The sequence below is a fragment of the Micromesistius poutassou genome (assembly GCF_964030765.1).
Source record: "Micromesistius poutassou genome assembly, chromosome: 6".
NCBI lineage: Eukaryota > Metazoa > Chordata > Actinopteri > Gadiformes > Gadidae > Micromesistius > Micromesistius poutassou.
The window spans coordinates 18,661,794-18,781,749 of NC_140276.1; the positions used below are offsets into that span (position 1 = coordinate 18,661,794).

Genomic DNA, 119,956 nt, shown 5'->3' on the forward strand with positions numbered 1-119,956 from the left:
AGATAAGAGTGAGTAATACAGCGGGATAAGAGTGAGAAAGACAGCGGGAGAAGAGAGTAATACAGCGAGAGAAGAGTGAGTAATACAGCGGGAGAAGAGTGAGAAAGACAGCGGGAGAAGAGAGTAATACAGCGGGAGAAGAGTGAGAAAGACAGCGGGAGAAGAGTGAGTAATACAGCGAGACAGAAAAGAGACAGAGTGAGCCGGAGAACTACACATGGCGCTCTCTAAGAAGACAAAAATGGACAGCGAAAACAGCTTTCAATCCAGAATGGACAGACTCTTTCATGTTCATTCTTCCCACTGGAAACACAAAACCAGTCTGTCTCATATGCTCAGAGACAGTGGCACTCATAAAAAGTGCCAACGTGAAACGCCACTATGAGACAAAGCACAAAGTTTTTCACCAAACATATCCACTCAAGTCTGAACTGCGGTCACAGAAAATAAGCACCCTCAGAGCCCTCTCAAAAGATATCTGCTTTTGAAATTGGTTGAGACTTAAAACATTCACAAAGAAAAAGGGGAAACTCTGCTGCTATACTTTATTTTATTTTTCAAAAATGAAGTATATATTTTATCTTTATTTTAAGATTATTAAGATTATTATATTTATTTTCACCATCTTGATTTTAAATGCAGCCCTTAAATGCAGCCCAACGAAAAGATTCGTTTCAGTTGAGTCAGTTGAACCTCCTTAAATAATACATATCTTCATTATCTGTTATATTATCTGTATAAAAGTGACAATTGATTACATGCAGACGTTGATACAACTACTAGGCTACTTCAATACATATCACACTGAATCATAACGCAAGTTAGACATTATGATGTACCTGACGGACCTTTGCTTGAGGACATTTTCTCTAACTGGACCTATTTGAATTTTAGTTGAATACCCCTGCCCTAGGGTAACCCCTGTGTTTTCCTCGGCTCACGCATCATTCTCACCTTTTTCACCCCAAACCAGTTTGCATGCCTGGTTTTAACCATCACTGATTGTTGTGATATTCCTAAATCATTGACATTGCAAAGTTGCATTTTCCCTGTTGCTAAATATCGGAGTGTAATTCAACCAAGTTTGATACCCTCATGATTTTTCCTATACTGTATTTCCTTATCAATTCGCAGTCCTCAATTATCTCCAAAGCATTCAGTCACGCTGCAGCCATTTTCCGATTCTTTGTGAATAGGTCTTAGTGAGTTAGGAGTCCGCTCGAGGACTTTTAAGCTCTCCTAGACTTAGGTGCTACTTTTAGGCCTAAAACACTTTGTGAATTGCTCTTAGTAAAATAAAATAAGAGTCCTAAATTTAGGACTGACACACCCATTATTTTTAGGAGTTACTCGTAAATTCGCCACTTATGACCTACTTTTAGCCCTAAGATTCTTTGTGAATGCGGCCCCTGTTCTATTTCTCCAGAATGCATTGCTGAACTCAGTTTGTTGTTGGTGACAGGAAGACAAACAGAATAGGACAAAACTGGGGGCAGTCGTCATCAGGGAGATGAGCGACGGAGATGTCAAACAGAGCCAGAATGAATCATGTGACACGCTTCCATAACACTACAAATGCTTTGGTCTCCATGCTTGGGAATCGTGCCATTACAAACTTGTTGGTTAATGTCCAGCTATGATACAACGTGAGCCCTGTGTTCTAGTTGAGTGTCGAAGGAAATTTTTAAATTAATTATTGAATGATGTTAATATATTGTAAGATTTAACGTGGGGGGGGGGGGGGGTTGGATTTGTTGTTTCAGTGCAGGCCAGCATCCCGGGCATCACAATAAAATAAGATGAATAGTGACTATAAAACTATGATTTATTGAAGTGGTAAAAGCAAACTCTGCCCTGCTTGTGGAAACGTGCACACTCATACACAGGCGTGCACGCTCGCATGTTTGCCAACACCAACAATGTTTAAATATTCACTCCTCTGGCCCTCAGAGGGTGCTTCACTTACTCTCTCTCTCTCTCTGACCAGGCTATGTATAACCTGACAACCAGAACATAGAGGGAGAGAGAGTGGGAAAGTGAGAGAGAGAGCGAGAATGAGAGAGAAACATCACATCTGTATGTATCTGTATGTAACTAGAAATGTCTAGTTTGTTTGTGTTTCCTGGCTGCAGAACCTGGGATCGTCTGGGTATTGCTTGGCTTCTGAATCCTACTGGTGAGTCCACCTGGTGGGGGTCATGATGAGGAGCTAATGTGATGAGCATTCATCAGCTGTTGATGAGTATTGGCGTTCATTATGTTGGCGTTGGGCTGGCGGCATGCTGGAGAGGTTTGCTGCATGGTCGTCCCGTGGCACGTCACTACATATGAGTGTTAAACACTCACTACACTCAGGATCATTATGGATCATGAGCTGATGTGTTTTAAATGAGCCGGTTGAACAGATATCTGAGTTGCCAGGTCACTTAGGACACCTGGGGGGATAGTTATGTTTCATCTGAATGGCTTATTAATGTTACCATCATCGGTGTCTTCATCATCATTATGTAGATAAACAGCTTAAACAATGATGATGAACGTTGTACTTTTTGGTTTATTTAGTACCAGAGGTAGTGCTCAGTCTTGTTGGGCCCTAAACGTACATTTAATCCTTTGCAAGTATATTTTATGAAAGGTATGTTAATACTGTTGCAATATAAGTACAGAGAGAGAGATTATTATATAAAATAATTATCATACACGTCAATAGTCAAGCTTTTCTTGTTTCTTTTTTCAAAATAAACAGAATTTACCACTCTTTTATTAGAAAATACCCATGCACGACGGTTCCCTTTTATGATTCAGTGTGAGTAGGTTAGTCTGCAGTACATTCAAAGAGCCTCTTCAAAAGATCCTTTTCTACTACTCCTTTTCTACTCACCCAGTCACCGCCAGCATGATCATGTCGCAAAGCCACCGACTCCCGTCGCCTAACAAGAAATAGCGGAACACTTCAGAGGCAAAAGCTAACATTTCAATTTCAAAGCTGCGTGCCCTCCCTCAAAAACTCTCTTCCCTTCGAGCGTAAACCACTTCAAGCAAAGATCAAAATGACAATGCTGGTGTGGTGCGAGAGAGGGTAAGAGATAGAGAAAGAGATGGAGAGAGATACAGGGCAGGATAGAGACTTAGGAGGGATAGAAAGGTGTAGCAAGAAATAGAGCGTAAGTTGGGAGGGAAGGGGGAGAAAGTAAATGGCGGAAGAGCGAGAGAATGAGATGGAAAAATAGACAAACATGGGTACTTATGGCCTACTTTAATAAAAGATGGGGGGTTTCCTTGCCTCTGGTTCAATTAAGGGTCTCTTATTTTTGAATAGCAGACCGCTCCTGTGCATAACAGAGCATTGCTATGGATCATATACTCTGGAGGACCTAGATCATATCAATCCTCAGAAGGTAGTCCAGTAAATGTTGTTCTATTATCAATCAAATTGACATCGTCAGCTCATTCACCAGTCCTGGGCCAGAAAAGTTACTCCATCATGGTTCATGAACCGTCCCCAGTAAAGAAAGGAAAAATAGAACAAGAAAACATATACAATAGAGGTAAAAGACACAAAGGACTGGACAACAGAGAAATCGACAAAACCAAAGAAAAGCTGACATGAAATTATCACCAAAGCCTGACATGAAATTATCGCTGCCATAGGTATGACCTGGAAGTGTTTTAAGACAAAAAAAAAAAAAATGTCACCAGACTGACAGTTACTGTAACGGATTGGGAGAGGACCCAAATGCAGCATACCAAGGCAGGCAGACAGTGCTGTAACCTCTGATAAACGTCCCGTAGAAGTTGGTGAAACCCAGGAAACGTTGAAGCTGTTTGCGGGAGTCCGGGACGGGCCAGGCAGTGACGGCGGAGACCATGGCTGAGTCCATCTGCACGGTCCCCCTCCCTACGACGTACCCCAGGAAGGAGACTGATGGGACGTGGAACTCGTACTTCTCTGCTTGGAAGAAGAGGGAGTTCTCTAATAGGCGCTGCAGGACTGCCTGGACCTGGTGGACGTGTTCATCTCTGGACCAGGAGAAGATCAAGATGTCGTCGAGGTAGACAAACACAAACTTGTTCAGCACATCGTTCACCAGGGCTCGGAAGATAGCTGGGGTGTTGGTGAGGCCGAAAGGCATCACCAGGTACTCGTAGTGGTCGGAGGGGGTGTTGAAAACATCTGTCTTCCATTCGCCCCCCTCGCGGATCCAAACCAGATGATAGGCATTGCGTCGGTTGAGATTGGTGAAGATGGTGGCGCCTTCTAGGAGCTCGAAGGCCGATGCGATGAGAGGCAGAGGGTAACGATTCTTTATCGTATTCTTTTCAACAAAGAAAAACCCCACTCCTGCCAGGGACGAGGAAGGGCGGATGATGCCCGCCGCCAGAGAATTGTTAATGTACGTGTCCATTGCTTCTCTCTCAGGGGCGGCCAGGGAATACAGGCGACCCTTAGGGGGAATGGAGCTGGGTTGGTGGTCGATGCCGCAGTCTTAAGGTCTATGCAGTGGAAGAGAGGTAGCCTTGGCCTTGCTGAACACCTCCCTGAAGTCAAGGTATTCCGCGGGGACCCCCAACATGTCAGGTGCGGAACTGGAACAGGTGGTCGGCTCGGGTGCGGCGGCTTGCTTCAGGCAGACCTGATGACAGGATGAGCTCCAACCTAGCCCCAGTGGTCCAGTTGAGGTTAGGGTTATGACGACGGAGCCAGGGGAACTCCAGGAGGAACGGATGGCAACTGGAGACTGCAGGATATGGAACTGTACAGTCTCATGGTGGTTGCCAGAGAGGAGCATGCGGATAGGCACCGTCTGGTTGGTGACTGTCTTCAGAAGGCGGCCGTCCAAGGCCTTGACAGGAACCGGACAGGGCAGGGAAACTCGATCGACCCCCAGTTGTCGAGCTAGATCGTCGTCAATAATGTTCCACATCTGAACCAGAGTCTGTCAGTGTGGCGAGAGTCTGGGAGTCCTGAGGCAACAGTAGTTGAGCTTGGCACATGGGACGTAGGTTGTAGGAGGGTTTGCATGTATGGCTCACCAGGACCTCCTCCTCCTTTGCTGGACACTTGGATATGAAGTGTCCCATTTGACCACAGTAGAGGCAGAGGTTCCCTATGCGCCGTCTCTCTCCTCGGGGGTGAGGCTGGCCAAGCCGATCTGCATGGGCTCGAACTCCCTCATGGGTTGACCGGCAGGAGGAGATGGCGGACGGGGAAGAGCTGAGGGACGTTTGGTCGGACAACGATTCGAGTGCCTCTCTTGTCGCCTGGCCTGGATGAGTCTGTCGACACGGGAAACAAGCTTGATGATGCCGTAGAGTGAGGAGGGAAGGTCGTGAGAAACCAACTCGTCCTTGACGTAATCAGCCAGTCCCAGAAGGTGAACGTCGACCTGGGCCGCCTTGTTCCATTCACTCAGCCGAGCTTGGGTGCGGAAGTCGATGGCGTAGTCGACCAGGGAGCGGGACCCCTGGCAGAGCCCGAGGAGGTGTGGTGTGTGCTGGGTCCATGTCTGGCCAGATTGTAAAAAATAATGTACAGGGGGTGCATCTTTACTGAGCTTGACAAACCAAACTGCCTTGTACCCAGTTTTGAAAAGTATTTATCTCTTTGCCCTTTTGATGCCATCCCAATCAATACTTGAGGAGCACAGCTGTCCAACTCTTATCTTGTCCTTGTCTTGACAGTAGGGAGATATTGCCTGTGATTGGGCACAGAGTTGAGGGCAATATGAGGAGCAGCTGAGCTACAACCATACAGTTATGAAATGAGGATCCTGTTCTCCGAAATAGGCAAAGGATCTGGATAGCGCCTCTCCTAGTTGCTTATTGCTTAAGCGATATTGATAAACAGTAAAGTAAAAAATGTATTTCCACGGGTGTCAACTGCGAAGCCCAGGCAATAAGGGAACATATAAATTAATGAAATGACAAAGGTCAACATCAATATTCCCAAAGAAGTCCCATTCACTCTGTCTCACTTTACCAATAATGGGAATTTATTGTTTATTGGAAGTATAATGCTAAGTAGGCCAATCCATAAGGACATAGTTTTCTATGACCCAAGGTTAATTGTTGACATTATCTATGTCCAAATATAAATCCCCCATGATTTTTTTTTCAACTCATCCCCTCGTGTAGCTGTGTTCTGAAATTAGGCAGTAGAGGAGACAATGACATCAATTGTGATACGAATGTGAAACAAATGGCCCCTCGCAAGAGGGACGAAAACCATGGCTGATTTACGTCTCGACATAGACAATATCAACAATTAACCTGGGGTATTACTGCCAAAATCCTTTCAGAAGGCTACAGAGTTTAAGTTGCTATGGATGCAGGTCCAACCATAGAATGGAAAGGACACAATATATATATATTTAAATCAAGTACTTTTTAGTGGTTACATATTTGGTCAAATGATTGTTTTCTTTAGTTAGTAACCATTTTATAAGCTACTCAGTGTAATCCAAGACCCCTTTGCTTTGCTAAGGGGTCCTGCATCACCCAAAAGGGACAATTTCCAATGCATCATCTGGATGACTACCATCCGAATCCTTCCTATATCACCCTTCCATCCAGAGCATTAACCCCTTCACCCTCACTCCAACCTCTGTGTGCCTCAATATGTGTGGCGTGTTCAGAGTTAATAAGACCAAAGTGGTGGCGACCAACCACACAGCTTAGAGCTGGGGGTTTTATTTTCCATAAAAAGCAGATCAGGAGAGATCGAGCAAGGTGTAGATATTATAATGAGCTGGAGAATATTGGTGTAAACCTCTAGGTGGTGAAGAGAGAGAGGAAGCTGTGGTTTACAATTGCTTACGTTCTCTCTTTGACAGTCAGCTGAGATTGTGAAACTGTTTTTTGATTTAAACATGATGATAGGTGATGTTTAAACCCAAAGGAAATCAAACATGAAACTTTATAGCATGATGTCTGAGGCAAACTCAAACTGGTTTATGTCCACTAGAAGACAGACAAAGCCTGCCATCAGTGGAGGATCCATCAGGACTGTATTCATGCCTCAGAATGCTATGTGATTATGGGATGGCAGATTAGAGCTGCGTGGTTGTGACAGCTCTGGTGAATGGAGATGATTAGTTATTGGAGAGCGGCGGTATTTTTAGAAAGTGATGGGGGACTTCCCGCTCAACCCCACATCCTTCTTGCTGAGGCATATGGAAAACATACAATATTCATACACCCCTCTGCATCTAAATTTTCATCCTCTATTCCGGGAGAACGGGCTGCTTATGATGTAGATGTCGTACCGTATGTTAACTATGGTGGAAGGGAACACACGGCTGTGTTATATTACGCTTCCTTATTCTGTTTTCACGATCATCATTGTTCACACTGACCCAATAGGTAGTAAGTTAGAGAAGCATCCTAAACAAGTTGCCAGAGCGGCTTTGGTTAAAGGATACATCAATGTATCCTACAAAGTGAAGAAGTGCTTTGGCGAGGCTTCATTGATGTCTTTGGATGAGCAAGTCTGAAGGGTTATGGTTGGCCCAGATCACGAAAGATCTTTTCCTGTACCCTGGAAATCCACAATCAGCGCACAATTAGAATTTGCTCAGTGAGTCACTCTGGGAATGAGTAATATACTCATTTCCCCATTCCCCTGGATCCAAACATAAACCAATCACATCATGTATCTGATATAGGCGGGCCAGAAGCAAGCTAAACAGATGACAACAGAGCTGGAATCAGTCCCAAATCAGTCAGTAAACATTGCAAGATAGCTACGGATGAACACCAGTTGTTTGAAACAGCTTTGGCCGCTACAATAAAAGAGTTAGACAATAAAAGAGTTAGACTTGCAAAGGAAAGCTCAAAGCTTTCCTTTGCAAGAAGGACGTTTTTGCTGTTTTACCGTCCGGATACGGCAAGAGTCTGATCTATCAGTTAGCTCGGCTGGTAGCCAAGCTTATGGGGCTCTTCTGATTGGTCCTAGTGTTATCCAATTGCGTGCAGTGATATTTTCAAAAGCATGCTTGGTGCCGCCCCTCGAGTTGAGCCATTTTCATTACTCATTGCCAGACCCTACAGCTTTGTAGATGTGGGTCTGGATTTCCAGGCTATCTTTCCTGCTGCTCAACCACTAACTGCTTCACCTTGTCTCCTTGTGGGTATAGTGAACAAGCATTAAGAGTGACGATGTAGGTAGTCGTTTGGGAATTCAGCCTACACCTTGCAGCACAGCACGCCTCACATTACACCTCGCAGGTGGAGCGCCGGTTAATTGAGGTTGAGGGGTCTAACTCTTTTAATCCTATCCAGGTCATGTTCCATGGCTCTTTCTTTAAAACACCAGAGGGCTGAAAGTTACTCAGGTGGGATTTTTAATGGGCCAGGTCCCTTGGAATTAGAGCTGCAGGATACTGGGTTGCTTCCTACATGATAGCATCATCTACTCATCTCTCTGAAGCCAATGGACTTGTCAATCCGGACAATTTGGGGGGGTGAGGGTTTCCACGGGGCACAGGACCCCCAGATTTCAGCTATGTTTCCACCCCCGACCTTCCCCATCACAGTCCCAGTCTTTGGACTGATGGCTCTGAGATAAAGAAGCAGCTTCCCTTTCTACTGAAATATTGTAATCAGCTTGTCTTGGTTTTGTCTGTTTCTCCCATTATATACTACTTTATTGGGGTCAAGCAGCAAAGCTGCGAGACAACCTATTGTTTTTGTACATTTTCCTATTATTATTATTATTTACCTGCCATTGGAGTCTATGGCAGCCCATAGAACGGCATGGTAAAAAGTTGTGAAATTTGACACTGATTCAGGACAGTCCCATAAGCCCTCATAGCAAATTTGAGGTCGCTAGCTCATGAGCTCTAGCGCCACCAACAGGTCAAAGTTGGACATGCATTCATGTTCATAACTTTTGACCCATGCATCCAATATTCACAAACCAGGTCATTGGAATCCTTGGGCCAAGCCCAGTTCAACGCACCCCTGACGTCATTTTGCGTCGTGATGGATGTCAAAAACCTTAAAAATGTTTCACCTATCACAAATTTTGTCCAATCAAGTCGAAACGTGGCACATATGTTGATCAGACCATGCCTCACAAAACTTATGGAACAGATTTTTCAAATTCAAAACCGTTTGGCTGCAACAGCCAATCAAATTCGACCACGAAGCCGCCAAACAGGAAGTAAGCCAATTTCTCAGCAGCCCTTTGACATATCATAACCATTTTGTCGAATCTTCATGAAACTTGCAATATATGATCTTCAGACCAAGCTGAACGTACAGGATATCAGTTGATCTTTTATTTTTTGACGTGAAACTTGTCGAAAGTGCTGAAGGTCGTGTGTCTGACGTAGATCTATCTTGTTGCTGTGGCTACTCTGTTCTATTCTGCTTGCGGACAAGTTGTGTTACCTTGCGACAACGTGCACGATCAATGCACCGAACGATCGCAGCATACGTACGGCAGCCCTGAACCGTAGGCGTATGCGTTGTTAGGAACAAGTCTATTCCAGCCCTTAGAAAGCAACTACAATGTATTTTCATTGTGATAACCATTTGCCAATAGCTTTCATTGCAAGTGAAATTACCGAGACAGTCATCATGCAGCCACCTGACCGATTATGTCTGACCGCCAAAATTAGTTCATGGAGTCCCATTCTGCTTGACCCCCACATCACTGCTTGCAGTTATATTTATTATTGTTATTATTATTATTAGGTGCCAAAGCACAAAGTGAGAGGCAACCTATTGAAATTGTTAGTGTTATTATTATTATGCCGCTGCGTTTGCATTACACAGCCTAAACCACTCGCATGCTTTTTATGAAACTTACTAGACCTGTAGAGGTTGACCCAAGATTAGCAGACAGCAAATATTGCACTGATTGGCCCAAAGGTGGCGCTATACCAACTGTCCAAAAAATGCAAACTTTGCACAAGCATATCTCGTAACCGGTTTGACCTACACTCATGAAACTTTCACCTATGCCTCCGTTTTTTTGACTTTGACAAAAATCCTTTAGCCCATATATCTATGGACCATTATCGTCAATCTGACATAAAGATTAGTCTGTACAATAAAGATTAAAGCACCCATGAAAAATGGCGTGGTTTAAAACGATTAAATAGTTAATTGCTCATATCAACATCAAGTTGGACTCCTATGATGTTGACCCCAATACAACATTTGTTCATAATCAAATTCTGAACAAGATAAAGTCAACATATTTTCAAATAGGGCGTGGCATCGAAATGGGCGTGGCCTATCACTAAAATCGCCACAGTTCATAGACGCAATGTTTGATTTAAGCGGGACCCACTCAGTGGCCGTTGGGGCCCAAAGTTCCAAATGCTCAAGTGAAATGAAGTCGATTGGCAAAACAACATGGCCGCCATAGGCAAAAAATCATCAAAAAGAGTTAATTGCTCATATCAACATCAAGTTGGACTCCTATGATGTTGACTCCATTACAAAAGTTGTTCAGAATCAAATTCTGAACAAGTTAAACCCAACATTGTGTTTGTCATATTTGTAGCGCCCCCTACAGGATCTTTAGATCCTACCTACAGAAAAGCCACAGAACCTACAGAAAAGCCACTTGGACCTATGCCCCAAAACCCACAGGAAGTCGGCTATTTTTCATTTTCATTTTCACTCTCGGCGGCCATTTTCACTTTTTTGCCTTGTATTTTAATGAACTCCTCCTAGGGAATTTATCAAATCTGCTTCAAAATTTGTCAGTACAGTCAAAAAATGGTGCTGAACGAATGCTGTACAATTTGTGACTGTACGTTGAAGGGCGTGTCCGTGGCGTGCCGTCAAAGTTGGCCATTTTGAATTCCGTGGTCTTGTATTTGCTTTTTCGCCTTGTATTTGAATGAGCTCCTCCTAGGGAATTTATCGGATCTGCTTCAAAGTTGGTCAGTACCGTCAAAAAATGATGCTGAATGAACACTGTACAATTTGTGACTGTATGTTGAAGGGCGTGTCCATGGCATGCCGTCAAAGTTGGCCATTTTGAATTCCGTTGTCTTGTATTTGAACAAAGAAACTCCTAGGGAATTCATCAGATCTGCTTCAAAACTGGACAGTACACTTGAATAATGTTGCTGAATGAACGCTGTGCTATTTGTGACTGTACGTTGAAGGACGTGTCCGTGGCGGTCGGCTCACGCTTGGCACCTTAAACGCTGCTCACAGCTTTAATTATTATTATTATTATTATTATTAATTACTTCTGCAGGCAGAGAAAGAGACTGCAAGGGGCTACATCTGGGCCGGTATAGGCTCTGAACATGAATGCTAATGAGATTGATTTCCGGCAGAAAGATGGTTGTGCTTTTATCTCCAACGAGAGTGAAGATAACAACAGGCTCCACGCCTGTTCTTATCTGTTCTCTCATTGCTCCTTGGCAATAAAATGACAAACAAAAAATTACTTGATTCACTTTTCCAACAAGGTCTTGTATCAGGATGATACATAAATAATGGCACTGGTTAGAAAAAAATACCTCAGCAGTTCTGTTTCTTGATAGATTAGATTAGATAAGATTAGATACGACTTTATTATCCCCCGTAGGAAAAATTTGTTAATGATACAAACGGCCCCTGCCCTGCTCTGTTGCATGGTTCCCAGCAGGACCCAGTCACCTCGCCACTTAGGTGGATAGCTAGACTGGGTTGCCCCGCCCATTCTGCCGGCGATTTGAGTTTGCCCTGCAGAAGGGTCTGGAGAAGAGCAATACATTTCTTTCTAGTTTCGATACGTTTTTGCGGGAGCCAATCACCAAGCTGGCTTTTCCTCCTGGAGCGCTATTGGCTGGTTTAACACAATGACGACAGGGAAGCGACGGCAAGATGCCAATTGTGTACACAGTCAATTTAACTGCACCCGTTGATCACACCTCTTGTGCTGAAGAAAATGACAGCAGCTTCCCCAGACCAACGTGCAATCTACGATTGAGCTACAATAAACTGTTGGCAAATAGATTTATGGTGAATCAGTTTGATGTGTCTGGTTTTTCAGATATGGATGAGATGGGAGGATTAGCATCACCCAGGTCACACTTTATGTTGGCCTGTTAAATGTTTGGTTTTGCAAGTTATTGGTTCACGATTTCATCAACACAATGCAAACTGTTCACAGCCCTTTCGCTTTATTGATGGTCAAAACTCTTTTGGAAGCAAAAAACAGCATATTATGCACATCAATACAACTTCCAATCTATTATTTTTTGTTTTAATGTTTAACACAGGTTAAACAATGAAAGTGTTGTGTCCAAACAAAACAATTGACTGCAGAAAACGATGAGCAGTCATATGAAATCACTTTATTCTCAGAGTGTGCAGTGATTCCATTTTGCCAGAATTTTTCATTTTACAGACTAGTCTTTCTTTCTAAAGTGGCATGCAGTGAAGATTACCAGGTGGGGGCACTGTAACACATAACAACAGGGTCTAGTCTGCGCACAGTAAGCATGCATACACTTGTTTAACAAATAGGGAGCTAGAGAGGGACAAGGGTGAGAAGAGTTTTTACAGTTTTTACAGTAATACAATTAATTAATGCAAAAAATATATATAACAATTTACCAGTAAAGTACCAACCACCAAAACACAGGAACAGGACTGACTGCATACGAGAAACAAACAAACAAACAAACAAACAAACAAACAAACATAGAAGACAGATACAAGCTTCTTCTCAACGGGTACAGAACACAAAGAGACAGATGCAGGTAAGACGGTCACAATCTAGTCACAGCAAGGAGCATCTCTTAAATGGTCAGGCAGTATATTCATTGTAACATCACTGGGGCATGACTGGCACAAATTAAATGACCTCCGACCGAACAGGCGACATGAACGTCAATAAAGCTACTTTACTACTTTTACTTTACTACTAGGGCGCCGTCCTTTTAGATGGCAAGATATGGATCGTTTGACTTGGGCAGTTATTTTGGGCAGTTTTTCTGTGCAATTAATAGGTGTTTAGCTGTTATTGATGACTGTGTCTGTAATGAGGCAAGAAAGTCAATCGTATTGGGATTGACTAGGCAGTAATCTTAGCTTTCTAGGGTTATTCTGGGCAAAATAATGAACATAAAATAAATACTACAAATCAAATGAGAGGACATGTGCTTGTTGGCCCCTTGCGAAACTAACATTAAATATCTTAGGGCTTATTGTTAAAACATCCTAAGCGATAATCTTCATATATAATGTCTAAATAGCAAATGAAATTGAAATACCTGAGAATTAGATATAAATTAAAAGTTCTAGTTAATAAATGGAACAATGGAACACTAAGTGTAAGTCTAAGACTAGAAAAAAATATTCTTATCTTTGGCTTGATTGGATATATTATTCAGATTATTCATGGTTTGGATGCTGCTTATGCATGAATCAGATAAGATCAACTTTATTTGGGAAGAATCATTAGTGATAGAAAATGTTGGCCATTTCTGTTAGCTAAATGTTAGCTAACACATCGTCCTAGCACAGGTTGGAGGAAGGCAACAGTAACCAGCGACAAACTACTGCTGTTTAAACTGCCAATGATTAACAATGAAAAGAAATTACAAGCAGTTTAGGTACAGCACATTTGTGCAACAACTATTTCTGTAAATGGCAAGTAAGACCTAACACAACTTTTTATCACATTACATAAGAATATACTGTTATCTCATTCATGTTAATAATGCAGTTTATAAATGCAGATCCATTTATTTTAGCTTCCTACAGCAGTATCTTTCTATCTTTTCACCTAGGTGGCAGGCATTGTAGCTATTGATATGACTGATTTACTCATGTATGGAATCTATGTATAAACTATTGGAATCCCACTATTAATTCTTCATCTGAACAACAGGGCATTGAGTGTCCCATAGTGTGGAATGTCATAGATATTAGGAATGTTTGAAAAGACACTGGAATGATCACAAGAAAATGATCAGACGTAAATAAGGCAGAACAACTTTGTCCTTGTCTGACAGTGTTTGACACTTTGCTTGTTTTTCAAAAATGTTCAATGTAACCTATAAATTGGCACATTGCGATTATCCGACATAATGACAAGTACAATTGTTCTGTCATTTTCCTCTTCTCTATGTAAACAAACGACCGCAATGTAGTTGTACTGTGCTGTTTTGAACACCGATTTTGACTGTATTCTTATTTTTTTCGACCGTGTGGCAAAAACATTTTAAACATTTTTTATGACATTAAACAAATCCCCCTCCATCTGCCCTAAAAAAGCTGTAAATAAAACGTCACCATTGAGCATTGGACGGCAACTCTGACATTGACTAATGTGCTGAGAAATAATTTTAAAACAGGTAACGATGAAGATTGTCTGTTATTGCCGATTCAGGACTGCTGTCCCGTCAGTTAAACAATACACACAGAACTACTTCATGTCCTACAATATATTGCACATTTGTCACTGTCTGTTTACATATAGTGTGTTGTGTTAACAACACAGTTGTGTTTCGTCCCAAAAATGAAAATCTTTGTAAATGTTTTTATAAAAAAAAATGGAAAAACAAAGAAAATCTTTTTACGGACAAATTTACTGAAAAAAGTACTGTACTCTTTAGCAAAAGCAGAGCTTTTAACATGTAAAACTGGACGTTTAAATGTGTGGATTTAATATCAATAACACATAAGTACAGCTATTTCATAGTAATTTTATACAAATTTTGTGAAAGAACGGTTCACATATGGAGGAGAGATTGGCCTGCTTACACGGCCAGTGAGACGTCAAATCAATTTGAAAACAAAGTTATTGCCTCACATTTCACAATGTTTCGCTTGAAGTAAAAGTAACAAATCAAAATGGCTTTTTTGTACTGCATGTAGTGCACTGTACGTCACGAATTGTAACAAATGCATGCTTAACAAAAATCTATAAAAATAGCAATAACAAGCTGAATCCTTGTTGACCGTCTTGCTTTACATTTGTGATTTTCTGGTAGCAAAAGCACAACGTCACAGTAAACTTCAGCGATCAGACAGTAAAACAAAAAGATTCCTCATAATGGACTGAACTGATAAAAACGTTGTGAGTGTATATGTACATAAGATGTATCAAATATTAGCAGGAAAACAAGAGGAAATTTCAGAAAGAAACATTGATATGATATGATAAGTTTTTCAAAGTCTAAAATATGGCTTATTCTCATAATAATTTAGTAATACATTATACTATCTTTAGACACACATATACTCCTTTCTTTATTTATTTATGAATTCATCTATTTTTAGCTATTTACAAAATCAAATGTGGAATGGCAGTTAATATGTAAATTTTGGAACTAACATATTTTAGAAAGGCTAAGTTCAAGACCTAACCAATATCGACAAAGATTCCCAGACAAAATTATACAAAATAAAAAATTTAACACCACCACAGCCCGGATTGATATTTTAACATTCAGGACAAACTTAGTATGTCTCTCGATTTAGGGTCGCTAAGAACAGAGGTTTAGGGTCAGGGTCATTGGTCAGGTGAGATGCCATGGGTGTGTGGTCATCAGAAGGTAACAATCAGATGTGTAACGCGGGGACCTCGTGGCGTTACTTCTTGTTAAACATATCCATGAGGGGCCCGGGGAGGAACTTCATGACCGTGTCCACGATGCTCTCCTCTTCCTCCTCTTCATCGCCACAGCCGGTAGGCACAGCCTTTTTGGGCCGGGTTAGACTCCCCTCCGAGGCCTGCTCCATAGCAGCTGCTGCCTCCGCCTCCTTTTCCTCCTTCTTCTTGATGCCATACTACACACACACACACACACACACACACACACACACACACACACAGATTTTCATTTGCCCTAGCATTGGCCCTAGTTTTTGCATTAGCACTAGCCTCCTTCCCCTCCTCCTACTAAAAGCTGTACTGCAGGAGAACACACACCCACGATTTATATAAGGAGGACAAGTGCTGCAACATACTCACACTCATCGACACAAATCCACGTGTTTGTGTGTGTGTGTGTGTATAAGTCTCTGCTATGCTTTAGTGTGTGTGTGTCTCTGCTATGCTTTAGTGTGTGTGTTTTGTGTGAGTATGTCACAGGGGACTGTTTCCAGTGCTTGCGGTTATATTGAGTATGTTATTATCCATACAGGGGTGGTTACTATGGAGACGGCTTTCATCTGGCTTCAATGCAGACACATGCTGGTTGTAGGATATTAAACAATCAACTCTTAAGAGTAACACTTGAGTCGTGCGCTCACAGCTTATGAAATTGTCCTGGTTGCCCCACATTGGAGCAAAGTGACATCATCTGGCAGCAATTTAGGCCTATCAGAATACTAGCGACGGTAACTAGCGGGTGTTTCTCCACATCTGACACTAGAAATAGCAATAGCAGTGTAGCGAGCTATAGCATATGAAGTAGCTATCAAATAGATGGTAGGGTAGTCTGGTTGTTTGACTGCTGGCGTTTGACTCCCAAACAAAAGGTTCTGGGTTTTATCTCAAATGTCCGCAGTGAAAAATTCACTTAAAACTCGCTTTGGGGGCTGATAGCCTGGCTTTTGCAACAATGTGGTTCATCATCACTTATCTGAGGATAAGTGAGGACGGTGTCTTGTATTTTGCAGACACTGTAGCTGCAGGATGTCCAGGCGCTGCTGTTACAGTGAGGTTACAGGCTGGTCAGTTAAGACCCTGCATGTTGGACCGATGACACGTTAAATGAGGAAGCCTCCTGAGATGCTTCAAACACACGTTGGTCTCCAGAAAACACGGTCACCCAGAACCTCTGGATGGGCTTCTGGGGGGTATGTTTTCTGAAAGGGAGACAACTGCCCTCCATATCTATTGGTCTGTAGGATTTAAAATGAGGTAAATTAAGTCACATTCTAAATAGAATGGTTTTGTACACTGAGGAAATACTTTATCTGCTGGAGGAGAGTCACGTATGTATGTTCACGTTTGCACGTTTGTTTATATCTTTATATGTGTGTGGGTGTGGTGTGTTTTTATGTGTGTGTGTGGGTGTGTTTCAGTCTGGTAAAATGACTTGAGAGATTGAGAGACACTGAACGCTCATTTGTTCACCTCTCATTAAATAAACCCAGTCTTGTCTTGCTGTGGGAGCTAAACCCCGTCTTTGTGGAGTTGTAGAACCTTGTAGAAGTGAGCTAACACCTCACATCCTCTGTTAATCAGTTTGGCAAAAACAAGAGAAGAAAAAAGCAATTTTCAGATTTGGGAACGCACAATGAGAGCAAACACTATAGTGTTGTTGTCCCTCTGTGGGCTCAGCGAATCAAAGCTTACTGGTGGCGACGATGAGATAAGCTACTGTCTGTTTTAAGAAGAGGCCCTGGCTGGCATCAAGCGAGGTACAGAGGCGCTGTACAACAGGTTTTGGTTCTGAAGAATAATTACTACTTGCTTATATCCCGGATACTTTGATCCAAAGTGACCTACAGTGAATTATATATGCATGTCACTAAGGAGCAGATAGGGATTAGGCATCACGCTCAAAAATACCATGCTGTGTGTGAGGTTCCTATGTATTTGTGCCGTTTTGGTTTTCCCCCTTTCTGTTTTTCCTCTCCCTGTCCTACATTTTAAGACTTCCAATATGGCCGTTCTTCAGTTCAATCTGGTTTGCCGGATGCTCGATCAAGCTCATGCTTGTTTTAAAAATGAACTTTTGAGTCCCTGGGCCCTAGTTAGACGGTCTAAAACGCAGACGTCAAGGCGCAAAGTCAAAGTACTTTGTGGGCGGTTCTACGGTGCTGTTGCTATTATGACGGCGAGATAAATGAGCTTTGCGCCCAGCGCAAATCTAAAAAGGTTTGGGCTGAAACCTGTAGGTGTGTTTCGGGCGTAACATGCAATAAACCAATGAGAGTTCCACCTGCCATCCCCTTTAAGACCCAGCGCATTTGACTTGGCAAGTTGATATTTTGACAGCGCATTTGCAGTCTCCGCTGAGACAGATGCATGACCACATGAATTTCAAACTTCAAATGGCTCAGTTTATGGCCAAATAATAGGCATAATTCACACATGGAATAGCGTTTTCTTCAACTTCAGAAACACTGATTCGTCATGTTAATTGTGGCAAAGACAACTTAACACATATGATATGCGGACGGGGTCCTCAATGGCCGCAACTGTGGGTCTATTTAATGATATGTACCAATACATTAACAAACATTGTTACCAGTATTATATACATTATCGTTATCGACTTGTGTTCATAATATGCATGTGTCCCCCCGTTAATATACATCGCCATGGACTGTATTATGCGTTACGTGTTTAGTTTGCGTGTGTTTAAACAGATGGGTGTGCGCACACACACGCACACCAAGCATCACCCACATTCATTCATTCTTTTAAACACTCACTCGCAGTAAAACTATGTTTTCTCACGATCAAATACTCAATCAATCAATCCTAAAAGTAATGGGCTTGTACACAATGTCTGTGTCAAGAACATATGTGTTTGATGTACAGTGTTTGCAGATGCATTGATTTAAAAGTACAATTTACCGCTGTATAAGCTGTTCTTTCCCAAATCATTTAACCAACCATTTACCCTAAAACAAGATTTTGTTTTGGAAGCCTGGAATATACTTTGCTCGAATGTATTATTGTTATTATTATTTTAACGCATGCCATAGCCTACTATACTTCATTCATGTTCATTCATGCAGCCCTATTGAAAAAAATGTTTCCACAATCCACACGCTATTTCTATGCAGTTTCACACGTATGAATAATCTTTGACATCATAATATTTAAATCAGGTTAATAGTTTGCATGTTTGTGCTGTGTATAGCCTACGTGTGTGTAAGCGTAGGCTATGTTGTAATTCCGACCTGCCATGGCACGTCAAAATACAACAACTGTGCTATCCGCTATAGACCAGGTATTTTGGTCAGTGGAGCATTTGCATTGGCGCATTTTTTAGATCGCTAAAATAGCACCAAGTATCATTTGCGCCGGAACACGCCCCTGCTTTTCGCCGACTGGCCTCTCCAGGTGCAAGTGTAGTGGGGCCTGGTTGCTGCGGGGACACATGCGTCGGTGTAGAAAGTCAATTGCGCCGGGCGCAAGATAGGGCCCCCTGTCCGTTAAAAATGTGTCGACTCAACGATCGATTCTCGACTCGTGCTCAAGTCGACACTAAAAATAGAAATCGGAAAATCGTTTTTTTTATATTTATATATATATATTTATGTATAAGCTTCTTAAATGTCCTGTTCAAAACGTTAAAAATTATAGCCGGAGATATGCTGCCCATAAACGTAGTCGAGGCGAAGGGGTTCTGTGATCTGATCGCATTTCTCGAGCCAGATTACACCGTGCCATGTCGCCAAGCTGCTTTCACATATGGACATACTACCGTCTATGACTGCAGCTGGATAAAATGTACAGCGAAGGAGCAGGCTCTCTCTGTGAGATCCTGTTCTTAGCGGCATTAGGCTATGTAGCTTAAATAATGACATAATCAGGCCGTATAGAATGCAACATGTATAATAGTATAACTCTCAAATCTATGGGAAAAAACATGAACTTACGAGTAGTGCATGTGTGTGTGCGAGAATGGCAGTGTGTGTGGCAGCGAGTGAGCGGACGAGCGAGCGGCAGCGTATGTCAGTCTAGTATAGAAACTAACAAGTCCGGTTGTGTGAATAAAGTATCCTGTCAAGAATCGGTGGCCGCTTCATTCCGACCTATAAGCAGACCCACTGCTGGTCAAAGCACACAAAACACTAGAGACAGGGAACACGAGCTTGGCCCACTCTGCATTAATGTCGTTCAGATCACATATGAGGACTTCGCAGGCTGTGGAGAAATCACAGTGAGGGCATCTCGTCGCAGGCTTACGGCATTGATAAGAGGAGCAGTGTCAGAAGACTATTATTTAGACCGATTATTAGCAGTTGTATCGATGGACTTGTGCTCGCTCATTAAAATGCTCAATGAACATAGCGATCTATATAATTTTATTTGTGAGGAAATATTTCACAGATGTGCAACTTCTGATGCATAAGTTCACATTTGGGTTACGAATGCACAAATGTTGTGCACGTTCTCAGATTATGAAACACGGGTGTGCAAATGTGTTTTGCACCAACTGCGCTGCAATGATTGTAGCAAAAGTGTCAAGTGCATGACTCTTTGAAGTTGTGATGCACAGGATAGGATTTGTGCACCTGTAACAAAGGACTTGTGAACTCGTAGCCCCTATTTTGTGTTAACAATCGTAGAAAAAATATTTACGACTTCAAATTTACTGTTACACATTTGTGACTTTAGTGTACACATGCAACATAAATATTTACGACTTCAACTTTACTGTTACACATTTGTGACTTTAGTGTACGCATGCTCAAGACTTTTGCTACAATAATACCTTCATATAAATTTTGTTGCAAAGAGGAGGCGCGCAGCATTAATGTCCTCATTTTAAAAATGAGTCGGCCGACGCCAACACATTTTGCTTATTGTAAATTTACATGATTGTAAATGTTCACAATCCTGCTCTGTGATATTTTGTTTATCATCATGAAATGCATTACTGGTGTGCTTTTGAGCGCAACCATTGCAATATGACGGGCGGGCCGCTGCATTAAAGGACAGCGCAGACCCTTTGAGCTCCGCAACAGCTGCAGCCGCGGGGCCAAAAAAACAACAAAAAAAACCCGATAGATTTGTCGACTCATGTCGACTCACAAAATACTGAGTCGTTAACATCCCTAGCCTCTACCTGTTGCAATATTTTGTTGTTGAATTTTGTTAAACTTCGGCTCAGCCCATGGGAATGCTGGTAGGGGTGACCTTTTCTTTGGTGCCCCATTTTCTAATTTTTTTTGTCAAGTTAGGGAGCTAGACTAACCCTTTGTTTGTCGTTTTAATTAGAAAGACTATTTTTGTTTCAAGGTAAGTCTGGAGGACCATGGGCAGGAATCAAACCCTGGTCGCTGCAGTAAGGACTGGGCCTTGATGGTACGCGCACCTGGTGAACCGCTTGGGCGCCCCTTTTACAGATTATTTGAGGCTCTTTGATCAATATGAATGACGGTGATGGTAATAGTGTAAGCTGGTAGCTAGCTTGTGAAGCTACACTGTATATACCTGCAGTCATTATTGTTAAAGAAGGAGGGAATCTCTTGCAATGGTGGTTACGATTTTAAAGATCCCATGGCATGCTATTTTATGGATGCTTTAATATAGGTGTTAGTGGGCCCCTAATACAGTAGACGTTCAAGAAATTCAGCCTTGGTGCAGAGTTACAGCCACTACGAGCCAGTCCCACAATGAGCTCCACAAACGTGCCGTTTTTAGAGGCGGGTCAAGGTGGAGGGTGGGAGTGTGGCCCTGAGCAGCTTGTGGCCACGGTACCATGCGCTAGTGTTTACAGTGGAACACTGAACACTCTGTGCTCCGGCGGGAGTCCTGGAGATCTATATCTAAATAATATTATATTATATTTAGATATCTATATAATATAATATATTATCATGGTCCAAAGCTGTTTGCGCCTCCGGATGATATTTTGAATCTCAAATGACTGCGTCGGGTTCTCAGACGCCTCTGGTTCTTCCACTTCCACGTCAGTATTAAGTACAGACTGAACCGCGAAATGGAGGAGAAAGGGATTGTTGCCGGCGATTGTTGCCCCGGGTTGTCTGCGTCGGGTTGGTTGAGAAGGAATTGGGAACCGCGACATGGAGGAGAAAAGGATTGTTGCCCAGGCCGCCCCCGGGGCTGCCCGCCCAGCCCCGCTGCCCGCTACAGTGGGGCTCCGACGGACAATCCTGGGCAACAATCCTTTTCTCCTCCATGTCGCGGTTCCCAATTCCTTCTCAACCAACCCAACGCAATCTAGTCTTTTCACCAAATGGGAGCTTTATGCACATATGGGGCCGGAAGCCAAATCGAAGCGTTTCAGCGATCCTTTTTTCAAAGGCAGAGCAAAATACCTACTTCTCGGTTTACACCTAATGCAATTTTTAGCTACTGGGGGACCATAGGGAGGCTAGGGGAACTCACCTTAATGTTAGAAAACCTCATAAAGTAACATTTTTATGCCATGGGACCTTTAAGATATCTGCCCATTTAATTGCAGAAGAGGTCCTATTTGATAACCCAGTGGGAAATCCTTTCCATCCTTTCCACTTCTCTGTTCTCACATTCTTGTCCTGTCGTTTAACTCGCCCCTAGCTCAACCCTGGGCCAATGCTACTGTAACAAGGAGAATTTGTATTAGAGAGAGAGAGTCACGCTTCTTCAGCGCCTCTCCAGTTTGAATAATTCCTGCTCCTCTCTTTTCCCGGGGATGTTCTGTCATTCATTCATTGAAGCGCTACCAAAACAGACCCAGAAAACCACTGGAGTGAAGAATTTGTGTCTGCGGATATCTTTGGGGTCATTTTTGAAAGTGTCTTGCACCAATGAGATTTTTGGTGCTGTCCAACTACTCTGATACTTCATGCAGTAAAACATTTTGATCCTGTTTTTTGAAGTTAAACACATGGCTCAAGCCCCCCTTGATTCCAAGTTTTAACACTTGAATGAAACTTAAATAACTATTGATCCAGCAGATGGCAGAAAGATAGGGAGACATGGGAAGGAGACACAGATACTTTCATATCAGTGAAAGCTTGACTGCTTCTGCTCTGTACATACACTAAGCCTAGGCCGAGATTTAGCATGGATGTCTGATCTACATTTATTCATAGGTCAAGTGAGGCTGGGAACTAGCTGAGGGCAAGAATAACTCATACAGTGGAAATATTGTAGCCAAAAATGAAGGCCTTTTATTTTCAATGTTGCCGGTTGTTCCATAACTCAAACTTTATATTTGTAAAGTAATCTCTTATGGCCACCTAGTACTTCGTAAACTATTCAAATGTCAACGGTTTGTGGTTTCTTCATCTGCATTTTCCCAACAAATAACCTTTCCTTGATGTAAACCAGGATTCATAATTTATTATTTAATGTAAATAAAATGTATGTATCTATGGGTTTTCTGTTTCGGTGTTGGTTTGTGGTCTGGGTTGTATTAGGTGCCCTACCTTATCCCGGATCCCCTGTCTGACTCCCTCCCTCTCCGCCTCCATCTTGGCGTATTTGGCCTTCCTTTCCTCCTCCTGCTGTCTCAACGCCTCCTGTCGCTCCTCCTCCTTCTTCTCCGCATCAGGGTCCTTCTCCTCCTCGCCCCCCAGCATCTTACCCATGTCCTTGGTGGCCCCTTTGGTCATAACACAAAACACAAGAGTGATTAACAGACAGGGTCTGACCAAGGTCAAGCAGACGTTGTTGAACCAATGTTGTGAATTGTTTGGTTCTTAACAAATGGATGTTTTAGTAAAAACAGATCCATTACGATATTGCCAATGTAATGCTTTGCTAATGCTAACTTACTACACTCTAATAGGACGTGGAAGTCATCAAAGGTTAAATGGATCCTGCTACGCCAGCGCCCATTGGATGAATCAGCTCACCTGAGGTGGCTTTATGTAATTTAGTCTAAAATTTTTATTTATTTATTTTTCAAATAATACATTTTAGTATTCACACCTTAAAATTCTAAATTCCAAATTAACCACAGACATTTATTGGGGTCGCTAGGAGGGGGGCCAATGGCTATCCTTCGGGTAGTGACAACACCAGAAAGCCTCACCCTGGCACAGCCTTTGGCCCTGCCCCAGAAGGAAAGAAGCCTGGAAGCATTTTTCAACTTTGAGTCCTTTGGTCAAAGAAATCCCAGTGGGTTTTACTTTAGCATGTTTTTGGATTGATCAACTTTGATAATGCCAAAGTCTCACAAAATGGACAAAAGGATTGAATTGTGGGTGAAATATTTAGTAATAATATAGACGATGGGTGCTAATGCTAAGCTTCAGGTCATTGTTGTAACCTGACTGCTAACATATAGTGGAGAGAGACAGAGAGTATTGCCTTGGTTTTATTTCTGAACTGCTCTGACAATGTTAATGTTTATTTTCAATGTCAAAATATCTCTAATTTGAGTTCAGAGAGCTGGAGAAATAGAGAGGAAGAGTCGGGAAAGAGAAACTTTATGCACACTTGAAATGCATTTATTTTGGCAATTATATAAATCTATTCCCAAGCTTAATTGTGTCAAAACAAAGCTTATATTTTTTGGATATTTAATCTGTTTATATATTCCCAGTTCCCTGAACCAATCAAAATCATTGTCTTGTTCTAAACTCGGCCCGAATCTTAAAACAAGGCAACACATGGCGATAGTATAATCCAAAAGATTGGGTGACTAAAAAGTAATCTGTGTGGTGTTGAACTGGTCCAATAATAGAGTGCCTGGCCTGACTGGGGAGGCTGGTGTATTCATCAGCAACTGTGACATCCCCCCAGAGGAATTAGCCCTCATCTTCCACCTTGTCGGCTGGAGCAGGGCAAGGGTTGGATGTCGGATGGGGCCAGGGCCCAGAGAGGCCCCCCCCCACCCCCACAACTAGCCTCTATTACCCCCTTCTGCCTCTCCAGAAATTGATTTTTAATGAGAACTGAGACCCCAGACTGAATTAGACTACACTCACACACTTGTGCTTTCACATGCACGCACGCACACGCACACGCACACACACACACACACACACACACACACACACACACACACACACACACACAAATCCAAAGCACACATCAATACACACACACATGGAGAGAGGGAGAGAGAGAAATCTGCTGAAGCCAGAGACTGGGGGGAAACAGCCGTGCCCTTGAAGTGGTTGTCTCCGTTCCAGTACTTGTGTGTGGATCAGCGTGTGGATCAACCACAGCCAAATGATCAGCCTAATTCTCCACCGCCCCGCGTCCGCTGTCTGCTAATTAAATGGTGCGCGTCTGTGTTTCCCCTGGATGGTACATGCGGTACTATAAATGTGATGTTAAAGGTTATAGTGAGGTCTCACTATACATGTCATTTTATGGTATTAGTCATATCGTGTTAAAATATGTACTTTGTACATATTTTCTATAAAGTGAATTATTATCAAATGTTCAGTACAACATGATCATTTTGAACTGTGAAAGACCTGGGTGAACCACGTAGTACACAAACATGTGTGATACGGATGAGGATTACAATTATTAGAATGGCATGATCCTTCCCTCACTCATAAATGTTTCATAAGGTTCCCTAAGGTCTACTAACTACTACGGTAATACTGTCCTCTCATTCAAGCAACACACAAAATAAGACGGATGTTGTGTGCTGTTCTTACACTGTTATGGTTTTGGTGAATGTAAATAAAGATTATTTCCTTAATTACATTACATTAACATTAACATTAGGGCATAGCTAGTATTACAGTCATTAGCATAATGTCACTTATTTTTTCATTCTATTAAACCATCATTGTTGTGTTAAAAAATACTATTAAGCCCTGAAACCGACTTTTAAAGAATCAGGAGAATCGCAAACATCATTCTGTTGACTCGAGTCTTAAGAGAAACCGGTTGACATTTGCATTTCTTACACGTCTCTGTCTGCCCAGTAACTAATGAGCGTGTCCCTGTGGCTGGAGTTTGTAGACCCGGTTTGGCCGTAGAGCGGGTGGATGCTCTGACCTGGTCATTGACCCTGTGCGCCGCAGACAATGGGACGTCCATTTGGGCCAACGGGGGTTCAGCACACAAGCACCCTGCCGGTGGATTCAACACTTATCAGGCCTCCCAGCCACGCTCCCACCGCCCACTCCATCAGAACACATAGACAGGGTCCCATCACGTACATGCGCACGCACGCACGCACGCACGCACGCACGCGCGCGCGCATTCCAGCAGGCTGGGATAGAATAGAGGACGTTTGGTCAGGGTTGATGACGAAATTAGGGGAAAAATTCCCCCCCCACCTCGGAGGCCTCGGATGCTAACGGCCAACCCCAGTGCTCGCGGCTAATTCACTTGATTGTGACAAAGTTGCTGTTTAGCATAAAGGGACACCTGCTGTACTAAATCTTCAAAGACAAGAAGGATAGACTCTGAAGTCTGAACGTTCAGCTCTTAAGATGATCTAAAGAGGTTGTTTCAGTAGGCCAAGCTTGGGCCTGGGGTCACGATGGGAGGTAGAGAGGGATGGGATAATAGAGGAATGGAAGAAAATGGTAGAATGGAGCAGAAAGATAGAATGGAGGGGTAGAATAGAGAGATGGTATAAAGGGCTAGAGAAAAAGGTGAAACACACAAACACAAGTAAACCCCAGGTACACACTGTACCTGGGGTTTAGGTGTGTTTGTGTGTTTATGATGTGTGTGAGTAGCCGTTTTCACACGTCCTCCGTCTTTTCTCCGCATTTGTATATCAGGTTCAACCGTGAGGGTCATTCACACTTATTCACACTTGATGCCCGATATGCGGACATCAGTGTCGCTTAGACATCAGTAGAATCTCCGGCTGGTTTAGGGGGATGGGCTTGCAAGGGTCGGGATATGACATGGGTCTAAATTATCAAGAGGCAGGGTAAGGATGGCTGCTGTCATTCTCGGTTTGTTTTGGTTTGACCGAAGACAGCTCGGAGGCAGAACGGGCAAAATTCAAAAATTGCAATCATCTTAAATGTTGCTGCAGCGATGCATCATATATTCTGTTGCATCCACAACATCTGCATTGATCGATGAATGATTGGAGCATGAGTTAGAGACAAATAGAAGAAATGACAAAGAAGAAAGGCTTTGCGAACGACTGCATTACCGGAGAAAGAAAGCGTATTTTTTTGCTTCATTTCACATCTAACAAACAGTTGGTCCAATGTAGTTGATTTCTGTGTTTAACTGAGAAAACAGGGAGTGGAAGGACGGGACCCTATAATATTCAGCTAACTGTTGTAAATAATAATTGTTACGAGAGTAGCTTATGTGTGTGCGCGAGAATGGCAGTATGTGTGTGTGAGAGGACGAGCGAGGAGAGCGAGTGGTAGCGTGTGTCAGTTTAGTGAAGTAATGAACGAGTCCGGTTGTGTCTGTGCAAACGTGTACTGTAAAGTTAGTGAAACTAAAAATAAAATACTCAGCCTGTCAAGAATCGGTGGCAGCTTCGTTCTGACCATAATCCGACCGATAAGCATAATAATGCTTATAGGCAGTGGCTTAAATAAATATATAAGCCACTGCTGGTCACAGTGAAGGGTGTTATCCCAGAGAGAACATCGGCCCTGGAGGGAACGTCTCCCATCCCTGTGCTCCTCTGGGAGCCGACAGCAGAAAATGTGTACTTTTAGGGTTACGATAAGACCTATCATTTAGCGTTCACCATGACTCTGAAAAGCAGTGCCAACATTAAAATATTTTTTAACCATTCAGCGAACAAAAGGCAACAGGCTGATTATCGTTTAGGGTGCCACTCAACATGCAAATGCAGACCGAATCGTCATCAACACGCCCACTGAAATGGTGTGAAATGCCGACATTCTACTGCTCATTCACATATAAGGTAATTAACATTTCCGCCAGCTAAAATACTACCTCAGGGGTAGTCTTTCTTCAGGATGTCCAATGTCAGGATATGTCGTTCACTTATATGGCCCGTCGGGAGAATAGGGGGCTAATAGCGGTGCTGTACGTCTATGTGTGAAAGCAGCTAATATGTGGTTGGGTCTGTGGGTGGATAGTAATGTGTGTTTGTTGAATTGCAAGTGGTGTGTGTATAAAGTATGTTTGTTCAATGTGTATATGTTTAGATTGGAGGTCGGGTGGTTGTGGTTGTTACTCTGGGTGTGTGCAGTGTGTGTTTGTGTGTGTGTGTGGGCTAGGGTAAGTAGTCAGGTTGATGTGTGTAGAAGCCTTCTGTTGCTCGCAATTTCTTTTTTCATTGTTTGAGTGGTCTGTGTGTAAGTGTACGAATATGTGATTGTGTGTGTGTGTGAGTGAGTAAGTGGATTGCAGCAATTGGTTGGGTTAATGTTTGTGTGTTTTTGAGTTGTCTCAAGAGGCATGCAGAGAGTAAAAGAGATGACAGAGCGAGAAGTGGTGGGAGAAAAAGGAGAGGAAGAGAGGGGGACTGTAAACCAGATGAATCTAAATCGGAATGGGAAGGGCACAAGAACAATACTGACGGCAAACAGGAAGAGAAATAGAGATAGAGATGAAAAGAGATGAAGGGATTCAAAAAAAGGAAAAAGAGGGAGGGAAGAGAATGAGGAAAGGAGGGAGAGAGGAAAAAAAATGTTGACCAGCTCAGTGGCCCTAGGACTCCTTCATATCTAGTTCCTATCTATCCAGCATCTGGCCCTGCGTGCTGCACCACCCAACTCTTATCTCAACCTTCACATTCAACCACACCACTAACACCACCACCACCATAGGAGCCCCTCTACCACCATGACCACCTCCACCACCTCCATCCCCATCTCCACCAACACCACCTCATCAATATGACAACCACCCCATTTACCACCACCACCACTACCCCACCCTAGCAACAGTGAGAGAGCAGAGACGGACAGAAAGGAGGGCATCCCTTAACGATATCTGAGTAAGGCAGTGAAGTGTATAGGTAATATTGTGCACCACAACTTTGAAGAAATCACAGAGCCCTTTAGAAAACAATTCTGAGGTTATGAAAGTGAGAGCCATGTTTATTATTACACACCTCTCCTCCCTCATCAAAGGTCATCTCAGGGCTTGATTCATTTCTGCTCCTACGCAGTCTGGATGAAATACAAAGAAACTTGGAGATAGACCACCCTCCATTCAACCACACGAGAGTTAACAAACATGAGAGTTAACAAACATGAGAGTTAACAAATATGAGAGAGAGAGACAGACAGAGAGAGAGCGGAGGAGAGGGGGAGGGGGTGATATATATATAGAGGGACGGGTGGACGGACTGACAGATAGAACATAGATTCAGCAGCATGTATTCCCCAGATATTTCTCCCAGATCGACCTTGTGGCAGAGGGAGTGAGTAGAGAATCTAAAGTAGATGAATGATTCACGTCTGAGATGGCCTCAGCTGCCCTCGCTTGATGGTGATACATGACATAACACATGCATGCAACTTCAACTCCCATTCATCATGGCAAGGTTGCCTGGCCTCCATGGCCCGTCACCGTGGTGATGTGTAAACAGCATAGCGCCACATCCATCACTCTAGAGGTTGGCAGCCTGGTACCGTAGAGAAAGCAGGACATTGCAGTAAACGCCTCCTTTAGACCTTGGGCCCTATTTTAATGGTCTGAAATGCAAGTATGAAACGCGAAACACAAGTAGCTTTGTAGGTGGAACTCTGGCACTGTTGCTATTATAACGGCGGCCAACACAAATCTAAAATCGGTTGATCTGAAGTAGCTTAATTACCTGTAGGTGTGTTTTGAGCGTAACACGCAATAAACCAATGAGATTGCCATCTTCCATCTCCTTTAAGAGCCGGCACATTTGAACTTGACAAGCTGATATTTTGACAACCAGTTTGCAGTCTCCGCTGAGACAGATGCATGACCATAGGGCTGCTCGATTATCTAAAAAATCATAATCACGATTATTTTGGTCAATATTGAAATCTCGATTATTCAAACGATTCTTTTTGAGTTTGAAAACAGGATGCACTTATTCATAATTTCTCTCCAATAAAAACACTTTGTAAATGAGAAATTTCCCCTTAAAAATATACACAAAATGGTCAAATAGAAAATAAAGTCCAGATATGAATCCAGCTGTTCTGCAATTTCTATAATCTTTTTTTTTTTATGATGATGGTGATCGTTCCACTCTGAAATCAAAATCGCGATCAAAATTTGATTAATCGCCCAGCCCTACATGACCATATGAATTTCAAACTTCAAATGGCTCAGTTTATGCCCAAATAATAGGCCTTATTCACACATGGAATAGCATTTTCTCCTACAACTTCAGAGTTGAGAACTTAACACATATATGATATGCGGTCCTGTGGCCGCAACTGTGGGTCTATTTAATAATATGCGGCAATACATGAACAAACAGTTTGTTACCAGTATTGTATACGTTATCTTTATCGACTTGTGTTTATAATATGCATGTGTCCCCCCGTTATTATACATTGCCATGGACTGTATTATGTGTTACGTGTTTAGTTTGCGTATGTGTAAACAGATGGGTGCACACATATTGTTGAACTGTGTGCAAAACATTACCCGCATTCATTCATTCTTTTAAACACTCACTCGCGGTAAAACTATGTTTTCTCACGATCAAATACATGTTTGCTGAAAATATGTGTTTGCTGTACAGTGTTTGCAGATGCATTGATTTAAACGTACCACTTATTACCGCTGTATCAGCTGTTCTTTCCCAAATAATTTAACCAACGTTATCATTTACCCTAAAACAAGATTTTGTTTTGGAAGGCTGGGATATACTTTGCTCGAGTTTATTATTATTATTATTATTTTTACACATGGCATTAGCTTACTACAGTGTTCATTCATGCAGCCCCTATGGAAAAAAAAATTTCTATGCAGTTTCACACATATGAACAATCTTTGACATCATAATATTTCAATTAGGCTAATCGTTTGCATGCGCTGTGTATAGCCTACGTGTGTGTTGCAGTTCCGACCTGCCATGGCACATCAAAAAAGCAACACCAACTGCGCTATCCGCTAGTGCATTTAGATCAGGTATTTGCCAGTCAGTGGCGCAATTGCTTTTTGGATCACTAAAATACCACCAAGTATCATTTGCGCTGGAACACACCTCTGCTTTTTGCCAACACGCCTCTCCAGGGCGCAAGTGTAGTGGCGCGAGTTTGCTGTGGGGGAAAATCAGCTTTACGCCGGGTGCAAACTAGCAACGATACATGCGTCGGTGTAGAAAGTCAATTGCGCTGGGTACAAGATAGGGCCCTCGGTCTCTTTTCTTTGGTTTCATTCATTTTATTGTCTTCTGCTTTAAACAGGAGAATTCAGGTCAACTGGTTGTCTCTTTCTCAGCAGATAAACATCCTGTCCACTGGAGCTGAGCTAACAGCTAGAGACGGCTAACAGCGCTGGCTGTGTGGCTGGCGGTTACGTGCAGAAAAATAAAAGGAAGAGGAGAGGAGATAAAGAAAGAGCAACTGGAGGTGGCAGAGAAGGGATGTCGTTTCATTCAAATCGTTTTTCATAAAAGTGACATCCAGTGCTGCCAGGCCATTTGCTCCATGCACCGTTCCTCCCGTGTGGAGGCACTACAGCATAACCGATGGTTTAGGAGCAGGCAGGATGTGACCACACTGATGAAACTCAGCAATAGGACTCGAGTGACCTTTCCAGCGTTTTGTTGTGTTTTGAATACGTAAACTGTCCTCTGCCAGGATAGGTTTACTGGGCACGCTCAGATGCTGTATCCCCATGACAACCACTTTTAACCAACCAAGTCTGACAACCGGATGGAAAGAGAGAGGAGGAATTTGTATTTTTTGTATTGTTATGATTCCTGTGACTGTTTCCTTGTTTGCAACAGAACCATTTTATAAACAGAAAATTAGTATATGCTTATTGATTTGGTTAACGGTGAACTCAACTGCAAATTGTAATTAGCTAGTAAACAGAAGTTGGAAGTAAACAAACATCCGATCTCTGAGAATAATTATCTATAATTTAGATTGGAAGTTTGTTATTAATTACCTATTGATTCCTAATTATCTTCGTAATATTTTTAGTAAGGTTAATCTATCTCAGCACATATAGTGCTCGTTAAAGGGGCTTTGTGTAGGCTTTGTGTAAATGTACATGCATTCTTATATATACTGTATGTATTTATTAATAAACTAATTTTAACACCTGAGAAGTAACAGCGATGCAGTTGACTCCCAGCACAATAAAAACTATTAACAAGCTCACACCGTTATCCCGGGGCCCGTTTCACAAAGCCAGTTCAGCTTAACTCTGTCAGTTACCCTGGCAACATACTCCGTCAACCTAACCTGCTCGCTGGCAGGTTTTCTTCAACTAACCCTGAGTTTCTCCTGCTCTTAAGTTAAAGCCTGCAGACTGATGGCAGTGGCAGACATGGCGTGTCCTTTTATTGAAGAGCCAGTTGATGTCGAGGCACGCAGATACTCTGCAGAAATCTCTGTCGGGAGAGGATTATTAGACCCTAATTGGATGTTTTATCATTCCCTGATGAGTACCTGTTTGAGCGTTTCCGTTTCCCTGCACCATCAATAATTTATATAAACAATATTCTCAGCCCTCACATCGTTCACATGACACATCGTGGACACGCTCTCAGTTCCGAGCAAATTCTTTGTATTGCACTTTGTTTTTTTGCCAAAGGCAGTTTTTTGTATAACGTCGGTGATGCAGAGCATGTGTCCAAGGCAACTGTCTGTCGGGCTGTCCGAAATGTGACACTTGCTCTGAAACGGCTACTATACACGTTTGTAGTGTTCCCAAGTCACAGACCCACCAGACTTCTCAAAGAAGAGTTCCACAGAATTGCAGGTATCTGTCTAAGCAATAATTAATTTATGTCATAAAGCTTTGAGACTTGAAGCACTAATCAGTCAATTTGATATATTTTAAGGTTTCCAGGTGTGATTGGCTGCATAGATGGCACTCACATTCCTATCATAGCTCCTTCAATAAATGAAGGAGATTATGTGAATAGGAAATCTGTCCACAGCATTAATGTACAGGTAGGCCTAAATAGTAGCCTTTAACATTCCAAATGAAATATACTTCACTATACAGCTAATTACTGCTCTCCACTGTGAAGATCATATGTGATGCAGCCCACATGATCAACAATGTGGAAGCGAAGTGGCCTGGGTCTGTGCATGACTCACGAATGTTTTGTGAGTCTACACTGAGTGCCAGATTTGCCCGTGGTGAGTTTATATACAGTATATAGCTATATCCTATGATCAATATTTTGTTTCCTCCTATTGCAATTGAAAGAGTTTGATGGTTACCTACTCAGAGACAGAGGGTACCCCTGCCAGCGCTATCTGCTGACCCCTTACCCTGACCCTGGCCCACAGCAACACTACAACTTGGCTCACTGCAGGACACGAGCCAGAGTGGAGATGACCATCGGGATACTCAAGGCCCGGTTCCAGTGCCTTCGTAGGCTCAGGGTCACCCCAGAAAGGGCTTGTGACATTATAGTGGCATGTGTGGTTCTCCACAACATTGCCACTATTAGAGGAGACCAATGTCCTACTCTTCCCCCCAATGATCCAGATAATAATCCTGACCCCCCTGCTGATGCACGAGATGGAAGAGCTGTTAGAGACATGATATGCGTCAATCATTTCTAACTGACCCATCACCTCCCCAGTGTCAAAGAACAACAATATGCCTCTCATTTTATGAGGTCTTCTTTATTTCCTAGAAGGACAAATGTTGTACAGTTCTTAATCCTTTGTTGAAACAATTAAAAAACATCCACCTGTGGGCATAAACACACATATGGAATATAATTGTTGAATAAGTGGAACATTCAAGACAAAACATTTATTTTGTTTCTCCAATTAATACTCACGCATTGACTCAGTCAGCAATTTTCTGCCACGCGAGCTCCCGCTTTTTTTTTCTGCTGCCATAGTATTGCTTTTTAAAAAATATATATATGCTCACTTTCTGCATATGCAGTCATTAATATTTCCAACTCCACTGGGGAGAAGTAGGAGGATCGAGGCTTTCTATCACTTGTTTCCATGGTGAATCATGTTATCTGTGTTCCATTGATGAGGGCTTTTTATATCCTCATGCACGGGCTTCACTCAGGGTTACCTTGACTTAGAGTTGATTGAACTAAGTGTTATCTCCTGTTCTGAAACCGAAAACTCAGAGTTTGACAGCTCAGAGTTGGTCAACCTAGAGTTAAGGTTTTAACTCAGAGTTTGTTTAACCTGCTTTCTGAAACGGGCCCCTGATAGCTCTGTTTCCAACAAGTCACTTGGAGGCAAAAAAAACGGAAAGATGGAAGATAAAGTGTTGTTAAACACTTTCCCTTTTTGGATCAAATCCAATCTCGGCCAACAGGTTGGTTGCGTCACCTCGATCTACAGGTCTGTATCTGCTTAGACAGTGAAGGTCTGCTTGTGGAGAGCACGACCATAGCAATAGGAGGGTTATTAAAAAATGAACACCTACAAAGGTGCAACACTGAGATTTCTTTGTGCTTTTTTACTTTAGTTTAGATTATCATTTGTGTTCACCCTGAATCAATTAAAATGTTGATTTTGATTCGATCCCAGCTCTGCAGCAAAACCTCCCACAATGCATTTGCTTTCTTTCACGGCCTCACCCTTGCCACCGTCTCCTCACAAACCTGGCAGTCGCATCCCTCTCTCTGCTGTTTTCGGAGCTATCAGATTCTTAAAACGCAGCTGTGGCTTTCAGGTGACGAATCCTCTTGTGTTTTATAAGAAGGATCATCTTTGGCTGAAACATGAGCAGGGGATTCAGTATATGTTGGAATATTGGATGAAAATACACGTCTTACTCATCTTAAAATGTATACTGTTAACCCTAACTGGGAATTTACACCGCAGGCGAGAGAGACGTGAGCGTAACGTAAGCGTATCAATTCACACCACTGCCCTTTATTTCGCTATATTTTCAAGATTCATCAGATTCATCATAACATCATAACCGAGACGCTTCAGAAACGCTTGAAAATAGAAGTGAAGTGTAAAGTTAAGCTTTGGTCGGCCGTGAGACAGGCGTAGAACGCTGCCGGTGTAAATCAGTGCACTAGTTTGAATGATTTCGATCTCTAGCTGAAGTCGGATGTCTGACGGCTGACTAAAAAACGGCTCTGGTGTAAATTGGCCTTTACCCTGCTTGTATGCTCTTCTAAAACCCCATTCAAATAAATACAATTTGTAATGAGACGATGACAGCACACAACTGAAGATAGCTGAAAGGCATTGGGAGATCTTTTGGATGGTATTTATTACACAACTAACTTTAATAACTAACTTTATTAACTAACTAACCGCAAATTAAGTTTCTTCCATGAGTTAACCAGGCCATTGCACTGCAGGGAAGGGTATAGGATAAATATGGTTATCTCTCAACAATCAGCTCCAGGGGAATTGTAGATCATCATCCAAATCATCCAAATCAAATCATCATCATCAAGCATCATCAAAAATCAATTAGTCTGTTGTAACCCAAGGTAAATGGAAACCTGAATTGGATTCCAAAATGAGGCATGAACTTGCAAGATGCAGTCTTTCTATCGTTTAAGAAGACTTCAAACACCACCACCACAGAACACTTACTGGTGCGTTTACAGAAAATACATTTTCTTCGGGAGATCTCTTGTTCTGAGCTGTGCTGGGATCGGAGAAACCAACAGAAACCTTTGCACACTGACAGTTAATTCCCCGGCTCATCCTTGAACTGCTGTTAGATCCTGGCGCTAGGTTATCATCATCCAGAAATCTGCCAGGCCTCCTATTGGCGTTGGTTCAAGAGCACAAAGCATTAAGAATGTCCTTGCTGGCACCGGCAAGGGTGATTGTGCGTGGGCTAGCGTATAATCACTCTGTCACTCAGCGCCAAGGTTGCACGCTCATCATCCATCACGGCAAGGGCGGTCTGATGTGAAAATAAATAGACGCCAGCGCTATTCATATACGCGTACATGAACGTTAACCATTGGCACCAGCATCCCCGGCTGGGGAGGGTGATGGTGGGCACTAGCACCACACACACCCCTCCCCTGGTTTGCATGAGCAAAATTAATATGTATATTAAATATTGATATGGAATGTAGAGAACGTCGCAAATCTAAGGTTTGTGATGGAGAAGCACTACACTACAAGCCTTACACTTCAATGAAACAACTAAAAACCTAAACTTAAAACTTAAATAATGTTTCAGACATAATTGATATTGAGCCATATTGTCTGTTGAACCATAATATATCCTATAACATCATATAACACCATATGAAATCATAGTATATCATGTCATATCATATATTTAGCACACACAGCTACTACCAGAGGATAAATAGGCCAGGGTTTTTCAAAGTGGGTGCCGTGACGCATGCTCAGGGGTGCCGCGGAATGGTCCAAAAAAAAACAAAAACATTAATTTGCTTTGAAGTGAAAACTGTATTCTTCGTCTAGCAGTTGTGGAAAAGACATAACGAGAAAGACTACATGTCGCCTATGTGACGTCACCCCATAACACGGCGACATGATTAGTCTTTCTCGATCATACAATATACTGTCAAACAGTGTTGGGAACGCTACTACTAAAAAAAGTAATTAGTTATAGTTACTCACTACTTGTTCCAAAAAGTCCATAACTGAGTTAGTAACTGAATTACTTTATAATAAAAGTAACTAGTTATCAGGGAAAGCTAACTATTTGCGTTACTGTAACAAAAAAAAAAAGTTGCTATATGTCAATGAATTTGAATTAGTTCTTATATCTCCACTTTGAAAATGCCAACTTTTCATCTGATTGCTCCGGACTCGCCATTTCTGCTGCTTCATCGAATCTGTTTGGTGCGCTACTGCGCGTGGCCTGGCTTATGTGTAAAAACACTCAGATTGGCTACCATGAAACATGACTCTGCCTTAGCCAATCATAATCGCTTATCTCGTTGTTAACCCGTCTCCTCACTAGCAGTTTGTGTGTGGAGCCAGGGGTGCGTTCGGATTAAGCAGTTTATTCAATCAATTCATAGTACCGCACCGCATTTAACGTTCAGTAACGATAACGGCATTGTAACGATGGAAACAGTAATTAGTTAGATTACCCCGTTACTGAAAAATGAACAGTGTTACCTAACACCGTTCTTTTAAACTGCGTTATTACAAACACTGCTGTCAAACTCTTAACATGAAAAATTATATAAAAAATTCACAGACAACATATGTTGACATTCATGGCACAATTCAAACGGGACCAGAAAATAATTATTTTCTCACATTCACTTGCATTAACGATTTTTCAACCTAGGAATAAACTGAGGCAAAGGCTGTCATTTGAACAGGACCTCCGTGTTGCACTGTCCACAATCCCTCCTCGCATTAACAAACTCTGCAGTCAGAGACAGGCACATGTGTCCCATTAAATTGATAAATTGTCGAGTATAACTATATTTTTGTGAACTTTATGTTGAAGGTTTGTTTCTGATATTTTTTGTTAGTGCCAGCCAATTTCTCAATTATTACCATTGTTGGAGGCCTAAATACGTATTTTGGCTGTGATACAGTTGTGAGAGGGACAGATGTTTTATGCACTTTAGTTGAAGGCCTATTCCTGATATTTCTGTTCTTATTCTGTTCACTATTTTCTCAAAAGTTCTATTAAATGAGTTGAATTAAAGAGAGTGGTACATTTGAATAAAACGAAAATGAGATAAACCTCACCTTCTCAGTGCCTATAATAAAAGCAGTTATGGCCTGTCCATCATATCACAAAGGTTAAATTAAATGGCATGAAGTACAAATATGGCACAAAGGAGGTTGAGAGTAAAAATAAAAAAAATAGGGGTGCCGTGGATGGAGAGAAATATGTTTAGGGGTGCCGTGAGCCAGAAAATTTTGGGAACCACTGGAATAGGCAGACCAACAACCACCAACTGCCAGACAAAAGAATGGATAGCCAGAAACAAAGACAGACACAGACAGAAAGAACTACAGACTGACAAGAGTGCATGTTTTGGGGCGTGTGTGAGAGCTTGTTTCCTCTGTGTCCTGGACAGGCGAGTGTGTGTGAAGCTATCTAAAGCCCAGCCCAGACCACACAGTCCAACCAAAGCCCTGAGTCATGAGCCTTGTCGCCAGACAGCAGCAGAGTGACTGTGGGCGTGATCGTTCAGTATCGCCCCCCTCTCACTGTGAATCATCCACTCCTGCTAAATAAGTGTTTCTCTCTCTGCTGCTAACCCATTCATTAGATCCATAAAACCCTTCCCAGAAGTTTCCCCATAGAAATATAATGTATTGAATACATATCTTAGATTTGTTTTTTCATTTGATCTTTTTATTGCTTTTGATCCTTTATCGCTTCTCCTCTTACTGCAGTAAACACACTGCTACCCTAGGTCATTGCTATGGCAGGAGAGCTGATTATGTGTATAATTATAATATGATGTAGACTTGTGTTCACGTTATCACATTTAAGATTGATAATCCATAATGGAAAAAAAATATTACAATCGTCATCCAATGGACACTGGGTTCGGAACCTTTTGGCTGGGAGTCGATATTTACACCCTCACCATAACAATATCCTCTCTCCCGTCTTCTGGTCCTCCAATGTTCATCCGTCACAAATCCAGCCTCAGTCTGGGTACTCTGATGCGTGTTTTTTGGGTAATAAAAGTCAGTGGAGACACTTGTGGTGACACTCAAGATATGCTCTAATGGTTTGTCTTACTTCTCTTGCTTCAATCTCTTCCCTCAGCAAATAAGGATAGAGAGGGAAGAACTCCGTGAAATTATTTGACATTTCTGAGTGAGGGTTAAAAAGGGACGGATGAAAAGATAGAAAAAGAGGAATAAAATAGAAAGAGTTAAATGGAGCATGGAAAGATTAAAGAGGGAGTAGGAAGGAAAGTCAGCAAAGACTCTTGAGATGCTGAAAGAGAAGAGAAAAAGCAGAGTGTGATTGCAGACTTTAAAATGCTGAATCATCCATGCAGGTGTCCTGGCAGAAGGATGGGATACTTGCTGAATACCAATGGCAGCCCTTTCCCCTACTTTAAGAACCGAGACGGATCTCTCCGCACAGGACATGCTTCAACTGACCTCCATCATGTTTTGTTTAACCTTTTTTTTATCAGTCGCAAATTTCACAAGCCACGGTTTAATGCTCTTCTGTGGTAGCCACTAAAATCACCCTAAATGCTTGGTAGCTTCAGAAAAGTATTTTCTTGAGGTAAACCTTAAAACCCAGAACCCATGTCTCCTTGCCCCTTTGACCCGAGCATGTCAGGCTCTCTTTTTTTTACTTTACTTTTTTCTTTTTTTTAACATTAAAGTTCTAATATTGTAGCCTCCTCCTCTTTCTCCGCTCTACCTCTGAGCAAAAATTGATAAGGAGCACCCAATGTGTCACCAACCAGCCATTAAGGTTAAGATTTGTTGTAATTTTAAAGGGAAAATATTACAAACTTTACTCTTTTAGAAGACACTTGTATGCCCTCATATATATTAGTGCTGTCAAACGATTAAAATATTTAATCGTGATTAATCGCATTAATGTCAGTTAACTCGCAATTAATCACACATTTTTATCTATTCTAAATGTCCCTTGATTTATTTTTTTCCCATTATATTTTCTAATTTTAATGCTCTTATCAACATGGAAAAGTGGATCGGCTTGCTTTGTACAAATGTTTTTTTATTGAAAACAACTTTGGCATATTGTGTTAAATTTCACACTAACATTCTCACTTGGAGCAAATAATATCTCACTCAGTATTTCATTAATACACAGGATCAGATGTTATAATCCCTTGTGCCAAAATCCAAGGAAAACACATATTCAGAGGCCCCTGTCCAAACCAACCTTACAAGCACGCTGGCTACCAAACTACCAACCAAAGGTGAAAAACACGAGACAACTAACTAAAAAAAAAAAAAAAAGTCTAAAAATACCTATCCTATCCTATGGCTATCACAGCCTAAAGACACATTAACGCAGGTTCTCTTTATTTATTTACTTTCTTTTCCTGTGATTTTGAAAGGTTTTGCCCACAAAATGTCACGGGAGCTCCGGCGGGAGACCTGGAGCTCTATATCTAAATTATATAATATAATATATAGACATCTATAATATAATATATAATATCACAGCCAAAAGCTGTGTGCGCCTCCGGATGATATTATGAATAAACGACTGCGTCGGGTTCTCAGACGTCTCTGGTCCTTCCACATCAACCTGAAGTCACGGTTCAATCTTGGCTTCAGAAAGTCAAAGCCAACGTTTCTTCTCCAAATTCCTTCTCCACCATGGCCGAGAATCAATACACAGGTCTTATTTTGCAAACCCGCACTGGCCCGTACCTGCGAACTATATTCCACACCCGACCAGACCCCCTATAAATTGATATCGATGCCCGACCCGCACCCGAAGGAAAATTAGACACATTAGATGGATCGCCGGGGAATTACACTACTTGGTGTTGGTGTGGTGTGCAAAAAAAGCACATCATCCACTGTGGACGGTTTTATTTGACTCCTCTGCTCCTGAATAACATATCCAGGACCGGAGAAGTCTCGCTCGCCATCGCAAAACCCGCAACCGGGTTGCCAAGTCGTATCTAAAGTCTGTCCTATTTCCGTCCTACTTACTGGAGGAGTGAACAACGTTTCCGTTGCATAAGAACCTTATGGGAGGGTAATGATTGTTCCAGGTATTAGTCAAACCCTCAGGCGTTACCAGGGAAACTAAATTATGGCTTGTGAAAAACTTTATATTTTGATTGTAAAATGCATGAAAATATAAATTAATGGTCTTCATTTCTTATCTTTGGCAAGTGACCATGGTATAAGCGAGATAATGCCCGACGAGGTGTCCATTATCAGGAATTAATGGACTTCGGCATCGTTCTAAGGCCTCCGCGACCTCCATTAATTCCTGATTATGGACACCTCGTCGGGCATTATCCCTTACACACACACATATATATATATATATATATATACATATACAGTACATTGGATCCATATATCCAGCCGATCCTCGCAATGCCTTCATTGGTCGGTGTACTATGAGACATTGTATTAATGTAACTGACCTCCCATGTGGGCTCTTTGGTCAAACTTAACCCAGTGGGCCTCTTATACTTGTATTGATTTTCTGGTTACACAATGGAAAAATCTTTGTGAAGCAGCACCCATGGCCAAGGGCTCTGCAAAGTTAGATGGCTTGATATAGAGTGTCAGAAGTATCATTTAGAAAACGGAGAGGAATATTAGCATGACAATTTATTGCTGCTCTACAACAGAGCGGCTCGCATATCAATTTGCACCGTCCAAAGATCCTTTGTCTTGGTCGAGTGCTCGCAATTACAGGCCTGTGAGAATGGCCCCCTACAATTTCCGTGGGCATCACAAATTGCTAATTATTTGGTGGGGAGCTCAATAAAAGATGACAAAAACTCTCTGTGCAGACATGCTCGCCGAGTGCATTACGACCTTCACTTACACACACACACACACACACACACACACACACACAGCGAAGAATACACATGCAAAGACACACAGACATGCATATACTACATGCAAACAAGCAGCACACATACACATGCAAAGGCACACACACACACACATGTATACAAATACGCAAACACACATTCTCACACACACACACACACACCGGATGACGAATGCATGAGTGCACACTAGCGTTATGGGTAACATATTCATGCTACAAAATGAACAAACATCACAGAAATATACAAATAAACGCAAACCATACCACTAACACTAAAATATTCACATATCTAGATTAAATTGTATTAGTATTATTCTCCTGATTATAAATGTATGCAGTGAATGATTATCTGGTTCCAAGAGCGTGTCCAAGAGCGTATATGCAGATGAACATGTTGGAGAATAGACCAGAATGGAATTTAGCTTTTTAGTATTTGTGAAGGAGTGATGTTTACCTTGCCTCAGCTCAATACTAAAAACAGACTCAACCCTAGTTACTCTACTCTAAACACTGGAGTTGACCCTGTATAACTGTTGAATAATCCAGGGCAGTGACTCTCTATAAGCCAGCCTTGCTCTTGGGCAAAACTTTGACAATCTACTGAGTCATGACCACAAAGTAGGGATGTCACGAGAACCGATACTTCGGTACCAAGTCGATACCAAAATTCTAAAAACGTGACGGTACTCGTTTTTCTTGCAATGCAATTCCTCCGGACGTCACGTGGGCAGCATATACACCTACACGGGAACATGGAAGACGGCAACTGCAGCTGCAGCGAGTGCGACGGCTCCGCCTCGACTCGTCGATAAAAAGTGTCTGGAAGTACTTTGCGTTTGGAACGCTGCGCCGAGTGACTGTTTCAGACGGGACCCGTTTCAATGTTGTGCTTCTAAACACGCATGGTACAACTGCGTTCGGCATCACTTACTTGATGTTGTTTTGATTGAAGATTGGCAGGTTGTAGTGGGTGCGGCGGTGAATGTGTGCGTGCGTGTGTGTGTGTGTTGCGAGCGTATGCAATTTCAAAGTAACAAACCAACTCAAAGCCGATGTATGCATCCAAAACTATTAGTTCAAAACCAAATAAACAAACCAAAAACAGCGTTGCTTATTCGCTTCAAATACTTTTTCTTTTCAAAACTTGGTAATTAATACGGCGCGGTACCGAGTGGTTGAAAACAATGTTGGCGTCTCCTGTGGCTGCTTTGCGCACCTGCGTTATATTACTTAATATTAGGTTGGAAGTTATGTTTTAAACCCCGCCATGCACGCAAGTGTAAACGCGAGCCGCATAGCTGCCTGCTTTCAGCACATATTTTTTATTTTATTTTTTTATTACTTGAACACTACATGCCACTGTTCTTTTTTTGTAATGTTAATAGTGGTTTATTTTTATTCATTACTTGAAGGCTACATGCCAGTGCCACTGTTTTTTGTAATGTTTAAATGTTTTTAATAAATGAGTGTATGTTGAAGTACATGGGGTTTATTGTTTTGTTTTTGACCGTGGTATCGAATTGGGTATCGAGAATCGTGGAATTTCACTGGTATTGGTATCGACTACTAAATTTCTGGTATCGTGACATCCCCACCACAAAGATGATCTTGCTTTCATAGGTTTGCACGCACGCACACACACACACACACACACACACACACACACACACACACACACACACACACACACACACACACACACACACACACACACACACACACACACACACACACACACACACACACACTGACTCACACCTGATGTGTGACTTAATGCACCTGACATGCTGCTCATTCGGAAAAACAACCTTTTGATCCTCTTGGGTTTGTGGGCTGGTCGGCAGCTATGCTAATGCTAACACCAGCCCAGCGAGAAGTGGCTTGTTCGTGCCAGGTCTGAGCAGGCTGCCAGGGCTGTGGGAGCTGTCAGATGAAGAGGGGGGTCTTGTGTCGAAGAACCTTAAGATCCTGACTTAAGATCGTTGACAGAAGCCCGGCCAGCAGCTGGGAGATTGGCTGACCTCATCCAACCCCAGGCTAGCTGAAGCCATCAGATCCCCATGATAGTGTTGGTCGCAATCAGACCCCAAGTCTAGATTCTGTAGCCGCTAGAATACCCCATGCTAGATTCAATAGCGGTAGACCACCATGCTAGCGGATGTTGCAGCAGGCAGAATCACATGCTAGCTGTTGTCCACATCAAATCCCCATGCTAGCTGCTGTAGCAATCCCCCCCCCCCCCATGCTACCTACCTATGCTAGCTGTCTGAGCTTCATGCTAGCTTAGGGTGACCACACGTCCCAATATTTTGGTGGCCTGTCCTCGGCTGGAGCTCTTCCCGAAAATGTCCCATTTAAAAAAATAATTAATAGGTTTGAAATGATTCCAGCTTGCTGACGACGAGAAGGTATTTTGAGAGGTATTTTGTCTTATGTCTATCCAACCCGGTATCATGCGATTTCTTGCTCATTCTCACGAAAAGGTATCTATTGAATCGTGTCCCAGAGCACGTTTGTCCGACTTTTTGTTACACAGAACAAAATGTAAACCTATGCATTTTGAATGAGAGCGTTTCTCCAACTTCTTCGTGCTACAAAGAATGACATTAAAAACAATGCATCTCAATTGGGAGATTTTCTTCGACATCAGAAGGGAGGACGGGGGGGCGGGGTGCAGTTATGTATATGTCAAAATAAAAATATGATTTTTCAGATTTTTGCAGCAGACCTCTAAAATGTTTTTCTAACCACTTAAACCCAGTCTCAGACTAGAATGTAGTATAACTACGTTGGTCAACAGCGGAAAATGTAGCAGTTTTATATCTAAACATGTGACATGCCTATGTTTTTTTGGCCTATTCTTTTCAATGGGTCCGCGTCCAGGTCATGTGACTGTCCAGGTTGCTATGGTGGTTGCTATGGAGATTTGGTAGTGACACAGCCAATAACCTATTCCTGAAAGCAAAACACGAAGCCCATTGATTTAATTATGTGTGACACTCATCCTGAGTGTGTATTGACTATTTCTGTTGATTGAAATGCTCATTGCAAGCATCCTATTTGTGTCTAGTGTGTCTGGGATTTTTCCCAGACCTACACCCTAGCCACCCTAGCCCTAGCCAAAATGTCTTCTTACCCTAACCCTAACCACCATAGCAACCTTGACAGTCAGGTGACGTGGATGCATGTCCATTGAAAAAAAATAGGCCAAAAAAACGTAGGCATGTCATGTTTTTAGAGCCTCTTGAGACCATATAGAACGACTGACTATTCGAGTAGCCTACGTTGGCCTGTTTTGGGCTGGTTTATGAAAGTTTAAATACATCAAATGAAAATAGGAAAAACGTGAAGAACATTGGATATGTTGTTGATATGTCAGAAATATATGCTTATGCTGGCTTATATTATATATCATGGGGTCTGATTATATATTAGACCCCATGCTAGCTGCTCAATGTGCAATTTTGACCATTGTGTTGGTCTTGGAATGCAAATCCCCTTCAGTATTTAATTTTATTAAATTGTTATGTGGAATTATGTGGAATATGTATCTTGACAAGTATGCTTATGCTTCATGTTAAGCTTATCTAAGGCATATTAGCAACCCTCTTTCTGAAAAAGTACTCTTCTGTATATTTCAGTTTTTTTTCATATTTAGGATATAATTAATCACTTTTCATTCTTGCTCAGCTAGTAGTGCACAAAGGGGGAACCAATGAATCCAGCTCCTCAAGGTTGCTAGTGTTAATTCAAAGTCACACTGAGTACAGACTAATAGTGAATTACTTTGCTAGCTATCCATGAAGGGGTTGGTTCTGCCAGGCACAAACCAACACACTAGCCTCAATAAATGCTTTTTTCTGTTATGTGTGTTTAATCAATTGAATCTTAGACAATGTACCCCTCCTGGGGTTTTCTGTATTTTCTAGTCTTTTAATAGTTTATTACACATGTAAAAAAACGATGTCAGTTTAAGCATGATTAATGCTGATCTGTATTAATTATAATTGGGTTAGGGTTAGTTAATCAGTATCCTATACCTCTGCAAGTAGCCTACATCTGTCATGTCTTCATTAATAAATTCAGCAGGCTACAATAGGAATACATTTTGGTAAAAGATGAAAAGTGCACTATTTTTTTGAATATATTTTAAAAATGACAAAAATAAACTACAATAAGAATGTGAAAGAATAAAAGTTTTAACGTTATGTCAAAGACGTTGCCCCCTATTTTGTGGCAGACTAGTTTGACAGTTAGCGACCAAATGATTAAAATATTTAATTGCAAATAATCACATTAATGTCATAGTTAACTTGTGATTAATCACAATTAATCGCACATTTTTATCTATTCTAAATGTCCCTTGATTTCTTTTTGTCCCATTATTTTTTCTCATTTTAACGCTCTTATCAACATGGAAAAGTGGATAGGCTTGCTTTGAGCAAATGTTTTTTTTATTGAAAACAACATTGCCATATACTGTAGTGTTCAATTTCACACTAACATTCACACTTGGAGCAGTCATTCACACTTGGAGCAAATCATCTCCCAGACAATGTAACACTGTCCATAGATAAAAGGGAAAAAAAAAAATTAACACCGTTAAAATGGGTTTGCGTTAACGCCGTTAATAACGCGTTTAACTGACAGCACTAATACACACACATATATATACATACATATACACATACATATACACACATATATATATACATACATATATACTAGGGGTGTAATGATAAACCGATATGTATCGATGCATCGATTCTAGAGGCCACGGTGCGGGTTGCATCGATTCAAATCACGTTTCGATTATTAAACCGTTCCGTTTTATTCGAATCGTAAAAAAAAAAGAAAAAGATTTGATTTCTGAATACAACGTCATCCCCGCGCGAGTCGGCAGCGCCGTGGCTCCGCCTCCTCCACACGGCAGATCAAACACACACGGCAGACGAATTCAAACGCACAAGGCAGAACATGGCCTCTCCGCAGCTCCACGAGGCGGGGAGCGCAGACATACACTCGCCGCTAGGACTCAAATCTTTCGTGTGGCTGTATTTTGGTTTTCGGAAAAAAGAGGGGAACTTGGATAAAACACACGCTATATGCAAACGGTGTTTAGTCGAACTAAAATACACCGGTAACACAACCAACCTCGCCAATCACCTGCAACGGAAACACAGTATCACCCAAACCCAGGTTACCAGTACCACACCAAACACAGTAGCCGAAGCAACCCCACCAGTGACCAACCAGTGATAACGTCGGCCATCGCTAACTTTATTTGCAAGGATATGAGGCCGTACAGCGTTGTAGAAAACGAAGGCTTTCGTGACCTGCTTCACACATTAGAGCCAAGGTATGTGATGCCATCCAGACAGCATTTTAGCGAGAAATGCATCCCTGATCTGTACAACGAAGTCAAGGCACGGGTAAAATGTGATTTAGAGAAAGCTACAAGAGTCAAATTATGTTCTTCAGACACGTGTTTTAAATGAAGCACACACCGGGAAAAACATAGGGCATGTGTTGAAAGAAGCGTGCATCGAGTGGGAGATAAAAGACAAAAACCCAGCTCTAGTAACGGACAACGCCAGCAACATGACTGTAGCTGGAGTTGAGGCTAATCTATCTCCTCACGTCAAGTGCTTTGGCCATACGATTAACCTGGCAACACAGAGAGGGTTAAAATGCACTGCTGCAGCACGTCTTCTTGGACGAGTGAGACGCATTGTGGCTTTTTTTCACAAAAGCACCGTGGCATCTGCAGTTCTCAAAGAGAAACAGAAGCTGCTAGGACTCCCTGAACACAAACTCAAGCAAGACGTTATAACACGTTGGAACAGTTCCTATGACATGCTTGAGAGGTTTCTGGAGCAGCAGGCTGCGGTGTGTGCATCACTTTTAGACCAAAAAATGAGAAAAGGGGCGAGTGATGTTAACACACTGAATGAGAGTGACATCAGTGCTGCTGAAGACTTGGTTGGGGTGCTTAGTCCTGTTAAGGTTGCCACTACCATCATGTGTGAGGAAAAACAGCCCACCCTGTCAATGATCACCCCACTTAAAGCCAAACTGTTGGACCATCTCAAGATCTCAGAAGAAGTCTCCACTCTTGTCAAAGAAATAAAACTGACAATGGCTGGAGATCTCAGAGACCGATATCTGAATGTGCAGCAAATCCTGGACAAGGCATCTGCCTTAGACCCCAGATTTAAGAAGCTGCCCTATACAAGTGTGGAGGATGAAGAGAAAACCTTTGAGTGTCTCATCAGCGAGGCAGCAGCCCTCTGGGATCAAACAGTAAGTTTGTGTGTTAGACTTTTTATTATTGTCATCATTTGAAATCATAATTCTAATGATTTTGTTAAACATTGTTAGATTTATTTGTCATTTAACAAAAACATTTGTTTCATGTGTAATCTAAATTGAGTACAGAATCAGACTGCGCCACAAGCTGCAGAACCTGGGCGTCGGTCTGATGACGACTCGTCTGAATCTGCAACACAACCTGTGTCTCACTCTACAGAGCAGGGTGAGTTCATGTTTCCTTAATCTGTCTTCACTGTGTTAGACATTACCATGTGTTGGTTATGTATGAAGGGATAGGGCCTCTTAAGAATATTAATTTTTATTTTTCTGCGTCATCCAGAATATGTCCCTGTTTCTAAGAAGAGAAAGGCACTGGCTAAGCTATTTGGTGACACCTTCTGCACCGTGGATCCTAACCAGACAGAGAAGTCCTCCAGAGAGATAGCACAGGCTGAGATGGTGAAGTATAAAGACACTGACTCTTTGACACTGGATGGCAATGCCTTAGATTGGTGGAGATGTCACCAGTCTGAGTTTCCCCTGATTGCAAACCTTGCCAAAACCTTCCTGTGCATTCCTGGAACAAGCATGCCGTCCGAACGTGTGTTCAGCACAGCAGGTGACATTGTTCATTCTGAAAGAAGTGTTCTATCTGCACAACATGTTGATCAGCTGGTTTTCTTGAAAAGCAAAACTGATGTTTGAAAATGTCAGGAAGTTCATATGTTTATATGTTTATATTCAGTTGTTTAAAATCCTTTGTGTTTGCAGTGTTCAGCACATAAGTGAGCCTTAAGAAGAATTCAGTTTGTTATTTTATTTTAATATTAGTTTGCACTGTTGCACTAGTTTGCACATTCATTTGCACAAGATTTTTGTTTTCTTGATAAAAATGTCATATTTTTCTGTTAGTGAAAAATATTGTTTCATATCAGTACACACACATATCGTATCATATGTTACTGAATCGAATCGTACCGAAGCAAAATCTTTGATATCGGCAAATATCGAATCGTTGCCTTAAGAATCGTAATCGTATCGAACCGTGGTGAAGCCAGAGGTTTACACCCCTAATATATTTAAGCAATAGATCACGACAGGCTGTGGTATACGCTCATTATACCACAGTTAAGGGGCGTTGTCCGTCCCGACGCGCAGCGGAGGGGCGGCGACCCCCTTCACTGTGGTATAATGACCGTATATCACTGACTGAAGTGATCTATTGCTTTTATAAAACGGTTACGTAAATATGGCGAAATGAAAGTCATAGACACCCTCAATTTTGAAAAAGCTAGAAAGTCGGAAAAGCATTTTTTTTTAACGAATACAGAAAAGTAGTCCCTCCTGGCTGCCGGCAAAGTGTACGGCGGTTGCTATGCAACACACTAGCGTCCTTCAGAGAGAAGGCTAGAGACGGTAGCTTGGTTCGCCGGCAATTTAGCAATTTAGAAGGCTAAATTGCCGGCGACCGTGTGCCTATTGCTTTACAGGCTTTTTTTAGGCTTCAGTGAACTATGCTATCGCTTTTATATATAAATAAACAACAGTTCAAGTTAGGCGCGGAGTGATACTGGACTCTGTAAACTGAACGGGCGTCATAGCTGTGTGTATACGCTCAATATACAACGGTTGGGAACCAATCAGATCGCTTGATTTAGGCCCCCCGTTTTATAAACATATACATACATATACACATACATATACATATACACATACATATACACATACATATACATATACACATACATATACACACACACACATATATATATACATACATATACATACACATATATACATACATACATATACATACACATATATACATATACATACACATATATACATACATATATATACATATATACATACATACATATACATATATATACATATATATATACACATATATATACATATATATATACACATATATATACATATATATATATACACATATATATACATATATATATATACACATATATATATACATATATATACATACATACATACTATATATATACATACATATACATACACATATATACATACACATACACATATATACATACATATATATACACATATACATACACATATATACATACACATATATACATACATATATACACATATATATACATATATATATACACATATATATATACATATATATACATACATACATACTATATATATACATACATATACATACATATATATACATACACACACATATATATGCCTATTATTATTAGGGGTCCTACGAAATCCGTAGTAACCCTATGGTTTTCGTTATTATCATTATTTTCCTGACTTTTTGGCTCCAAAAGTTATAAAAATTGGCAGGCTTGTAGAACTCGTAAAATGAGAATCAAAAGATGAAACAGAATAACACAGGTGGCGCTATAACAAGGTCTTGAAGTTCAGCATTTCAACAGGCTGCCATTACCACTAGGAAGGGGCCATATGCATGAAACTTGTTATACTTTCACTATTCGTCATGATGAACAACTTTCAAATTGCAACCCATATGGTCAGACCATTTGGATATAGTGCAGTGACCACAACTTGACCAAACACTCACACTCCAACAGATTTGGTGCTGGAAATGGTAAAAGCTGCAAACTCGACACAAATGTACCAGGTGACTGTGGGACTATGGTTTAGAATTCGTGAAAGATGGCAGAAATAAATAAATTTTAATTTTAAATTTTAAAGTGAAATACATGTATATGTTAACAGCTCTACAACACGTTTAAACAGCTCTAACATTGCCACCAAAACACTTAGGCTCAGCTGTCGAATATGGCTATTAAGAGGAGATTCCATAGTATACCCATGCCAAATTTGAAGACTATATCTGAAAAAGAACAAAGAAGCATTTCTTTGAAGTTCTCCCTTCTGAACCGCGGCCTCTCTACAATGCAGGCTGGGCCTTAAAGTGTCACAAACGTCCATTTGACAGTGGATTTTGACACAGTATACTTTAGAAACATGGTTGGTGATAGTTTTGATACTTAAACTTCAAACCAGTTTTTAAGGCATTACCATACCGACCAAGCTCACCATACCTCCACGTACAGACTTCTATTTCTCAAAATATACTCTAACCTGCCTTGGCAGTCTATGGTCATACTGTCAGTCATACGGTCATACTGTCTGTCATACGGTCATACGGTCATACTGTCTGTCATACTGTCATACTGTCGGTCATAAAGTCATACTGTGGGTCATACGGTCATACTGTCGGTCCTACGGTCATACTTTCGGTTATACGGTCATACTGTCAGTCATACAGTGGGTCATACGGTCAAACTGTCTGTCATACAGTCGTACTGTCGGTCACACGGTCGTACTGTCGGTCACACGGTCGTACTGCCGGTCATACGGTCATACTGTCAGTAATAAGGTCACACTGTAAGACCCCGTCATGGTTGCTTGCAACTATATGTATTATTATTATTATTTGAAGACCAACCGGTTGAAACGTTACTAGACCAAGGTATTACTAAGAGCTGATTTTGATGAAAGTGAGGTTACATTCAATTCATTACATTAAATTCATCCATTTTGAAAAATAGCTATCTATTATTCCTTAAATTTTTAATTGCATAGTTTCCTCTATATTCATAATTATTGCCTTCCAGGTATGGATTTGTTGCACAGTTTAATGAGGACCTATAGACCGCATGTGTGCGTCTACTGTTTAGATTTGGTGAATGAAGAAATACATGATGGTGGGTTGACAGAATGAGGATAGGCAAGGTGTAATCACATGGTTCCTATGGTTCCCCCATTGTTTCAGATTGATAATACACTTTTTTAAAATTGTTTTTGGTGATTGCATCCTGGCCACAAACGTTATTGATAACATTGTTAGGGTGTCCTCTGACTATTCCCCCTGATTGCAAACTGATTGCTGGTGGATCGATATGCTCACCCCCCCCTCACCCCTTCATTAAACTAGGGCCTTTTATCCTCATGTTTCACTTGGAGAAACCTCAACCCACGGAGGCAAGGCTCTAATTTCAGTCCTTCTAATGAGGTGCTGGTGCTTATTTCGGTTTTTGGTTTGGCGGCCATGATGGGGTTCTGGGTGGTCCTCAGTGAATCGTGAACCAATGCATTGTGGGATACGAGTACGCCGGGGCTGATTTAGCTTGCCGTCTCTTCTGCTGCCAGTGACACACTTAACTGTCCTCAAATTTGGAGCAGGGGAGGCTGTTGCCTACACGCTCACGTCCATAAACTAATTAGTTGGCTATTGTGCTTCTGCTCCATTGTCTGTGTTCCTCAGGAGAGATTCCACACTTCCAGACGACTGTTTCCTCCCCCACCCCATTTCCATAAGTTGTCTTTCAGTGGTTTTGACATGCTGTTTGTATTTACATTAGCCACACAAGAGAAGGACTTGCTTTGAGAAGAACAAATCTTCTCCAGACAGAGAGGAGAGGAGATGCAAGCTGACTAGCCCCGATATCACAGGGAAGTGGCGGAGGACATGTGCCCTTTGTGTTAAAGGATTTCAAACTGCCTAAACCGTTGTGATGTGGTTAAATCTGTGTTGTATATTGCAAATTCTGTATACAATGTGACATCACAAAGAGACATCGCTACATCAGGCTTGGTGGAGTTTAATAAGAGAGTATATCTTCTCGTCGCCATTGTTGCATCAGAGTATCAGATATTGGTTGCTTCAATCATAGGAACAACCAATTGGAAAGGTCCAGCTTTAGGTCTAGATCTCTTAGGTGTAGATCTAGTGCCAGAGGGTATTCTAGGTTTTGAGCAGCTGCCACCCATGGTAGTCTGCCAGTCATTGTTCCATCATTATCTTATAACTTTTTTTAGAAACCTTTGCTGGTTTTCATTTTGGCCTCTGAATACATTTGTTTTACAAAGGCAATTGACTCATTGTGGTTGTTTTTTTTCCTCAGGGTTCAGACAAGCTACTGACTTTTGACCTTCATTGACTTTGGCCTTGATGCCCTGTGAAAAAAGCCAAAACCCAGCCAACCTCCACACCCATGCCACAGGTCCTCCTGGACTCGGTCCACATAGCACCCCACCTATCCCCATGCCACCACCTCTCCAACCGCTTTCACCATCATCAACAAAATGTCCACTTTGTTGGACAACCCAACTGAAACTGTCCTCCAAACTTGGAGAAGAGATGGCATTTCAAGGGGGACAGTTTGGAGAAGAGTTGATTGTCGCATGACATCACGTATATTTAATTCTAGCCAATCACGATTACAAGCTCAAAATATTAAATGTCTCTCAAACAAATCAAACAAATAATCTGCAGTTAGATACAAACAATGCCTAACTGGAGAGAATGTGGTCAGTAGAAGATTGAATCAAACAGAGAAATGTATTCCATAGTACGGTCAACCTCACTGGAGTTGTGGTTTGAATTTGAGGACCCTACCATCACTTACATGACGCCATCAGATCAGCGATGGTGCTTGGGCATTTTCCACATTGGGCATGTTGTAGCTGGAGTCATAACATGGCACTGGCAGCCTGGGTCTTGTTTTCCTTGGCGTTGGGGACAACACTGCGCGACATATGAAGACACAGCAAGGTATTCCCCCAGCCTGCTGTACAGAGGCACAGGGCAAGGCCCCACCGCGGACCATAAGGGGATACAAGCACAGCTTTGCTTTTTGTTCCTTTGGACTTGATAAATTGATAAATATTAAATAGAATCTTTAGTCATTTAATTAGGAGAATTAAAGAATTGAAAGTAAATAGATGTCAGTTAATCTATCGCCGAATGAGGTAACAAAAAGGTTATTGGGCCTTTTGCCCACTGATGAAAGCCCTTGCAATTGCACTGCTATGAATATTAAATATTCATAGCAGTGCAAAATAGCAGTGCAATATATATATATATATATATATATATATATATATTAACTGGTTTGTATATCTGTAAAAAATGATCGCTTCGCGCCAAACAGCAGCCATGCTTACTTTTCTGAGAGTGAAGTTGTTTCTCAAGTTGTAGAAAAAGCCCTAAAAAATTAACTAACTGGGGCTTCCCGGTGGCTCACTGGGTAGAGCATACCATTAAGGCCTCGTCCTGGTCGTAGAGACCCGGGTTCGATCCTGCCCGTGATCCTTTGCTGCATGTCCTCCCCTCTGTATCCCATGTCTTTCTCACTCTAATAAAGTATAAAAATGCAATAATACATTTATAAAAATAAGATTAGATAACTTTATTTATACCGGGAGGTAGATTTGGTGTAGTTAAGTCAGCTGGCTTTCTCCACACATGACAGACAAGACATTTAAGACAGTTAAACATAACAAAATCACAGCAGTAGTGAAAGGGAAAGTGCAATTAATATATCCTATTGAATGACAGGGATCAGAGGAGAGGGGGATGATGATAAAAAAATAAAATATAATAATAATAAATTAGGGGGGAGGGGGTAGCTCTCATTACTTTAGTTTGGGGTCTGTTTTGTTCATCTCTCTAATGGCAGACAGGACAAAGCTCTCTTTATATCATACGTATACAGCTACGTAAGCATCGTGACCTCATAGCAGCTTGACACAGTGTAACCTGCTAATAAATCCAAGGAAAAAGAAGAATGCGACACAATGAACAAAGAGCAACAATGTAGAACGTCCAAGAAGTCACACTTTTGCACACAATTCTATTCAATAAACTAAGCTTTCGCCGTTGTTCAGAAATACCTTGCGGGTACTGTGTTTGCTTGTTATTATCCCCCCTGTCACATGGAAGTGACGATTCTGTCGACCAATCAACGGACGGCGTGTGTAGCTCAGACTTGCCGGCACCCTTTCAGGCGTCTCAGTACCCCAACGGAGGAGTACTGCGAGGCGAGTACGGCTCAATACGGCTCAGTCCGGATCACACCCACTTTTAGCGGTGGAAACGCGAACCGTGCCGCACCTTTGCAGACTGAACCGACCCGCACCCTCCGGTGGAAATGCGCCACTAGACCACCTAACTATTTGGTTAAGGGAGTTCTTGTTTTTAAGAGACAGATTGCTAAACCAACACACAAGACAAAAATATCAAATAGATTAAATAAAAGCACGGTAAAAGAGAGTCAGTAAAGTTCGATCAATGTGAAAATAAGACAGTTTCCTCAGACAGTACAGATGCTGGTTGCCCTTTTTGAACACAGCTTCACAATTTGCCTCAAATGTGAGCTTATTGTCAATGATTGTGCCTAGATATTTATATTTTTCCACAGTCTCCACTATCTGACCCTTTATGTCTGCGGGCGTCTGAACCTGAGGACGTTTCCTGAAATTAATAAATCAATAAATCAATTCATTGCGCGACGGTGGGTATTGCTGACCTATACCATCTCTAGCGTAAAACTACAATTTGCCGAAGATGGACTACAACAAGCACTCTTTTGATCCATGCGTTCTTGTATTGATTTCAATTAGGTTGTCGCCAACAGTGAGAATCACTTGGGTCATAACTGGAATATTTTAGGCCACTTGAATCCCAATTCACATGTGAAAAAAAGAGGCTAAACTTATGTTGATGTTGAAATAACTGCCCCAGTGGTCTTTCTTAAATGTGAAGTTGGCATTTTCTTTTCTTATGGTGTATATTATATGCTTACCAGCAATAAATGACTTAATTTAGATTCAAATAATTATGTTTCTGGAATTGGTATCCATTATTATCAATTGTATTTTCTTCTCTTCTCTTCTTCTGCTTTACCGCGTCTCTCATGTGTCTTCACGTAGAGTCGGTAAACTTCGTTGGTGGCCTGTTTCTTTAAATATTGCCGCCGTAAAGCATTATGGGATACCAATATCTCCTTTCCTTTTGTAACGGTTGGTCAGGAGTAACCTATGCTAAAGGAGGGTTAAAGGATGCATCGAGGCACCTTTCCTAAGCAATTTTTTTAGAATTCGAACCACCTTTCCTCCAAGTACTGCCGGGTCTTCTCGTTAGGAAAGGAAATTTCCTATGCAAAAAAGAGAATCCGTAGAGGTCCCAGGTCTATCAGGGTGTTCCTCATGGAAATCTCGGACCAAGCATGCATCAAAGATGTTGCTGCGGGGCTGCCAGCTACGCTCCTCAGGGCCATAACCTTCCCAGGCCACCAAGGACTGGTAACCCCGGCCCCGTCAGCGGTGGAATCAAAAAAAAAGTGAATCAAAAAAAAAGGTGAGCGAAAGTGAGAGCGAGTGTGAAAGTGAGTGCGCACAAAAGTGAGTGTGAGTGAGTGAGTACGAGCGAGCAAGTGTGAGTTTGAGAGTGAGTGTATGATGTAACCGTATAATTTATACTGTCTGAAAACTGCCAGCCTGTTATTTTGTCTAACCACAACATTGACAAAATAAGGGATGTTTTGTTGGATTTTATGCTGCATCATTTAGAACTGTTATTCTTGGACCATGCTGCACCATAATGTTGCATAATGTACCATAATGTGCCAAAATGTTTTTTTTTTTATGTACAAAGTGTTAACGGAATGCTCTGTTGGTTAATAAAGGAAATAGCCAAAATATGTTAATTGTACCAAATTTATTTGTGTGGAACCTGTTGACAATGTAGAATTATGTCAAACTAGATAGTAAAGACTGAATTGGATGAAAATCTTGTTTTGAATTGGCTCAATTCACAATCTTTGCTGTACTGTTATACAAGTTCATTAACTTGGATGAACTTAACATTTTGCTTTTAACCAACACAAATTTTGTGGAACCTGTTGACAAATAAACTTAATTAAAGTCAATTCTTAAATTTTTTGAGTGTACGAGTATGTGGTTGTTTTTCCTCGTCTTCTCTGGTGAGTTAGTTTCAAGGTGAGCAATCCTGTCCAGGGCCCTGTTTCCCGAAAGCATCGTTAGCCTAATGACGTCGTTAAAACCCTTGTACGATCATCGCAAAGTTTTCAGACCATTTCCCGAAAGCATCGTAGCGAAACAACGTCGTTAAAACCCTCGTAGCTAACGACGGCTCCAGGGGTACTCGTAGAGCGCTAAGAGTCACCAGCTGGACATTCCGTAATTCCGGACATTCCGGAATGTCCAGCTGGCGCTATTTCGCAATACCCCAAAAACAGTGGTTACCGCCAATATATTACTCGTGGACTACTGTTAGATTTAAACAGCAAAGACAGAGACATGTTAGAAGTCAACAAAAATATAACTCATTGCAGCAACTTAAAATTCCAAATGTAATGTACCGATCACGCCACGTCACGTCACAAGGCATATAATAAAATCAACAGGTGTAGGTGATTAATGACATCATACATCACATGGAGGAACTGGTTCTAATTAGCCCACATCCACCTGTGGTACTGTGGCAACCCCACACAGTCAGCCAGGGACAATCCCCTTCAGCACCATGGACAGCGCCCTCCCCGCAAACAGGTGGTAGACAATAGGTACATATCCCACTGCAAAGCTGCGCTAGATTGCCCGTCAAGTGTCCCCGGTTCAGGCAATCAGGGGGATCGGGGGCGCCTGCGGGAGACGGACAGGTGAAGAGACTTAAGGGCTGGAGACGGGACGGAACGGGAAGTGGACTAGCAGTGGAGAGTCAAGGCGGCGGATGAACGCTGCACATTACAAACAAACTAACAAACTAACTAACTCTTTTCGCTATCACCAGTGAGCCCTAGGCGACAGGAGTTGTACCCCCGCCGACCCTGACAACGGGCTTAACCAGGAGGCCCCTTCACCCTTATACCCCGTAGAGAAAGAACCTGAGTTATATTACATGTGTGTGTGTGTGTGTGTGTGTGTGTGTGAGATGGCATGCATTATTGCAAAAATGACCCCTCATGTGTTATCTCATATGTTAGTGTGTATATGTGTGTGTGTGTGTGTGTTTGTATCAAATTGATGTATGCATTTGTGTGTGTGAATCGATCGATTTTTGCATTGGATGCATTTTGTGTTTGTGTGTACTTCTGTATATTTGTGTATGCATTTGTGTTTGGAATTCAGTTCATTGTATTCTTGCAATTTTATGTGCGCATCAGTGTTTGAGTGTGTGTGCGCCGTGCGTTCATGGGGGGAGTTTAAAAGTGATTTGAGACTGTCAGGGAACCACCTCCACCTCACCTGGTCAGACAGGTGACGACGACTGAAGCCGTGATGAGAGGCCCACGGTCTGCCAAAGTGGCATACTGAAGGGGGTGGCCATGTTGGACAGCCATCTACAGAGTGCAGGGAGGATCGTCTGTTCCCTGGCAGACAGACCTTGGCCTCAGCTCAAAGGATGAGACATGGCTTCCACAGAGCCTAGCGGGAGGGTATGTTACAGCCAAGATGATCCAATAGTGGGCCTCGCGTCACCAGGGTTATTTTAGGCAGCTGTGGTTCCGTCAAGTGATGCCAAAAAACTTTAAATCCAATTTACCCAGTTGGTTGGAGTGGTAAACGTTAAATGGTCCGAAGTTCAATGGTGATTTTCTATCCACTGTGGCCACTTAAAGCACTTGAAGTTAATGCCTCACATTCACCCACCCAGCCACTCTCACACAAGCATGCACGCACGCACAGTTCAATACCGACAGCCGTGTTGGCATTGAACAGCACGAAGGAGGTAGGGTTGACTGCTTGCCTTATCTCATAAAAACAACAAGTTGAGTATATTAAGCAAAAAAAGACGCTCTCTTTCACCGGTAATGCAGTCGTTCGCAATATCAAGTGTGAATTAGTGTGTATGACCCTCATGGTCGAACCTCCTGATATACTAATGTGGAGAAAAGATGGGAGGACATGTGTGAAAAGGTCTTGTGTTATAGCAGAACTCTTGATCCAGCAGACCTTCTATGTTATAAAAAAAACGTATTGGGGACCACAGAGCCAGGGCCGGAAACCAAACACTGAAAGAGTTACGCCTTGTTTCTTGTTTTGTTAAGGAGATAATGTGCTGAAGAGAACATTATTTGTGCAAGTATAGGTAGCTTTCAGCAGCCATCAAGCTGCCATCTGATTTTAGATTAGTAACCTTTGTAACTTTAAATTACTAATCTTAAATCGTATTTGTGAGACTATTGTACTCTCACCAGACAGGTAGAGTCATTGCATTATAAGAGTCCTATGTTTACCTTGTATCACTGAAGTTGGAATGCTGCACAGCTGTATGGCTGGCGCTATAGTGGAGCCTTTGCAGTGCAATAGTCACTAAAGTGCTATTCACTGCTTACTTTGTGTCCAACCAAGCCACTCTCAACTAGTAATAGAGCCACCGGCTGACCTCTTTACGTCCCCAGCAACAACAAACACCAGCAACAACAAAACCTGACGCTCCATTCTTCCAAGCCGTATGCAGACTCCTCCAGCGGCGGAGCCCCTCCAGCGGCGGGGCTCCTCCAGCGGTGGAGCCCCTCCAGCAGTCAGACTAACCCAATAATTTGATTTTCTTGAGCGTCATGTAAACGCACTGGACAGACCTGGATCAAGCGATAGGTGAACAATCAAGTTTGATTTCTATATAGGGATCCTTTCCATAATGCTATAATATAATCAGAGCCTGTCAGTAAAACAGGCACTATTAGAGAACGTACATTGACATTGAACGTTGACGTACATGTTGACATTATTGCCCCAAAGGATTACTTTGCAGCCCGTTTTCGCGGATTGCTGCTGCAGTGTTCTCACGCTGGTCCAATTTGATTTTTTTTTACTGAATTAGTCCCTTAGACCCAAAATGATCGAAAATAATTTTCCTTTAACTTGAGCTGCTTAGGTTATCTTTTTGGTTGTGTGGGTGTGTGTTTGTGCATGAGCAATTTCGTGGCCATGTGTGTGAAAATGTCAATGGTGACTTGGTGAATGTTTATTTGTCATGACAGTGATGGCGGTAATTCTAACACTGTTAGCACCCATTAGTGATGGCTCGTTCGTGAACGAATCAGTTCGAACGAACGACTCTTTAACATGAACGAACCGACCTGATCCCCGTTTCAGTTCATCTCGTTCGTATCGTTCGTTCGCCGAGACTCGACTCCCAGCTCCACCCACTAGTCACTGAGTCGCGAGTTGCCGTTCGTTCACTGACTGTGTTTAGCGGTGAAGACTCGAGGACTGAGACGTCCTGATTCGAACATGAAGCGCTCCTCAGCTAAAAGGAACTTAGTTAATGTTGATTGATGACCGTTTGCATCATTGCACGATCATGATTCATTTGAGAATGAGAACGAGGGAGGAGCCGAGTCTGACCGACTCGGCTGAGAACCATGATTCACCGCTACCGGAAATGCGAACGAACGAACGACTCTTCTTGGCGAACTGACCGACGCAAACTGATTTATTCAAACGAATCATGAAATCCACCACTAGCACCCATTAGCTTCTACTCATATACATCTAGCTAGTGGGACGTTTTTTTTCCAAGTAAGTGCTGCATCACTGGTGCAACAGGTGAAAAAATAGTTTGTTATAAATTGCCAAATCCAAACACACATCCATGCAAATTTGATGCAGCTATAATCAATCTATCCAATTGCTTTCCGGCCCCTTCCGGGCCCAAGACGTTGAGACCCAGGGCCAAACCTGGTGTGGCCAGGTTGGCCTCAACGTGAGGAGAAATTAAAATTATATTATATATTATATTACTTATAAGGTAATTAAAAGCATGCCAGTCCAGCTCGGGAACACATACACTCACACACACAAGGTTGTGTTTGTGCTACGTAAGCAGACAGTAAGCTTAAGAAAGGGTTGTGCTCATAGAAACACACTGTGCTGAAGTATGGAGCCCACCTGCGTGTATAGCTTCCCAGATTTCCAGGCTGATATTAGGATAATGTAAAAAGACACCCGAACACAAGAGCAGAGACTTATTAACTTATTTTACACATTTAAGGATTTCTGTATTGTAGCTTAAAAATCTTGTATTAGTTAGCGCTCAGGTTGGGGACAACTACATTTTATATTCTATATAGATATAACATATTATATTATATATAATTATATATATATAATTTATGTCGAATAAAACAAATCACACATTTCTTCATGCTGGTCTTTTGCTCTTATTATTCTTGTATTTGCCCTTCTATTTGGAAGAAATGTGAAGGATTCATTCTTCTTATGAATATAATAGTTCCATTTCTTTGCTTCAAGGCAATATGGTGACCAGGAATTCTGGGAAATGGCTAAGAACTGTAATCTGCGCTTACAACATGCATGACTGAACCCAGAGTGAGAGATTCCTCACTGACAGAGCTGCGGGTACCAAGGCTTTTAGCTGGCTCTGTGTGTGTTTCTTACACTGGGCTGCCAGTGCATTCCTCTCACGTTCCACAGAGGATTTATTCATAATGCCCCCCCTTCCTGCCCGCCTGTGCACCCTTTCATGTTGACAGCGGAAATCTATGATTGACAGTCCATTTCTGCCACTTGGGGAGTCCGACACACACACACACACACACACACACACACACACACACACACACACACACACACACACACACACACACACACACACACACACACACAAATACAAACCCTCCCCACCCTCCATCCCCAACATCACCAACCACCACTTCCACTACCTTTACTCCAACCCAGTTGCTGTTGCAAGGCAGAAAAGGGGTGCTGGCGTGTCAATCTGACATCATTGTGTCCCAATAGAGCGCAACACTGTGGTTCCAGAAGTAAAAATTTTAGTAGTAAAAAAGTAAAAAAAAAAATTGATTAAAAAGCATTATGTCGTAACCATCCAAGGTATACTTACGAGCCGTTATATTGTGAAACAATGGTATATGCTGCTGCAGAAGCCCAAGAAAAACATGTTATGTCATTTAAAAGCACTACACTACCCACAATCCGAAAGTGTAACACAACGTCTTTGATTGGTGGAGTTGGCTGTTACCATAACAGTGAGTTGTTGTAAGCCAAAGGTCAACCATATATTATGAATTTGGAAAGAGACTAACCTGGTGCCTATTTTCTGAGTGCAGTAGCCTATGAGCGGTTAGCTTGCTAAGATCGCCTAGCTATGGATCCAAAGAAGAGAAAGATATATAGGCTGAAAACAACATCATACAGCCATGATATTCAGAAGCTCTGCAACGAAATTCAGAAACAAAAATCCTGTTCAAAAATCCCATTAAACTGGATGAGAAAGGTAGGATGTGTTTGATTATCTCATTATGGCAAGTTGTGGGTCATTTTTCTTAGAAAAAACCCTGAGCTAATATTGTTTTTTGCTCATGCACGCCCACAAGACTACTTAGCACTGAACTGGACAGTCAAATTTCAATTGTTTGAAATGTTTACCTGTGTTGTTATTTTAAAGAATGTTTAATTTTCAAATTCAGGGTTAGCACTTAGCATTTGCACAATCATGGACTGAAACTGCAGAGCTTGGCTGACTCATTTTCGACTTAAAAAACGGTTGATTTTTCCTGCTTTCCTCCCTCATGTCTTAAAAAAAGTTGCTTGCTTTGTAGCCTGTTTTATTGCAATTGCATATATTCATTGCATGAATTCAAATTGTTGTTTATGCCTATGCAGGCTATTTAATTACTAAAGTAGCTAAATAGCCTGTTACAAAAAAATTATATGCGGCCCCAGACAGCTATCCATACCCAAATTCTAACCAAAAATGGCCCTTTACAAAGAAAAGGTTGCCGACCCCTGATATAGAATACAGGGGTGTAGCCATCATTTCAGAAGTGAGGGGGACAGATTGTTTAGGAGTAAGCCGACTTCTATTGAGTGATTTATCATCCTCACATTCAATTGCGCCTCTCTTTAGTGGCTGAATAACCAAATAACCTCAAACAGCTACAGTACGGCACAGACTCAGAGCTGCCAAACTCAGTAAAACATTGTTTCTATTAGCAGTTATGTTAAGTCAATAGCACAAAAACTGGCATGGAAGTGACAAGGTAACTGGGTAATAAGCCACATCATTTATTGGCATGAAAACAAAAAGTGACATCACACTGAAAACAAGTATCATATTCTGCAGGCTCTCCTGATAGAACTATATTACATTACAAAATAATATTGTGATGGACGACCTCTGAGGACAGTTAAAGTGGCTGTCTCAGAAGCAGCCAATCAGAACTACACTACGCTAGTAAGGAAGCCCCCCTGTAAATATAATACAAGCTAGGGCTGAACGATTAATCAAATTCAAATCGAAATCGCGATGTTATAGAACACGATACGCAAATCGCAAAGGCTGCGAAAAAAATAAAAATAAAACTTTTTTTTTGTTACCTTTACTGACGAGATCAGTAAGATTTATATTTAATCTTCTTTTACAATTCAATAGTAAAATAAAGATGTTATATCAATTCATCTCAACACATCGGCCTGGCCTAAAGGAAAGAGCAGTTTATATGTTGAATGCTTCCAATGTTGTGTTGTGTGTCATACTAAAGAATGATTGCTTTTTTAGTGTATAATAATACAGAACATAAGGAACTTTAAATTAATAATTAAAAAAATTGCATATGAAATCGCAATCGCAATATTGTATTGTATCGCAATATAATATTTGGGAAAATGTGTGTGACGTAGTAGGACAGGTGTGTTGTGGGTGGGAAAAACAAATGAGCTTGTGAGAATCAGTCGGAGTCTACGGTTTTGAATGGAATAGTAGCGCAGTCCATGCTCCAGCTGGAAGCTAGCAAGCAAACACTTGTATTGCCCATGAATGTACCACTGTGAATGAATAAAGCCTGGGTTTATTGCTGCAACCAACCGACGCCTCACTGTGTGTGCTTCGGCTCTGTTAACCCGGACCACTAGACGCAAGTTACCTGCAACGAGCCGTTATTAGTATGAGACCAGCTCTCTCCCAACTACGGTTCGGAGCGTGGAAGCTGAAAAGGTAACACTGGGGGCTCGTCCGGGATTTAACAAAGCAAGAAGAAAAGTGTGAGAAAAAGAAAAGTTACGTCGGACGGTCGGACGCAGAATGATGGCGCTCGGAGCTAGAGCCAAAGGTACCACTAATGTTAACGCTTGGAATAAGAGGCCTGTCGAGATGGAAACCCCAAACGTAAGCGCCACCAACCCATTTTTAATGGATATAAGAGACACTAATATGGACGGTCGATACGCCGACTGCACTAACCCCTCCGTGGCTAGCATGGCGCTAACGTTAGCCACGGACGGAGCGACAGTTCGCGGCCAGACGCCGTCGCTCGACCTAGCTTTACCCCCCACGCCACCGCCATCACGGTTGACTAACCCGTTCCTAACGCCCGTGGAATATGAAGCAGACGGTGAGTCCCCATACTTTCATCAGCAAGTCTGTGACTGTTCGAAACATATGGCAGCTAACCCAGTTGTAGCTTTACCTTACGTGTTGAAAAATAGCCCTGCTCAAACGTTTGCGCCACGTGCCGCTAATAGCTAGCTAACCCGTTCACCCCTGTGAACTGCACGGTACAAAACCCTTTTGCCCCGGTCCACGCACCGTTTCCCCAGTTCACTTCGTCACCGTTTCCACCCTGCATAACCCAGCCTGTGGAACGTTGTGGAGGAATAAGCTATGATGATAATTATGCCCCACACCGTGACCCCTGCCAATATGGCCAGTCAGCTGTGAGAGGGGCCAAGTCGGTGCCACAGTCATCACACATAGCGCCAGACGTCGTAGCAATGCACACTAGTGACGATGAGCATTATGGATATAAAGAGAGAATTCCAATATTGAAGCCAGGCCATTTCGATGGAACGGCCTCCTGGAAAGACTTTATTCACTGTTTCGAAAGCTGTGCAAGGGCAAACCATTGGTCGGAGGCGACAATGGCGGTTCAACTGAGATTCAGCCTGACTGGCGCGGCTGGAGCTATCGTCCATAAAAACCCCAGATCTGACCACTGGAGCTACCGGCAGATTGTGGCAGAAGTAGAGACTGCCTAGTGAGCACGCGGCAGCCATCGGCATTGAACTAAGACGGAGGGTTAGGGGGCAGAACGAAGCGCTGCATCTCTTAAGGGATGATATCTACGAGAAAGTGTCCATTGTGTATGCTGATCGTACAGAGCTGGAGCAGGACGCCATCAGAGGTCTTCACCAATGCTCTGGCCGACGCCGATGTGGTGCAAAAACTTCTAGAGAAACAGCCACCCACCCTGTCTGGAGCATATGACATCGCACACAGCTACGAGACCACCAGGAGGGCCACCAGAACAGTCACACAATTCATGCAGCCTGGCCAACGCAGTATTGTGAATCAGGGAGCCAGGGCCGCCACGGTACGTGAAAATAACAGCATGCCAGCTTGTGTGGAGCCAGTGGGGGTAGCTGTTTGGTCCATCGACTCGCCAGAGAGGGCTCAGAGATTTAGGGTGTACCAGTACACCCAGAAGGGGGTGTACCAGTACATCCAGAAGATCCAAAAGGTGACTGAGTGGCCCACACCCCAAAACGTCTCTGAAGTGTGTCAGTTTGTCGACCTGGCTTCGTACTACCGACGCTTCGTCAAAGATTTCGCCATAGTTGCCAAGCCCCTCCACAAACTCACCAAAAAGTATGTGCGCTTTAACTGGGCAGATGAATGCCAGGAGGCGTTTGAGCAGCTGAAAAGCCGGTTGACGTCAGCACCGGTGCTGGGCTATCCCCTCGACAGTGGCGAGTTGCTCCTCGACACAGACGCCAGTGACTGGGGAATCTGAGTAGTCCTCTCTCAAGTGCAAGAAGGTGAGGAGAGCGTGCTTGCTTATGGGAGCAGGAGATTGTCGGCCACTGAGCAAAACTACTGCACCACCAGAAGAGAACTTCTGGCAGCTGTTGAGTTCACCTCTGATTTCCGGCAGTACCTGCTAGGGAGATCATTCATCATACGGACTGACCACAGCAGCCTGCGCTGGTTGACCCGGATGAGGGAGCCTGAGGGCCAGCTTGCTCGCTGGCTTGAAAAACTGGCAGAGTACGAATTCCAAGTGATCCATCATCCAGGGAGACACCACCAAAATGCGGACTCGCTCTCCAGAAGACCCTGCCGGACGTCGTGCCCATGCACAGTGCCAGAGCCTAGCCTCAGTAACCAGCTTCAGCACAAAGGGATTCAGTGCAACATGGATGACAGTCCAGCTGCAGAGGAGGCCGGGGAAACTCCTGCAGAGCAACCTCCAGTGGGGGTAGTGGTGTCCGAAGGTAGCTATGGAGGCGGCCCCGCTGTCGAGTCTAAGTATCTTCCAGTGGGGGTAGTGGACACTTTCAGTGACAATCAAGCTGGCTCTCTGTTCCATCCAGGTGTCTACAGGGTGAGTGAGCCAGCCCAAACCAACCTGTTCGGTGGCTGGACCCAAGAGCAGTTAATCAGTGCCCAGGAAGCTGACCCAGATATAGCACCAGTAAGGAAGTGGATGGAGATGGGGAGGGGCAGGCCACCCTGGGCTGACATAGCACCCTACAGCCCTGCCACCAAAGCCTATTGTTCGCAGTGGAAAAGGCTCTACCAGAAAAACTGAGTTCTGCTGAGGAAATTTTACTGCACAGATGGAAAGGTGGAAAGGTGAGGCAACAGATCCTGTTGCCTCAAGAGTACTGCACCTCAGTGACAGGAGAATTACACAATCGCCCAGTCGGTGGCCACTTTGGAGGAGAAAGGACACTCGCCCGTCTCAAGGCCCGGTACTACTGGTACAATATGAGAGATGACGTCACTCTGTGGTGCCGCACCTGCACCCGCTGTGCTGCAAAAGCACGCCCGAAGAAAACACCTCAAGCCACCATGGGCACAGTGCGAGTTGGCACCCCCTTCAAACGCATCGCAGTCCGCATCGGGTCCGCTAAATGAAACCGAAAGGCACAGCCGCTACATAATAGTGGTATAAGACTACTTCAGCAAATGGGTGGAAGCCTACCCGGTTCCACAGCTCCACAGTGCCTACACAGCGACCAAGGTACCAATTTCGAGTCAACTGTGTTCCAGGGAATGTGTGAGCTGCTGGGAATCGACAAGACCCGGACCACGCCGTTTCGCCCCCAGTCAGACGGGGGCGTAGAACGCTTAGTAGAACGCTTCAATGCCACTCTGCAGAAAATCATAGCCACCACGGCAGAACGATGTCACTGGGACTGGGACATTATGATCCCATATGCAGTCATGGCTTACCGTGCAACTAAACACAGCTCCACGGGCCTGACGCATAACATAATGTTGTTTGGACGGGAAATTACAGAGCTGGTGGATCTTGTTGCTGGGTTGCCACCGAACCCAGACAACACTACTATCCCTCCATCCTATGTCGTACAGCTCAGGGAAAGGCTCAAGCTATCTCACCAGTTGGCCCGGGAGGCACTGGGAAAATCTGTTGAGCGCGCCAAACAACAGTATGACAAAAATGTTTGCAGAGTCCAACACAAAGTGGGTGATGCAGTATGGTTCCTGGTAAAAGGTACCAAGAGAGTAAAGAATAAAGCGCGGAAGTTCCTGCCTTCCTACGAGGGTCCGTACTTCATCGTGGGTGTACTGGACGACTTGGTCTACCGGTTCATCATGGCAAGCTCAAAGCTTACAATTCCAGAACAACACTAGACAACGGCTGGGTCTTTCAAGAGGCTGAAATGTGGGCACCAGGGGAGGCACCACCCCCGTCGTCAGACCCCGGCTCTTCAGAAATCAACATCAGTCCCCTCGACCTTTGGGGCACATCGCCAGGGATGGAGGACCCTGTTGTGGAGGCCCTTCCAGGTCTTTTCTCTCCGCCACCGTCATCGACAGCTTCGCCGAGCTGCATCCAGGTCCCTTGCCACCCCGCTGAGCCTTCGCCAGATGAGGCTGGGACCCAGCATAAGGCAAGGGGACCAGCTGCTGGTCCTCTTTTGAACTCCACCCCTCTGCGTCGACCCCAGAGGGTCCGCAGAGCTCCTGACATGTTTGGTGACTGGATTGGTCACTGAGCATATTTGCTTTAGGTTGGGTGTAGGCCCTCCTCAGAGGAAAAGAGTTCCAGTAAAATGAAATAAAAACCAAAAGAGTTCCTGTATTGTATTGTTTTTGCACTTAAGAACCTGCACCTTGGAGTCACCTTACGCTTATGTTAAGGGTATTGGTTAAAGTAGTGGTCACATTTTTCCCATTGGATGTGTTAGTGTCATGTTTATGACATTTGCTTACATGTATGAAAGAAGGAGTATGCAATATGCTTTAATTGACGTTTATGGACATTGCCTTTTCACCTTAACTTTCCACTGGAGGAGGACCCCCTTCAGGGACTGTGGTTATGGTTGGGGATGTTTGTATAATGACTAATGTCTAATTAGTCATTATGTCTAATTATGTCTAATTAATTATGTCTAATTAATATTTTCCTGTGTACCATGTAATGATGCTGGAGATATGGTAAAGGTTTGATCATTCTCCAGAGTGGGGGTAGTGTTGCAATCTCAGCCTCCCCCTGGCGGCCTGTTGGGGAAAATGTGTGTGACGTAGTAGGACAGGTGTGTTGTGGGTGGGAAAAACAAATGAGCTTGTGAGAATCAGTCGGAGTCTACGGTTTTGAATGGAATAGTAGCGCAGTCCATGCTCCAGCTGGAAGCTAGCAAGCAAACACTTGTATTGCCCATGAATGTACCACTGTGAATGAATAAAGCCAGAGTTTATTGCTGCAACCAACCGACGCCTCACTGTGTGCGCTTCGGCTCTGTTAACTTGGACCACTAGACGCAAGTTACCTGCAACAAGCCGTTATTAGTATGAGACCAGCTCGCTCCCAACTACGGTTCGGAGCATGGAAGGTGAAAAGGTAACACAAGCATGTACACATCTAGCCTAAGTGAAGCACCCAAACGTGTTTCTGCGCCTCTCATTATTTGTCAAAATGACTTTGTGTGCCGATTCTGCCAAAGTATTTAGGGTGATGGCGCAATGAACATAAAGATGGTAGTACCACTTTGGTGTCAGTGATAAGACATTGTTGTGTGAATTAGGTATGACCATCAATGTTTCTTCAAACTCCTTTCATAAAGTTCAGACACATTGATTCCAACAGGGGAAAGGGCTACAAATCTATTGTTTACATTCCTAATTCTAAATGCTTCGGCAGAATCGCAACAGTCATTTTCACAAATTACATTGGTAACAGAGGCTTTAGGGAATCACATACACTCATGTAGCACACACACCTGCATATGCACACACACACACACACACGCACGCGCACACACACACACCCACACACACACACACACACACACACACACACACACACACACACACACACACACATACATACACACACGCACACATGCACAAACACAGACACACACAGAAACACACACACACAAACACCCATTTGGTGTTTGGAAGAATCTCTTCGCCCTTGGAAGAGAGCGAGCGTAAGAGATGCATGGCGATTGAGACTGATGGAGATAGAGCAAAGGTAGATATATAGAGATGGAGAGAAGAGATCAAGAGAGGAAAAAAAAGAAAGGAGATGGAGGGATGGAGAGATGAGTATACCAAGATAGTAGAGAACGGATACACTCACACAAATAGAAAAACAAATTAACACGCACATGAATACCAACACATACACCAGGCATTTAAGATTAACGGAACAAGGTATCATGTTGATTTATTGCAGAGATGGTGGTGGTGTGTGGTTAGACTTTGACCTTTCCATTTGAGGAGCTTCTATTTAGTTAATTTGTGATTATTTTAGGCGGACCCTTGAACAACCCTCAGAGGGCTCCCAAGCCACATTTTGAGAAACCTAATTAGCAGCACAGGGAGAGACAAGTATATAGTCCTGCGTGCGTGTGTGTGTGTGTGTGTGTGTGTGTGTGTGTGTGTGTGTGTGTGTGTGTGCAGGTGTAGGTGAGAGTTTGTTTGAGTCTGTATGTGAGTGCGTGTGTGTGTTCACGTGTGTGTGTGTGTGTGTGTGTGTGTGTGTGTGTGTGTGTGTGTGTGTGTGTGTGTGTGTGTGTTCACGTGTGTGAGGAGGAGGGGGGGTTGTGTGAGTGTGTGCATGAATTCATGTGTGAGTGACACCTGCTGACCTTTATGTCATGCTCTTAAATGATATGGTCAATCTATCTCCTGTGTAGCAGAAAGGCCTAGACTTTGTATATTTGAGAGTCATTCATCAGCAGAGAGAGAGAGGGAGAGTGATTTATCATCACAGCGAGAGAGAGAGAGCGAGGAAGGGAGCGAGGAAAGAGTATTTTATTAGAAGAGAAAGAACGAGAGATCGGGCAAGAGATGGAGAAGAAAAAGAGTGTGAGGGATGGAGATAAGAGAGTTACAGGGCCGAACAAGGGACAAATACAAGAAAAGGCGAATAGTGAGACAGCACAGATGAGAGAGCACAGATAAGGGGAGGGAAATAGAGTGAGAAAATGACAGAGAGTAATAGATAGAAAGAGAGCGAGAGAGAAAGAGTGAGTACGAGAGAGAACAAGAGAGAGGAAAAAAGAGAGAAAGAGAGAAAGAGAGAGGGCACAAGAGAGAACGAGAGAGAACGGAAAAAAATGAGAGAGAGAGAGAGAGAGAGCGAGAGAGAGAGAGAACACCCCAGAGCTAATCGAATGCACAAACTCATTACTCCTCAGGGAGGAAGAAAGAGAAGCAGCAGCATTTTCCCGTCGAAAGAAAGTTATCTCTAGCCTCAGGTAGGAGGCAGGGCTCACGCTGCCAACGCTACCCGCTGGCAGCGCACCCCGCCTGGGCAGGGTTCAGCTCCTGTCTGCCGTGCACTGACACACACACGTCTCTCAGTGTTTTTATCCAGACAAATACTTACAAATACAAATACAAATATAATAGTAAAAATATGTGTGTGTGTGTGTGTGTGTGTGTGTGTGTGTGTGTGTGTGTGTGTGTGTGTGTGTGTGTGTGTGTGTAATGCAGCACGGCTTGTGAATAAAACCATAATCTCCATTTTATGCTAAACCCCCACTCACACCCCCAACACCAACGCCACCGCCACCTTCCCCACATCCATTCGCCATAGACAACATCTGTATGTTATTACCCAATCCCGTGACTTTATCAACACATCCATATATGCAGGCAGTTAGTCATTAGCCATGCGTCCCATTTTCACGGCAGAATGTTGAATTTTTCAGGATTAAATTCGATCCTCTGTGATTGTTTGTCGTGTTGTTTGGTGCAAAAGGCGCAGTATTGCTTGTTGTGATAACTGCCATTCGCGGGGCCACGGGGCTCCAGGGCTGCACGTAGCATTGCAGCAGAACGCAGAGCTACGGTCAACCCTATGTTACAAATCACCAGCCTGTTACAGTAAGCCAGCTCGGGTCTCCCTCGGGGCTTTTAACATGTGTATGTGTGTGCCAGTGGGTGCTTCAGTGTGTGTGCGCAGATAACTCTGCAGATGCGTGTGCAATGCACGATGCGGAGAAGAAAAAGAGGGACACGCACGCGCTCTACTGCCGTCCGTGTATAGGCTACTACCACGGGCGGGAGAGTGGCCACCCATCATTGGAAGAGAGAGGAGAAGATGAAATTAGCAAGTTCGTTTGTTTTCGTCCGCTGGCACCAGATCTCGATTTAAGCAATCAAAAGGATTTGACAAAAGTCTGGATTACATCGTTTTTTTGTCTTCAAGCAAAATTGAAAATATTGCCTTGAAAAATGCGCAAACCGTGCTCATTCAACACATGCTCTCCACTCCCATTTACTTTCTCTTCGTTCAAAACTCGCTCCGTCTCTGAGACCCAAACAAAGTGGAACTAGAACTCACCTCCCAGCGCTTGTTTCATCACGAAATTCATCTCGATGGCTTTTACTTCCTCGCCTCCTTTATCCGCTCGATGTTACATTCACTGCAGCCACGCCAAGAGTAGCACCTGTTAAGTACAGTGTACAACAAACAATTACATTTACAATTTATTTTTTAATATCCGGAATCAAACGACAGTTCCAATGAAATGCATACAGCATTTGAACCGTGGCGCGTCTAGTGAAACAAAGCTACTGACTAGTTAGTGTTAGGGGGGTATGGGTCTCCAATGCGTCAAACAAAGGGCGACAAGGTCAAATATTCATCCCCAAACAAGGCTCCAAGGAAGGTCATCAAACACGCCCTTAACTCATAAATGTACAATTCGTCGTGAAAACAACAACAACAAAAATATTCTGCAAAGTAGGCCTACGTGTAATGACGTCTTCTTTCAGATTGACCCGATACGGTTGTGTCTCATCAGTCCACTTTAACCGTTTCTGGACAAAATATTGGTCCTATTTACACCAGCTTGAAACTGTTTTATTAAAGTCCACTTCGACTTCTAGGCTATATAGCCTATATGATATTGATCATATAGCAACACAAAGCCAAACGGCAGATAAAAAACAATAATTCTGTTCATGGGGCGAAACTTTCCCTCGTACACATCGAGGCACTTGATTATTCCCACGTCCAGTGTTCTGAAATATGAGAGAAATTCATCGGTGTGCGTACACTACCAGCACATCCCGATGAAAACGAAAGACAAAGCATGCACACTTTAAGCACAGCCACACGCATGCAACAAATAGCATGCACGATTTCAAGCCAAGGACTAAAAAGGTAATCCGATCGCTCATTGCGTGGTTAATGATAATACAACTAGACCCTGGCATACACAAGGCGAGCTACTTCCTTGTTCCATCCGAGGCTGTTTTCAGCACCACGATTAGTGGACCGCCCGCTTGTCGAGACTAAAGGCACAAAGCACGGCTCTGAGGGGGTCGTGTGATTACCTTTCTCCAGGGGATCCAGAGGTGTAAATATTCCTTCTCGCAGGTGAAGGATTAACATTAACAATTGCCCGTAGCCAAGTTGAGTTCTTCACGCCGTCCCTATCAAATCTAGTGCAGGAGAAGGACGTCCTTGGAGCCTCTCTCTCTCTCTCTCTCTCTCTCTCTCTCTCTCTCTCTCTCTCTCTCTCTCTCTCTCTCTCTCTCTCTGACACGCGCGCCTCCTCTTCTTGGACCAACGGAGTCTTTGGGACGTATCAAAACGTCCCACGTTTTTCTCTGACCAGAAGAGAGAGAGCGAGGTAGAAAGAGAGCGGGAGAGAGCGAGAGAGAGAGAGAGAGAGAGAGAGAGATCGTCCATCATCCAGATCAATCATGTGTGCTCTGTCGTTGTTTAGCCTACCCTTTCCGCTGCGCCGGGAAAGATACTCCACCGGCTGCACGCAAAGGGAACAACGTGGAGAAGACAAGCGCCAAGCTCGTTATTGTTGTCGTGCGGTGGCATTGCTACCTTTCAAGGGCACTTATGACACATGCACCTTACATAGGTAATGTAGTATTATAAATCAGCGAGGATCAATGGTTGATTTCCATATATCGTCGATGAGGCAGTACGTGGATTGTAGTCATGATACGGAATGTTTTTCCAGATGTAACCGGTTTCCTGAAATGCGTTTGGAATGCGCTGGTAGATGATTGTACATACGACTGTAGGCCCTACACATTCACCATTCACCACCAATAAACTCTAATCTAATCTAAATTAAACAAAACTCAACTAATATAGCATAACAAAATACAATACAATACAATGTAATTTAATGTAAACTTTTTTTTACTTGACCTTGTCCAAGTCTCAATTAGCATCTCTTTCATGAAAGAGACCTGATTGGGGCATCACAGTGTAATCGAATCAAATCGAATATAATCTATTATTATATAATATGATTTAATATAATATAATGTAACATTGTATAGGCTGTAGCATAATGTAATGTAGACGCAATGTAGGCCATTATAATATAATGTCTCTTTTTTCCCCATTCCATTAAAATGTAAATATTTGTATTGATTTATATTGATTATTTTGCAGTCATTTCAATCTGACGCATGCTTGCACATACACATACACGCACAACGGACACACATACACACACACACACACACACACACAGATTAAGGTTTTAAAAGCCTGCTCCAAAGATCTTCTGTTAAACACACACACACACACACACACACACACACACACACACACACACACACACACACACACACACACATTTCTTCATCTTCCATTAACTGGGAGGGTGAGGAGGGTGCAAGTTTTAACACCCTAAAACTAGCTAAACATGCTTTAACATGCTAAACATGGTGTTACACACTATAACTAGCAAAACATGCTGTAATACGTTACGAAGTCTGAAGTAGTTGAAGTGTCAGAGAATGGACGGACGGCTTTGCCGTCCTCCCATTGATTTCCATTGTAAAAAATAATATTTTAAAAGTAGAATCTCTTAAAATATATAAAAAATATTATAATAGCACGTGATTCCAAGCTATTATGAACATTTTAAAAGTAGAATAAGTCTCTAGGTGAAAATTGTGGAAGGAGTAGGGTCCCAAAATTTGTAGAGCATAATAAAGAAAGAAAGAAAGAAAGAAGAAAGCCTAAGAAGAACAATAGTTGAGCGCTGCATGCAGCACTCTAACTAGCTTAACAAAATGTAATCTAACTAGACACCTTTAGCTCCCCCCTATTTCAGCGTTTTCCAGAAGCGTTTTCTCACTTTGTCACCGCTTCTTGTGTAAAAATAAAAACCTGTTGTGCTACATCTATTTGAACGCTTCCGTGAAGAGAGGCGGCAGGAGTCAACTATGACCCTGTCGTTGTTGTTAATTCTTCTGAGTCCATCTAGCCTCTAACGTAACCTAATTAAATCTAAACTTTATTTACCACTTAGACCTGGAATTCATCATCAATGCATAGCAGTTTTTAATGGACAAATACACATACCTTGACATATTGACCTATTGCACATGAAAACTATAAAAATCAAAATTCATAACTTAATCCCAGCTGTCATTTACCAACGTGACGCAATAGTTAAATGCCGATAATTACTGAACATACACATCATTCCCTACATCATTCCGTGTAGGGCCATTCCCTGTAGGGCCAGTCCCTGCGGCTTTGTATTGGGGGTAGACCTGCAGGAATTTAGGGTTTTATTCATATGTATTTGAATTATAGAGGCTGAAAGGTCCATGGAGTTCATGGAGTTGGAAAAGGAGCTGCAGAAACACGCCACCGTCTCTCGGTTTTTATTTTGACGCTGCATGGAGAAAGGTCATACGTAGAGTTGAACTGTTTTGTGTGTGCATGTATGCGTGTGTGTGTCTGTGTATGTGTGTCTGTGTGTTTGCCTTATGAGTGTGTGCATGCACTTGTGTTTGGGTTCATGTACATGTATGCGTGTGTTTTTACGTATTCGCATGTGTGTGGATGCGTGTGTATCACATGTTTGTGTGCATGAATCAATGCTTGTATGTAGGCATGTGTGTGCATATGTGAATGTGTAGTGTACGTCAGTGTGGGTGTGTGAATATGACACATCTAATGTAAAGCATTGTCACACAGTTGTTTTTATATTCAAGGCATGAAACTCATCGCAGACAATCATACAGAGAAGACCAGACCCAACAATATCCAGCAACAAGTACTTGCTCTTACAGAATATCACAGAAACACACCTCCTCACTCACACATGAAATACGATCATCACACATAGAGGCATTATACACTGGTTGACATGCAATGACACACACACACACACACACACACATGCATGCACACACTTATTAGGCACACACACACGCACAAACACACACACAGACACACACACACACACACACACATATTGGCCAATGAACACAGTACGGAAATAAACTAACACCTACGCTCACATATGAAGTGCAATCATCACACTATACAGGCACTAACAGACACGCATATTCTCTCATACATAAACTCTCTCACACGTGAAATAAGAACCCCACAGCTGGGCAACCCCATATGAATGGGAGGACCACAAATGCAACCCCTCCCCGAGTCCTGGCTTCTCTCGTCACCTAGACAAAATGATCGCTTCACTGTCAGATCATTTCCAGCAGGTTAAATTTAGTCAGTGGCGTGTCATGGCAGATGAAACCTGCCGGCCTGTGGAGGACCGTTCGTCTCGCACATCTTGCCCATTGATCCAGGAACTGTCAGATTTGAAGACAGCACACCCACCATTACCTTTCATGAGCCCCCTAAAAGTATGTTGCATAGCAACGATTTTTCACAAGAATTCCAGAGCTTTTGGTAATATTGCTAAGCAACAACACGTTATAGGGCTGGTTGGTGACGGCAACAATGAGGGGGGAGGCTCGTTGAGAAGTTCAAGCCAACTTTATTAAGTTGTTTTTTTGACGATTAACAATGAGACACATTATCATTGAGTCGTAAGACATAATGCACTTGAGCAACATAATGAATCCTTTCTGCTTATTTTGCCATTTCTGCTACTGAAGAAAGGTCCAAGGTACCTAAAATAAAATTTAAAAAGCCTTAAATAACATACAGAAAATCCTAGGTAATTGACATCTAAGACAAACAAACAAGGAACTTCCGCATGTGGGTCTCAAAAGGTCTCAGGCTTACATTGACAGAGGAACTTAATTATCCAGCAACCCTTAAAGCCTTGAAGCAGCTAGATACCAATCGTTTCCAGAAATGCCTCCAGGTAGACAAACCCAGGGTATAATCCTTATCAGTGCAGACAGCAGAATGGATTATGTTTGTCTGGAAACACAAACAAAACCACCTGTTGATTCGTATTCAGCTATGATGGGGACACAGATCCTGTTGACTGCTGTTTTTCTTACTGTGTTTAGACCATATTGTTATTTGGTTCCCAAATTGGTCTTAAAAATGGTGTAGTGCGGCCCAAGCTACACCTGATGCAGTAACCTAGATGGTTGCCTTGAATTACAGAGGGTAACTTTCACTTTCTAACCTTGAAATGTAACTCCTCCCCCCCGCTTTGTTTCTGCCCAATTGCCGTGTGAGACAAAGGCGGCAAAATTCGGCGACAACACAAGCCCCAACGTTCTCTTCCTATTTCTCTCGTCTTAGATTCATACTCCCCCACTCCACCCCAAAGCCGACTGCTGTATTTATGTCGGAATGTAGGAATGTTGTTTTTTAGGTAGGCAGGCAGGAAAAAAGCCTAAAAAGCCTTCAAACCTACCCTAAACCTTGAACCCTAAACTTCAGGGTGATATATTCCATTGCCCTGATAAGGTTTAATTTGTGATAATGACCAGCTGGCTGTACATTATCACTCACTACACCACTCTATTCCTCATACTTCTCCCATTTTCTCGTCAATCTTTCTTAATATAGACGGAATAATCAGCTCCTCTTGATTGACTTTACACAGATCCACTTAATGAGAATGAGAGGAAATGGGCTGGTGAGGGATTTGGTGGGGAGAGGAAGTCATGCATTGACGCACGTGTGAATGTGACAGATGGAGAACCCAACATGACATCTGTGACTGGATCGTCCGCTAGTTCCATACATTTTTATTCGGTCCTTATAAAGATAAAGACATCTGAAAAAAGTTAAACCAGATTTAACGAAAAATATAACTATTTCATTCTATCAGTATTTATTTTAATTGTTTACACAAATCGACATTTAAACATATTTAAACATATACATACATACAACATTTTCTAATGATGTTCACATAGATCTCCACTCTAATCACAACTTGGAAATAGAATAATTAGATCCAATGACTGAATGACTCGGTTTAGACATTTAATCATTTCTGATCAATTTACTCAACCATACATAAAAAAATGTTACATTCACAAAATCTTGATCACGAACAGAATTTAATAGCTAAATACAATAGAATATAGATTGAATACAGTTGAAAAGGACAGAATTTGAAATAAATAATGGAAAGGAGTAGAATATAATGAGCGCATAATTGTCAGTTTATGAAAAAGATTACTTGACAGTTGGATAGAGCAACACAGAGGATTTGTACTGTGACATACAGTCTAGTTCATCATTATTTTCAAAGGGGCTATACAGTTAATATACAGTCTAGTTTTCCATGACATCATTCTGCTCCTGTTCCTCTGGCATTCAAGCTGTCGAACACACATACACACACACACGCCATTCACTCCCAGAAACACGCACAGTAATACACACAAAATAAAACAAAACAAAATAAATGGTATGTGTGTGCGTGTTCACGCGGGGGTGGTGTTCATTAGGAGGTAATTGGCTTCTCACCTGCTTGGAGAGGGAGAGAGAGCGAGCGAGACAAAAGAGAGAGAGAGAGAGAGAGAGAGAGAGAGAGAGAGAGAGAGAGAGAGAGAGAGACGAGGAGAGAGGGATTTGGGCAGTCTAATGCCTTGGTGATGGTGGGAGCTCCTGAATAGGTCTCTTTGTTTGACTATTGACAGCTCCTCACTTATCTCCGGTTGCAGATGAAGACGCTCCTCCTCTCCACCCCCTCCTTCTCCCCTCTGATCTACAGAAGCCTCTGAGCTTCTGTCTGTCAACATCCTCTTTGCTCACCTCTGAAGCTTCTCCCTATCCTCCTTACCCCCCACTTAGTCATTAGTCATGTGTGGACATGACAGACCTGCAAAAGTAAAATGTTGGGAACTACCAGAGTGGGAGTAGTTCCAGTAATTAACTATAATTAACTAATTAGCCAGTTCCACGTTTACCCCTAACGTTGTGACCTCTCTACACCTGGCTCTCCTCATCTAGACAGGAAGAGACGGAGAGGGCTTCACGAATGGAGACCCTTCATTCATCTCATGTTTAAATTCGAGCTGGCCCCAGGGTTGCTGGTGACCACTGAAGCTGTAATCTCAAGCTGAACTCATTCATTTTCTTGAACATATATGTTAAGGCTAACCAATTAATGTCACAGTCAAAGTTATACATTGTCTGTCATATGAATGTATTTACTATATGGTTAAAATAGATCTCTGGCGATTTTTAACCCCATTATTGTTTATTATTATTATTTATTTATTTACCCTATGTTGAGGGAAGCTAAAAACCAGACGAAAATTGATTCGACCAAGCCAGAAAAGCTGTAACGCTATGGGGCAAGCGTTATCCGCTTTTGGGGTTTCTAAACACATTCAGAAAAACATTCCAAGACCTATGTAACACGAGTTGGTTCCTTACGAGACACCACCGTGCTCGTTTAACTCAAATAGTGTGGCGAAACAGTATAAACTTTGTGTTTTGCATGAAGTCACTCACCCGTTGAAATATCCTGAAAGCCCTTACTAGCAGAACGGACATGCTCCCAGCCACCAGCCACAGAAATGAAGTTTTGTTGGTTTTGATTTTTTACAAAAAGAAACGATCGATTAGTGCAGTCGTCATGTCCATAATATTTCCATGAAGCTGTCATGTCCATATTTATGACTATGTAACGACATAATAAGATTGCCTGACTAGCCTATGTGACAGCTAACCTGCTACAGTGAAAACAAATCTTGCACAGTCGCAGTACAGTTGCGCTGGTAGTGACAGAGGAGCGTCTGCAGGCGACTGGCAGTCTCTCACCATCACAGTTAGATCGAGGAAGAGTTTTGAAAGAGGAAGGATTTATATATGTCACTGGGAAAATGGTTTGTGTTTGTGCGTTTCCCAATTGTGAAAACCAAATGGGAAAATATAAGGGGTTGAGCTTTCACCAGCTACCATACAAGGATTTGGATACATTGCAGTTGTGGCTGGTTGCACTATAACTTGATGTGAGAAAGTGAAACCCTTCTCACTTGCAGCCAGAGGACCGGTGTATTGGGTTATGTGTACTTCAGTGGCAGTAGGTGGTGGTAGAGGTGCCGCATGCAGCCTTGGCCATTGAATGTCCCCCCTTGGTAAATGGCATGGCCTAACTGGCCTTGATTGGTCCACCTGAGACCAATTAGTGTGCTTACTTAAGGGGAGTCTCAATTCGTGTTGAGGGGGAGGAAGGTAAGAGGTGGTTTGCTGTGAGGTCACCACTTAGATCTCTGTTAGGATTATTTAAGTTTAGTTTATGCTGGGATATGCTAAGATGCTAAATTAATAAGTTTTTCTTTTTGAAACATTAATTTGTATTTTTGGAACCAGTTGATTTGTTTTGTTCATTTCTTTTTGGACCCTGGGTTTGAAGTAAATAAAACTTCATTCTTTTTGGCCAAACGGAATTGCCTCGTTTTTCTTCGCACATCCCAAACACATGAGGTGACCGCAACGGTCTTTCACAGATCTTTCATTATCTTGATGTGCAAACTCTGTTACATGTCCTGCGTGAGAAAGATTACCATGTTTGCAGCGATCAATTTGACAAAGAGGACTACTACGACAAATCAAATAAAAAACGGCAGTTATTTGACCACCAAGTCTCTCTACTACGAGTGCGTGCCATCGGAGTTGCTTCTTCAAATTGCTCCTCTCTCTGTCTCCTCTCCATGTCTTGTAATTCTTTGTCTGTGTATTCTGGCTCAAACATGTACACACTACCATCTAATTCTCTTCATCAGATTCGACGACAGACTTACTCTCCATCTTCAGTTACTGTTCTTCGACTCCAACTGTACCTGAAGTGACCCAATCTCACGACAGTCCAAACTCTTTCACTGTCCTGGATTCAAATCTCGCTACGACGTCAGACGCACCACGGGAATAGGCAAGACTAGCTTTTACTGTTGATGTAGCTGTAGGTTATTGATTAGCTGTAAGCAATCATTGCTATGTTGTTACATTGTCATAAATATTTACATGACAGCTTCATGGAGAATGCACTGCTCAATCGTTTATTTTTGTAAAAAATGAAAACAAGGAAAGGGTTTTCATTTCTGTGGCTAGTGGCTGGGAGTGTGTCCGTTCTGCTGTAAGGGCTTTCTGGATGTATGGTTACTCGTAAGGAATCAACACGTGTTACATAGGTCTTGGAATGGTTTTCTGAATGTGTTTAGAAGCCCCAAAAGCAGATAACTCTTGCCCCCATAGCGTAGCGTTATAGCTATTCCGTAGCGCCGGCAGCCAGTGCAGATCTCTGGCTTGGTCGAATCAATTTTCGTCGGGTTTTTAGCTTCCCTCAACTTGGGGTGACCCAATAGTGGGGTTAAAAATCGCCGGAGTTCTCCTTTAAAGGAAGCCATTATCCGTGTAAAGAAAATGCCAACAAAGGCCTACATTCCGAGGGACCTTCACCTGTCACTCATTTACACTATACTGAATTATATGTTAAAGTTCACTAGTTAATACTAAAGTCAGAGTGAAACACTGCCTGCTTCATGAATGTATTCCACAATCACATACAGTAATATATTGTTGTCAATTGTTTGAATGAATGCTTGTTGTCTGAATATAAGTGATTGTCATTGTGCTCATGAATGTCACATCTTTATGTAAACCAATATATGTGGTATGGGGAATTGTTTTCTTTGATATACGTGGCTCATATTATGAGAATAGGTGGTTCATTATGTCTTGCTCCGATGTAGAGCAAGACTGCTCTAAATCTGACATAACTAATGTTTAAAATGTCAATCCTTTACGTTGTAATCTGCTGAGAATAGGATAAGTACATATTCAGTTAATGGGAAACTGGGCTGGGGGACTCGGAGGTGCTTATTTTCTAGGCACGATGCATATGTTGTGATTGTCCAGTGCGTGTAAGAGGAATCAGAACAGGTGATTCCAGAACAGGTGTTCTTTACAAATTAACTCAGGTTTTGTTTTTACTGTCTTTACAAGTGATCACGACTAATGAAGTTGGGGTCAGAATAAATCCCTCCCATCTCAGGTACCATCGCAGCTACCCCCAGACCTCAAGAATACTCCTGCTGGGCTTAGATGTTTTTTTCTTATTTTCTGTTATTTTTTCTCTCCTCTCTCTCTTCCCCTCTGTCACTCTTCTCAGCTTTAACTTGCTACAGTATTGATACTGCCATTACAACCCATTTCAAAATGTTCCCTTCCTGTTTAGTGTACATCTTGAAAAAAGCACCACATCCAATTTTCAAGAGTCTGCAAAACCCATAAACACATTCAAGTACAGTTAATCAAAAACTCAATCCACTCTTTCTACATAACTTATACTATTGCTTCGTATAGTACTAAATAATGCAGTATACATGCGTTTGAGTGATCACCAGACGTTAACCAACACTATATGAAGTAATAGAGCAACAAGCAGAGCTAAAGAGCCGTGCATGTGCGTGAACGTGGGGGTGCTGTGAAAACAAGCACTCCCAGACATGGAGAAATAAAGCCCACCCACAGATCAGGTATGTTTTGAGCTGCTTTGCGGAGAGGGAGAAGGAGAAAGAGCGGAAGAGGAGGGTGAGGAGGGGTGATGAGGAGTGGAGGAAAGGAAAGAGTGGAGGAAGAACCGAAGTAGAGGGAGGAGGTTCTCTTGCATGCCATGTAGGCTCACAAGAAGCATCCTGTGTTCTGGAGGCGGGCGTCCATTACGGCCAGCTGCTCTGGTACACTGAGAAAGAGAGAGAGATAGATAGAGTGAGAGAGAGGTGGAGAGAGAGAAGGAGGTATGGAGAAAGAGGGAGTGAGCTATCAGAAGAGAGAAGGGGAGAGAGGGATGGAAAGAAAGATGAAGAAGAGAGAAAGAGGGAAAGGGAGAGACACAGGGAGAGATACAGGGAAACAAAATGCAAGAATGACATCAGGTAAAACGCGCCACAAGAGTTGAATTTCATATTTTAAATGGAATTGAATAGCATGCTGTGTTGCTCTTTAAGATGTTGGTGTTGCCGGGGAACCTACAGAGATAATGTACTTACCAGCGTTGAGTATGGTCTAAGGAACATTTAATAGCATGGTGTGTGTGTGTGTGTGTGTGTGTGTGTGTGTGTGTGTGTGTGTGTGTGTGTGTGTGTGTGTGTGTGTGTGTGTGTGTGTGTGTGTGTGTGTGTGTGTGTGTGCGTGTGAGATGTCAACCATAAAGCTCCGAAAACATGACCTCAACACAGAGACAAACGCTCTTCAAATTAGCCTACACATATTTGTTTGAGGAGTGAATTTGCTCCAAAATCGATTTGTTTGCTGACAGCCTGCTGCTGTGGAACTGCGGACAGGTGTCATCAAAATTGGCCGGTGTAACAAGCAACGCCTTTAAGGTGGGAACGGTCATGCGGCTCCTCTCGTCAGTCCAAGTATTTCTTCATGATTCTATTCTTCTGAAATGCGGAAACATCTCCGCCCAGCGCGCGTCCGCTGGGTGGACGAGCGCTGCATTCCACTGTGCGATCACCCCTGCTGCGTATGCCCTCACACATTGTTGAAATCATACGCTGGATGCTTTAATCATTCTATGCGGTTTTAAGTTAATGATCGGGCTATAATAAGACCACGTTGGCTATGTAATCACGGACAAAAGGGGACATTTCACAGTGGTTGGTGGAAACCGGGACAATTTAGTGTCCCAACAGGCTTTTGCTGGGACTCGGGACACGCAACCCAAAATCGAGACGTCTGGTCACCCTAATTTAGGGGAATGTAGCAGTCAGGTTGGAGATTGCAACCAACTGACCTCTCCCCTCCCCTTCCTTTCCAATGACGTAGGAGAAGCTACAGGGCCTGTACTGACCTGTAAGCTGCCAGTAGGTACTTCCAAAATGATCATCGTCTACGCAAGTCGTTCTGCTAGAGGCCACACAATTCTACCCACTGTACCTTTAACGACAGTTATGTATGACTCATAATACAAACATGGTGAGAGGCTTGGGATGAATAGCTACCATTAATAACATTAATGCAAGCCGACAAAGAGCTATAGATGGATAGAGGCGGGGGAGTGTGGCGTATGGTAATCACACTCATGGTCCTCTGTGTTCTGAACCAGAGGCTGGCCTTTTAGAATGTCTACCTTCACACAGATGTACACTTTAGCGGTTATGTAAATACACATACTATGGCGTGAGGCCACAGCCAGGTCGTTAAGGAACATGAGCTGCTGGTAATGACGCCCTAGGCTGTTTAAAGAAAGGCTATTGGGAATGAGCATGGAAGCCAAAACATTTCTTCTACAATTTAAAGCACCGGGTTAACTGGAATACTATCTTAACAAAATGCTTTGAAATGCAGTACATTTCAAATCAAACTCACAAACATACACATGCATTATCCCTATGCTTTTGATGGCTTTTTGTTGGCTCCTGTGTATAATGAAATGAGACACAGGATAAGCTCACTCATTTCACATCTCACTGGTCCTGCTACCTTAGATTCCTGTGTGTTCAAGAGGACCGACTTCAACAGTGTTTAGTGAAGTGAGTTTATTGATGAGGAGAGTGTTGTCAGCAGGTAGTTAGGGGAAGTGCAGTTTGGGGGGATCATACGTAAACACAGGTTTCAACTGAAGACTGCTACGAGAGACAGGTTGCAAAATGTTAAAATACAGGTTGTTATACGTAGGAGGGTGAAGAAACAGTGGTCTTTTTCCAGAACATAGATTATAATACTGTGTTTTGATGGAGGGAACACTGAGATTTGGGTTAGATAATGACGCAATGACAGTCTCCTAAAATATACACTGGTAAATGGAAAATGACCAGAGAGAAACAGGGAAAGAGAAAAAGAGATAGGGATAGAGAGAGTGATAGATAGAAGCAGACAGTAAGAGAGTGAGAGAGATATAGATAGACAGACAAAAAGAGGGAGAGGAAGAGAGAGGGAGAGGAAGAGAGTGATAAGGGTAGGGTGAGAGAAACTGAAAGAGGGAGAGGAATAGAGAGAGGGAGAGGAAAAGAAAGATAAGCATAGAGCGAGAGACACAAAGAGGAAGATAAAGAGAGACAGAAGAATGTAGAAAAAGAGGGAGAGAGAGGTTAAGGAGAGATAGAGAAAGAGAAGGTGCTGTCAGCCTCATTAGGGTCCTGGGGTCTGGGGGGCGATCATCCACAGAGCTATGTTTGATTTGGGGAGAAGGGCGAGATCGTGTTCTGCCTACTAATGAGGCCAACACTCACCCCCCTGCCCAGCAGAGGTGAGGGGAAGGAGGCGAGGGGGGTGTGAAAGCCTGGGTCTGGACCACGCTCCCATACTGTGTGCAGAGAGAGGTTAGTCTGGTAGAGAGACACAGAGATAGAGAGAGAGAGAAAGAGAGAGAGACACGGGGGGGGGGGGGAGGAGAGATGAATGACAGCGAGAAGTTCGAGAGAGAGAAAGGTAGTTCGAGAAAGAGAGAAAGAGAAAGGTAGAGATAAAGAGAGAAAAAGATTCAGAGTGTGAAAGTACAAATAAGAGGGAGACAAGAGATAAGCACAAGAGATAAGCACACATAAAAAAAGACTTCTTCTGCAGCCTAGAGACAACAGACGGGAAGTAGAACAGCTAATGAGGGCAGTCCCCGTTAGCGGTGACTTCCTGTCCATCATTTAGGTCATCCTCGTTACTGGGCAACAGGACATGATGACTGATGGAGAGCAGAGCATAGAGCTAGGTGCTTCGTAAGCGGGAAAAGATTTTACAAAGGTGCAACTTACAATATTGCTAATAGTACTAATTCAATTCTTCTAACATTTAGTCACTTAATAACAGCATAAATCGTTGTGGCCAGTGCTTGTTGTTGGTGAAATTGTGCACTCCATTAGCAAACTGGAGCGGAGTGAAAATTGAGCTCTGACCAATGAATAATAATTTAAAAAAGATTTTACCATGTTCTAGAAATAACATGAAAATGTGTAGAAAAGCAACACAATTGTATTATTTTGTATTCATTTGTAGTATTATATGTAATATTTGGTATTTCAAAAGACGCATTGATTGATTTTAGGTATATGTTATAAACAAGCAAGTAGGCTCATGGATGCCTACTTGTATATTGCAGTCATTGCTGTTGCAGTCATTGCTGTTGCAGTCATTGCTGTTGCAGTCAACCTTTCTGCCATCCTGCCCCGCATTCAGCTGAGATGTTTGTCTCTGTCAGGGTGTGCTGACGTGGTTCACTCAACCCATGCAATCTCTTCCCCCGCATGAGAGAGAGAGAGAGCCCTGGAAGCACTATGGGTTAGATCAGAGTTTCCTAAAAGCCTTGAACAGACTTGTAATGCTTCCATTCCGAGTTACCCACTGTAGTTCCCTCCTCATCTCATCTCAGTGCTACTTTACTTTCACACCCCCAAAAAAAACATTTAATCGAGGCAGTCATGACATGGGCAGTTACCAGATCGAAAAAGGCAGCAGAAATACGAGAGAAGTTCAAGGAAATTAACAGCAGAAGAATCCCGCCTCAGAGTGCTCCATCTTGGAAATGTTAAGAGTTCAAGCTCTGTGTGTAGACCTTGTAAGTGATTTTTATTTTCCTAGTTTTGTGTAGTTTTGTCTTTTTTAATGTGAAATGGATTTTATCTTGCATAGTTTAATAGTTTTGTAGTTTCAATGTAGAGTTGTACCCTGGAAATCCAGTTTTGACAATTAGAATTTTCTCAGCGAGTCACTCTGGGAACGAGCAATATACTTACTCCCCGGTTTCCCTGGCCCAGAACATTAACCAATCACATCGGTGTTATAGGCGATCTGATATAGGCGGGCCAAAAGCGGTGCTGTTTTACTGATCGGATACGGCAAGTCTTATCTATTGGTTAGCTCCGCTGGTCTGCATACATCACCCCTTGTATTCTTCTGATTGGTCATAATTGCGTGCAGTGATATTTTTAAATGCATGCATTGTTCCCCCGCTCGAGTTGGGGCATTTTCATTACTCATTGCCAGACCCTACAGCTTTCTAGATCTGGGTCTGTATTTCCAGGCTAGAGTTCATGTACAGTCAATCTAAAACAAAAAAAGAACTCCATCTCTATTTCCAGACATTGTTTTCTGAGATTCATCATGGGAAGTGTTGATGTGGTGGTGCTTCCAGATGTCCTGTTGGCTGCATTCATCCTGCATCTAGCAGGTATAGTGTCCTCACAAGAGACCACACTGGGTCATGGAGCAAAGAGTAAAATACTCTACTACTATACTTCTAGCAGTCAGGTATCTGACTGCTAGAAATGTTTCAGATATCTAATCCCTCCTCTTACTTTGCCTCTCTCTCTCCATTGAAACACACTGGCTCCATAGAACATCATGCAGTAAAAAGGAACAGATTATGTCTTTCTGATGGTTGCAGGGGAAAATAATGTTTAAACAATAGCAGGCATGCTGGTGTGTGATGGAGGTCTGGCGTGGATCAGTAGGGATCCTGTCCTGACACAGCAGAACATAGAGGAGGTGAAAGCGAGAGAGATGGAGGGATGTTACAGTGGGAAAAAGATAAATAGAGAGAAAAAGAGAAATGGAAAAAAAGAGATGGGCAGAGAAGAAAGGAGACAGAAATAATGCACGGAGAGAGTGGATTGGAAAGCGAGAGAAATTAATGGAGTAAAAAGGGAGATAGAGAAAGGCAACACAGAATGAGACCAGTATAATACAATACCATTATATTATTAACAGTGAAAGGAAAATAACAGGTTGATCTACAATTGTATCCCCAGGTGGTCCACCAGCATCATCATCATCAGAGAGAGAGAGAGAGAGAGAGAGAGAGAGAGAGAGAGAGAGAGAGAGAGAGAGAGAGAGAGAGAGAGAGAGAGAGAGAGAGAGAGAGAGAGAGAGAGAGAGATAGTTTTCTCATCTCTCTCTCTCTCTCTCTCTCTCTCTCTCTCTCTCTCTCTCTCTCTCTCTCTCTCTCTCTGTTCTGCGCTGCCTCCTGCTGGGCAGTCTTTCTCTTAGCCAGTATGTGTGTGGTCGCATGCCCCTGTCCCCCACTGGATTGGGAGGGCTTGTCTCAATGGGGGATGGGGTGTCTCAATGGGGGATATGGTCGCTTGGACGGGTGGCACTCTCCCCGCGTGGCCTACCCGCATTAGTTTCCCAGCTGCGGAGCTCTGTGCTGTTGTGGTGCAGGGGCGGTGCAATCACCGGCTATGTGACCCACTTCCCGAAAGCGGTAGCATGGCTCGTCAAGCCGACGTGTTCGGGACCGGAAGGGTGGTGGATGTCCGCAAATCCGCAAAATTACTTCTTGATGACACCATCTTTATTGAGGGATCATTCACCTGACTCGGTTGCATAAGATTGCATAATTCCAGTAATTCTTCAGGCAAAATATGAGTTTAATTAAAGACTCTCAAAGTGACATTACGCTGCACCAGTGCTCTTTATTTTTCTCATTGTGCTAATGGAGCCTAATCACTTCTACATCGCCTCTAACATGGAAACTTACAAGGAGCATTTTTTAATTATCAGATGCACAATATAGCACAGGGTCATGACCCTGGACCTCCTTGAGACCAGCCAAGCGTGGATTACGTATCATTATACACAATAGATTTTTAAAGGCTAGTGTAGTGGCTAGTGTAATGCTAAGTGAATCCTACAGTGATACAGGCGGCATTTGGCTCAGGAGGTAGACCGGGTTGAGTGGTAACTGCCAGGTTGTTAGTTTGATGCTTGACTCCTTCTAGAGTTTTGAGGTGTCCCTGAGCAACCATTACTGCTCCCGACGAGCTGGCTCATAACAGATTTGATCAATAATACATATTCTTTGCGATTGGAATGTTTGTTTCACTATTAGCCTATATTCCAATCACAAAATGGCAAGTTTAGTTGATTGGATAATCATAAAGAGTAAGAGGACAAATGGTACAAAAACTATTTAATATTATTGAATTATTCAGCAGGCACCTAACCAAAGCAACAATCATGTCTGTATTCCTCTGCCACCTCCTCCTCCTCCTCCTCCACCTCCTTATATTCCTCAAACACCTCCTCGTTCTCTACTTCAACTGTCTTAACCTCCTTCTCCTCATCCTCATCATCTTCCTCAACCTTCTCCTCCTCCTTCCGCCCTCCTCTTCAAACACTAGATCTAACCCTGGGCAGGAGGGACAAGAGGAGGAAGGAGTGTAGGAGTTTGTGATCTCAGAGCGTCAAGACATGGTGGTCAAATGGCGGGCGGCTTGGTGGACTGAGTTACTCATGTTCCTGGTGGTGATGGATGTTTCTCATTAGACCACGAGAAGTGAAGATGCCTCACACACAGCCTAGGCCTAGTCACCTAATGGCCTCTGAGAATGCCAGGGAGTGGAGTTATGATTGAGAGTCTTATCTGTGCCTCTCTTAGCTTCCCATTCCACGTACTATTAAGTATGAGAAGATAATTCTCACAAAGTAATGCGATTGTTATCTTATCTGAAGTTAAAGTTTGTTAAACATAATAATAGGGTAATATACTAAATATCCAGGACTTTATTCTTATGAAATAGCATTCAAATTATTATTATTTTTGTGAAATACTGCAGTATGTATTTAATTCCTATGAACATACTTTTTGCCAAATGAAAAATGTTCTTACCTCATCTAAGCCAAATGGGTAGAGAGACAGAAACACATATATAAATAAATACATTTAGACAGATAGACAGATAGACAGATAGTAAGACATAAATACATTTACACGGTAAGACAGACAGAAAGGCAGTAAGACAGATGGACTTTACCTGAGCTGCACCTTCAGTGGGCTGTGACTTTTCAAACAGGCATTTCAGTTGCATCTTTTTGTTTGCCGGCAAAGATTATGTGGATTTCAGTAAAAGAACAAGAAGCTACATAAAGTGACTGCATTCTGTCAGAAGGTCACACCGATGGAAATTAGCCGGAAACGCTTCCATTTACTAATTAAAACTCCAAAATGTATTTTTATAAAGCTGATGGTGTCATTGACTCTTGCTCACCAACATTTGTCAAGAAAAAGCTCACATTTGGCACAGTATTTGTTTTTCAAATCACACAGCCTTCTAAGGAGTTATATATTTTCCTGTAAATTCTGTACATGGTGTATTAAGGATATGGTGAGCATGTTCTTGTTTCTTTCTCAGTTGGCAACCCTGTACTAACTAGCACGCTAGAAACAACACTGTTCCAGCTTGCAGTTTGGACATAGAAGAAGTTGTGGGCATAAAAGTGGCTCAGGTTTGATCAACTATGAAGAGCATTAGCAATGAACATGAAGGGGAACATAAGGGGAATATAATGGCCATGAACAGGCCATTATATGGACAACAGTTTATCAGTATAGCTGAAGAATTACTACTCTCTAAATACATAGGATAGTTTCATGGCTGATAAAACCTCTGGTTTAGGGACTGGAGCTCAGGTGTTATTTCTTTTTTTTTTAAAGATTTATTTTAGCATTTTATTAGTTAGGAGTTAGGAAGAGAGGAAGATATGGGAGATAGAGGGGAGGACATGCAGCAAAGAACCACGGGCAAGATTCAAACCCGGGTCACTGCGATCAGGACTCATCCTATATGGTATGTTCTACCCGGTTACATGCTGCCAGTCCGACATGCCGCCATTCCGACATGCCCCCATTCCGACATGCCCCCATTCCGACATGCCCCCATTCCGACATTCCCCCAATCCGACATCTTTTAGTACCGCCATTCCGACAGTCTACCAATCAGTGGCGCCAACTTCAGGGGGGATCATGGGGGATCATTGGGGGACATTGGGGGATCATAAATATTTAGTTCAAATGTGTTCAACCAAAAAGTAGCCATTTCAGTATTATTTATCTGTAATTGATTTGATTAATTTCACATTTTGGTTGTGATGATATATGAAATAACCCATTCCATCAATTGACGACTGCATTTTACAAGTGTGTTACGAGTGGCGGGGTGTGCACTTAACATGCCCTGGGAATGTATAAATATTGTATGAAACTTAAAACTGGACTATTTATTCGTTAGAGTTGGATTTAAACTCAATGCAGGACCACTATTGGAGTGGATTAGACAAACATTGAAACAAAATGAATTGTTTGGAGTGCCGCGGCAGAACGAATCAAGGAATGGGCGCAGTTAATGTCATATCGGCCCAAAGGCAATACAATGCCCTTTACATAGGAGACAATGCAATGAAAACAATCGACTACAGCAATTTATTGATATTAGAAAGTAATTTTTACTTACTATACTACTTACGATACTAATAAGATGTATTGAATTATTTAAGTGGTATATAGGCCTACACATACAAACATAAGTCAAAACGGGCAAAATTTGGCTGAATTATAAATGGTATAAGTAATAAAGTTAATATGAAGAGCCGTTTTGGAGCCGAAAGAGCTGGCTCTTGTTGGTGAGCTGATCTTAATGATCCGGCTCCCTGAAAAGAACCGAAATTCCCATGTCTTGGACCAAAGATTCACAGCGAATGAGGGTTGTGACTATCCCCAATGACGAATTTCAGTGTAAGGACACTACAGAGCATGAAACTAAGAAATAATCATATTAATTAATTAAAGTACAATGATAATAGTAATAACATTTATATTAATGACCTCATGTCGGAATGGCGGGTAGTTTGAAAAAAAGTAAAGTAGGTACCGCCACTCCGACAATGGAAACAGAAATTGTCGGAGTGGTGGGACGTTTGAAAACAATAGACTAACAATAGAATAAGTCCCACCTCCGAGGCTCCGGTTCCCTCGGTCAAATGTCTATGGCAGGGGTGTCAAACGTACGGCCCACGGGCCTAATCCGGCCCGCAGTGTAATGAAATCCGGCCCGCCAGATAATATCTAATGTCTATCAGAACTGGCCCGCCGGCATATCACATTTCACGTCTCGGCGCGGTAACCCTGGCACGTCAACTCCGGCAGCCCGTAATCCCGTACCATCCCCCCCCCCCCCCCCCGTCAACAATTCCGCCCGCAGACCCTGTTATAATGTAATGTCCCCAATTTATGTAATGCAATTGGCCCGCCGGTATATTGCATTCCAATGTTAACGCGCGTCTTGGCGCAGTAACCCTGGCGCGTCAACTCCAGCTTAAAAGCTGTGCTATTTTAACGGCACCGACAATCCAAAAGGCCAGTCAAAACTAGATGGAAAATGTGTGTAGTTCAAAACGTGACGGAGCTTTTACTTCTTCGCCACTCCGACAATTAGACGTCAATGTCAGAGTGGGGGTATGTCGGAATGGACGGCGGTCCCCGTTCTACCCAGTACACCACCGGGCCGCCCCCCAGGTGTTATGTCTCTTTAAGAGCCTTGCTGATCACGGAGGCTGCTGTCCAAGACTGGACTACTTTGTATTCCCACCATCACACACACACACACACACACACACACACACACACACACACACACACACACACACACACACACACACACACACACAGACACAGACACACTGTGGCCAGCCGCTTCATTGAGCGGCTGGCCGGGTGAAGTGTCTGGCTCATGGGCATTGGTCCACTCTCTGGCTGAAGAGCCCTTTGGCCTGGTGTTCCCACAGCTGGTCTGGAGACGTTTCAGACCAGGGGATTCAAACCAGTCGATATCGCCTCAAGGACGTCCGTGGGTTACTTCAGAGGACAGACAATTATATAAGGCTAACTATTACGATAACAATAGTGAAAACAGTAATCAAACATTGATGAGCAGAAATATTTGCACCACATTTTCCCAGTAATCCAGATGGCTATAACAGGAGAGGACATACATGTATTACAGTTTTTCACAATTGCTTAAACACACCTCACTTTCTTAAAACCCTAAACACAACTAACTGCAATCTGCAATTTGCTATAGAAGGGTCACAGAAGAAAGACATGACACTAAAGTACAGACATTGAGTAGTATCACTCTATAAGAATGTTGATAATGGTGATGATGATGAACATCATCATGATCATTATTTAGGATATTATCCTCCATCTTATGGTGGAAATGTACTGGATATAAGTATTGACCTTTATGGTATGTGTACGTGTATGTATTTATGTAGGTAAGTGTATGCATGTATATGCAAACACACTGTATGTATGACATTTGTTTGTTACTCTTAAAAATGTGAGAAAGGGGGGCTTGATATAAGCTGAAGCTTCTGCCCTACCCTTTGGTTACGACCAATAAAAATGCATTCATTCGATCATTCATTCATTCAGATGTTTTGTTTACAGTATTGCCTATTTTCTGTTATCTCTTTCATTTAATCCTGTTTTCATCCTGTTTGCTGTGATTTATAGTAGACTGCACATTTTGGATACAAATACAGTATTTGTTTATTACTGTACAGCATTGTGTGTTGTTTTCTATTTGAGTGTACCTAAAAACATTAACATTAGGTAATATTTTACACCCAACAGATGACAGTGTAACACTCAACATGAAAAAGCATAAATGAAGCATTCATGTAGTGTTTTCCATTCATACTATAGTATTTTTCATTCTGCACACCAGTGTTCAATGGGTGATTAGAAATGTCTACTCACATGATGTATGTGTTTGTCATTTGAAAAGAAAATACCATTTAGTGAAGAGTCAACACTGTTTTGAGGGCAAAGTGTGCTTTTGCAAGAGAAGTGTAGGATTTTGCATTTTGTGTGTGAGTTTTGAAATTTGTGTTTAGGGTTTTGAGAAAGTGAGGTAGTCTATCAGGAAATGTGTTTAAGCAATTGTGAAAAACTGTAATAGAAAACTACATACATATACATACATATAATAAAATATGCCTGATTAATGATAAGTTTTGCAAGCGCTTCTCGCCCTCTCTCTCTTAATCAGTGATGGGAGTAATGGCGTTGTATATATCGGCGTTACTATGCTCTCTCTCTCTCTCTCTCTCTCTCTCTCTCTCTCTCTCTCTCTCTCTCTCTCTCTCTCTCTCTCTCTCTCTCTCGCTACTGTTCTTCCTTGATTATAGGGCACGAGCCAATCGCATTAATGATGATGATTTGCTAGGTAGAGTAACATTTCACGGTAAGCCAATCGGAGGTAGAGTTGGGCGGGTGTTTACACATTCGAAAGCACGCAGAATCAGACACTCAACGACACAAGTGAGTCAACGAGAAATTCAAACATCTGATCTTTCAACGTTGCATGCTTCCATGCATTCCATGCTTGCGTGCATGAACATGAACATAAACATGCACATACATGTATTTTGAGTTCCGTTTAAGAGGGCTGGAGATGGGGTCCAAATTATTTGACACATTTGAGCATTTAAAAATGTACTTGAAAGTATCGCAACAGTTACTTTCCACAGTAATATATATACATGTGTATATATATATATATATATATATATATATATATATATATATATATATATATATATATATATATAATCAGAACTGAGCATAACAGTTAACAATGGCACTTCATATGATCTGCTAACTGCAAGTAAAATGTATCTATGTTGATTTGTTGGTTACTATGAACAGAATAATTTCCTCATACAAATGGAAAATATCCCACGTGCCTTTATTTTTTGTGTTGGAATGAAATTATATAATGAAACTTAGAATTGAATGTACATTGTAAAATTCAAGACAGCTAGGTTTGATATGCTTCATACAGTGTTTTCTTGGTTGCATCAATTTGAAAGTTGGACCAAAGCCAATGTAATTCAAATACAATTAGCCAAATAAAAGGCCTCAAGTTGGAAGTAAGATCTGGGCTGTGTTTTTTCTGTCAACGCTTCAAGGTAGATCTTACCTTTCACCAAGGCTGAGGTCAGTGATCTTGGGCTTAAAAAGGTTGATGACCACTGCACTATATGAATGCTTCATCAGTATTATGCTGTTGCATGTTCAGTGTTACACTGTCACCTGTAGGATGTAAAATATTACCATATAATGTTTTTACGTATACTCAAATAGAAAACAACACACAATACTTTACAGTAACAACAAATACTGTATTTGTACCCAGAATGTGCAATTGTAAATCACAGCAAACAGGATGAAAACGGGATGAAATGAAAGAGATAACAAAAATAGGCAATACTGTAAACAAAACATCTGAATGAATGAATGAATGAATGAATGAATGATCGAATGAATGCATTTTTATTGGTCGTAACCAAAGGGTAGGGGCAGAAGCTTCAGCTTATATCAAGCCCCCCCTTCTCACATTTTTACTGTAAGAGTAACAAACAAATGTCATACATACAGTGTGTTTGCATATACATGCATACACTTACCTACATAAATACATACATACATACATACACACCTACACATACCCATAAGGGTCAATACTTATATCCAGTACATTTCCACCATAAGATGGATAAAATCCTAAATAATGATGATAACCATAATGAGAATAACGATGTTCATCATCATCACCATTATCAACATTCTCATAGAGTGATACTACTCAATGTCTGTACTTTAGTGTCATGTCTTTCTTCTGTGACCCTTCTATAGCAAATTGCAGATTGCTAAGTGCACAACAGCCTTTGGAGTTTAGAAATGTGATTGGCAGTGTGTTCTGTGTGAACACCAAGAGAGGGAATTCAGGAAGAGTGTGCAAGATATAGAGAATTGTGTGCAGTGTTGTGAAAAATGTGTGGTTTGGAATGGGAATCTGAGTCTAAAGCAGAAAATGTGCTTGGAGTTCAGGTTGTGCACATTGTGTCTGATGTTTCAATTAATGTGTTTAAACAATTGTGAAAAACTGTAATTGTTTTTTTCTTCCCAATTGTGTTTCAAATTGGAGGTATTATTTTGCTGGAGAAAGAGACTTTGGTCTTTATAGAAATTAACATTTCCCATGCCAACATTTCCCATGACCATTGATTTGAATTGGTACAGAGACAGAGCAATTTCTTTTATATCATATTCTTATTCAATTACTATTCCTGCTGAATATTTCAAAACGATTTTTGTTGTATTGTTTTTTTTAATTAATTATTTTTTTTGTAAATGCACGTTTTCATGCTTTTGAGGCCCTTTGATATCCCAGGTCTTGATGAAACACTGTTCCTGCACAATCAGAGCTACCACAATGCACAGGTGACTGTGTGCTTTGTGTGTGTGGGTGTGTGTTTGTGTATGTTTGGGTGTTTGTTTGCCTCTCTCCTCTTAACCCCCATCCCTCCTCTCTACCCTTACCTCCCTCTCTCTACCCTTACCTCCCTCTCTCTACCCTTACCTCCCTCTCTTTCTTTCATCTTCTCAATGTATTCCATGTCAATTCAAGTGAATCCTATTTTTCGGTCGGAAAGAGAAGACATCTCAATATAAATACAATAAAAACACAGACCAATCTGTCCCTCCCTTTTCTCTCTCTCCCCTATCTATCTACAGTATCTCCCTCCCTCTATTATTTTCTCTCTCTCTTTGTTTTTTTAGGGAACAATAACATATCGACAGAAAACACACAATGTATGTGTGTCCGTTGATGTGTTTATTTGTAGGTATGAATGTGTTGGCGCGTGTGCTGTTTCCGCATGTGTGTGTGTCAGTGTGCAGTGTGTCGTGAGACTTGCACCAGAATAAGTGCTGTGTGGGGTGCGGCCCCCTGGGGAGCAGGCATGACCAGCAGAGACACGCAGACACATCCAGCCTCCCATCTGTGACGTCATCACACAGCAGAACCCAGATGTACTCATCCCGTCTCCACTCCTCAAGTGTTTAAAAGCTATTTGCAGTGACAGAGAGATATTTACAGATCTACAGTTTTGCAGCAGATCTCTTTGTTATTGTGTTGCTGCGTCTAATAAAACAGCTCATAAATGTCTCTTAATGGGTTCAGAGACAGAGCAACGTGCAAGGTGCTGAAGCAATAGAGCAGCAGGAAAGCGACATGAGCTACACAGCTGCCATTCACCCCATAAAGAGATGAACACATGAATGGAATATGCGGTGGAAAAGGAGATGTATTTGAACACCTATGCTCCAACGTTTCTTTCAAATGTTTACTGCCAGTCAGGGTGGATGGAGTTTGCACCTTAATTTTATTTATGAATCCAATTAACATTTAGCATAGTGTCTTTTTCCCGTAGAGAGAAGGTGGATTCAAATGATTTATAGTTTGATGCAACTTGCATAATTTTCTGCTCCATGAAAACAGAGAAGCAAAAACAGATCACATATTGATTTTCAGCCTCGGTCTGTGTAATGAAGATAACTTATGTATCGCCTAAATATGTAAATTGACTCTTCCCCTTCTCCGCCTCCTCCTTCTCGCCGGGCCAGAATATAAATGTAAATGTGCATGTAAAAACATCCCTTTTAGAGGAAACTAAAACACCAGCAGAGCAAATAACAACAGACATTTAAAAGCAGCAATACTGCAAAACAAACAAAACAACTGTCAGTTATCTTGATAGCATATTGTTGCTTTGTGACTCTTTTTTTTAATCAGAATTATTTTTTTATGAGAATGGTGTGGTGTTTTCCCTCTGCCTTTTATGACCATCTCACATTAAGTGCACACATTAGTCCTGTTAATAACCTGAACAACATGGCTTTTGTGTGTCCATGTGGTGTACAGGACTGAGGCCAGAGCAGTAGTGTTATTAATCAAAAGGAACAGGTCTAGGGCCACCACAACAACAACACTGTCACCCAGAGAGAACTACTGTGTTAGAACTGCCTGAAGAGCTCACACTCTTCAAGAGCTCACACAGTGTTGAGTGTCAGCAGTGTTTACCCTCCTCTCTCTCTTTCTACCTCTTCCTCCATCACTTCTCTGTTCTTTCTCTCTCATATTCTCTCTCTCTGTCTCTCTCACTCTCTCCCCCTCTCTCTCTCTCTTTCCCTCTCTCCCTTCTCTCGCTCTCTCCCCCTCTTTCTCTCTCCTCTCTCCTCGGTACTGTGTGTAAATCCCATCTATTTGACAGGCAAAGGGACCAAATTCAATTTAAATCAGCTGTTGGAGAAGCGGAACATAAAATGTATGGATGGAGGTTGATGTTGGGGTGAGGGTGGTTGTGATGGGGAGTTGGGATAATAGTCAAGGGGGTGGTAAGAAAATAGCTACGTCATTTCCATACACTGAACCTTAACTCGGTGCCGTTGAGCAAGGCAGTTAAACTGGCATCTCTTTCAATAGAGCAGAGGTATTAAGTCTCAGTCAGTGTTGAACCACCATCAACAGTTGGTAGCTTCCAGTTACCAGTATAGCTACCAATGTTCTTGGTTCCATCCCCAATGCAGTCTTATTGCAATAATTTGCTAAATGACTTCCTCCTAGTAAACAATAGTCAAAAGCAAGAGGATTAACATCTCGTTTTGTTCTCAAGGCTCCTGTGAATTGAATGCGTGGTGAGTGGATGTCAGGGGGCGGTCGAAGCCAGGATTCATGACATTGATCAGAAATGGCCATGGTGATGCTTATTGATTGAAGTAATTTTCATTGAATCTTGTGTGAAAGGCTTACATGTGTAAGTTAAACGATGAACTCCCATTTTTCATACACATATTTGTTCATCATGTTTGTTTATCTACATTTCCTATCACTGTTTGACTCATCTCCATTCCTCTCCTACCTTCCACTCTCAAACATTAGTCTGATCTTGAATGGTAGCTCTGAGTGATCTGAAGTCAGATGCCGACCTGGGTGGCAGCTTACGACCTGAAACCAGCTTCTCTCGGCCTCAAAGGAGACCAGTGACCTGACTGATAAGGCTTAATATAGCTGTCAATGGTTTGTGGTGGAAGGGTAGCAAGTCAGGTCATACTGGTTAGACTGGTTAGACTTGGTTAGAGACCTGGTTAGACCGCAAGTTATCTTGCGGACTGGCAGATAGTTCTGAACATAAATCCCCTGTTTTTGGTTTGAAATATCAGCACTGCAAACAGTGGGGTTTGTTTTGTTTGTGATGGATGCCACGATGTCGGCTGAGCAGAGAGAAGTGCTGACTGGAAGAAATAATTATAGCAATAAAGTTTCACCCCATCACCCAGGGGAACACATGCGCCTCCGGGGCAGCGAATCCAGGGGTTGTTTTGAAAAGTTTTGTCAGAGTCTGTCAGAAGTGTTTGTTTGCGTCTTCCCCTCTGACTGTGGGTCACGTGACTACAGGTGTTGAAGACGCAGAAGAAGAGAACATCACATAAAGTGAAACACTTCAAATGGAGAAATCTGCAGACGATGAATAATGCAGTGCATTGTGGGTGGTGGAATTCTCCTGACAGCGTTTGGTAACCTGCAGAGGAGAGATACAAAGAGAGATAGCAAAAGAAAGAGAGTGATTGAGTAGGAGAGATACACAAATAAATAGGGAGAGAGAGAGAGAGAGAGAGAGAGAGAGAGAGAGAGAGAGAGAGAGAGATAGAGAGGGAGCGATACACAATATATAGATAGAGGGGGAGGGAGAGAAGAGAGAAAGAGACATTGAGATACATTTTGAGGGGGAGAGAGAAACATTAATACAGAGAGATACAAAGAGAGAGAGAAATGCAGACAGAGAAATACAGAGAGGGATAGTAAGAGATACATATATATACTCAAATCCTTGGGTTTTATTGCAGTGAGCATTTTAAATCCCTCACAAACATCTCAATTTTGAACGTTTGTATAAATCAATCGACAAAAAAAATGGATTTATCTTAATCTGTTTCCTGTTGAGATGAATGAGGATTGATCAGCCATCATCAGAACATATGCCACCAAATGACTTTCTCATTACACTGAGGCTGTCTGAGGAAATTGTGGTATCTCTGATAAGCTTTGTTTATTAGAAGTATATAACCATTTGTAAGTTAGAGGATTGTAAGATTAATTTACATGACATTACCATAACTTACAATAAATTATATTAAATTACATTTCACTGCACTACATTACTCAGGCTGAAAGTAATAAAGGAATACAATTATTATTGTACACTAAATATGAAGTGAAGAACCTGAATGGTGTGCATATGTAACCATTCATTACCTAACAAATGATAAATAACTTGACAAATAATTTCATTTGAATTATATTTCATTTTGAGGAAAGGTTTCAATTCCTACAATTATCTGTGTGAAAAGTATAAAATACAGTGCTTGAAAAGTATAAAAATTCAACTTGTTAAGTTTTGGTATTTGGTAAGAGATGGTTGAATTAGGGTTTTAGGTTAAAGATGGTTAACCGTCACTCTTGGCTATTTTCCAATAGAAGGATTGCAGTATGCAACATCAGCTCTGACTTTAACAAGATGCCCATGACCCAGTAGCCTCATATATTAGAGAATAACATGTGTGATGGTTACCCTTTAAGTTTAGATATTAGGTTAGAGATGGTTTAGTTTAGATATTAGGTTAGAGATGGTTTAGTTTAAGGTATTAGGCTAAAGATTGTTTAGTTAAGGTATTCGGTTAGAGATGTTTTAGTTAAGGTACTAGGCTAGAGATGGTGAAGTTAAGCTATTAGGTTAGAGATGGTTACATTTAGGTACTAGGATAGAGATTGTTCAACCTTGTGAATGCAGAATCCTGCATTCACTGTAAGTTGTTTGTGCTAAATGAGTAAATAGAAGTTGGTAATGTGAGCTACTGGGTTGTCTGGGGTTGCTGTCTCAGGACTTGTTGTTGGGCTATGAGCTTTTGGAGGAGGGTTACTCTGTTGATGAGACGACTAATGTGCCGTCTCATCAAGGCAATCAGTTGTAAAAGGTCAGGTAATTGGTAGCGGGGAGGATCATATGCTAGCCTTTATTCCTCACTGCGGGATGGCGCCAGTAGCACCCGTCACCTGCTGAGGCTACGTCAAAACACAGGTGTGGCTAATTAGTTTAACATCTCCCATCTCTTCCCATGGTTCATCCAGGGGCCAGTAGGACAGGGGTAGAGACAGGCTTCATTAAAGTGTTTTCAAGGGAAGGAGACCCTGAACGTCTGTATTCATGAGTGCCCCCTCTGGCTGTGATGCAAAAAGAGTTTTAGAGTGAAAGCCCCCTTGGAGGTTAATTTGGCCTGGATATGGATCCGATCTGGGAGACTTATGCATGCAAATTGGACTGAATCGATTCCCCTGTGAATAAGAGGTTATGTCAGGCTGAAGAGATATGAAGCAATTTCGGGTGGAAACATTTGGAGCTAAAATGTTTTTCTGTGTTTCTGTATAGTTTAAATCAGGCCTGGCTCAGTGTTGTTTCTTCTTCAGGAAACTGCTGTTTGTTCCGACTTCAATCCAAGGCAGAAAAATTTGTGTGTGAACCCCGACAATATAAAAATTGAAAAACGAGAAATCCATCAGGCTTTGTAGTTATTTTTAAGCAACTTCATGCATTAATGTATTAACACATTAATGCATGTGCTTAATGTCATAAAGTCTTGTTTTTACATTTGCTATTTCTTCATTGCTGTTACCATACAGCTGTTAGCTATCGTGGTGCTTTCATGTCATCTCTTGTTCAACCAAGAATTGACAGATTCATCTGTTTATATGAAACTCTGATTCACTTTAAAACAAGAAAAAAAAGACCAAGCAAGGCCTCAGAGCCGGCATGTCTGGTGTTCATTCCTCCCACTCCAAGAGCCATGTCGGTGAGGTCAATACCCCTGACAGTGATCTTGAACAAAGCTGTATTCATGAAATCTGGATAAGGTCCCAAGTTGTGATCAATAAAGTTAGACTTAATGATCAGTGAGGCTTGAATATAAACATGCTTTTGTTTGTTTTACTATTAGCTTGTCTGAAAGCAGTTGTCTGGGCTGTGTATTGTCTGCCTAGGTCTCCGAGGCAGACAATACACTCTCTGACTCTCTTTCACCCTCTCTCGCTCTCTCTTTAACCACACTCTCTCTGTCTTCTTTTCCCCACCCTATTTCGTTGTCTGCAGCACTCCACTTTTCCCCCTCATATCTCTCCATACCATCCTATCTCTCCACTCATTCTCTCATCTGTCCTCTGTCTCCTCTCCTAAGCTCTGGTCCCCCCTCTCTTGACTCCTCTTTCCTCCTCCTCTCGCTTCCCCTTGCCCTTCATCCTCTCCTCCTCTATCATCACCTCTTCTCTCCTCTCCTCACTCCACTCCTCCCTCCCCCTTCTCCCTGTGGATGCTGGACCTCCTGTGTAGAATGAAAGGTTAGAGACAGTGTGAAAGTAATGTGTGGAGAAAAAATGATTGCAAAAACACACACAAAGTTGAGGATGCTTTGTGCTTTTAAGCCAGCAGGTACAGGATTATTATTATTTTTTATTAGAAATTGCCATAGACACACACATAGACACTATCCTGGTATACCCTCATGTTCCTGGGACGGACCGCCGACACAATATTACTTGGTACAGCCTGTATTTATAATAAATAAATATAAATATTTTATATATATTTATATATAAATAAATATAAATAATATATTTATATAAGACCTGAACATCAGTCCCTCCATGTGCAGCTGGATACTAAACTTCCTAACAGACAGGCCCCAGGCGGTACGGCTAGGTAACATCATCTCTTCCAGTCTAACACTCAGCACTGGTGCTCCACAGGGATGTGTGCTGAGCCCCCTGATGTACTCACTGTTCACATCTGACTGTACAGCCACTAACAGTTCCAACACCATCATCAAGTTTGCTGATGACACCACCATAATCGGCTGCATCAAGAACGGTGATGAGTCTGCCTACAGAGAAGAGGTGGCTATTATGACATCTTGGTGTCAGGATAATAGCCTGCTGCTCAATGCCACCAAAACCAAGGAGCTGATAGTGGACTACAGGCGGCTGCAGGGAGGAGAACACTCACCCATTTACATCGGGAGCACAGCAGTGGAGAGAGTCAACTGTTTCAGATTCCTTGGAATTAACATCAGTGATGATCTGAGCTGGTCACACCATATTGGTGTGGTCACAAAGACAGCTAAACAGCGGCTCTTTTTTCTGCGACGACTGCGGAAATTTGGCATGGATTGTAAAATACTGACCAATTTTTACCGCTATACCATAGAAAGCATTCTTACCGGTGGCATTACAACGTGGTATGGTAACAGCAATGCCCAGGACAGGAAATCTTTACAAAGAGTGGTCAAATCTGCACAACGTATTACAAGGACTGTTACCATCCATCCAGGACCTTTACAGCCAGCGCTGCAGGAAAAAGGCCAAGCGGATCATTTCTGACCCTAGTCATCCCACCCACAGTCTTTTCTCCCTCCTGCCTTCTGGAAGACGCTACAAGAGCATAAGGACTCGTACCAGCAGATATAGGGATAGTTTTTACCCTTATGCCATCAGGATGCTGAACTGTCCTTGAACATTATTATTATTATTATTTTTTATTCTACCCTTTTTCTCCATCCTTAACTCCAGTATTTTATTTATTCTTTAAGTTGAACAGACATTTGAGCACAACAATTTTCAATACTGATAAATTATGATTTATGAGTACATGATAAATAAAACTTGAACTTGAACTTGAACTATTTATCCATGTCCCCCCATTGGATGGCTTTAAAGTAAGTATATTGCCTCCTTTCTCACTTGAATAATGGTTAAAGCCAAAGCCAAGAACAAACTGACCTCTATATAGGGTTAATACAATTAACCCTTCAAGCGGATAAGCAATTCTTTCAGAGTTTTTCAGATTATAATGTTGATTAACAAGACAAAGCATATATGAGAAAAACCAACAAGCAGATAAACAATTCTTTCAGAGCTAACAATTACATGTTATACATTTCATACATAAAGTTTAATATGTACCGCAGTTCTGCCCATGTTTGTGTCTGTCTGACGGCTTTCAATACATCAGATTACATCCAATACATTCTTGTCTTTCAATGACGTTGCATTCGTGTTTTATTTCCCACGCTGTGTATTAGAAAATAACCCCATCATTCAATGCCTATTCAATCCCCATGAATCGGATGTGTCCATTACTAGGTAGGTCTCGTTAACCCTTCTTCCTTCTGTTATGGATTAAAATCTTTATCTAAATTAACCTAATGAATAGGCCTGGGCAATAAAACAATAAATTATCGTATCGTGATAGACCTTTGATCAATATCAATATAAAACATGTTCAATATATATTGATAAGAGACTGCACCACCGAATCTAGCAGCTGGGTTTGTTATACAAACACGGTTCCATACTTAGTTACAATATTTGAGTGTTTTTCATTGTTGTATCGACATTGGAGTATTTATCAATGAAGAACAGTGGAAGGTCATATTAAGTGTTAAACAGAAGTGTTTAAATCCAGCATGGTAATTCCTGTCCTTATTAGGTCATTAAAATTATCAATAGTTATCGATATCGATCAATATGATCAAGTTATATCGTGATATGTTTTTCAGCCATATCGCCTAGGCCTACTAATGAATCTCAGTGAAACAGGAGTGGTCATTTGGTAGGTCATCTTTTCCTTACAATTTCAATCCAATGTGGGGTTCACCATAGCCCATAAAACCTTTCAGATCACTTAAGAAAAAAAGTCTTTCTTATAACCTTAGGTGAAGAGTGCTCGTCTGTGAAATAGAAGAAGTCTGCTTCACTCTCTCAGAGACAGGACATTTATACTTTATCTAACATAGGGAAATACATGGACTTCCCTGATCGTGCATGAACTCTACAGAAACCTTAACAGGGATTTGTTCAACTCAAAGGTATATATTTACAGGAAACATGGCGTGTTCACACAGGACACTGATGTGAGTTAATGAAATCATGATAGCAGGGCCTCTTGCTGCTGGCGTAGGATCTTTCTTATCTTGGCCCCTGACAGACGAGGTGTCTGGTGGATGGTGGTCAACGAGAGGACTCCCTGAGGAACGACCACCTCCAGTTCCATTAATGTTGTTGATATGGGCCTGGTTGGCCCAGGACCCAGCATCACAGCAACACACATGCACTGACACAAACACACAGACCCACGTATGCAAGCACTGACACAAACACACACATGCACATACTGACAAACAACAAATACACACATGCAAGCATGTTCGCAGACACATGCACACACACACACACACACACACACACACAGACACACATTCACAAACACACACACACACACACACATCAATATGCACAGAAACTCATACACACACACACACACACACGCACACACACACAGATGAGGATGCTTGATTTTTTATAAGAAGCCAGCAGGCACAGGATTCAACATTTTTGGATTAGTAATTCACAGACACACCAGTATACTCCCACGCATGAACAAAATGACACAGGCACACAGAAACATACAAACATGCTAACGTGCACAGGATACCATAGCTTCATAACTGTTTGACAGTCTGTGTATTTATCTATCTATATTCAATTTATCTATTGATCCTTCAGTTTATCTGTCTGTTTAACTGTCTGTCTGTATATTCAATATTTGATAGAAATATCAAAATTAAACAAAGTAAAAGATGAAAATACAGCTTTGTATTAAAGGGGACATATTATACCACCGGTATAATATGTGATTAGCCATTACAAGCCGTTTTGAAAATGTTCCGCTTCTGACATCACAGGTGGGTGTGTCCACCTAGATGTGTGCTGGATAGATTAGTCTGCCAGCCTACCCAGTGGACTGTAGCAAACGCTGCTCATCTATCCGTCATACATATAGGTGGACACGCTCACCTGTGATGTCAGAAGCAGCACATTTTCAAAACGGCTTTTAACGGCTAATCACACTAACACCTGGTGGTATAATATGTCCCCTTTAAAGATAGCTCCTTTAAACAGAAAAAGCATCTCAATAGCACAACAATAATAAACCACTGGGACTTTCAACACTGGCAGGGACGACAGGGAAGAGACAATATTTCACATGATGGTTCGCTTAACTCCTACATCACTCAGTACATTTACATGCACAGCTTAATCCGATTAAAGCCATAGTTTGACTATGCTCCGCAATTGGACAACTGTAATTGTCCGAGTATACATGGCGGTGAGTAAATCGATTCATTGGCCAAAGCATGTCATTCCCCGGTACCATAGGTGGCGCTGTACCCATTTCAACTAGTGGTAATAGAGCCACTGGTTGACCTCTTTACATCACCAGCAACAACAAACTCAGGCGCCTGCATTCGAGAAAGATGTCTTCAGTAGACAGCTGTCAGTTCACTTTGGGTCCATATCATTTCTCCGACGCTCCATTGTTCCGACCTCTCGGTCGTATGCCGACTCCAGCCAGAGGAGCTGGCTCTGCCGGCAGAGGAGTCCGCATACGAGGTCGGAACAATGGAAAACATTGACAATGAAAACATTGCTTTCTCCTCCATGTCACGTTTCAATCTGGACTTCAGAGAGTCAAAGCCAAAGTTCCTTTCCCCTAATTCCTTCTCACCATGGGTGAGATAACCCCCACTATGAGTCTTTACTTGTTTATGGAAGTACCAGAGAGTCTGAGAACCCGACGCAGTCTGTAAGATTCATAATATCAGAGAATACCCCCGTCAGTTCGGCCACGGCGCAATGAATGATTAAAGAACGTAGTTACTACTTTACAACCTTGTTGATGAGCAACATTTAGAAAAACATGTACTTTTAATTCGGCCTTAGGTGAAATCGAAGCGTAGTGTGTAGTGAATGCATGTTGATGATGATACACTCCTTATAGGGGGTAACTACATTGGCACAACACCAGCTTCCTCCATCTTCTGCGCCAGCTTTTTAAATAAATCGCCGACCCAAAGTGAGTTGACAGCTGTCAACTGAAAACTGAAAAAAATCTTTCTCCCACCGGAGCAGCCCCTCCGCCGCCCGTCCGTATACGGCATTCCCCGCCGCATCGTAAGGAATGAATAAAGATTGTAAACACGTCAGGAGAAAAAAACATTTATTTTGACAGATGTGCCCGAAGTTACTACTTTACAACCTCGTTGATGACCCAGATTTAGAAAAACGTGTACTTTTAATTCAGCCTTGGGTGAAATCAAAGCGTAGTGTCTGTTTTCCGACAGCGACAACAACACGACTATCATCTCCTTCTACTTCTGGCTCACAGCCCCGGGAAAAGATCTCGAGCATGCGCAGAATGCAATTGAACTCATAATCCAATTCGACTCCGTACATGCACGCTTAACTCGACTATGAATCGCATTATCTAGGGGTCTTAATTCGACTATGAGAAACCCAATTCGATTTGATTTTAGCTAGACTAAGGTGTATACATGTAGCCTGGCTCCGCCCGCCTCCATACTTCCTCTCAATTTTAATTTCCCTTCAGTACTACGTCTGGGTCTGTGGTATGTTCGTGGGTTTTCTGAGCCAAATCTCTGGCTGGGCCAATCAGCGAACAGAGGGAGTGGCTGAGCACATTGACGTTGAGGTCGTGCGCTGGTTTGAGTCGTAGTCAAACGTCAGCGATTGGTTATGGCAGATCCAGAGTGGCACTGGGCAGATCCAATAGTTTTAAACTCCAAGATGGGCCAGACTCTCTGTGCAAATTAAATGAAGTACGAGATTCTGGTAGGACCAGGCTAGCATACATGCATCTTAGTAATACAATCATAGTTGGACTAACCCAATAATTTGACTTTCTTGAGTGTCATGTAAACGCACTGTGTTAATAGTGGGTCTGGGTGTTGCTAGTGGGTCAAGGTCTGAGTGTGAATAATGGTTTTGGGTCTGGGTGCTCGACTACGCTTATGGGCAGCATATCTCCGGCTATAATTTTTAATTGGTTATTTTGAAAACAGAAAGGTGTTGCAACGTTTTGATCAGAACATTTAAGTTTATACATACAAAAATAAATATATCAAAAAAACGATTTTACCGATTTCTGTTTTTAGAGTCGACTTCAGCACGAGTCGAGAATCGATCGTTGATTCGACACATTTTTAACATCCCTAGTATGGTTGTCAGGCCTTTTCCACATGGCAAATGCCTGCAAATGCAGGCACCGACACGATACGTAAACGATAACGGTAAACGATGGGCAACGTTAGATTTCTGTCTACTTTGTTTTTGTTTGATTTGATTTGTATTATTTTTGTAGCTTTAAATACAGCCCCTTGGTAAATGTAATTACTAACTGTACATTCAAAAGTATTTTGCTCAATCTACAAGGTTTAACCACAATATAGGCCTGGAATATGTAATACAGTGTTTCTACAGTAAGATGTGTTTTTGCAATGAGTCCATTAAGGAGAAAGTCCTGCAACGCTGGCAAGGAAAACGGGGTGTGGGGGGGGATTGTTTTTGACCGTATGGACAGGGCCTTAGTAGTGGGTCTGGGTATGGGTGTTAGTAGTGGGTCTGGGTATGGTATGGGTATTATTAATGGGTCTGGGTCTTAGTGTAACTAGTGAGTCCTGCACTTAGGTGGTGGTAAGAAATGAGTCGGGTGTAGGTGTAAGTACCGGGTATTACACCTACATATATACCATGGTATATATTAGAAGCAGTGGTAATGGTGAAAGCAGTACATTAGACAGGCTGACATTTGCTCTAATTGTGGATAACACTCATCTGGCCCAGCGGAACGCACTTCACACCCCAGATGACAACAAAATCTAGCTCTCTCAAACACACACACACACACACACACACACACACACACTAAGCACCCCAATCTCCCCCGATTGATTGGAAAGGAGGGATGGAGAGAGGAGGGGAGGTATAGAGGGGTGAGATGGAGAGAAATACTGAATTGCAATTTTGTGCCCATGCATAAACATACACGTTTGCACAAATGTGTAGATGTCTGTACTACACAAACATGACACACACACGCACACATACACACACAAACATACACACACATCATGCATCTTGATTGCAGTTCTTGCAGAAAACATATTATGCTGTATAAATTGCACTCTTTCAGTGGGGGAGTGAAAATAGCCATTTGTGCAGCCGAAAGGTTTCCAGTAGGCTGCAGTAGGTAGCATCAGGCAGAGAGCATTGATTATAGTCATTGATTATTGGTGATTGATTAGTAATTGCATTCTGTACCTGCCTAAATTTGTCTCCCTCGTCATCAATACTACATATAGCTGCAATACTCTCCAATTGATAGTTTCTCTCACTCTCTCTGTCCTATACACTTCCTCTCTCTGCCTATAGAATATCTACTCTCTATAATCTCTCTCTCTCTCTCTCTCTCTCTCTTTCCCTCATCCTTCCTCTCTCTCAATGTATTAATGCTGACAGGAGAGGATTTACTCCTGCCTCTCTCTGGTTGTTAGATCAGAAAGCTAGTGTTGGTTTCATCAGCTGAAGAGGTCAAAGATCAACAGAGACAGTTTAAGAACCGTAACGGAGGTCAGAGTGAAGATGCCCTAAAGAGTACAGTTTTTCACGATATCTCGGTGTGAGTCCTGGAATCACAAAACCTTCTGACATTTTCCTATCACATTTTAGAAAGCAGTATGATTTCACTTGGCTCAGCTCATATTTAAAAACAACAATAATGTAATGTTGTCACAGTCCACAGGATGTCTACAGTCTACCTGTTGCCATCCTTGAGCTAAAATGCCCCAAACGGATAACCCATACCCGCTCCTTAATGACCTGAATCTGAAATCAATGAAAGTAAATGGGCCTGCTAAATGGTGGCTAAACAGTACATGCATATGGGACTTGAAAACATTGAGAGGTTTAAGGAAGCACAGAGGTTTCTAGAACGACGTCACCTGTAATCTGAACATATCGATAGATCTGTAATCTAAGCTCATATCAAGAACAATCACAGAGGTTGTCCTCAGGATGTGCTAATAGGTAGCTTCATGCTAATGCGGCGTGACTGTGACTTTGGCTCCGTGGCTCGGTAGCGATTGCTCTGACAACATTGATAGTGTTTATCCGTCCATCTCCGGCTGCATCCCTACTCCTTCGCCCGCTGTCTCCTTGACAAAAAGGTCACACCAATAAACCAATAATCTTAGGCTTATAAATCAACCTACAAAAAATAGACATTAATCCTGATTTAAAATTAGTTAATAACAAACGTCACCTGCTAGGTAGGCAAGATGGAGGACAGTGTGTGCTCAGGCTCGGCTCTACTCAGCCTTATCCGGCCTTGTTTAAAACCAGTTATTTACGAGACTGCTGATGGCAAAAGCATCGTTGAGGACGAGTTTCTTAATTTCCTCATCAGGACGATTTAGTCCTAGTAGCTGCTAATACATTTGACTCTGAATGGATTGAGTCCTCAAGGCGAGTTTGAGGCTGTTTCACCTATGCCCTGACACTAAGCAGCGTTGTGTGGGTTTTAAAGGTAACCAGAATGCCGCACATAACATCAAAAGCTGCTTAAAAGTGTTAAACAGGTGTGGAGAAAAAATTCCCCGCTTTGTCTCCCACTACTACTGCCGCCTGTCACATGGAACATGGACATTTCAAACCTACTCAATAGGATTGAGCATTTGCACAGTGAGGTCTGCGCATTAAGGCATGCGATTCAACTCCAAGCTGACATTGGTGAGAACCTGCACACGACTACTACTTCTATTGATCGCAGAGTTACTGTTATTGAACGACATCTGGAACTTAGTCTGAGCGGTGGAATTGGCCTGGATAGTGGGGTTGGAGACTCTAGATTCTACAGGTGGTGATCTAAAGCCTGCTTCCCGCACAGAGTTGACCCCGAGTCTGTGAACGCAAGTGTGAGTGCTGGGGGGTTGGCCAAATTTCTATCAGGGTATTGGCCCTGTATGGGCGGAGATGGAACAGTTTATATGCAACCCAGTGTCATTACCAGCGATGCTCTGCGCACCACTACCTTGTAGCAAAAAAAGCCAGACAGTCAACCCCATAGATTTATTTGTTACCTATTGTATCAAATGGGCTATTTCCACCTTAATTGATGGACTCTGCTTTCAAATTGTGGTTTAGGAAGGGACTACGGTGTGTTAGGGACCTTTTTCATGAAAACAATTATGTATATTTTGAGCACATTGTGGGGGAACATGGCATACCTAGATCTTACTTTAGATATCTGCAAGTACGCAGTCTAGTCCAGAAACACTTTGCCTCCTTCCCATCTCCCCCAGTAGGTGGCTGGATTGAGGAACTTTTAGAATGGGATCCTGTGGAACGTGGCCTCATATCTAGACTATATAGCACCATTCAAAGAGTGGCTTCCCCTTCTTTGAACCATCTCAGGGAACAGTGGAGTGAAGATTTTGGGGCAGATATTTAAGACTAAATCTGGCCGTATGCAGTCGAACGTATCCATTCAACGTCTGTGTGTGTAAGGCATGGTCTATTACAATTTAAGGTCATCAACAGGCTCCATTTCTCAAAAAGTAAACTTGCTAAAATGTTCCCAGGAACAGACCCAATCTGCTCCCGGTGCCATAAGGACGAAGCCACCTTTTGTCACATGTTTTGGTCTTGCCCTGCCCTGGTTCCATTCTGGACTTTTTCCATTTTTGAGACTTTTACATATATTTGTGAGAAATCTTATGGAAATCTTCATTGTCAGTGGCACAGGACGACGCAGTGGCCTTTTCGCCATTACTAGCACAGAGGCTGTTATTGTTAAAGTGGAAATCTGCTAAACCACCATCACATTCCCAATGGGTACACAATGTCGTTTCTGAAGTCAGAAAATCCGAAATATTCATTAAGAGGCTCAACCAAGAGGTTTGATAAGGTTTGGCGTCCATTTCTGTTATTTCAAAGAAAAATTCGCTCCTGAACAGCAGACGTAGGTCTCCCCCCTCCCCCACTTTGTTATTGTTGTGTATCGTTGTTTTTCTTTGTGTTGTAAATTAATTTTATTTTCATGTCCTATGTTTTCTGATGTGTTGTACAATGTTGTAATTAAAATGAATGTATGTTGCACTGTCTGCATTTGAAAATTCTATGAAAAGATTTAAATATATATAGATGTCTATATATTATATTAATTAGATATAGAGCTCCAGGTCTCCCGCCAGAGCTCCCGGAGTGTTCTAGAATATCTTATAGAACACGGCCAAAAGAATAAATGAACGACTGCTGGTACTACATCATTGCTGCTTTAGCGCTCGTGTGATCTACCGGTCACACGGTAACATCAAAATCCATACCGTAGCGCATATTCCCACCGGTGTACTCTCTATACCGTTTTATACCATACACTCCTAAGTCCCACCCACTGGAATCATTTGTCATCATTTAAAGCAGGAAGTGTTAGAGGTAGATACGGAGCTCTCCCGACTCAGGAGAAAATGAGGGAATTGCAAGTGTCCCTTTAAATGCACTTTACATGCAGAAGCTAAGGAGGCATTTAAAGCTTAGGTTCAGGAAGACCGACCCAGACAGGGGCCAGTCCTGGATTATAAAAAGCTTACTCTTTCAAGGTATAAATATGCACTTCGTTATGTATCCAAAAATGAACAAGTTATGAGAGCAGACTCTCATAAGAATGTCATCGAACTTTGGAAGGAGGTGAGAACTCTCAATACATTGCTACCTTGTACAATAGACAGAGTCTCGAGCTGATAAAATCGCTGAATTGTAGAAGCAGAATTACTTGGCTATATTTAATTGTGTTAAAAGTGACCCATATAAAGTGGGTAATATTGCCAACAGGGATGCAGTATGAATCACAACCTTCGAGGTATTTGAAGCTATTGCACAATTATCTGTAAATAAAGCAAGTGGCTCAAATCAGATCACTACAGAGCACCTTAAAGGGGACATATTATGGTGTTTTCCCAACAAGTAATCATAGTATATGAGTTCCAGAAAACATGTTTTTGAAGCTGTGTGCTGGAAAAGGTTTTTAGGAAAAAAAATCTTGCCTACTGCTATTTCCTGTTTCAGTCCCTTTCAGAACGTGCTGTTTCTGGTGTCTGTACCTTTAATGCAAATGAGCTTCTGCCCATTGCATTTCGACACGCCCTGCTCATAAACTGTTACCATGGTTACGGAGAGGGTGTAACGTAGCGTGTGAAAGTAGCGGACATGGCAGCTTCAGTAGTTAAACCATATATGTTCGACCCTGAATCGGATCCTGAAGGAGGGGAGGCAGAACCAGAACTTGTCAGCGTCATTATCTGAGTTTCCTGTACAAGTTAGACGCTAGCTGCTGGCACTAGATATATAGATTGATACTTTATTGATCCCCAGGGGAAATTCAAACTCCCAGTAGCTTGAAGACATCACACACAGCATACACATACAACATAAACAAGATAAAATATCCACATGAATAGTATGGACTATAACAGATACTTAAATAAAATATATAAACATTGACGCTTGCAGGGATTGACCCTGTGATTCAGTATGCATGGTAAGGTGCTCTGGGAAAATGTGTCATAGTGGTAGTGTAAATAAAATAAAAAATAAAAAAGTAACTAGTAGCTATCTCTAGAAGCTAGGCAATTATATAGTACACCTATTGAATTTGAATTTACACTAGTTATAACTCTATGTTGCTTCTTGTTCACGAAACGAAGTTATGTCTTGCAAGTTTGCAGGTACCAAATTGTCAACCAGATGTGTTTCCGTTATAAACTTGAGGAAGCCTAGTGCTACTGGCCATTCACCTCAGGCTGGGAAAATGTGGCTAGCTAGAGCACGCACATTCAAATCTAAGACGTGGTGGTTGCAAATGTCAGGTATGCCAGGTTTATTTCTTTAACATTATACGTGCATGAATCTTTTCTTTTGTATAGGTGCACATGTGGAAATTGTGCCACAATGCAGTCAGAGCCTGAGAACCTATGCTGTCAGGAGGTGCAACAGGTAACATTAGGAGCTATCTTTACCTACACTTACATTTGCAGTGCATGATTTCTGATAACACGCCACTGCAGATACTCACCTTGTGTTAGGTTACAAGACGGCTGCAGCAGCTGGATGAAGGGCCTCCCTGTATGATAGACATCCAGGTTTAGAACCGGTTTGTCTAAATATGTTCTCGCTGCAGAACGCATGCAACATTTACAGGGCTGACTACAGTCCTTTACGGCTACGGGGGATAGTGCAGTGAGTTTTATCTATAATAACCTACTTCACTTTTCATACACCATAATAAACTAAATAAATTCAGCCAATGCCACAAATTCAGATCATATTTTAACATGTAGTAGTTTTTCAGCCAAGCAAATACTGCATATTACGCATGCATTCACATGAAACATTTTACAGATACAATAAACATTTATTGACCGCAGTCATGAAGTACATGGAAATACAGTATTATATAAGTGAAGAATTCACTGAATTCAATGAGAAAATGTGGACACAGATGTTGACATTGTAGAACCTGTTGACTAACAATGTTCTCTTAGTCGTTACAGGTATTTAGCCTAGAGGAGCTTTGTGAGCTGGTGCTGGGGCTTCCTTGGGCGGAAGATAGGGGTTGTCATCCCATCATGCGTTGTGCTTCGTATACACCGGGAGTTTCCTGACGCCCATGGAAGATACGGAGGCTTCAACCTGCCCTCCCTTGATTGAATCTGGGGACGTAGCTGGCGATGACCTCCTCCTTGTCTGGACGCTCATATTCTGAAGACAGGTCCGGCGGGATGTTTATCTTCAGAATGTCAGCTCTGTACGATGCTGGGTCGACACAGACCTTCTCCATGATCATGTCCATCAAATCATCAACATACCCTGTGCAATACACACAGAAAAGTGAATCACTAGTATCATTTACTAGATTATTCAACAACTGTTCATGTATTGACATTTTGCACTTTGAATTTGGTTGTTTCTCAGGTATTTATGTGTATTTTATTTGTTTATTTATTGTGTTGAAAATAGCGAGTTGCAGTACTCGGTCTCATGTACAATATAAAAGTTGACACTAACGGAATGTCGCCTCAGTCTTCACTGGTTTGGCTCTACACTCTCCCTTCCTGGACTTTGGAAAGCTCAGTCTGAACATGGGATCCCCCGATGACATGATGGATTGTCCTCTTTCAGTATTTTCGTTGCAATGCAGTGCAGCCAGGTAGAGTCTATGACAGTAAAAAGAAAAATCAAACATGAAGATAATTGCAAGAAATGGGCAAATGTTCTCAACAAGTAATCACAGCCTAAACTACCTGCACACCATTCCTAGAAATGGATAGACCACGTTTTTAGGAGCAAACCGCTGGATCACGGAGTGGAATGCCTCCAAAGAGGACGTCTGGTGGTGGGCACTGATCTTTGCACTGTCCCTCAGGACTGTCTTTTTGGTCAGCGCCTTCTCCAGCTTGTAGAAGGCAGGAGTTGCTGAAAGACAAAAATATTATACATTATATCATAACATCCTAATTATTGGTAATGACTGGACTAGCTAATCAATATAACCAAACCAGTTCTGAAACGAGAATGAGACAAACCTGAGAGCCATTAAAGGGATAGTTCAGGATTTTGGACATCGGGTCTCATTTCCAAGTGAGCCAGTGTGTTATTTATCATTGGAGACCGTTTTCAACACTTTTCATTCAGCCCTTCTAGTTGCAGTGCTAGGCTAGCGCAAGTCGGTGCTAGGCTAACTGTTGGGAGGTATTTGGGGACCGCCGGGCGGGATGTGACCTAGCGGAGAAGCGACTGTTTTGATTCAGACAACAATGGCGGCTCGCATCGAGGAAGCAAGCGTCAACATTGATCCTGCTATTTCATCCGTGTTGTCCAATCTAGCGACTATTGACTATTGACTACTGACTCATAAAATACTTCATCAAATGTGATTCAACAATCTTTTTTTATTTTGAGCTACCAGACCGAACCTACTTTCGAAAAAAATGTATTTAATATTTTAATTCATGATTAGCTATGTTTTAGTATTGTGGCAATGACGGTCGGTTATTGCCAATGGTCCGGGTTGCCGCAAGGACTCATGGGGCAGTTCGGGCTATTGGACTATTTGGACTACTACGCCCTCCTGGTTCTTGTTTGCTGCGGCAATTGTGTGTGTTTGATTGGGATTGTACCTCGGTGACAGGTGGGGTTGGCTGGAGCAACACCTGCACTGAAGTGCCTCAGTGCAGGGTTTGTCCGTGGGTTATAAGTGAGTTTTTCCATCGTTCTATGTTTTGTGAAAATAAAGGCAACTTTTTATAAGGTACACTGGGCTTGTGTCTGGTTATTCTCTTGCTGCTCGCCACAGTATAGTTAAAACAGTTTAAGTCGAACAACCTAAATGGCTACTAGTAGATCTAGCCAAATCTTGTTATATTGAGTAATTAGGGTAGCTGTGATCCATACTACTACATAGACATTTGTATTTGACTATTTTTGACTGTATGAATTGAGGTAACTTGCGTCATTATATTTGATCTGACTAATAAATTACTAATAAAAATCGAGTTTTGTTGGCTAGATTTGTAGGTCTTATAACCATGGTACGGTATTGTGACCAGGCAGCTCAGTTTGAAAGCCTAGTCTGTCAGTTCAACCTAACGGTAGCCATTCTGGGCTGGGAGCTGCACAATTTCAAACACTGGCCATATGATGAAGTCCCAGTGGCACACCCTGATCACAGCTCTAGCTCGGCATCGCAACCCGGCCCTTATTTTGTTGTCATGCTGAACAAGCAGAGACAGTACTGGTTTTGGTCAACCCCAGGCAAGAGAGGAACGGCTTCCGACACAAGCAAGAGCTGTTTACCATCTGGGCCCCTTAACAAGCAGGACCTCTGAGCACAGTGGAAGCACCTGCAAAGGCACACATATATACTGTATATATATATATATTTGCACGTCCACAAATACACCCATGTACACACACACACACACACACACACACACACACATAGTCAGGGGTCACACATGCATGCACGCATCCCCACACAGACAAACATACTTTTAGCAAGCACACAGGTCTTAATGGTATGGTATCTTAGTGGTAGGGTATCCTAGTGGTAGGGTATCTTGATGGTATGGTATCTCAATGGTATGGTAACTTAATGGAGGGGTATGTTAATGGTATGGTATGTTAATGAAATGGTATCTGGTATGGTATTTTTGTAATGGTATGGTATGGTATCTGGTGTAGTATATTTTTAATAGGGTATCTTAATGGTATGGTATCTGGTGTGGTATCTTATTTATATGGTATCTTAATGGTATGGTATCTGGTGTGGTATCTTATTTATATGGTATCTTTATGGTATGGTATCTGGTGTGGTATGTTTTTTTAATGGTATTGTGTCTGATACTCAATTATTATCATGGAGACAGCCATCTTTGGCTCTTTAAAATCCATCCTCCACTTGAGGATGGATGACAAGAAGCTCCACAGTGTCTTCCTGTGTCTCTGGGGTTCATCATGTATTGCAGATCTGCTCTGAAGCGCTGAAGTGATTTTTTCTTTACTCTTTCTGTTCAAATGATTGTCCAAGATTGAAATGTTCTGTTTTATGTTTCTGCATCGATTTTAGAGCAAGAAAAGATGTAGGACTATAGGATTTTTTGTTGCCCGGAGATTGTTTTGCCCAATTGTTCTGTGTCTTGTTAAAGACGCAGTTCTGCCTTCCTCGGGTGAACTTCCTCCATGCACCCTTTGTTTTGCTACTGGCTGCAGAGGACAGATGAGACAAAAAAAACTAACAGAATGAGACCAATCAACAGCTAATCGAGCGTGTTTTCTATTGGCAGACAAAGCTTTTTTTTAATCAAACTTCTGTAAATAAAAAAATAAATGAAATGAGAAAAATACTGGCCTTATGAAGTTTTTATTTTTGTGTAAAGCAGAGGCTGAACTGTAGGACCCAGACACAGCAGCTGTGTCTGTGCGGTAGATGGATAGTAATCTACCACTTTCTCACGGTTATTGATTTAAGTCTGGGAACTCCCCACAGTCTTTTACACTCACAAACATGAAGTGCATGGCTGTATGTCTCTCAGAGTGGAAAGCCTTGCAGCAGAATAGATTTCAGGAAATAAATGTGATCCACTCTGATAATTGGTGATCGTAATCTAGTGGTACATCCTACTTGATGCCACATAGTTGTTATCTAAAAACTTTATCCATTTGGAGCATGAGTAATGTACCCGCAATCCAAACAGAAGCTCTCTAATCCGAGGAGATGCTATTACTTTTGTTTTACCCCAACACTATTTGTGTGTGTGTGTGTGTGTGTGTGTGTGTGTGTGTGGGTGCGTGTGTGTGTGTGTGTGTGTGTGTGTCTGAGCCCTATAATACAGAAAAAAATACAGACTGAAAGAGAGAAGGAGGGCAACTCGGGGGCGGGGTGAGAGGGAGGAGTGAGGGACTCAATAGGAACCTGATAGGTGACCTTTACATCCACCGGATGGACGGTGCCACAGGGGCCCCAGGATGCCTGTCCTCCTGCGAGCGGCTCAGGAGACAGCCCTGTCCTCCCTACAGGAGATCTGGAAAGAGAAACGTCTGTCACCTCTCTCCCTGATCTCCTGGTCTGCTGTGGATTGTCTGACCGCTCTCTCTCTCTCTCCCTCTCTCTCTCTCCCTCTCTCTCTCTCTCTCTCTCTCTCTCTCTGTCTCTCTCTCCTTCCGCGTTTCACTCCATTATTAAAGGTCAACATTTTATAACAAATAGATGGTCACACACCTGCATACACAAACACAAACACAGATGCATACACACACACACACACATTCTATCTCTCTCACACACACGCACACACACACACACACACACACACACACACACACACACACACACACACATTCTTTATCTCACAAACACACACATACACACACACACACAGTCTCTCTATTTCGCACACACAAAAACACACCCACACACACACACATGATGTCTTGTTTAATGTCAGGCTGGAAAGGTCCACCACAGCACCAGGGAACTCTAAAGTAGTTCAGAGCCGACTGTTTCCAACATGAAATTTCGACTGTCTCCCACAAGGAAAGGTTATTTTACGTACAGAGACAAGCAGAATTGTATTTGATAATATTAGGGAATTAATCAATTCGGTGAAGTCTGTTCCAATTTTACCATTCCTTCATTTAGCTGATGTTTTTATCTGAAGCAACTTGCAATGAATAAAAATGCATGTCATTGAGAAGGTGGGGAATCTTGCTGCTTAGGACGCCTTGCTCAGACTATGGACCTCAGGGATCAAACCCAGTACATTATTTTGGTTAGGAGTCAAACGTGTATAGCCACAACATTATTCCAAGTAGGGGCTTAGCACCTAGAAACCTGTAGACGGAGACGTGTTGTTCAACACCTTATTTACCTCAAGATTTTAAAACCGTTCCCTTATATTACCATCAGGTGATATGCTGAAAATATATACCCTCTAATGACAACACAAGTGAGTGTACACCCAGATGTGGGATGGAAAAATCAGCCGGTCAGATCCAAGAAAACGTGTGCGGAATTCTGCAAATGCATCAATTAATGATCACAATTATAATTTTTTCTCTCACTATGAAGGTCACTATGTCTCACTATATCTTTAAAAGTCATAAACATAATGTTACGGTCGACAGCCATAACATCCTACCCAAAGACCCCAACAGATACAGCCCCCCCCGCCCCACCTTCCCCACACTCACAAATCTTATCTGGGCTGATAAATTATTGATTGATCCTTGAGGTTCTCTCTCTCTCTTTCTCCCTCTCTCTCTCTCCCTGACCTCAAAAAGTCAAAGTGGCCGCAGTGCTGATGAGGGATCGTCATGGAGGCGTCATTCAGATCGGCGAGGGAGTGATGAGCAGAATGGCATGACCCGGTTTCCTCCTCTGATGATGAAAGGTTTTCCCTGAGTGTGTGTGTGTGTGTGTGTGTGTTAGTTAGTTAGTGAGTGTGGGTGTGTGTATGTGTGTGTGCCTGACAGTGTTTGTCTGTGTGTGAGTGTGTGTGTGTGTACCTGTGTGTGTGTGTGTGTGTGTGTGTGTGTGCCTGCGTGTGGATGTGTGACGTTTATTCCTTTTACCACTGGGTTTTGGGTTTGAGTTCTTGCCCTTTTAAAAGTGAGGGAGGTTTTGTCAATCGTGGGCCTATGAAGCTTGTCAAATGTCATTATTATTATATTATTTATTATTATTACTATTTCTCATATGTTATTTCTGAAGGCTAAAATTCCTCCCTGGTTTCCTTGGCACTAAGCCGCATGGTGGCTACTATCTGACTACTGTAGAGACAGTGGATACAGTATGAAGGGTGAGCATCTGGAGATGAAGAAGGGATGAATTCAACAACTATGAGGCCACACATTCCTCATCACTCCACTTCAGTGGTGTCGGCAGTATTTTTCAACAGGGTGGACTTCTGAGAAGTAGGGTGGGCCACTATTCTTTACATCCAATTGCTTTGATTCCGATATAGGTGTAGTGAACCTCAGTAGGGGTTGTGAATGCAGCTTATCTTAGCTCCTCCCCCTGCACCCAGGTGCAATATAAAAAGCCCAAGATGGCTGAGCTCAGCCTCTGCTGGTTGCCTCCCAGGGTGGTGAGTAGGGTCCCCTCTTTTTAATTCTTTTGAGTTTCCATTTTTCCTTTTATTAATTGGTGTCTCTTGTTTTATAGGATCCCCTGCTGCTTTTCTGTTCTGGTTCTGTTTTGGTGCTGTTCTGTTCTGTTTTGGTTCTGTTTTGCTGTTTTGTTTTGTTTGCTTTGGTTAGGTTTGCTTTTGTGTTATTTCCCTTTTCTGTTTCATTGTTTGACAATTGGGTTGCTGGTTTACATAACCTCTGTTTTGCGGTTTGGTTTTGCTCCAGTTTTCTTTATTTAGTTATTATTATTGTAATAAAAGAAACATTTAATATATTTATTGTCTCTGCCTCTTTAGTTTTTTCAGAAGGTTCAGAAGGTTAATGGCAAACAATAATAGGCAACATTGATAAATAGGTACATGCTGCACATCTTCAGTCACAACCAAACCCACTGCCCGCTCTCTAATTATTCCCCTGTGAATATACTGAATATCGACGACTACAAGCTCACGTTTTGCCTGGTCTTTATATTCATCTACAATCAATGCAACAAAACATATGTTGGGTGTCTGGGCTCATCATTGTTGCATTTTTTTTTGGCATTTAATTTAATCTGAGCTGGATTTGGAGGTCAAATTAAAAAAAATTGCAGCAAATTTAAACAATTAATTGAAATTGCCCCTGTTTAGGGCCTCTTTGACCACGCAGGGGTATGTTCTGCTTGGCACATAACAATACATCATCAAGACACACTGTGGCTGCCTACATAG

At 42.2% G+C, this 119,956-nt stretch overlaps 1 protein-coding gene and 1 pseudogene across 2 annotated transcripts; one reads left to right on the top strand and one right to left on the bottom strand.

The window, feature by feature from the left end:
• Positions 1-15,558: 15,558 nt before the first annotated feature.
• cplx1 (complexin 1) lies at positions 15,559-71,110 on the bottom strand (the record flags this gene model as incomplete). Its single annotated transcript, XM_084469042.1, has 3 exons — positions 15,559-15,756; positions 23,038-23,213; positions 71,080-71,110. 3 exons carry the CDS (start codon positions 71,108-71,110, stop codon positions 15,559-15,561), a joined length of 405 nt encoding a protein of 134 aa, XP_084325168.1.
• Positions 71,111-112,266: 41,156 nt separating this feature from the next.
• On the top strand, positions 112,267-113,267 carry LOC311345279 (P2X purinoceptor 7-like; annotated as a pseudogene). Its single transcript has 4 exons — positions 112,267-112,285; positions 112,484-112,553; positions 112,692-112,784; positions 113,111-113,267. The product of its transcript is annotated as a P2X purinoceptor 7-like (transcript).
• Positions 113,268-119,956: the final 6,689 nt, after the last annotated feature.